The following is a 117,954-nucleotide window of genomic DNA, read 5'->3' as shown; positions in this document are numbered from 1 at the left end:
AGAAGGAACAGCTTCCCCATCCCCAGTAGTGGCAACATCCCCTCCCAGACCCACGCTGCCATCAGCCTTTCCATCTTTGAGAAAATAAACCCTGCATTGCCTGAGGCAACAGTGATGGCCCCCCTGAGGCAGTTGCCAGGCAAGGTAATGTTGATTCTCTTCAGAAGCCACCCTCAACACCTCTGTTTGTTTCTAGACTTATAACTAGATGAAAGTCCCAGAGGGCCCCTAGAGGTGAGGTTGAGAGTGTGACCCATGCGGAGGTGCACTACACTTGAAAAAAACTGTTTGAGTTTTCTAATTAATATAAACAGAAATCTGGAGAACAGGCATGGGAATGGATATTAAGGGTATGAGATAATGGTGGAAGGAACATAGAGTAGGATCAGGCTGAATTTATTGATTTGGGCCCACTAAGTAGGGACTCTGCATTTAATGTTGCAGCTCAGGGAGTTAAAGAAAAAAAAAAAAGGTTCTAATAGTTTATTTGCTTGGTTAGCTGAAATATGGATTAAAATATGACTCACTGTGAGTGAGCTGGAAATGCCTGATCTCTCTTGGTTTAATGGAGAGGAAGGGATCCAAAGGCTTAGGGAGATTGGGATGGTGGAGCAGATTAGTCACTTTAGACCTCTCATCCCAGCTGGGATGGTCCAGAAAATATACCCTGGACCAATGCCTTGCGAAATAGATTTGCGAGGGTGGCACCTGCATCTTTGAAGACCCCTGTAATCGCTCTTCCTGTATGTAAGATCTAATAGTCGGAAGTACAAAATTTAAATACATTGGGAATGATCGGATCAGGGGATGGCAGGGGCAAAGTGGCAGCATTGAACTGTCAAAGGTAAGGTGGGTGTAGCTCCTGTAATGGACAGCAGAGGCAAAGCAGAAATCAGAATATTCTTACTCGTGTAGAACTCTGGCGTTGGCTAATTAATCGCGGTGTCCCTAGAAGTGAAATTGATAGGAAGCCTACTGCATTCCTATTCAAATTATACAAACAGAAAACTTTTAGGTCAAATGGACAAAAGACTAATTTGAATTATAAAAACAGAGAATCACAGCCCCTCAATCAATTTCCAGACTTGAGCCAGTTTACAGACTTAGAACCTTTCGAATGAAGGGGAGTCCACGTCCCCTTGAGGAAGGACCCCATTACATTACCTACAATTTATTCAGTGAATCTTTCTCGCATCCTTCCCCAAGGACACAGCTGGCTTTTTACCTGGGTAACTGTGCACTGGGGAAAGGGAAATGATCAGACATTTCGGGGACTACTGGTCACTGGCTCTGAGCTGATGTTGATTCCAGGGGATCCAAAATGTCACTGTGGGCCTCCAGTTAAAGAAGGGGCTTATGGAGGTCAGGTAATTAATGGGCTTTGGTGGAAACTGAACGTTTGACTATAGGTCATCAGGTCACCATGCGACCTGAACTGCCTATCATGAACTGGGTGCTTTCTGACCCATCTAGCCATAAAGTGGGTCACACACAGCAGCATTCCATCATCAAATGGAAGTGGTATACACATGACTGGACTCAAGCAGTTCCTGAAGGCACAAGTAAGTTACATGAGGAAGTGGTTCAAATGTCCATGGTCTCCACTCCCGCCACCTTGTCTTTTCTCCCCCAGCCTGCACTGATGGCCTCATGGGGAGTTCTCTATGATCAGTTAACAGAGGAAGAGAAGACTAAGGCCTGGTTCACAGATGGTTCTGCACAATATGCAGGCACCACCTGAAAGTGGACCTGCAGCACTATAACCCCTTTCTAGGACATCCCTGAAGAACAGCAGTGAAGGGAAATCTTCCCAGTGGGCAGAACTTCAAGCAGTGCACCTGCTTGTGCACTTTTACAGGGAAGGAGAAATTACTAGATGTGAAATTATATACTGATTCATGGGCTATAGCCAATGGTTTGGCTGAATGCTCGGGAACTTGAAAGAAGCATGATTGGAAAATTGATGACAAAGAAATTTGGGGAAGAGGTATATGGATGGACCTCTCTGAGGAGTCAAAAACTGTGAAGATATTTGTATTCTATGTGAGTGCTCACCAACGGGTGACCTCAGTGGAGGAGGAGTTTAATAATCAAGTGGATAGGATAACCTATTCTGTGGACACCACTCAGCCTCTTTCCCCAGTAACCCCTTTCATTGCCCAATGGGCCCATGAACAAAGTGGCCATGGTGGCAGGGATGGAGGTTACGCATGGGCTCAGCAACATGGACTTCCACTTACCAAGGCTGACCTGGCTACGGCCGCTGCTGAGTGCCCAATTTGTCAGCAGCAGAGACCAACACTGAGCCCTCAGTATGGCACCAATCCTTTGGGTGATCAGCCAGCTACCTGGTAGCAGGTTGATTATATTGGACTTGTTCCATCATGGAAACAGCAGAGGTTTGTCTGCACTGTAATAGACACTTCATATGGGTTTGCCTATCTTGCATGCAATACTTCTGCCAAGACTACCGTCCATGGACTCACGGAATGCCTCATCCACCGTCATAGTATTGCACACAGCATTGCCTCTGACCAAGGAACTCACTTTAGGGGTAAAGAAGTGTGGCAGTGGGTTCATGCTCATGAAATTCACTGGTGTTACCATGTTCCCCATCATCCTGAAGCAGCTGGGTTGATATAATGGTGGAATGGCCTTTTGAAGTCACAATTACAACGCCAACTCAGTGACAATACTTTGCAGGGCTGGGGCAAAGTTCTCCAGAAGGCCGGGTATGCTCTGACTCAGTGTCCAGTATATGTTACTGTTTCTCCCAAAGCCAGGATTCACGGGTCCAGGAATCAAGGCATGGAAGTAGAAGTGGCACCACTCACCATCACCCCTATGAGCCACTAGCAAATTTTTTGCTTCCTGTTCCTGCAACATTATGTTGCCTAGAGGTCTTAGTTCCAGAAGGAGGAACACTGCCACCAGAAGACACAACAATCATTCCATTAAAATGGAAGTTAAGATTGTCACCTGAACACTTTGGGCTCCTCCTACCTTTAAGTCAACAGGCTAAGAAGGGAGTTACAGTGTTGGCTGGGGTGATTGACCTGGACTATCAAGATGAAATCAGTCTATTCCTCCATAACGGAGGTAAGGAAAAGTATTCATGGAATACAAGAGATTCATTAGGGCATCTCTTGGTATTAGTATGTCCTGTGATTAAGGTCAATGGGAAATTATAACAGCCCAGTCCAGGTAGGACTACAAATGACCCAGACCCTTCAGGGATGAAGGTTGGGTAACTCCACCAGGAAAAAAATATATATATATATTTTTTTATATAATTTTTTATATATGGAAATATATTTATATCTCATATGGAAGAGGATATCTTCCATATGAGAGTTTTATTTCCTCTTTTCTGTGACATTTCACAATATCTTGGTCAAGTCTTACTGAAGTTGTGGAGTGTGCCACCTTACTCTCCTCTGCATCTTTTTTTTTTTTTTTAGATGGAGTATCACTCTGTTGCCCAGGCTGGAGTGCAGTGATGAGATCTCAGCTCACTGCAACCCCCACTTCCCGGGTTCAAGTGATTCTCCTGCCTCAGCCTCCCCAGCAACTGGGATTACAGACACATACCACCACGCCCAGCTAATTTTTGTATTTTTAGTAGAGACAGGGTTTCACCATGTTGGCCAGCGTGGTCTCGAACTCCTGGCCTCAAGCAATCCACCCTCCTTGGCCTCCCAAAGTGTTGGGATTACAGGTATGCGCCACCACGCCTGGCCCCCTCTGCATCTTTCTGCCTCATCCACAGAGTACCCATTCTCTTCTTCCTCCAAGTCATTCTCCTTTCTATTTCAAGAGTGACTTAAAAAGAGGATTAGGTCAATGTTTTCAGTCCCTCAGTAGTTCTCTTTATAGTCCAGGACAAAGGGCAACTATCTTTCCTAGACATAATATGCCTCTCTGACTTTGTCCTCTGCCAGGAAAACACTTCTTGCACCTGCTGGGTTTTTTTTTTTTTCTTAATGGTACCTTGAGCTTAAAGTAATATTTATGCTAAAATGGCATATTTTGAGGTGGCCTATTCTGCCACCATTCACACCTCATGAATTTTTATGTCTCATAGGAATTACGCCAGTCTCCCCAAGCTCAACCTGCACTTTGACTCCTTGCTTCCAACCATACTATTCCATCTCCATAAATGGTCCTCCCACACCTTTGTGCTTGCACAGTTCCTATTCATCCTCCTGGACCCACCTCAAGTGTCACATCCAGTGCCACTCTGTTTTTGATTCCCTAAGAATGAGTCAAATCCTGCTCAGATTATTGCCATAGCAGTGTGGACATTTTATAACTTACTCTTGCGTATATCATGCTTTTAGAAAAATCTTTGTATCTGTTTTCCTCCCAAAATTGAGAACAGACTGAGGACATTAAATTCTACCCATCTTGATATTCTCAGGAATTAGCACTGCACACTGAATGATTGGTTAAACAAATGTTCAAATATGAGCTTGAGGGAGATTAAATTGGCAAAAGAGTGACTAGGAGAATAATACAAAGGCAATGAAATCAAATACTAGTGATGACAATAGGAATACATAGAATATCAAGGTGGCAAAGTTAAAAGGATTTAACACCAAGTAAAATTAGGAAGGAGAGAGGAAAAAACAGAATTGACGCCAAGACAAAATTCTTTAGTTGTACACCATTTTGAAAATCTAAAGGAAGTTAAAAATATTCATTCCTGGGTGGGGGGGGGGGGTGGGGAAATGCACATATGCCTTTTTGCATATTAAATGAGGAGATTCCTTTCTTAAATGTCCCCAACTCAAGTTTACAGACCACTACTTTAAAACCATAAGACTAGATGGTTTGCAAGGTAGTGGTACCATTAACTAACCGATGAACATCTTGAAAAATAGCTGGGTTAGAGGAGTAGAGGAAAATTGGGTTTTGATCATATATTAAGTTGGTACAGAAGTAACTGTAGCTTTTCCATTAAAAGTAATGGAAAAACTGCAATTTCTTTTGCACCAACCTAAATAGAAGCCCCTGTAGTGTTTACGGATTTGACTGCTTTGGAGATACCTGAGGTGCACGATGTATAGTAATTCATAGTGATGCTGAGGCACATGCGAATCCTGAGGCACTTCTATAAAACAGCAACTCACTTAGTAGCCCAGCTGAGAGCCTAGCAAATAAACCTCAACTGATTTATATATTGGTCCTACCAAAGTGAAAAAGATCAGTTGATGAAGTGGGTATATGCAAAGGAAACTCAAAACTCTAAAGGGTAAATTTAAATTATCGACACAAACAAGCATTTTCCGTGAGATAATTTGTAGGGTAAGTTTAAATTATTGACACAAACAAGTATTTCCCATGAGAGAATTTGTAGATATATTAATTCATGTTGACTATCAAGGTTTACTGCGTTTGAGTTTGGAGACAAAGGTGTTCATTAAGTTGAAATAGCACTGGAAAAGAAACTGAAATTAGGATTGTGGTTTGAGAGTCTTTCCTGCTAAGGAGTGCATTTCACAGATCTAAGTGTGAGATTACTAAATGTGATACACAGAATTCTAAGATAGGTCATGATTCTCCTTCCCTTGTATTCACACCTGTATGTAATGCCCTCCTCTTGAGTGTGGGTGGAAACTGTGACCCATTTCTAACCAATGGAATGTGGTAGAGATGATAGGGATATCACGCCTGTAATTGTGCTACCTTATATGGCAAAAGTGAAGGTATTTTGCAGCTGTAATTAAGGTCCCTAATCAGTTACCTTTGTGTTAATCAAAAGGGAGCTTATCTAGGATAGAACTCATCTAATCAGATGAGCCCTTTAAAAGAGGGACTGAAGCCCTCCCTGAGTTTAAAGAAATCTTCCTGCTTGCCTTGAAGAAGCAAGCCACCAAGAGTTCATCAGATGCAAGGAAATGAATTCAGCCAACTTCCAATGAACTTGGAAGAGGACAAAAAACCTCAGATGCTATCATAGCCCTGGTCCACACGGTGACTGCAGCCTTGTGAGACTCCAAACAGAGAATCTAGTTAAGTTGTGCCTAGACTCCTGAGCTGCCAAAACCATAAGATGATAATGTATTGCTTCAAGCCCCTATATTTATAGCAATTCATGACATAGCAGTAGAACACTGATTTACCAAAGGAAAGAGAGTATGGAGAGAAGCAAAGACAGTTAAAAAAAAAAAAATTCTGACAAACGTACCTGCCTTTCAATGACTGGGGGAAAAAATAAGGACAGTAAGGGGGATTAAAAGGGAGGGTGATCAGGCAGAGAAATCAGAAAACAATATGGCAGACTAGACAACTACAGGAAGCTCTCTCTAACTCCAAACACATAGAAATCCTATTATTTTTTCTTTTTTTTCCCCAATGATCTAAAAGTATTTTTTAATTGTTTAAAACATACAGCCAAGCAAAAAGCAAGAAAGAACAACCCCATGTGCCAGAAATGAAAAGAGGCCCAAAGTAAGGGCATCAAGTGAGAGAGAAAACAGAACAGCTCACAGGAGTAAAAGAAACAATTACAGGCCTTCAGGACTGGAGCTTTATTACTGCTCAGGAAAGTTTAGTGATCAGTCTTGGACCTGTGTTTGATGGAAAGCTTACATAACCCTGGGAACCACACAGGGCTGCCCCATTAGTGAGAATGGGAAAAAGAAAACTCCACCAAAACAACACAATAAGACAATGAAAAGAAATAAGAAGAATTATAAGTGAAGAGACAAAGGTTTCACTATTTTTAGGTGATATCATCAGTTGCATCTAAAAGATACAAGATAAACTAGCATAACCAATAAAATAAGATTGTTATAAAGTTTACCAGAACAAGATCAGTGTATAAAAAGCAATAGTGGGCCAAACGTGGTGGCTCACTCTTAAAATCCCAGCACTCTGGGAGGCCAAGGCAGGCGAATTGCTTGAGTCCAGGAATTTAAGACCAGCCTGGGCAACATAGCAAAATCCCGTTTCTACTAAAAATACAAAAAAAAATTAGCTGGGAGTGGTGCTGCATTCCTATAGTCCCAGCTACTCAGGAGGCTGAGGTGGGAGGATTGCCTGAACCCAGAAGATCAAGGATGCAGTTAGCCGAGATCGTGCCACTGCACTCCAGCCTGGGCAATAAAGCGAGACTCTGTCTCAAAAAAGAAAAATGTCCCTTGGTTCCAGCAACACCCAATTAGAAATAGAAAATGTAACTAAAAGATTTATCTTATCATAACGACAAACAGCAAAGTTAGAATTAACATAATAAGTAATGCCAGAATTTTGTGTGTAAAAATATTTAAGTAAACATTTATAAAATAGGTATAGCATGCATACAGTTCAAAATTCAAAGATACAAAAAAAAATATTACTTTAACTTCTCCCATCTTTCCCAGCCACCCAATTTCCTTTTCTGGGGCAGTCACCCTTTGTTTCTTTTGCATTTTTTTTAGAGATATCCTAGGCATACATAGGTGTTGGGAGCAGCCCCCCCAAAATCTGGCCATAAACTGGCTCCAAAACTGGCCATAAACAAAATCTCTGCAGCACTGTAACATGTCCATAATGGCCCTAATGCCCAAGCTGGAAGGTTGTGAGCTTACCGGAATGAGGGCAAGGAACACCTGGTCCACCCAGGGCGGAAAACCGCTTAAAGGCATTCTTAAGCCACAAACAACAGCATGAGCGATCTGTGCCTTAAGGACATGCTCCTGCTGCAGTTAACTAGTCCAACCTATTTCTTTAATTCGGCCCATCCCTTCATTTCCCATAAGGGATACTTTTAGTTAATTGACTATCTATGAAACAATGCTAATGACTGGCTTGCATATTTACCCCATAAATATGTGGGTAGATCTCTGTTCGGGGCTCTCAGCTCTGAAGGCCGTGAGCCCTGATTTCCCACTTCACACCTCTATATTTCTGTGTTTGTGTCTTTAATTCCTCTAGTGCTGCTGGGTTAGGGTCTCCCCGACTGAGCTGGTCTCAGCACACAGGCAAATATTTTTTCTTATTGTTTTACAAAATGACAGCATAGTAGAACATTAATCTGCACTTCACTTTTTTCACATATAAATATATCTTGGGGATAATTTCATATCAGTACAAATAAAGTTGTTTCATCACTTTTTTCACATATAAATATATCTTGGGGATAATTTCACATCAGTACAAATAAAGTTGTTTCATTATTTTAAAGTGAAGCATCATATTCCTTATACATAACCAATACCATATAAATGGAAATTAGTACCAACCATGTTACTGCAAAAATCCTTGTACATACATCATTTTCCACATTTCCATGTGCAAGAATATCTTATGTTCAAATTGCTAGATGAGGAATTGTTAAGTCAAAGGTTATGTGCAGTTAAAATTTTGATAGATAAAACAATAGTCCTCCACAGAGGTTATGCTAATGTACATGGCCACCAGTAATGTAGGTTAATGTACTGTTTTCTCCCAATTTCCTCTCCATCTCAGTGGGCTTTTTTTCAAATTTTTATCTTTGTCAATATGATATGTAAAAAAATGGTCTCATGCAAACAAAACAGAGAAAGAAATACTGCTTCACATTCACTAGGATGGCTATAATCAGAAAGATGTAACAACAGGTTTTGGTGAGGCTGTGGAAAACTCAGAACTTTCATATACTACTGACAGTAGGAATTTAGAATGATGCAGCCATTTTGGAAAATAGTCTGGCAGTTTCTTGAAATCTTAAACTTACTATTTAACCCAGCAATTTTACTCCTAGGAATATACTCAAGAGAAATGAAAACATATGTCCATGCAAAAATTTGTATATTAATATTCATAGCAGTATCATTCTACCAAAACAGTAGAATAATCAAAATGTCTATCAACTGATGAATGGATAAACAAAAAGCAGTGTGTAAATATAATGGAATGTTCTTAGTCTCTAAAAAGGAATGAAGTACTGATACATGCCACAATATAGATAAACCTTGAAAACATATGCTAAGTAAAAGAAGCCAGTTGCAAAAGACCACATATTACATAATTTCATTTGCATTAACTATCTAGAATAGGCAAATCCATGAATACAGAAAGTAGATTAGTGTTTGGCAAGAATGTGGGGGGCAGGGAGAGAGGGGCTGAGGATGGTAACTAAAGGCTACAGTATTTATTTGGGGGGTGATGAAACATTCTAAAATTGATTGTGCTGGGCACAATGGCTCATGCCTGTAATCCCAGAACTTTGAGAGGCCAAGGTGGGTGGATCACCTGAGGTCAGGAGTTCGAGACCAGCCTGACCAACATGGTGAAACCCTGTCTCTACTAAAACTACAAAATTAGCCAGGTGTGGTGATGCAGGCCTGTAATCCCAGCTACTCAGGAGTCTGAGGCAGGAGAATCATTTGAACTCGGGAGGTGGAGGTTGCAGTGAGCCAAGATAGCACCATTGCACTCCAGCCTGGGCAACAAGAGTGTATGAAATTCCATCTCAGAGAAAGAAAATTCTTTGTAGTGATAGTTGCACAACTGTGAGACTATTGAAAAATGGTCTCAGTATAGTTTTATGTGTTTTTCTATATTAATAGTGAAGTTGAACATCTTTTCATATACTTATTAGCCTTTCAGGTTTCTCCTCCGATGCATTGTCTATTTTTATCAATTACTTATTTTCTATTCATTTTCTTTTCCTTATCAATTTACAGGAGTTCTTTGTGCATTTTAGCTTCACTGAGACGCTTTACAGATTGGCAAAAATTAGAAAGTTGATGTGGCAGGCAGAAAAAATAAATGACCTCCCAAAGAGATCTACATCCTAATCCCCAGAGTCTGTGAATATGTTAGGTTATATGACAAAAGAGAATTAAGGCTGCAGATGGGATTAAGGTCACTAGTGAGTTGACTTTAAGATTGAGAGGTTATTCAGGTAGGCCCAATGTAATTACAAGCATTCTTGTACTATGGAAGAAAGAGTCAGAAGGGTGATGGGAGGTGAGAAGGATTTGACTGGCCATTGCTGTCTTTGCAGATGGAAGGAAGCCATCATGAGCCAGAGTGCCAGTAGCTCTAGCAGTTAGGAAAGGCAAGAAAAAGAATTATGTCCTAGAGGCATCGGAAGAGAATGCAGCCCTGACAACACGTTGGTTTTTAGCTCAACCATACCCATTTCAAACTTCAGATCTTCAGAACTGTAAAAATTTGTATTCTTGTAAGCCAGTAAGTTTGTAGTAACTTTTTGCAAAGCAACAGGAAATAAATAAAGTTGGATAAGACAAAATTCTGGAAAGGATGTGGCGAAACATATTTTTATGTGGTACTCATATGAGTCCCAACTGGCACAGCCCATTTTGGAGAGCAATGTGGTAGTACTTAGTACAATTGAGTGGGTGCATCTCTTATGACCCAGCACTTCTGTTTCTGGGTACACACCTCACAGAAACACCCAGATATGTACACAAGGGACATACATTAGGATGTTCTTTTATCAAGGTATTATTTGTGGTGGTAAGGAATTGGAGGCAACCTAGAAGCCCGTGAATATGAGCATGGCTATGTAAATGTGGGTTATGCTGGTGATGGAATGCTATGCAGCAGGCTGAAAGAATGAAGCTACTTGTAGAAACATAGATTGACTATAAAAACATAATGCTGATGGAGAAAAAACTTCAAAGCAGCATTAAATCTATAACATACTACCATTTATTTAAAATTTTAATGCATATAGCAATGTATTTTATCACAGATTCATATGTATGTAAATAAACACAAGGGACGTGAATTGGAAAAATATTTCTAAATAGGAGTGTCTACGGAGTAGAAAGAAGAATAGCATTGAGATGAATGATAAATGAGGGGGAAAGAAAATAAGATAAAATAAAAAATTAAAAGGGGATGTGGACTTAAAAAGACACTTGCATACTGTGAACTCTATATACTGACAATTTCACTCAACACAATTCTGCACATCTAGGGCAGGGCGCAGCAACTTTTCTTTAAAGGGCCAGATAGCAAATATCTTAGGCTTTGCAGGTCATGCAACATTCACAATCTCAAGGGTTCGGTAGAAAAAGTCTACTAGATGGGCAAAGAGCACAAATAATAAGACTCGTAACTAGGAGAAAAGTCAGCAATAGAAACAGACCCAGAAACAACAGAGATAACAGAAAGAGGAGACAAGGATTTTACGATTATAAATATCTCAAGGATTTAAAGGGAAACACTAATAATAAGATAAATTGAAACTATACAAAATAAATGGAATTTTCAGAGCTGAAAAATACTTTAATATCTTATATAAAAAGCTAATTGGATGGATTTCACAAATTTGACATGGCAGAAGAAAAAGCAATGAACTTGGAGATACAGCAATGAAATTTTTCCAAACTGAAGCAGAGAAAAAAAAGACTGAAAAAAAAAAAAAATGAATAGAGCCTCAGTGACCTGTAGGACAATGTCAAACACACCAAAATTTTATAATTAGAATCTAGGGATGCAAAAGAAACAGTTGAAGAAATAAATATGAAAAGTTTTCCAAATTTAGCAAAAACTACAAAACCACAGATCCAAGAAGCTCAATAAATACTAAGCAGAATAAACGCAAAGGAAACCACACCAAGGCACATCATAATGTAATGGTTGAAAACCTATTATAAGAAGATCTGAAAGCCGTTAAGAGAAAAAAAATTACACACAGGAGTGCAAGATTAGACTTAACACTGACTTCTCAACAGAAATGATGCAAGCCAGGAGACTAGGAAATAATGTATTTAATATGCTGGGAGGAGGAGAAGTAAACCTAGAATTTTACATAGAGTAAAAAAATTCTTCAAAAATGAAGGCAAAAACACACACACACACACAATTTTTAAGAACACAAAAGCTGAGAAAGTTTGTCAAGAGCAGACCTGTGCTATAGGAAATATTAAAATAAATTCTTTAGGCTGAAGGGAAATGCTACCAGCTGGAAATTTTGATCTACACAAAGGAGTAAATAGCAGTAGCAATTGTAAATATATGAGGAAATATAGAAAATTTTTGTTTCTATATTTTTTAATTTTTTAAAAGATAACTAAGTAAAGTAAAAATAATAATAATGTATTGTGGGGCTTAAAACATAAATGAAAGTAAAATGTACAATGAAATAGTGCAAAAGATATAAGAATAGAAGCATACTGTTGTGAAGTTTTTGTATTATACATAAACTGGCATACTATTTGAAGGTAGACTGAGATAAATTAATAATAATACATACTTTTAAACTATCAGAAATATGAAAAAATGTTTGCAATCAAAGATACACAGTGTAAGGCAATGAAATATCATTTTTCACATGTTAGATTGATAATTGTAGAAGATTTATAGCATTCACTATTAGTGATAATGTGGCATGCTAGTGGAAGTATGAATTACTACAATTTGGATAGTAATGTGGCATAATCCATTAAAGTGAAAAAGCTCATATTCTTTGATTCAACAAGCTACATATGAGATTATGTTACCCACAAATAAAAGCACCATATATTTGTACAAGTATATGTGTAAGAATATTTTTATTTTGGTGAGTATGCTGCATTTTGGGGGAGGCAGGGGGGCAGGTGGGAATTAGAAACCTGAAGACCTGTAAATAAGAGAATGGTTGACTAAATCTTAGCATGTACATGGTATACTTGTAGCTTTTGAAAAAAGTGAGGCCAGGCGCAGTGGCTCATGCCTGTAATCCCAGCACTTTTGGGAGGCCGAGGTGGGTGGATCACTTGAGGTCAGGAGTTTGAGACCAGCCTGGCCAACATGATGAAACCCCATCTCTACTAAAAATGCAAAAGTTAGCAGGGTGTGGTGGCACATGCCTGTAGTCCCAGCTACTTGGGAGGCTGAGGCAGGAGAATCATTTGAACTCGGGAGACAGAGGCTGCAGTGAGCTGAGATCGTGCCACTGCATTCCAGCCTGGGCAACAGAACGAGACTCTGTCTAAAAAAAGAGAGAGAGAGAGAGGAAAAAAGAAAAAAATGAGAGCTCTACTGTGTTCATTATGGAATGAAGTTTGTGTCATGTGGTAAAAGGAAAACAAAAGATGGATGGATAGATAGGGAAATAGAATAGCTCAATTTGTTTAAACATAGAATATATTTTCTATATGGTTTAAATATAAAAAATATCTAAAATGCTTTTATACATCTATAAAGGCATTGCGAAAAATGTGGAAAGAGTCTCATAAAACTATTATTTGGGAAGGAGAGACTGGAGGGGAAAGGAAATAATATTAAAATTTGATACTAGTCTGCAGTGTTTGATTCATAGAAAAGGGTACTTAATTGAGATTCTTCCTGCCTCAGTTTTAGCAGAGGGTCTACAGGCCAAAATAAAAAACGAATACATTCCCCACTGAAGACAGTGGTACTTTGGACCAGTGACTTCTGGTGTGTCACATGCTTCTCCTTTTCCTAAGCTGAGCATTCATTGTCCCTGTTCCACCATTTTACATCGTTGGAGCGGGGCAGGGAAGGGTAGGGGGTGCAGGTAACCTGGGTTTTTTTTTGCTTGTTTGTGTATAGGCTGTGGACCCAGAGGAGGCATATCTCACTAGGTAGCCACCAGTGCTCATTTTTCAGAGAGCTTGGCTCTGAGCTGGATGCCGTGACTGGACAGGACTTTGGGTTGTCTCATTTGGGAAATCAGAGTATTTTCTATGTATGAGAAGCATGGAAAATAGGGATATTTGAAGCCAGAAGAGTGGAATGTAGAAAAGAATCTTAATGATTATACATCCACATTTCGTGTAGAAAAGAATCTTAATGATTATACATCCACATTTCATGTAGAAAAGAATCTTAATGATTATACATCCACATTTCAGAGTACTTTTCATGGGGCTTCTGTTGATGTACTCTACAACAAATCAAAAACAAATAAACAACAACATCAACAAAATGAGGAACATATGTGTGGTTTTATGTGTGAATGTTTGTGAGAAATTTGCCTTTTATGCAAATCATTCTCCTTTTTATAAGAACTTGCCATAGTTTTACACCACCAAAAGTTCTGACTCTGATGATCAGATAACCAGCCATGACATGATGGAATCTGTGAATCCTGTAACATATGTTTAGATTTAGCTGCTAAGAATAGCAGAGCCAGTTTGTGAATAAAATTTATGTTGTATAGGACCCTGCAGCTATCACAGCTTTAAATTTGCCTCATGTCTCACTTTACTCTTTAACCTTTATGCTCATTTAACAAGGCTTCCAGCAGCCTAAAGGCCTCTTGAAAATGCTTCTCTCTGAGACATGGCAATTTCCATTTGGTTTGTTTATCTTTTTTTTTTTTTTCTTTTTTGACAGAGTCTTGCTCTGTTGCCCAGCTGTAGTGGTGCTATCTTGGCTCACTGCAACCTCTGCCTCCTGGGTTCAAGCCGTTCTCCTGCCTCAGCCTCCCAAGTAGCTGGGATTACAGGTGCACACCACCATGCCTGGCTAAGTTTTTTGTTTTGTTTTGTTTTGTTTTGTTTTGTTTTGTTTTGAGACGGAGTCTTGCTCTGTCGCCCGTGCTGGAGTGCAGTGGCCGGATCTCAGCTCACTGCAAGCTCCGCCTCCCGGGTTCATGCCATTCTCCTGCCTCAGCCTCCCGAGTAGCTGGGACTACAGGCGCCCGCCACCTCGCCTGGCTACTTTTTTGTATTTTTAGTAGAGACGGGGTTTCACCATGTTAGCCAGGATGGTCTCGATCTCCTGACCTCGTGATCCGCCCGTCTCGGCCTCCCAAAGTGCTGGGATTACAGGCTTGAGCCACCGCGCCCGGCCGGCTAAGTTTTGTATTTTCAGTAGAGATGGGATTCCTCCATGTTGGCCAGGCTGGTCTTGAACTCTTGCCGCAGGTGATCCACCTGCTTCGGCCTCCCAAAATGCTGAGATTATATGTATGAGCCACTGAGCCTGGCCAGTTTGTTCATCTGCAAACAATGTTTGTGCTTGTTAAATGTCGGTTGTGGAGAATGTATAAGTCTACATCTTAAGAATTACGGAGATTATTCATAATCTGAGAATCTGGTATCATACTATTTTAATTTTACATAAACTTTTTCAATACACAACACTACAAATACATTCAGGAGTTATGTTGGTGTCTTATAAGTTTAATACTTTGGAGAGATGAGTAAAACTAAAAAAGTAAAAACTTTTAGAAATGAAACTTTTACAAAATGAGGCAGTAAGGTTGAACAGTTAATCTTAGATTCTGAGTTTCCTCATTATAAGTAAAAGTTTGAAATGATGTTAAAAACCTTCTCACCAAGTTTAATAAGTGCCAGCATTCATCTGATGCCTTAAATCACTATGTTAGCAACCACTTCTTAGTGTTTATCCTGACAAGTGACACTTTAGGAAAAGCACATCTCAGTTATTCATAGAATAGTGTGATTACATATTTTCAGGGTGTTTGGTATCAGCAATGAACCAAGTTAGACATTTAAAGTAATGGAACTATACCAGAAATGGAAACTGAACTAGTATTTCCTAGAAAAGACTTTGTCACTGTCACTGTGGTTATCCACTTAATTGAGCTTTTGATTTGCAAGTACATTCATTTACCTAACAGCTACACAGAAGACCATATCATACCCATAGACTTAAAAATGATTACCATAACAATCATAGTTGACATTTTGGGTTGTATATTAGACTCCTGCTTCATCAGGCATCCTCTACCATCTAGTGTTTATTCTTTAGAAAGCACAGAAGCAAGTTTGTTTTTGTTTTTATTTTTATACTAGACAGGCAACCACTGACAAAAGCCATGCCTGTATTAGTGAAACTCCCAGATATGAATAGGAGGAGAAGGCAGAAAAAGGAAGTGGGGATATAGAAAGGCCTCTACAGATGGTGATTTCATCTGGAAAGGTTTAAATTATATTTAATTTTCCAACTAATTTTTAACTGTTCAAAAGCATGAAGACTGAACAACACCTATAATCCTGTTGAACTGGCCAAAAGGAATGGGATCTTTCCAGAACAAATCAATTCAATAAATACTTATTGACCACCTGCCCTGTGCCACTCAGTATGCTAGATGCTGAAGATAAGGGATTCTTGAGTGCATAGAGTTTATAATCCAGGGAGCATGCAGGATAAGAGAGCAACTGTTATCAATAGCAATCAGTGCAAGTCTTCACTTGATAATGTAACTCTAAGTTAAACAATATACTGGTGGACCTAGAGCATGATAATTTCTCAAATAATATTTATGTAAGAGTGGTCATCTTCTGACTTCTTTTTTCTTGCATCTAGGGAAAAGAAGAGAATAAAGAAGGCTATCACTGTTACCTGCATCTTATTGTATTCTCATAATTTGTTGTGCTTGCTTAACAACCAGACTCAAGTTCTTTCCTCATCTGTTCCCTCAAAGAATATGCCTCAGATGCATTTGGAACACCATTTTGTGTCTGACTTCAGCAATTTTGTGAGATGCTACCATTAGAAGTTAATAGAGCAGTGGTCTTTCAACATTTTATATGGTATGCTCCCTCAGGAAAAAAAAAAAAGCATTTTTGAGAAACATCCCCAACATATGTTTGGTTGTTTTTTTATTTCTTTATGAAACATATGTATATGCATATTTATATGTTTGTGTGTGTGCGTGTGTGTGTATATATACACATATATACATATATACACACACACGCACACACAATATATAAATTAAATTTTTAAATAAGATAAAGAATAAAATACATTTTTGAAATTATTGATTTATTAACAAAATTAAAAGCCTTCCTTATCACTAAAAAGTACTGAAAAATCCATGAATTATGCAAGATTGTTATAACATTTGGCTATAATAATCTTATTTCTCATATCAATCAGTTGTCATTTTAAATTAATGAGAAGCTGCAGCATTTTTATATTTTTTAACAAATGGATTCAAAATCCACTGAACTGCTCAATTAAAAGATTGAAACAAAATAGCAAATTGTTTCCAAGTTTTTAAAAGCATTTTCTGTAGATGACAATCATATAATCGTTAGTAAGAAAAACACACAATAATGGCAACACTTTGAAATACTTGTTTTCAAATCGTCCCTTCATAACAACATATCACTTGTTGTGAAATTTACCTTGAAGAAACAATAACAAATAAATCTCTGGGGTTTTTTGTTCTTCAAAAAGATCTATTAGATAACATATACAGAGAACCATATATCAATACAGAAAAAATCAGCAAATTTAGGATATTTGTGTGTTTTTTTGTAAAAATAAAGAAAATGACTCACTTTAAGACAACTTTTAAAAACTTTGTTACAAACGATTTTTACAATTATGTATCATCTCATTACAAAGTAATACTAAGATTTTACAATTTAAAAGATTTTAGTAAAATTATTCATGTAGATAAACTACTAAAGCCTGTAAACTACAATATGTCAGAATCCCATAAAGACAACCTACTGTACATTATTGACTCTAAGATGTACATTTTTCATATTTAGCATCTCATTTGGGAGCGGTTTTAAGGTAATGCCCAGAAGTGTGGTATGTAGTTGTCCTCTTGTGCAAGCTCAGCAAACCTGGATTGGGCTCAGTGGACTAGAAGAAAACTCCGGAGACCACAGCAGGGGACTCTTAAAAAAAAAAAAAAAATTCGATAGGTAATATACGTATGTCTAAAATCTAAAGTTTATTTAGAGATATCTAAATAAATAAAATCTCTAAACTAAATAAAATTTTAGTCTAAAAGATTCTAAATGTTGAGAAAACATTGTCGTTGGTTACCTGGCCGTTCTTTTTATTTCTTACTAGTGCATAAATAATGGTATGTCTTATAATTAAGGAAGTCTTAGATTTAAAGGAATCTTGTTGACGGGCGCTGAGGCTCAGGCCTGTAATCCCCGCAATTTGGGATGCCAAGGCGGGAGGATTGCTTGAGGCCAGAAGTTTGAGACTAGCCTGGGCAACAGAGTGAGATTCTCTCTCCATAAATTTAAATAAACGTGTTTTTTTTGTTTGTTTGCTTGTTTGTTTTTGTTTTTTTTAAGTAATATTGTCATAGATAAAGGCACAGCTGCTAACCCCTCTGCACTGTGGGCAGTTTTCCCTCTTCCCTGAGAGCACCACTTGTAACATGGGACCTATACGGGAGTGGTGACACGCCATCTCTTCGGGTTTAACTTTTTTCTCATTTTTTAGATGGCAAATACAAATGGAAGTTCCAGTATGTTCTGCCCGCACTCCAGTGGGCGGTCTTGTGAGCAGTCCACTTGGGAAGCTTTGGCGCTCAGGTGTGGTAAGAGCTGGGCGGTGCAGAGCACAGAGAAAGGACATCTGCGAGGAAAGTTCCCTGATGACTGTCAACAAAGTGCCACTTCTCTGTGTCTGTGAACGCTGAGAACATGATTTTGTAGCGCCTATCATATAGGTGCATAAACGCACCTCACCTCGGTCAACCTTTGCTCCGTCTTATGAGACAGGCTTTATTATCCGCATTTTATATGAAGGGAATCTGACCGTGGAGAGAGAATTATCTTGCTCAAGGCGACACAACAGAGCCCACAGGTGGCAGAATCCCACCCGAGCCCGCTTCGACCCGCGCCGTGGAAACCACAGCGCCCGCCCGGCTGCGCGTCCGGCGCTGAACTCGCTCACAGAGAAGCGAGCTCTCTCCGCCCGGCTGCCACCGCCCAGCCCCGGCCCCAGCCCCAGTCCCAGCCCCAGCCCCAGACCGACCACCACTCGCCGCCAGCTCCCCGCACCTCGGCGCTGCAGCGCCCACCCCGGAGTCGGTGGCGCGGGGGCGGCGGGAGCGGAGGCTGGAGGGCGGGCGCTGGCACCGGGAACGCCCGAGCACCAGCGGAGAGCGCGACACGTGCGGCCCAGAGCACCGGAGCCACCCGGTCCCCGCAGGCCCGGGACCGCGCCCGCGGGCAGACGACACACGGTGAGTGACAAGTGGCTCGGGGTGGGGGACAGAGGGAACCCCAGGATCCCGGACCAGCGGGGTGTTTGCGTGCCCGGGATTCCGTGCCTCGCGTCTTCCCGAGGAGACTTCGGCGACGTCTTCTCTCTTTAAGAAAATGAAAAAATGTATATTATTTTTTAAGTCTTCCAATATGATTTCAGATGGCTTCTCTTCATCACAGTCCTAACGCCCTGGGCACAGATGTTCACTTGGAGGTACTGGGTTGTGGTTTGGCTGGATGCAGGGGAGGGAGCGCGCGGACTGAGCCTCCAAGGTACTCTCCGGGCCGGGCACAGAGCGGTGGGCTCACACGGAAGAGAGGGGACAGCGACTGGGAAAGGGCAGAGGGCACCCCTGAGGGTCCAGCCCTGGTTCAGGCCCACAGGCGTGGCTCCCGTTGCTTGAAAATGTATCTAATGTAAGATACTGGGGGGGCCTTCCATAGTCTCGGATAAGGGTGAACTATCCCTGTCTCAGGCTTTCCTGTGACCTCTGGACTGACCCTGCTGGCCAGTTACTAGCAATGCTCTGGTGCAAGCAAATTGGCCAGCCTCAGTTTTCTCTTCTGTGAAATGCCTCTTCCTTTGTGAACTATGAGGTCCTTCTCACCTCCCTGGGACACACTAAATATCAGTGTCAGCATTGTACGGGATTATGTATCTGTACCATTAGATCCAGGTTTTACAAATAGTAACCTAAAAGCATACTAATAGATCTTGTTTAAGAACAGGGGCCCGGCACGGTGGCTCACGCCCTAATCCCAGCTACTCCCGAGGCTGAGGCAGGAGAATTGCTTGAACCCGGCAGGCAGAGGTTACAGTGAACCAAGATGGGGCCTCTGCACTCCAGCGTAGGCAACGGAGCAACAGAGCGAGACTCTGTCTTAAAAATACATACATACATACACATATAAAAATATATACATATTATATATACATATATAAATATATACATATTAAATATATATGCACATATATATAAAGAACAGGGCAAAATTAGTCCTTTTTTCTCCATTTTTAAAACTCTAGATAATTGTTATCATCTACTATGTGTGTGCTCTGTGTAGATGAACATCTTTGTTGAGCACCTACTAGGTATTTGGTTCTTGAATATACATTATCTAATTCCTTAAAAACATAGTGAAACTGTTATTAGTATTCCCATTTTACAGATGTGGAAACTTACATGTTTCACACAGTTAGAGTTACAGGTTTCCGGCTCAAAACTGTGTTCCTTCTGTTTCCACCTCTCTGGCTCAGAACCTTATACCCACCTCCACTTGAGCAAACAAATGTTGGATTCTCATTTTCCATTAATAGGAATGGTCCAGTGCCCTGTTTCTCTGTCCAACACTAAAGTCAAACACTAAGGTCCACTAAAAGGACCTTAGGGGCTAAGAGCTAACACTTTCTTCCCTATTTTAATGTGAAATCCTCAATACATTACACTATCTTTAAGGCACAACAGGCTCCAGAAAAGTTCGTAATATGCTCTTTTCCATATGTCATGCCTCTTGAATGTCATGATGGTTATATAAGCTGATAAATTCCCAAACTTTGACAAACAGAATCTTTCCTGTGTTAGAATGAGTTTTAGTGTGAAAAAAAATTCTAAAGCACATGTATAATTTTTAAGGTAGAAGAATCATCCAAGTACAGTAGGTATGGGGCATCATTTCTCAACTGTGGACTTATTTTTGTATTGCTTCACCTGCTTTGCTCTCTACTAAATTATTTGTCATCTTTGTAATTACACTCACAGCACTGCTATCAACTCCTACATATAAATTTGTGCAGAATGGCCAGACGCGGTGGCTCATGCCTATAATCCCAGCACGTTAGGAGGCCAAGGCGGGCGGATCACCTGAGGTCAGGAGTTTGAGAGTAGCCTGGCCAACATAGTGAAACCCCATCTCTACTGAAAATACAAAAATTAACAGGGCATCATGGCACATGCCTGTAATCCTAGCTACTCGGGAGGCTGAGGCAGGAGAATCACTTGAACCCAGGAGGCAGAGGTTGCAGTGAGCAGAGATCGCGCCACTGCACTCCAGCCTGGGCGACAAGAATGAAACTTCATCTCAAAAAAAAGAAAGCCAAATCCCAAAAGAAGTCTTATACAATTTCCTTTTCTCTTGGAAGTTTCTGGTGCTCTTTGCTAGTGTAACAGTGGTTTGTTTTTGTTTTCCAAATAAGTATTGAACATGTACATTATGGTCAGTGCATTTGCTGGACTTAGACTTAGTGAATATAAAGAAATGTAAGGCCCAGTTCATGACCTATGAAGTCAAAATTGTTTGGGAAAATGTTGAGAATACTTAATATGTCTTAAATGATAGGTGGCATGAAGTTAGGAGTTATTGAATCTAGTTTTAATCAAATCAGTCTTTCAGTGGTAAACCAGATGAGTGGGCAAAGAGAGGAGTCAAAAGCTATGCCATCTAACTTAATTCTCGTAGTGTCACTGAAAAGAAGTTATACTGCCTTTTTTCTTATCATAATAATAATAGCAGGTAACAATGATTGAGCTCTTGCTATATTCCAGGCACTCTGCTAACAGCTTGTCATTTAACCCTCACAATAATCCTGTGAGGTAGGTGCTGGTTTTGTGTTTGTTTTTTGTTTTTGAGATGGAGTCTTGCTCTGTCACCAGGCTGGAGTGCAGTGGCGCGATCTCAGCTCACTGCAACCTCCGCCTCCTGGGTTCAAGTGATTCTCCTGCCTCAGCCTCCTGAGTAGCTGAGATTACAGGTGCACGGCACTACACCCAGCTAATTTTTGTATATTTAGTAGAGACAGGGTTTCACCATGTTGGCTAGGATGGTCTCAATCTCTTGACCTCGTGATCCACCCTCCTCAGCCTCCCAAAGTGCTGGGATTACAGGCTTCAGTCACCGTGCCCGTCCGGTAGGTGCTGTTCTTATTCCCTTTTTACAGATGAAGAAACTTAGGCTGAGTGGTCAAGTGATTTGTCACAGGCCATACACTAGAATTATCCTAGCCAAGACTTAGGTGTCCTGAGCAGATTCACTGCTCATTTCATTACTACTCCAGTTGCTCAGGAGGCTCTTCTAGGAGCTTGGACTGAGGTGATGAGAGTAAACATGGTTCAATTCCTCTTGGAGGTAGTAGCTTTGCGGGTTCAGCATGGGAGCCCTGATGCTTGCTGAGAATAAATGAGGGGGTAAGCCTATTCCTGCAGAATTTAAACTAATAGAAGAGGGAAAGCAGTTAGACTAACAGAGCATCAAGCTTGGATTTTTATTTCTCAGGTGCTCATGGAGTGAGAAGGGAAGCATAGAATGTAACTCCAATTCCATTCTGGATTTATGTGTGGTTTTTCTGGGTTATCTTGGTCAACTTACAGATTTTTCTATCTGTAGAATAGGATACTAATCATTACTTTATGTACTTGACCAAATATTAACAACTAAATTATGTGCTTTGCACAGTGATAAACTACTAAGTAAATGTCTACAAAAGATTATTAAAATTAGAATCTTTTAACCTCTATTTTGCAGTTATATGCAGGAAAAGCAACATATTAAGTAAAATATCACGAGATACTGAGATGGAGCGTTGTTAGTGTAGAGACTTCGACTGAATTCTTCATTTATATGAGAAACCTGGGGAAACATGGTGGGATGCTGATCACTACCCTTAGTTCTTTAATTCGCCTCCCAAGTGTGCCTCCAATTATCTCAATTGTGAAATTCTTAGAAAATTATCAAAACAATGTAATTGTTTTAATATGTTAATGCCTTATAGTACTTTATGAAAATACTCAGTGTTTGCTTACAAGGTAAAGCAAAACTTGGCCAGGACTTTGCAAGTCCTGGATACCCGAGATCCAAGGATAAACCTCCTTCCATTGTCCATAAACAGAGACTTCCAGATTGAGGATGTCAAAGAAAAAACCTTTCCAATAAACTAAGGAAGAAAAGTTAGTGAAAGAGGTTTAATTTTCTCAATAAAGGTCAATTGCTATTTTTAAAATAAGGAAAAGAAGCTTTGAAGTATGAAGTTAGCTGCCATGGTGACAGAGGCAGAAATGGAGGAAACAGGCATGGCGTCCGGGGCCTCTTTCCAGCACATCATCCTTCCCAATAGAAGACAGCTTATTTTATCAACAGGTTTAGCAGGATACAGAGAGTGAATCAGAGAAGGCTGGAGTTTTTGAAGCTTTATTGAACACTTGCCATGAAAGTTTTAGGCTTATGGGAGCTATTCAAAGAAAGAAAAAATGTCATGTAGTTTATTTGAAAGTGTCTTATTTCTCCAAGACTCCATTCATGTCTTGTTTCTTTCTTTCTTTTTACTGTTATATTGGATAAATGCTTGTTCAATCTATAGGATAAAATAGTTCTCAGTACAGACGATTCAGGGGTTGGGGTGGGATAAATTCATTTCAACCGTGATTTGTTTACACACAATATTTCAGGAGTCTATTATGTCAAATGGGATATATCTAAAATGGAAATAAAGACAAACAGAATTGACAGAAACAACATTCCAGAAAAAATAGAAGAGAGAAAAGCATAAAGGAAGTTTTTAAAAATAAGCTATAAAGAGGGAAAGGAGAAAGCACATTGAATTTGGAAAAAAAAAAAAAAAAAAAAGGAACAAAAATTCGGAAGTCTCCTGAATTTGAGCAAGTAAAGAAAGTTCCTGTACTTGGGTGAAATTAAAGAGGAACCATAGGACTACAAATGCTTACCAGTGAAATTAGAGAAAATTCCAGGGAGCTTCATCAGCTGCACAAAAAGGAAAGCAGGTGTGTGTGTTAAATTTGGCTCATGTAAACAGTGCTTGGACTATTGAATAGAAAGAAGAAAAGGTAGAGAAGGTTGCGCGTTTTACTTTCCTTCCCCTTCAAGCCATTTAACATGACGTTATGAATGGGGCTGGCTTGACGATGGGGCCTGATAGACGGACTTTTGCCCATGTAATGGCTTGTTACATTCTTTCATCAAATGGTAGACTTAGAATGAAAACCAGTTCATTTTCATGCCCATAACTCAGGAAAATTAATGAAGAAGAGAAGGTTAGCTAATGGGTAACTTGATTTGATTATCCTTTTCCATTACCATAGTGGAATAGCATTAGACACGGTTACATATTGTGTGTGCGCTGAGTTTTGTTGTTTCATCCTCTTTTGAGGGAGGTGGGCATCAGAAGTAATGAGTCAACCTTCTGAAGAGTAAAGCTTAAGCATTATAAAAGCTTTACTAGATAGGTATCATAAAGATTGTATGTAAGGTGCCTAGCATCATGCCTGAAACATAGTAAGAGATCGAAAAATTGCAGCATTAGTATTAGTATAGTGTTGAGATTAGCATTATTTTTAGTATTATGCTGCTACAGTTGCTATTGATTACAAGCAGTCTCACATCTAGAAGTAATGTTGGATTAGAAATCAGGAGACTGCCCGGGCATGGTGGCTCATGCCTGTAATCCCAGCACTGTGGGAGGCCAAGGCAGACGGATCACCTGAGGTCAGTTCAAAACCAGCCTGACCAACATGGTGAAACCCCATCTCTACTAAAAATACAAAAATTAGCTAGCCATGTGTGGTGGCGCATGCCTGTAGTCCCAGCTGCTCGGGAGGCTGAGACAAGAGAATCACTTGAACCCAGGAGGTGGAGGTTGCAGTGAGCCAAGATGGTACCATTGCACTCCAGCTTGGGCGACAGAATGAGACTGTATCAGAGAGAAAAAGAGAGAGAGAGAGACGGAGGTTCTGATCTGGATTTTGCTATTAATATGAACTTGAACAAGTCCCCTCTTTTTTCTAAGCCACAGTGATCCATTTGTAAAGTAGGGAATAAATGACCTCTGAAGTGTTGTCTGTATATTGATCTGCTACCAGTAAAACATATCTCTGTAAGTAGCTTTGCAGGCAGAAGGGAAGAATTTTGTTCTTTGCCTCATTTAGTCACCTGATCATTAACAACATGCATTTATATGACAACCAGCCTTGAGGCATATTTGGTCATTTGGTTGTCTGTGGTAGCCCAGACTGAAATGTCAGCTGTTGGAGGGGAAGGGAGCAGCAGCACACAGTAGTTACTAGTAACTTGTGTGGCTCCTTCCTCCCTTGACTTTTTAAGTTCTTTGGTAGTCTTAGGAATTAAGATTTTTTTACCTGGCCTAAGAAAACATACAACTCTAGTACACTGAAAATCATATGTGATTTAGCAAAGAAATACAAATGAGGGAATCAGCAGGGGAAATAGGAACCACTCTCAGTGGGGTTCCTACTTTGTGCTAAGTATTCTTATGAATCCACGACACCATGGACTGTTCACAATAACTTTGCCTTAATCGTCACTGTGACTTTGTCGAGCTAGGTATTACTATACCTATTGTAAGAGATGAGGAAATGGTGCTCTCACAGCCATAGCAGACAGCAGAACTGAGATTCATTCACCTTTTTCTTTTCCTTGATACCACTGTTTCCCTTGACCTTAATACAGTGCTACAGAAGAATTTGGAAGTAGAAAGTTTTCCTGCCAGCATGAGATTATCACCTGTGAAAGGAAACTTAAGAGTTTCTTTTTTCCTAGCCTAGCACAATACAATTTTGAAGTGGCTGCATGCTTTGTGCTTCTCTCTAGAGCAATGGGGAAAGAGGCTGGTCAGGGAGTAATTGTTGTCTCTGTCTTCCTGCTGGTTGGTGTATTTCTGGCTTGTTCCCGCCCACCCCACCCCCATTCTTGATCTGAGATGTTGTTTTCACCATCTGGAAACTGTCACCACTTGAGTGATGAGTCAATGACATAGCACACTCTTTGATTTTCTGATTCAATATAGAGTTGTTGTTTTAATATTTACCCCTTAGGCAGGGTATGTGAAGGATGTTTACAGTTATAGAAGGTTTCATTTTATTGGAAGATACCTCATTTACTTGAAGGTCTTTGGGGATTCTGAACTTCTCATAAATGGAGAAGCTATTTTTACCTGGTAGTCAGAGAAAATCAGCAAGTTTGTGTTTGGATCAATGTACTCAAATTTATCTTCCATTTTATACATTTCATATACATATATATGTTTATATAATATACACATATATTTTAACCTATTTAAAATAGGACACAATATATATAAAACATATTTCATATATATCCTTTTTTTAAATCCTTATAATTATCACCTGAGTATTTTACTATTTGGAGAATGTTATAGCTTCATAAATTGTGATCCATGTTGAAAATTTCTGCAAAGGGGTGCCATAGATATCTTTTGCAGTTAGGAAGCAGAAACCTTCTTAATCCCTATGTAGCCATTCATTTAGTTATCTTCCAGTTCAATCCATAATTTTATCTATGCCAGAATATTCCAAATTTTAATGCAGCAGCTAGCATAGCTACTATAGGGGTAGAAAAACTCCCCTCCACCCTCCTAGGGTCTTGGTTGAGTCTGAGAATTAAGCTGACATTAGGTTAACAGGAAAAAAAAATAATACAAATTTACTCAGCAAATATTATGGGACATGGGAGACATGAAGAAATGAAGACCTAAAGAAGTAATGAGAGTCAGTTACTTAAATACTGGACTGAGCAAAGAATAGTAAACTATAAAAATGTGACTAAATTATGTGGGGATACTAAAGTCTGTACAGAATTCTCTTGGTCTCAATTTCTCATCCTTGAAGATAAAGATGTTGTTGACTTTCTTTCTAGTACAGGGAATGTCTTTCATATGGGAATTTTACCTTCTTATTTTAAGAAACAGCAGAAAAGTCAAAGTGATCTCCTTGCACCTGCTGTTTTTCAAGTGCCTTTAACTACAATCATCAATATGTCAGAAGAGTATATTTTAACACCTTTACTAATACAACAAAAACTTAATCCAATCACAATGTAGTAGAATAAGATTTAATGTAAGTAGTTTTAATGTAGTTGCATTAAACTAAACTAGAAGTAAAATAGATGAACACACACACAATTTAAGTTTCATCCAGGACAGCACATGCCTACTATGTGCCACAAATTGTGGCCTCTGGCCCTGAGGAGCTTGCAAGGAAATGGAGGAGAGAGATAGGTATCTAAATAAATTAGTTCTCTAATTATGGTACGTGCTAAGATAGGAAGATGCCAGGGTGCTCTGAGGATACTGGTAGGAGGGTTCACTCTGACCTGAAGACATAAGTAAGGCTTCCTGAAATCTGACCACTTCTTTCCATTGCCACTACTACACCTGATGACCACATCATCATCATTTTACCTGTGCCTCTGCAGTCATTTCCCAACTGGTCTGCCTGCATCCACCCTAGTCCCCAGAGTAATGTGTGTGTGTGTGTGTGTGTGTGTGTGTGTGTGTGTGTGTGTGTGTGTTAATGTCACTCGTATCTTGTTACACACTCAATTAAATAAGTAAAATTCCTAATTAAACACCAGTGGTTTCCCATGTATTTGAGAATAAAATCTAGGCTCCCTTTTTTGGCAAACAAGTCCATAGTAAATCTGGTTCCTGACATCTTCTCTAATTTCATCGCATACCATTCTCCCTGCAGTCACTTTCTCCAACCACTCTGACCTTATTTCCGTGCCTCTCCCTTGGCAAGCTCGTTCCTCTGTCTCCAGGCTGTGCATTCACCATTCCCCTGTGAGGAAAAGTGTTCCCACATCTTTGGTTGGCCAGCACCAATTTTAGCCCAAGCTTCACCTCCTGCAAATGCCTTTGCTGACAAGTCTGTATCCTCCCCAGGGTCTCTCCTCTTTTATGTCCTTCTTTTATTATTACTGGGTTGTTGCTTATATTTTTGTTTTTTGCCTCTCTACTCCAGGATTTTGTTTCCATGAAAGCTAAAATCCCTTCTGTCTTGTTCTCTACCATATCCCAAGGCCTCGGCACTTAGCAGCTGCTTAATACATATTTATTGAATGAATAACTGAATGAAAGGTGTCTGAACTGAGTTTAGATGGATGAATAAGACTCACCCAGTCTAAAAATAGTGGCAAAGTAAAGAGAATAGCGTGAAGAAAAGACACAGAGGCATGAATAGGCATGAGATGGGCAGGGGTATAAGCAGCTCAGTGTCACTAGATGGTAGTGTCAGAAGAGAGTGGTGGTGGATGTGGCTGGTGATAAACACAGACATTAGCTCACAGAGGCCATTGTATTCCATGACCTTGGACTTTTGGTTTAGAGACAGGGAGACCGGCAGATTTTGGCTTAAATCTGTGCCTCTCAAATGTTTTAACAATGACTCACAAGAAACAGATTTTATGTATCTGTGAACTGAGATCCATCCCCAGCTTTTAGATGCTGTCACATTCGTTGGCTCCTGGCTCCTTCCTCCACTTCAAAGCCAGCAGTAGCAGAGCAAGTCCTTGGTACATCATATCTCTCTGACCCAGTCTCCTGCCTTTCTTGTACACTTTTAAGGACTCCTGTGATTATATTGGACTCACTTGGTTAATCCAGAATAATCTTCCCATCTCAAGGTCCTTAACTTTAATCACATCTCCAAAGTGTCTTTGCCATGTAGGGTAACCTGTTCACAGATTCTGGGAATTAGGGCATGGACATCTTTGGTGGGCCATTTTCCTGCCTACCACAGGGATGTTTAAAGGGGTTTTCTAAAGATCATATTCCTTTCCCTCCTTCGCATCTTTCTTTCAATAGACATTTATTGAGTACTTACTGTTTCCCAGTGTTAAGTGCTGATATTCAACAGTGAGCAAGGTAGTCAATGTTCCTGCTCGTATGGGGCTTATATTCTAGTATAGAAGACAGATGACAAACAAGTAATTAAGCAAAGAAATGAGGTAGTTACAGATTGTGCCATGAAGACAATAATAAGGTGATGAGTAAAAAATCAACTGGGAAAGACCACATTGGTTAGGGAGGGCGTGGGAGGGATAGAGAGAGTGGTCAGGGAGGGGCTTTCTGGGGAAGTAACACATAAGCTGAAATCTAAAGGGTGAAAATATGTCAGCCACACGAAGAAGCTAGGGAAGAGGATTCTAGCAGAGAACTTGGAAAATGTGAAGTTCTCTAGGCAGCAAGAGCATTGTTCAAGGAACAGTCTGAAGGCCAGTGTGAATGGAAAAGAGTGAACCAGGCAAAAATGTAAGTGATGATGGCAAGATGGGAAGAAGTGAGGCCATGAGGTGGCTGAGAGACTGTGTGTGGTATGGGCTGTGGATATTTTTCTAACAGCAGTAGGGACCTGTTGAAGGGTTTCAGATAGTGGTGGTGTGCAGCGGGTAACATGATCTGATTTATGTTTTTCAAAGGTAGTTGGCTATATGAAAATGGCTTAGAAAGGGCAAGGATGGACTGGAAAGACACGTTGAGGGCTAGCATAGACTAGGGGAGAGATGACAGTGGTTTGGACTAGGGTGAAGGGACAGTTGGAATGGAGAGAAGTGCATTGATCTGTAAAATATTTTGGAGGTAAAGTTGACAGGACTAGAGATGGTTTAGCTGTAGGAAATAAGAAAAAGATTGGAATCAAAGATAGCTTCTAGGTGTTTTTAGCCACTTAGGGATGAGAATATCATTCACTGAGATAGAAAAGGCTGAAGGAAGAACCAATTTGGAGAAAGGGTGACAAGAATTAAGACTGAACACCTTAATACTGAGAATCTGTTAGACATCTAAGAGGTGATGCAAAGGAGACAGATGGATGAGACTGGAGCTCAGGGGGATGTGTGAGTTGAAGATCTACTCTGAAATCTTTAGCTAGCAGATAACATCTAGAGCCAGGGGACCAGGTGAGATCACCTACAAAGAAAGTAGAAATAGAAAAAAAAAAAAATACCTTGAGTGTGCTAAGGTCCTCCAAGAGTTAAAAATCAGGAGGAAATCAAAGAGTAGCCAGCAAAGACTTACACTAATATGCTAATATTATTTAGGGTTTTCCTGAATGATGACTAGGCTAGAGGTAGAGGAAACAAAGAACGCCATAGGGACAGAAGTGCTGTGTCTCTAGCACTTAGTGTACCTAGCACATGAAAGGCAGCCATCCATATTGAATGAGTAAGTGAAATTTTCTGAAACTTTCAATATTTTCTGGCATATGTCTAGGTATGGGGTTAAGAGGTAAACTTTTGCTTTACATTGGCTACTTTTTAGTGGACTGACACCACAGAACTTCCCAGCCTACTTTATGAATTTTTGGCCTATCTTCAATAGAATTTAAAGAATTTGTTACTGACCAGTAGAGCCATTCCTTAGGTTTGAATTTGAAACAGATCAGAATTGCCAGCTTATGTTTTCTGACCTATTCAAGATAAAAATCACTCTGTAAATAAGTAATTAAAAAAAAAAACAAGTAAACAGGCTTCTCTAGAAAACCCAAACAACCCTTGGAATTCCTTTTTTACTGCCAAAGAGATCAATCTTTTACTAAGTTCCAGATGGGTTATGAGCCATTTCTCAATCTACTGATTCCAGAATCACATGACTGGATCAGAAACTCTCATTAGTCAAACTACTCTATATGGTATGAAGATGAAGACTTGTTTAGAAGGAAAAGAAGAATAAAAGTGTTCTGTGGGACTAAGTCTCAGATAGGTTAAGCAACTTGCACATGGTCTCAAGTATTTAAACTCAGTGCTAAAGGACCCCAAAGCCCATTGCTGTGGCCTGAATGTTTATGCCCCCCTCGAATTTATATGTTAAAATCCCAACTGTCAATGTGATGATATTAGGAGGTGGGGTCTTTCGGAGGTGATTGGGTCATGAAGGTAGAATTTTCGCAAATGGGACTAGTGACCTTATAAAAGAGATCCCAGAGAGCTCTGTTGTCCCTCCCACCATGTGAGGTCACAGCAAGAAGTCCCCGTCTATGAACGGTCTATGAAGTGGGCCCTCACCAGACGCTGAATCTGCTGACCTCTTGATCTTGAACTTGCCAGCCCCCAGAACTGTGAGAAATAAATTTCTGATGTCTATAATCTACCCAGTTCATGGCATTTTGCTACAGCAGCCCAAATGGACTAAGACATCCAAATTCCTTCTCTAATCTTTTGCTGACCCCAAGAAGTTTCACTGAGATGGGATTTGGAGGTGGCTAAGATAATTCGATTTACTGATTTTAAAGGCATATGTCATTTTTTAAAATAACAAAATCTCAACAAGGTGGAGAAAAATAAAGTGGCAATTGAAGCTCTTCTGAGCTATTTTGGCTGTGGTATTTTCTGAATGTATTTAACATGAATGAATTTGTCTTCTTTTGCAAGGAAGAAGACAAAGTTCTATACCAGAGTCGATTGTTGATGGCACATACTTTTAGACAATGCTCACTGGCACTTATTTTTATAATCATGTGGCTGTTGATTAAAGCAAAAATAGGTAAGATATTTCTGTAAGTTACTCTATGGAAGAATTTGTGGTTTAAATTCTCAGTTACAGATGAAGTATGTATTTATGGTAAATGTTCCGGTAGTTGGTCTTGTGTAGTCAATCTCTGTCATTTAAGTGGGTAAGTCTGGTTCTGTCTATAGTAGTTATTTTATTTAATTTCTACTAATGATTAATATAAGGGTCCAATTATTTTATTTCTTCCTAAGAAAGTGGCTTGGTAACCCAGTTAGGCATCACAAATACATGTTTTACATTTCAGCACATTTTTCTTTTTTTTGTTTTCTTCTTTTTATTATACTTTAAGTTCTGGGGTACATGTGCAGAATGTGCAGGTTTGTTACATATGTATACACGTGCCATGGTGGTTTGCTGCACCCATCAACCCGTCACCTACATTAAGTATTTCTCCTAATGCTCTCCCTCCCCCAGCCCCCACCCCCTGACAGGCCCTGGCTTGTGATGCCTACCCCTACCCCCGTGTCCTTGTGTTCTCCTTGTTCAACTCCCACTTAAGAGTGAGAACATGCGGTGTTTGGTTTTCTGTTCTTGTGTTGGTTTGTTTAGCACTTTTTTTTCCTGCCTCCCACCCTCCACAAGCTTTTTTTTTTTTTTTTTTTTTTTTTTTCTGAGACAGGGTCTGGCTCTGTTGCCCAGGCTGGAGTGCAGTAGCACAATGTTTGCAATACTTTTTAAATACTCTTTTAAAACTGTATGTTTTTTCTTGGTACAAGTGTTTAAATAAAAATTATAAATCATAAATGGTGATGGAAACAAATGTGTTTTTTTTCTGGGAAGGCTTTATTAGTCTGGTAAATAATTTGCACATAAGAGAGGCTGGTTTTTCCCGGAACTGTGTTCCTGAATGTTCTTCCAATCCTGCTTTCTAACCACTTTCCTGGTTATAGTTCTGATTGTAGTATTACTGTTATGAGAAGGATGCATATTTTCATTCAAATACAGTTAGACTTCAATATGTTTACCTTCTGTTCTCATTGTACATCACTATTATAACCAGAGACATGTAGGTTAATTATATTTGCATGATCTGATGGGGTTAATTTTACCCTGTTTTGGGGAATTACATAAACTCTTCATTTTGAAATGGGTTTATTATCACCAACTAAATATTGCATTTGTATCTTATTGCAGATGAGTGCAAGAGAGGCGATGTGACTGTGAAGCCTTCCCGTGTAATTTTACTTGGATCCACTGTCAATATTTCATGTTCTTTGAAGCCCAGACAAGGCTGCTTGCCCTATTCCAGTCGTAACAAGTTAATCCTGTACAAGTTTGACAGAAAAATCAATTTTCACCATGGCCACTCCCTCAATGCTCAAGTCACAGGTCTTCCCCTCGGTACAACCTTGTTTGTCTGCAAACTGGCCTGTATCAAGAGTGATGAAATTCAAATATGTGGAGCAGAGATCTTAGTTGGTGGTGAGCATTCCATTTTGAATTTTTAAAACTTGGTGATCTTTTGGTATTTTTGATGTTTTGGTATTTGGTGTTAAGCAGAAACCCAAATACAGGTCAATGTTCTTTCTTTTCCCACCACATTGAAGTATTTCATTTTGATACTGACATGAAAGCTTCAATGTGAGTTCAGAAATTGGAATCTTATTTGGCAAGTCTCTCTCTCTCTCTCTCTCTCTCTCTCTCTCTCTCTCTCTCTCTCTCTCTCTCTCTCCAGAACCATTTATCTGTTGTCCTTAACTCCAGTGGCAGAAAAAATGGATCTCTGCAGTTGGGTCTTTATGCCTTTTTGACTTATGAGAATATGTTTAAAGCTACAGCCTCCTAAAAAGAAAGAAGAGATGTCTTTTTAAACTTCTGCAGCCCAGGATGACTACACAGAGTTGAGCAGCACCTCTTGCCCTACCTAACTTAATGCCTCCCAAAATAATTCTTCCATCCATGCTCACCTAGACCACTGGTTCTTATACTTAGCAGAAGGTAAAAGAAAACATTGATCACACTTACTATCTTTTCCTCAGTTCTCCAGAAAACTGACTCTAGCGAAAAAAAAAAAAAGAAAAGTAAACAAAAAACCAGACCTGCTAACAATTCATGAGAAGGGGGTGTGGGGCAGAGGAGTTACACAGCCCCAGGGAGGCAAGAGGGAAGGAGTGAGCCAGGAAAGGGACAAAGGCAAATACCAGGTAGTAACATTACTGAATCAGCCACAGCTTCGACAGAAAATACAGCTGGTTGTTTATACTCTTGAGAACATTCCCAGAAAGAGCATATAGGAATCTCATGACAAGAGAAAGAAAGAAGAACTTAACTATCTCCCACTGGCCGAAGTCCACCTGACAGGGGATCAGTTTCCCACACTGCTGGCTTGCATTACTGGTCCCTTCAGGCAGCTGCTGGGGGATTAGAACTAACCTGTCAGAGTTGACACCTGCAGCATGAGCCGCAGGGCACAGGATGAACCAGCAGCCAGCAGCACACCTACCTGCAGTTCGCAACCTGTGGCCCACAGCCTTGCAGGTCCAACCAGGCAAGCCCGTGAGCAAGCACGGGCCCTGAGGGATTCCATGGCACCCTGTGGTTCCAAGGAAGTTTTGGGGTGGCAGACAAGAGGCATAAAGAGACTAGGAAGAATTGCTCTAGCAGGCTGGCTGACCAAGTCTCATAGACATGGTCTCTGTCATAAAGGTAGTGATATAGAGCTCAATGAGACTCTGTCCAGAAAAGATGGAAACCTCTTCTCGGTGACCATTAAGGATATATAGATGTACAGTTGGTGCCAGGCAGTTTTCCTGGAAGGCCCCCAGAAGCATGGAGCTGAAGACCAAGCAAATGACCAAGCAGATCATTGGTAGGAAGGAGGTATAAACTAGGCCAAGTACTCACCTTCCAGCTCAGGGCCTCCTGTTCGTACCACTGTGAGTCATGTACTCAACATTGACAGCCTGTGGTATAGTAGAAGTAGCATGGGCTTTGAATCTCAGCTCTGCCAGTAGCAGTGTACTTTAGACAACTTAAACTATCTGAGCCTCAGTTTCTCCATCTGTGTTATGAAGATAATAACATCTACCTCATAAAATGGTCATAGTAATTAGAAGACCTCTTATATGCAAAGTGCTTAATCCCATGCAAGGCACAAGGGAGGCATTTAGGTGATGGCTTTAGGCTTCTCAACAGCAACCTGGAATGTGGAAGGCAACAGAGTCCTGACTATAGACTCTTTTCAACTTAGAAGTCTGTCCTCAAAGTATCAGTCAAACGTGAGGGTAGAATAAAGACATTTTAAACTATGCTCAAGATATTTCCTCCCATGCACCCTTTCCCAGGGAACTAATGAAAGCTGTGCTCCACCAACCCAAGTCATTCGACAAGAAAGAAGAAAACATTAAATCTAAGAAACAAGAGAGCCAAAGGAAAAAAAGAAGCAACTTAGGAGACACTAAGGATGAGCAGTCCCAGAATGACAGCTAGGTATCAGGCATGGAGGCAACCTGTCTTATATTAGAAAATCCACAAGGCTCCAAGAGAGAGGTCCTTAAGCAGATGAAATGGATAGAAGTGCCAATACATTGCAGTATATTGAACAGTGATTCAGATAATTGGCTTGCAAGTTTGAAATTTTATTAACAAGAAAACTAAACAAATGGAAAAACAAGATAATTACTAATTCTAAGATTAAAAGTTATACAGAAAATGAAAAGTTAATATAGTATTCTATATGACTCAGTCATGACTAGTGTGTGTATATGCATAAGTATACACTGTATAAATACATATAAACATATCTAAATGTATATGTGTACATGGGTACATATGTATACAAGGAAGAGACTTTCATTTTTTTGTTTTTGTTTTTGTTTTTTTTTTTGAGATGGAGTCTCCCGCTGTCGCCCAAGCTGGAGTGCAGTGGCGCAATCTCTTCTCACTGCAACCTCTGCCACCTGGGCTCAAGCAATTCTTCTGCCTCAGCCTCTCAAGTAGCTGGGATTATAGGCATGCACCACCATGCCCAGCTAATTTTTGTATTTTATTAGAGGGGGGGGGTTCACCATGTTGGCCAGACTGTCTCCAATTCCTAATCTCAGTGATCCTCCCCTCTCAGCCTCCCAAGTTGCTGGGATTATAGACATGCATCACCATGTCTGGCTAATTTTTGTACTTTTAGTAGAGACAGGGTTTCACCATGTTACCCAGGCTCAAACTCCTGGGCTCAAGCTGTCTGCCCACCTCGACCTCCCAAAGTGCTGGAATTACAGGCATGAGCCACTGTGCCTGGCCCAGGACTCTAACTTTTAAATATGAACTTATAAGTTAAAACGACTCTCAGACCACCTGTGTGGAGTCCCTGAGAAAAAAGTAAACTATTGTAATAGTCCAGGAAGAAGTGATCAAGTCCTTATCTAGGGCAGTGGCAATGGGAACCAAACATGGGAACAGATAACTCAAAACCTGGTGGAAGTAGGATCCACTGAATTTGATGACTAACTGGATGTAGAAAATGAAGAGGAAATGTTGAGAAAGACTCTGATGTTTCCAGTCTGTATGCCTTAGAGGAAGCTGATGCCCCAGGCAGCTTCATAAAATGGAACAAGAATAGATGTTGAATCAGAGAGAACTGGCTCAAACAGCTCTACCACTTACTAGCTGTGTGACCTTGATCATGTTACCTAACGTCTCTGAGCCTCAGCTTCTTCATCCATTATATGAGGTTAATCTAAATGCATTCCTCTTGAGTCATTTATACACATTAGATGGCGTCATGCACGTAGTGTGCTTAGCACAGAGTGTGGCACATAGTAAGAGCTCAAAGGTTTGTTGTTGGAACTTATTGGCAACATTCCTTATTCTACTTCCAGCAAGAGCCTCCAGTGTTTTTTGTTTGTTTGTTTGTTTGTTTGTTTGTTTTCTTTTGAGATGGAGTCTCACTCTGTCACCCAGGCTGGAGTGCAGTGGCGCAATCTCAGCTCCGCGCAACCTCTACCTTTTGAGTTCAAGTGATTCACATGCCTCAGCCTCCTCAATAGCTGGAATTACAGCATGTGCCACCATGCTCAGCTAATTTTTGTATTTTAAGTAAAGAAGGGGTTTCACCATGTTGGCCAAGCTGGTCTCAAACTCCTGACCTCAAGGGATCTGTCCACCTCAGCCTCCCAAAGTGTTGGGATTACAGGAGTGAGCCACTGCATCCAGTGAGAAGAGACTTTTTAAAAGGAAAATTTATTATTCTATTGAAACTATATAAGCTAGATATCATTATACCCATTTTATAGATTCAGCTGAAGCTCTGACTTGTCCAAGGTCACACAGTAGGCATTTCTGTGCCTATGTCTGTGGTGGATGCTAAGGACAAAAAAGACATTTATTTAATCAATTACGGATTTTTTTAGTGTAGACAATAGCTAGGACTTCTGTAGTATACTCATTTTATCTAACCTAAAGGAAATATGTATCTACACGTGGGTCTGGGTATTAGGGTAAAATGGGATGACTGAACAGCTAAGTATTTCTCTTACCTCCATTTTGTCCAAGAAATTCCTAGTTTGGGTCCTGTCTTTCACTATAAAATAGCTTTATTTAAAAATACACACCTTACAATAGAAGAGACCATGCTTGCTTTGTACATCTTTGTGTTTCCACAGCTAGCACTGTGCTTGGCTTGTGGGAGGTACTCAATGTCTATGTACATAAAAGAATTAATTTGTAGGCCGGGCGCGGTGGCTCAAGCCTGTAATCCCAGCACTTTGGGAGGCCGAGACGGGCGAATCACGAGGTCAGGAGATCGAGACCATCCTGGCTAACCCGGTGAAACCCCGTCTCTACTAAAAAATACAAAAATCTAGCCGGGCGAGGTGGCGGGCGCCTGTGGTCCCAGCTACTCGGGAGGCTGAGGCAGGAGAATGGCGTGAACCCGGGAGGCGGAGCTTGCAGTGAGCGGAGAGCCGGCCACTGCACTCCAGCCTGGGCGAGAGAGCGAGACTCCATCTCAAAAAAAAAAAAAAAAAAAAAAAAAAAGAATTAATTTGTAAATGCCCATAAAGTGCTCCAAGAGACACTGCAGAAATTAGATTTAGATGGTATAGCCCAGGAAGACATGACCGAGGCGAGTGGGTATAAGTTTCTTGACAGAAAATGTCTGGTGAAGAAAGCAAATAAGTCTCTCATTTTTCAAGGTTTCTAATATTTGAATGGGCATCACTCTAAAGGAAGTTAATTAATTATTACCAGGGGTAATGGAGCTAGCACTGGATGTTCACATGTCAGGGAAAATGGTAGAATATGGAGAAAAGGCTTGGACTTGAGTTACCCACAGCTGAGCTGGAGCCTTGAATCTGCCACTTCATAATTTTATAATCTTGGGTCAGATATTTCACCTTTCTCAAAAATAAAGATAATAATGGTATCTACCTCATGGGGTGCTATGCTGTCTAATTCAGAAAAACTGCACATAGCACTGGACTAGGCATATAGTAAGTATTTGATCCATATTTACTAGTATTGTTACTGTTTCTAGGAGAAATTTTTGCCTTAATGGCAAACTGGGACTTGGACGAAATCTGAAAATGGCTTCTAGTTTACCTGGGTTTACGGCATGTGGGGGATGTATTGTCATGTTGTTGGCAGATACTAACAATTTGGTTGAAATATCACCTGTGTGATATATAAGGTTTTTGTCTTTTCTTTATAAAGTTGCTCCAGAACAGCCTCAAAATTTATCCTGCATACAGAAGGGAGAACAAGGGACTGTGGCCTGCACCTGGGAAAGAGGACAAGACACCCACCTATACACTGAGTATACTCTACAGTGAGTGAGAGGCTGTATTCTTGCAACTGTTTTGTAGATCTTCTCTTAAATGACATTTAGAAATATCTATTATTTATTTATTTGTTTGTTTGTTTGTTTGTTTAGACGGAGTCTCACTCTGTTGCCAAGCTAGAGTGCAGTGGCACAATCTCAGCTCACTGCAACCTCCGTCTCCCGGGTTCAAGTGATTCTCCTGCCTCAGCCTCTCGAGTAGCTGGGATTACGGGAACCTGCCACCACGCCCAGCTAATTTTTGTATTTTTAGCAGAGACAGAGTTTCACTATGTTGGCCAGGATGGTCTCGATCTCTTGACCTCATGATCCACCCTCCTCGGCCTCCCAAAGTGCTGGGATTACAGGCATGAGCCACGGCGCCTGGCCTGTCTGTTTTATTTTTACCAGAGAGAAGAAGCAATAGATACTTCTAGACAATTAGACACCTTTTTAAAAGTTTCTATGTTTATAGTTAAAAATGCTTCATTCATCTACAGTATGAGAGACCTAATGTCTTGGATCTGAGTTCTAACTCAGCGTTCTTTTCAGTGCATCCAAGATCCAAGTTATGGCTGTTCTTTCCCACTCTAGTAGGGTTAAACTGGTTGCATAAGATCGCTTCTCTTTTTTGCAGCTGCAGACTCTTGGGGTCATGATACATAAATAAACTCTTCCTTGTGGTAGTTTTCCATTCGCTTGGAGAAGTTTCTTTTTAAAGCACCATTTGCTGACCTAAGAGTCCATGAAAAGAGAGAGTCTGGGAGATTCTGTTCCTTGGAGTAGATTTCGTGATCCCATTAAAGATCCAGCTGATTTTTGCTATTCCTGAGTGAGGAGGAGATGAAGGAAAGGAGGGGTTCTGTAGTACATTTACTTTTTCTAACCTACAGGAAATATCTATCGACATGCAGGTCTCAGTATTAGGGTAAAATAGCCCAGGATTCTACTCTGGCCACTGCTGTACTAGGAACTGACAGTTCTGTGCCGCAGATGTCAGGTGGCCACGGTCCTTAGGATAATGTTTGGAACTGCCCCAGGGTGCCAAGATGACAGCAGGGTTTGGGGAATTTCAGCAACGTAGGCATGGTTACCTATCTATCTACATGAACATGAAAGAGCATATCAGTTCTACTAAAAAAGGGAGTTGGGTGAAGTATAGTCTTATATGACCATATAATACAAATATTCCTGTTGTATATTACCAAGTCATAAGATTGACCTTTACAAATTGTCTAGAATTCTAAATATTTAAACATTTTGTTCTTTTCTACTGTAAGTAGAAAGTAGTACATAAAACATCTTGCTACACGTGGTTGTGTTTTGTTTACAGGTTAAGTGGACCAAAAAATTTAACCTGGCAGAAGCAATGTAAAGATCATTATTGTGACTATTTGGACTTTGGAATCAACCTCACCCCTGAGTCACCTGAATCCAATTTCACAGCCAAGGTTACCGCTGTCAATAGTCTTGGAAGCTCCTCTTCATTTCCATCCACATTCACATTCTTGGACATAGGTACATTTTATTTCACTATTTCACTGGTTCTTTATAATTATTTTTAAAATCATTCAAATTTTTTTTATGGTTGTTTCAAGAAAGACAGAGATTGATGGAAATTGGCCAACAGGCATAGGCAAAAGATAGAAGTTACTTTGATGCAAGTCAAAGGGTGCGTGATTCTAGAGCTGTATAAAGATGGCTATACAAAGTGGGATGTTCAACATTATTCTCTCTGTTGGAGAAATTAGTCCCTGGATTCAAATCCCATGAAAGAATCAGCTACTAATGATACCACCTGACTGAGGAGAGGGTCCTGTGGGGTCATTCAAGATGCTTTAGTGCAAGCCCTTCTTGGAGGAGGTGTCCTTTCACCCCCGTGGCTACAACCATCGTTGTGAGATAGGCTACATGTGGGCCTGCTAGGTTAGAGCAGCGAGGTACAAACTATGAATAAAATTTCTCAAGCCACAGGTGCATCTTGCTCTGAGAATACTTACCTCCAACCCTGGAGTGAGCCAGTACATTCCTGAGCAAATGTAATTGGTCCAGTTGAATCAGAGGCCAATCTCAGGCATTCCAAGTTCTGACTATCCAGGCAGAATTGGGCTGCCTGAAGTTCCAACCTCACACTATGTGCTTCTCACCTCTTTCCATGGCACTTCTTTGCATACATACTGCTAACGATGAGTCTGATCATTGGCATTTACTATACACTTTTCCACCACATTTCTTCTCAGGCTTCCTCCCATTTTTTTTCATACACCATTGATCTCTAGGCTACCTTCTCGCCCCCTGTTCTTTTCCTCTGTCCCTTTGCTATGAACTTTCCTACCAACATTTCTTCTCCTCCTGAGGCAATCATCACTAGCCACCTCTACTTCTCAGTCATTGGAACTCTTGAGTTTGGCACATTGGTTTTTAAAAAACCGTTGGATTAAGTGGAGTTGAAACTTACCACTAATGTTGGTAGTAGTTATTTGGTGAAAATGAGATTTGATTAAGGGGGATTATTTTAAAGATTCAGAAGTGAATCCAGCTTTTTAAAAAATTCTTTCTTAAAGCCTGGAACTTTTCCCTTGTATATTTTACCAAATTTGATGGTTGTGTATCTCAGAACTGAGTTTTGTCAAACTCTTTATAGCTCATGCCAGTACATAAGACAATTGCTGATCACGGATCCTGAACCACACTTTTTTGTTTGTCCTGGTTACTAGTGAGGCCTCTTCCTCCGTGGGACATTAGAATCAAATTTCAAAAGACTTCCTCCGTGAGCAGATGTACCCTTTATTGGAGAGATGAGGGACTGGTACTGCTTAATCGACTCAGATATCGGCCCAGTAACAGCAGGCACTGGAATATGGTAATGATCTTTAGAGTGAAGGAGCAAACATTGAAGGGTTCTTAATATTGCTGTACAGACCTCTGTCTTTTCTTTTTTTTTTTTTTTTTTTTTTTTTTTGAGACGGAGTCTCGCTCTGTGACCCAGGCTGGAGTGCAGTGGCCGGATCTCAGCTCACTGCAAGCTCCGCCTCCCGGGTTTACGCCATTCTCCTGCCTCAGCCTCCCAAGTAGCTGGGACTACAGGCGCCCGCCAACTCGCCCGGCTAGTTTTTTGTATTTTTTAGTAGAGACGGGGTTTCGCCGTGTTAGCTAGGTTGGTCTCGATCTCCTGACCTCGCGATCCACCCGTCTCGGCCTCCCAAAGTGCTGGGATTACAGGCTTGAGCCACCGCGCCCGGCCGACCTCTGTCTTTTCATACAGCAAAATATAGAGTTTAAGAATATTTATCCCAAAGTACACACTTGAGAACTATCAGAAAGTCACGTACGCCTCTGTTGATTAAGAAATATCTTGAATTTTGATCTCTGATTCTGAAATTTTTAAAGCTTTTGTAAACCAATATTAATTTTCTATAGTTTGTTTCTAACAGAGGTTTCGTTTCTCCTTATTATTTACCCCCGTCCTATTATTACTTTCTAGCATTTAAAAAAGATATTGAAAAGAGAAATATTAAGAAATGTCCACAGAGATTTATATAGAATTTAATATTCCAAAGAAAAGGTCTACAATTTAATATAATATTAGGCATTACATGTTTTAAAATAAAATGTATGGGATTATGATTTTTTCTAGGATTGTTGTAAAATTCAATGGCTTATAATAACAAAGGATCAGTTCCACAGATAGCTGATATTCAAGAGAGTATAACTAATTAAAGCGTTTTTTTAAAAAAAGCCAGTTCTATGTTTGTGTTAAAACATTCATCACATTCTAATTGTAATCAAATAAAAAATAATCTCTAGTGTAGAAACTTCTCCAAGGTGTTTTGAAACTTCATAGTTTTCAATCTTTACTTGTTTTTCAGCTGGTTTCAGGATCCCCCTCGAGAACCTACATAGATGGGTTCTCAGTCCCAGGAGATTTTATTTTATTTTTAATAAGAAGCTATATTTCAGATTAATATCATATCTATTCGGTAAGACAGTCATTGATATTTCTTCCCATTTAATGGTAGGTCTGAAAAACAAATAGGATCAAACAGCCTGGGTTTTTTTTTTTTCATTTTGTGTTAAAATTCTTTAAATTAGCAATCTAGTATTAATAGGCACTTTAAAAAAATGTCTGCTTCAAGGTTAATGTTACAGAGGCCAAAGGAAGACATGATTTGCTGGATCTAAAACCATTTACAGAATATGAATTTCAGATTTCCTCTAAGCTACATCTTTATAAGGGAAGTTGGAGTGATTGGAGTGAAACATTGAGAGCACAAACACCAGAAGAAGGTATGTGTCCAAAATATACATACATATCGGGGAGGAATAAAGGGGAGAGAGGGGGAAGATGTAATGATTTCTTTGGAATAGAATCTTTAAAATCTTTAAAGTACTGGTGCTGAATCAAAAAGTATGACTGCATTAGTTAACAACTTAATTTTCATATTAACTTCAGTGCTAAAACTGTTCAAGGAAATATGTTTCTATCGCTAGGACATTTTTAACATTGGGTAAGTTCTACTCCTGTTTGCTATCAGTCATGTTGGTTATAATGCTTGGTTGTAACTCTTATCTCTCTTACTATCTCAGTAACTTATTTCACAGAGCTATAACCAGTAATTAATCTCATTTCTTGTTAAAGCTTCATATATTTTATATTTTTGATTTGATGAAAAGTAATGTGGCTCAATAAGCTATACGAAAAGCTTGAAAGAAAGTAGGCTCTGGAGACACATATTTCAAAATAACATTTAGCATCCAGCAATCCTCTCTTGTCCAAATATTATAACACTGTACTTCAAGCCTTTGGTATTTACTGCATAGGTGAGAACCACCTGGCCACCCATAGCTATGAAAAGGATATCAAATGTGTTTTTCAGTCTGATGAATTTTTATTTTTTAGTAATTATTGGGAAGGAAATGTTATTGAAGTACAAGAAAATATTTTATTGAAGCAAAAATGCCTATGTAAACTTTATGCCAATATTAAATCTTTGGAGAGACAAGAAATAGCCATCTGAATATTAGTTTTTAAAAGCACTCATTTATGTTGGGCACCGTGGCTCACGCCTGTAATCCCAGCACTTTGGGAGGCTGAGGCGGGTGGGTCATGAGGTCAGGAGTTCGAGACCAGCCTGGCCATCATGGTGAAATCCCATCTATACTAAAAATACAAAAAATTAGCCGAACATCGTGGCACATGCCTGTAATCCCACCTACTCAGGAGGCTAAGGCAGGAGAATCACTTAAACCTGGGAGGCAAAGGTTGCAATAAGCCAAGATTGTGCCACTGCAATCCAGCCTGGGCAACAGATGAAGACTCCATCTCATAAATAAATAAATAAATAAATGCGCTCATTTAATGATATAGTAGAGAGCCTTTCATAATTTATATAAATATGACTTAGAGGAAAACTTTTTGGCATATAATCCATTGTTCATTATCTAGAGCTTTTGTAACATTAACGTGCAAAATCTAAATTCTTACTTGTGAAATTTATGGATATGTGTGCATGTAAACTAGCCTCGTAATTAAGTTGCATTTATTTTCTGTGAGCTACTAATGGCTTTTGATAACTGATGATCCTTAGCAATCATACATCAATGACATTCAAGGAACTGAAGGGTCTTTAGCAGAATGTAATACCTAATATGTAATTCGCAGAATAATCTTATATCTTCCTTATTTCTTGTATTAATTGCTTTTTTTTTTTTTTTTTTTTTTTTTTTTTGAGACAGAGTCTTGCTCGGTCGCCCAGGCTAGAGTGCAGTGGCACAATCTCGGCTCACTGCAACCTCTGCCTCCTGTGTTCCAGTGATTCTCCTGCCTCAGCCTCCCAAGGAGCTGGGATTACATGTGTGCACCACCACGCCCGGCTAATTTTTGTTATTTTCAGTAGAGACGGGTTTCACCATGTTGGCCAGGCTGGTCTCTAACTTTTGACCTCAGGTGATCCACCTGCCTCGGCCTCCCAAAGTGCTGGGATTACAGAACATATTTTAAAAGTTGTCTAAAAGTGAATTTATCCAACAAATGATAATTTATTACCACTCATTTTATAATAAAATCTCTTAAATTAATGTTGAAACACTTGCCCTCTGGTTGTCACTTTTATAATCCAGAGCTTACTTATAATATCCTTTTATTATACATAGTCGAAGTAATTTTTTTAAAGACTATCTCATGAGTTAGATTTTGTTTATATATGTGGTACAGAAAAAATTTCTGAAAATGGGCTATATTTTATGTCCAAGTTCAAGGTAGTAAGTAGTCTGGGAAATATTTAAGTTACGTCACATTAAGCTAAACTATAAACTAGGGAAACACTGGGTTTGTGAATTCTTGCCATTCTTACATATGATAATGACCTAGTTAGAGATGTGTGAAAAGGTTTTTCTTTTCTTTTTTAAAAAGTGTCTTTTGAATTAAAATTCCTTCAAGGCACCACAGTGACTTTCTCATTTCCTATAAAATAAACCACTATCATAACAGTGAGTATAGCAACTCGTTATGGTTATGAACTCATGGATGATTATGAATTGAACTTAGGAAGCTGGCTTATTCAGTCACTGAAGGTATTCATAAAGAGAGAAACCCATACTCTGAGATACACCGCCTTTACCAAGCTCTGTTGGCTTCCTTTCTATCTCTGAATCTCCCTTTTCTATGTTTGATTTTTCTGTGGGTTGTTGTAGGTCTTTTTTCTCTTTCTCTAGGCTGCTTGGTTTTCACCCCTTACCCGCTGTTTCTGTCATCAGTTTCTTTATGAAACACCAACTGATGTAAACCTAAAAGGTGTGAATTTTTTTTAACACGTCTTCCTTTTAACCTTTTCAATGTGTACTCATATGAGCTTGACATTTAAAAAAAATTACTAGTAAGCTTTTTTTTTTTAGGTACTCTCTAAAAGTGTGAATGATGGTGTAACAGAGCTCTTTTTTTTTTTGCAGCCTTTGCTTCTCAAAATTGAGAGGAATGTAACGTCTCCGGGTGGATTGGGTGCAGTTGTTTGTATCATTTGAACAGTGGGTGAGGGCTTCCTGTACTCCATAGGGCCCTTTCCTATGTCATTAAATTCAGCTCCTATCACTGAAGAACACTTTTTAAATGACCACAAAATAAGGGGTAGGAGGAAAGAAACTACTTTGCTGTGTTTAAGAGAACAGTCTTGAAATCAGCATCCATCAAAAGCAAGCCTGCTAGTGACACTAGGAAGAGAGCGGCCACATTTTCCTTCTAGTGGGAAAACATTCTTGAATTTGGGCTCAAGGTGCAGAGACATGCCTGAGAATATGCACAGGTATGGAGGTAAGGTGATCTCTCACCACTTAGAACACCCAGGAAGAGATGCCAAAATACTGATGAATCAGCTGTTCCTTAATGCTCTCTTACCAATGTGTGTCTCTGTCTGTTCATTCGCCATTTTAAAAAAGTCTTATTTGCAGTTTGTGATCTTGCTCAACTCTATTACAGCCAACAAAAGAAGCATTGCATATTCATTCATACTTGGGGCCGGGAGCAGAGTGGTAAAGGAGAAACCTTTCCCCAACATGGTGACAGCAGGGGTGAGGGGTGAATAATCCCTGAAGGGGGAGAAAATGAAGAGTTACCAGCTGCAGCCACCTCCTCCCACATTGAGAAGCTAGGAAATTCATGCACTCATTTGTAATTTTAAAATATTGCCAAGATAAGATAGGTGTGAATAATTAAATACTAGAGGCTATTTTAGATAGCAAACATTTGATAACAGTCAGGCATGGAGGATTGGCAGTTTTCTCTACAGGCTCAGATAGTAAATATTTTCAGCTTTGCGGATCATACGATCTGTCACAATTACTAAATGTGCTATTGTCACATGCAAGCAGCCACTGACAATACCTAAACAAACAGGCATGGCTGTGTTCCAAATAAACTTTATTTATGTAGGCTGAAATTGGAATTTTGTGTAATCTTCACATGGCACTAAAAAGGATTCTTCTTTTGATTTCTTTTCAACCATTATCAAAACCACTTGCTTGCAGGATGTATTAAAACAGGCAGAGGGCCAGATTTGGCCCGTGGGCCATAGTTTGCTGATCCCTAAGCTAGCTATACTTGAAAGCATCATATTTGTGTCTTTTTGCCTGAGACTTGAGAATGAATGATTATTTTCTTTCTAAAGAGATTTATATCAGACACTTTCACTAACAGGAAAGTTATGTTTGAGATTCAGTAACAGTCCCTAAACCCTTCTCTCCTTCACTTGTTCTCCTCTAAGCTCAACACCTATCTTGGAAGGAAGGAGTGACAATTCAGAACTCTTTTCAAGAAGTTATATGAAGAAGAGCAGAGATATCAAACAATCCTTTGTTGCTTTTGTTTTTAGGATCTGAGATAATACAGTGTATTTGCAAGGGGATGAAAAGGGTCCAGCAGAGAAGGAGAAATTAATGACACAGGGAAGGTGGGGATAATCGCTGGAGAGAAGTCTTTGATAAAGGAAGGGGGAGTGGGGTCCAGAACTCTAGCTAAGGAGTTGGACTGTGATGGAAGTGGGGATGATTCATCCACTAGGACGTCAGTAGCAGTGCTGTGTTAGGGAATTGGTTGGGGGAGTTTGAATGTTTTCATGGTACAAAGAGGAGGGAATTTCCATCTGATTTCTTCCTTTTGCTGGGTGAAGTCTGAGGCAAGATCATCTCTTTTTCATATTAGTGGCTTCTTCCACTTTAACCCTACAGTTTTTTCCTTTACAGACAAAGTAGCTTCATCTGACTTCCATTTCTCATATTTGTATGTTTAGTCATTTGTACCCATTTCTTTTGAAATCACTTGAACATATTGGCCTTTGTCTTTTTTTTTCTCATGTGCCTGTAATAGTTTTATCTGTATTTTGCTAGATAACATTGAGGTTAGAATTTTCAGTGATTCTGTGACAGTTCAGTGTCAAAGATTCTCCTCACTATTAGCCCTTGTGTTGCTTTAAGCAGCATGATTTACATCCCTGGTCATGAAATGTTACACTTTGAGACTCATGCAGATTCAACTAATGATTTCTCTCCTATGGAGGTATACACTGCAGGTGGGCAACATTAACGTTTCAGTTTACTTGCAATTTACCTTGTGAAAAGAGTATAATTCTAGAATTTGATTCTTAGCTCTGTAATAATCTGTTAGGTTGTGGATTTTTAATGAGTCAGTGAGTGTCGCCTTTAGATTTCTTACCAATATGTAATTAACTGAAGACATGTACTGCTGTGGTACAAGTCAACTGGCTTTGACACTGAGCACACCCCGGTTTCCAAATCCTGATTCTGCAAATATCCAGATTATCTAGTTTGTGGAGTATTCAAATCTTGGTCAATGTAGTGAACTATAATGGGAAAAGCAGAGCATTCAGGGAAAGCGAGACCTGGCTTCAGTCCTCAGCTTTGCCATTTACCAGACCCAAGTCTTTTGTAAATCATTTCACGTTTGCCAGCCTCCTTGTCCTCAACTATAAAGCAGGTGTAATCATATGCACCCTTGCATTGTGTGAGGGTTAAATGAGATGATGTATATAAAGTGTCCAGACACCACCTGACAGTAGGTGGTTAGTGAATGTCACATCCCCTTTCCTTTGTTGCCTGTGCTTTTTTTCTTTTTGCATCTAAGCTAGCAGATAGAAGTCCCAGGTTTGATTCCTGGGCCACTCTTCATATTCCTGGAGAATTAAGAGCATTTTCAAAATGTTTTACATAAGCATTTCTTACCTCTAAGTCCTCACGGCAAAGATAAATACTACCACTACTGGAAAGGAGAGGAAAGAAAAGAAGTGAATGTTTAGAAAAAAAAGCAAAAAAGAAAGTAGAGCAAGAGAGGCAGGAAAAGGAAGTGACAAAGGAAGAGGATAGAACAAAAAGAAGGCCCACCTGATGGGGGATGGAAGTACCACAGAGAAACCATCAGCTTTCTCAGAGCCAGGCACCTGCACAGTGCAGAGGCAAGGCTATGGGCTTTGGGATAAAACAGATTTGTGTTCAAAGCCTGGCATCTCTGATGATTAGTTCTGGGACCTTAAGCAAGTTCCTTAACCTTTCAGCACTTCCGTTTTCAAATGCGGGAAAAAACAAGAGCTACTCTTGCTGAGCACTCACCACGTGTCAGCACGCTCCACTGAAATTCCCACTCTGCCCCCTGTGATGTGTGGAATTATCACCCTCATCTGACAGATGAGGGAGCTAGCCGAAGGATGTGGTTAGCATTTGTTCAAAGTCACAGAGCTGGGCTTACCCTGCAGACCTGGCTCTGAAGCTCACGCTGACTACTGCACTGAAGCTGCATCATGGGTTTGAGGAGGACGGGAGATGGATGGACCCACACAGCACCTGCCCTCTATGTGCGGGTACTTACGCTGTCTTTCTCTTTTGCTCTTCTCTTATCTCCTGTTATCCAGGTGGTGGGACTTAATTTTCTAGAAATTTCCATCTGGTTAGATGGAACTTTCTAACCTAGAAAAAACCCCAGTGCAGCCTCCCCTCAAATACACTGTAAGTTTCACTGTTGAGGAAATTAGCTTGGTGCAGCTGAAGCCTGTTTTCAGGAGTTGTTGTTTCTATTGGTTCCACTCCTGGCTGTAAATCAAAACAAATCTAAGTGACTTAATGGTAGGGAAAACAAAATGACTTCACTCACTCACGTGAGCGTGAACTCATGCACACACACACTCACACTCACACATACACACAGGAGTTGATTATTTAGTCTCTTTGCAATATATTTGGTTGAAATTAAGTTGGGCCATATTTGACCATTGTCTTACAGATTGGTGGTTATTTATTTAATCAGTTCAGCCTGTGTTTTGGCATTAAATAGATAATATCACATGATTTGTTCATTCATTATTTAACAATTATTAGGAGCCTATTATATTCTAGGGTATGTGGCATATTAAATGAAATACGACTTCCCTTTAAGTCGATCATTGTCTAATGATCACAAACCAAATAATTATACTATAACATGATAAGTCTAGGAATGGAGATGAACACAAGGTTTGTAATTTATATTAGTGTATTTTTACAAACCAAAAAGTGTTTTTCTATATGAGTTATATCTTCTCTGTTGAGAATTCTTTCTGCATTCTAGTAAAACAAAAAAAAAAGAACCACATAAACTTTATTTTTATTTTTTGCTCTGTCTTATGGTGCTAAAGCCACATGTACTTTCCTCAGGTTATTTTAATAACACGTTTTAAGAGTAAGTTAAGGCCAGGTGCGGTGGCTCCTGCCTATGTAATCCTAGCACTTTGGGAGGCCAAGGTGGGTGGATTGCTTGAGCTCAGAAGTCCGAGACCAGCCTAGGCAAAATGATGAAATCCTGTCTGTACAAAAAATACAGAAATTAGCCAGGCCTGATGGCGCCGTCTGTAATCCCAGCTACGCAAGAGGCTGAGGCAGGAAGATTGCTTGAGCCTAGGAGGTGGAGGTTGCAGTAAGCCGAGATCGTGCCACTGCATTCCAGCCTGGGCAACAGAGTGAGATCCTGTCAAAAAAAAAAAAGAAAGAAAAAGAAAAAGAAAAGAAGAAAAAGTAAGTTAAGAAACAAATTACCATTTTTTTTTTAAATTTGTTTTTAAGGTAACCTTGTTTTTCTAACTTTTTGGCCAAAGATACATATGTTCATAGTTAAACAAGAAAAAAAAAAAAAAATACTGGGACACACACAAATAATTGCAGTTATCCTCTAATTCCACTCTTCCAGAATTGTTTGCTGAATGACCAGCTAACTTTCAAAGCTTTTCTACTGAGTAAATATATGAAAATACGTCTTTTTTTCTCCTTTGAAACAGAGCCTACTGGGATGTTAGATGTCTGGTACATGAAACGACACATTGACTACAGTAGACAACGGATTTCTCTTTTCTGGAAGGTAAGTTTTAAGTGTCAACTTAAAACTCAAGGGAATAATATTAGTTTCAAGGCAGAAAAAGACCTATTTGCATAGTGGCTTTTATATGAGGCTTCAATGACTTTGCTAGACCTCATTTTCTCAGACATATTCATGACATACCACAGTGTCATGTGCCTTTGGTGGATAGGGGTGAGAGCTGAGTTCCTTCTTCCACACAGTCACATCATTTCAATCCCGCTTCCTATGAGATCAAGGTCTCTTTCCATTCCTGGCATTTCCACCCTCTGACCCCAACTGCATCATCTCTTCTGACTGTTGTCCCCTTTCTGCCCACCCCCGTCTCTCCTACATAAATATGTCCAGCAGTGGCCATGTCACTTCACTGATTCACTCTTTGGGGAACAAAAGATGAAAAAGCTGTGGATGTGGATATTTAATACTGTTTTTTAGGTCATTGAAGAGGGAGAAGGAGGAAAGAAAGCTGCCCTACTTTAGGAATAGTAAGAGTGGTAGAAAGTAATACAAACAGGCCAGGTGCACTGGCTCACTCCTGTAATCCCAGCACTTTGGGAGGCCAAGGCAGGCAGGTCACTTGAGGTCAGCGGTTAGAGACCAGTCTGGCCAGCATGGCGAAACCCCGTCTCTACTAAAAATACAAAAATTAGCCGGGCATGGTGGCGTGCACCTGTAATCCCAGTTACTGGGGAGGCTGAGGCATAAGAATCCCTTGAACCCGGGAGGCAGGGGTTGCAGTGAGCCAAGATCATGTCACTGCACTCGAGCCTGTGTGACAGAGCAAGACCCCATTTCAAAAAAAAAAAAAAAAAAGAAAATCATACAAACAGGACTAGAAAGCAGCCCTTCCTCAGGAATGGTAGTAAAACAGTAGTAAATTAGACAACTTTCCAGAACACAGTGAAGTCTGACATTATCATAGGATGTGAAAGTTTCACAAAGCACTGAAAGCTGGCATTGCCATTTTATTTAATCCTCACAAAAACCCCCTGAGGTAAGTACTGGTATACCCACTTACCAGTAAATGAGAAAACAAATGAATGAATGAATGAAAAAATGAGTATCAGAGAGAGGAAAGAGAGGAAGTTCTTGCCCAAAGTCACCCAGCTACTAAGCACAGACCCGAGACTGAAACCTTATCCAGAACTGCTGCATCATGACTCATCTTTGTTGAAGGGAAATGCTGTGCGATTCGAATTGAGCTACTGATTGGCATACTCATAAGAGGTTTCCAGGTGAACTGCACTCTTTATTTCTCAGAACTCACATCCTCTTCACTACAGCTCTTCCAGTTAAGGATAGGAAGTTTTGGAATTATGAATCTGAATGAGCACAAAACCAGAAGAGTAAGAATAACAATTATCAAGTCCTCTGATGGGGCTCACACAATGGGTTTTGATCACTGCACTCTTCTTCGGTTTTAAGAAATGAGTTATTTCTTCTTTCTCCTCCCTGTCTCTCTCATACATACATAAAATGTCTGGTATAAGAGGAGACTACTATAAATAGCCTGGTGAATCATGATCAAGCTCTTCACTTTGAAACCAACACTGCAGCTCAAAATTTATTTTGAAATGAATCTACTTTTAATAGCAAGACAATTCTCAAAGCAGGACATTTAGAACAGTCATAATTTGTGAATATTATAGAAGAACCCAGTCTAATTTATTTCCTTTCCATGAGCAAGTGACTGGTTAAAACCAAAATTCCTCCTCTCATGTAAAGGTTTCTCCTCCAAAAATGTCCTCAACAGTGATCTGGAAAGATATGCTACGTGTTAATCTATTCCACGCCTCTCAACTCAAGGGTTTGTCTCAGTAGAATGAGGGTAATGATACCAGTATCTGCAAAGCTGACAAGACCATTGTGGGGATCAGCAAATGAGAGGACACAAATGTAAAAATCATGAGGGCCACCAGTGTAAAATTCAACGGTGCTGCATGATGCATGTTTATCCTAATGGTGAAAGCTCCATGCCTGCGTGCTTCTCACTGTAACAGAGTTTATAGCGGACATCATCATGGTTCTCTGAAAACAGCACCAGAGTGAAGTCAAAATAAGTATGAGTTGGCCACAAGTGATGCTTGGTAAATGTGAGTATGCGATTTCTTCTCTGCTGCCTTGATTTTATTTCTGTCTTCACAAGGTTTAGGTTCTATAATGAGGTCTTAGAATTTGGAGGGACTTCAAAGCTCTTCTAGTTCAGCCTTCCTTTCATTATAAACATGGTTCCTACTCCTGCCAGGACAGGCAGATGTCTCAGTGGGGACATTCTGGGACAGGAAGAATCTCACTTTGTAGTCTGCCCATGCCATGGTTGAACATCTCTTATTGTTTAGAAAATGTTTCCTTTTGTGTAGACAGAACTGTGGGCCCAAGAAGGATGCTTGGAGTTGTAACTGGCTTATAATAAGAAACCAAAAAGGGCCAGGTGCAATGGCTCACACCCATAATCCCAGCACTTTGGGAGGTCGAGGTGGGCAGATCACTTAAGTCCAGGAGTTTGAGACCATCCTGGCCAACATGGTGAAACCCTGTTTCTACCAAAATACAAAAAAATTAGCTGGGTGTGGTGATGCCCACCTGTAATCTCAGCTACTTGGGAGAATGAAGCAGGAGAATCCCTTGAACCCGGGAGGCAGAGGTTGCAGTGAACTGAGATCATGCCACAGTACTCCAGCCTGGGTGACAGAGCAAGACATGGAAGGAAGGAAGGAAAGAAGGAAGGAAGGAAGGAAGGAAGGAAGGAAGGAAGGAAGGAAGGAAGGAAGGAAGGAAGGAAGGAAGGAAGGGAGAGAAAGGGCAAAAAGGTAAGCACTAGAAGCTTCTATAACTTGATGTCAGATGGTGGTCATCACAAGCCAACCTCAAAACCTTCAGTGACTCTCTAGTCTAAGAGGCTCCCTAAGGAAAGTTGGATCCAGTCCTAAATTGTCACAGGATTAAGTCCTTTTCTGTCAAACCTGGGCTTCTTTAATGGCCCCGAACAGGTGACTCAACTAGGGGTGGGAATGGAAACACTGACCAGAGTTACTGAGCAGTCCTGAGTTATAGACCACAGAGTTATAGACCTCTAGAGCCAAAGGGATTTAACTGTCATATAGTCTCACCCCACAGTTTAAAACACGGAAACTGAGGTTTCAAGAGGTGATTTCCAGTGAGGGGATTTCAGGTGATTTGAGTTCGCTCTTATCCCAGCCTCTAACAGGGATTCCTCATGCCACTCTCAGGCAGGCTTGGGAATTCAAGGGAATGCCATGGTACAAGGGACTCATCTAAGTGTCAGGCTAGAAGGAAAACTCTGCAGCCAGATCGCTTTGTGACAGGGCCCAAGTCATACCTCACTGGGGAAAGGCAGCAAGAGCATGTGTGGTGGTTTTTTTTTTTTTTTTTTTTTCTTCCTTTGAGCAACTCTGGGAAACCAAATGCAAGAAACACCCACCACTGCAAAGAAGGAAATTTCATGCATTGGCATCAAAGGAAGCCCCAAGTAAAACCCCATTTGTCTGTGAATAAAGTGAGAGCACATTTCTCTGGCATATGAGGAAATGTGAGATGGCCTTTCACTTTTGTAGGATGTTTACATTAGAGAACAACCCCGTGCTGATAGGGTGCAGCCCCAGGGGGTTGGGGTGGGAGTATGTGTGTGAGTGTGGGTGTGAATGCATGTGAGTGTGAGGATGTGTGTGAGTGTGTGGAAGGTGTGGGAGTGTGGGCATATGTGAGTAGGGTGTGAATGTGTAGGTATGTGAGTGTGTGTGTATGAATGGGAGCATGTGTCAGTGTGTGAGGATGTTGGTGAAGGAGACCTTTGCTTTGTTATGGTTTGTCACTTCTTTGCCCATGCCTTAGTTTCTCCCGAAAGTACCATTTCCTCAAAAATATCTTGTACTACTTTTTAAAATCATAGCTTTTTTTTTTTTGAGACAGGGTCTCATTCTGTCCCCCAGGCTGAAGTGCGGTGGCACAATCTCGGCTCACTACAGCCTTCACCTCCTGTGCTCAAGTGATCCTCCCACCTCAGCCTCCCAAGTAGCTGAGACTACAGGCATGCATCACCATGCCCAGCTAATTTTTGTTTGTCACAGAGACAGGGTTTCACCATGTTGCCCAGGCTGGTCATGAACTCCTGGGTTCAAGTAATCTGCCCACCTCAACCTCCCAAAATGCCGGGACTACGGGCGTGAGCCACCACACCTGGCCCATAGCTATTTTTGAGAGGAAAAATACTTTCAATGTTGAAGCCAAAAAGTACAACCTAATCTATGAAATGAAACAAAAACACCTGGGTATTGTTAAAACCATAAATGCAATAAAGGTAAAAAATGTTGCTTGATTACAAACAGCCCCAGGGTTGGATTAGGCCCCTTTACAAAAGGGGGTTTTTAGCAATCCTCTGCCTCAAACTTCCTTTCTCCTCTCCTTCTGTACTGTTTTACATTGTATCCTTTCCTTAATTATCTCAATCCATGATTCTCATATACTTCTTTTCTAGTTAAAACAGCATGTATATTTTTAGAAGAAAACCACCTTTCATATATATATGAAAAAGATATGAGAACCAGGTAAAGCCACATTAGCCTTTCTAGTTTCCTCTCTTAATTTCTTTAGCATCCTCTCGTTATCATGATATCTTGTTTCAAAACAAACTTTTGAAATTTGTTTGAGGCCGTGAGTCTGGAAGAGAAATACTCATGTTAAGCTCATTCCTTCACTCAAAGAAATATATGAAAGCTCCTCTTTAGTATTAGACACTGTACTGCATAGCTGGGATATGAAAGTGAACAAGACAAATCCAGTCCTCATGTCCTGGAGCTCAGAGTCCAGCAAGAGGACAGGAGTAGGAGCAGGATGCTGAGGACACTTGGGTGTTAGGGAGCAGTTCCAGGTTCAACTGGAGGGATGATGGTTGAGCTCGCCTAGTGGAGCCGGGGAGTGGTGAGCAATCAGAGAGGGACGCCTCTATGGATTTGGCATGGAAAGGATTACTTTAGTGAAGCACTGTTCCATGGAAATATCCACAAGCCACAAATGTGAGCCACATGCATGATTTAAAAATTTTTATGTAGCCAAATTTTAAAATGTAAAAAGAAACAGGTGAAATTAATTTTAATAATTTTTTTTTTTTTTTTTTTTTTGAGATAGAGTCTCCCTCTGTCGCTCAGGCTGGAGTGCAGTGGTGTGATCTTGGCTCACTGCAACCTCCACCCCCTAAGTTCAAGTGATTCTCGTGCCTTAGCCTCCCAGGTAGCTCGGATTACAGGTGTATGCCACCACGCCTGGCTAATTTTTATATTTTTAGTAGAGATGAGATTTTGTCATGTTGACCAGACTGGTCTCAAACTCCTGGCCTCAAGTGATCTTCCCTCCTCAGCCTCCCCAAGAGCTGGGATTACAGGCATGAGCAACGGCTCTCGGCCTAATAATACATTTTATCTAATCCAGTAGATCCAGAACATTGTCATTTCACCATGTAATCAGTTTTTAAAATTATTTAGATATTTTATAACCTTTTTATCCTACCTAGTCTTCAAAAACTGGTGTGTCTACTAAGTGCCAGTACGGGCACATTGCTTAAGACTTCACTCTCCAGACAGTAGCACATTTTGGCTCGGACTAGCCATGTTTCAAGGGCTCCATGACTTCCTACAGCTAGGGGCTCCCTCCTATATTCAACAGCACAGCTCCTGTGTTTTGAGAGCAATACAGAGAGTTAAGAAAACTCAGGCCAGGCATGGTGGCTTATGCCTGTAATCTCAGCACTTTGGGAGGCCAAGGTGGGAGAATCACCTGAGCTCAGGAGTTTGAGACCAGCCAAACCCTGTCTCTATTAAAAATACAAAAATATTAGCCAGGCATGGTGGCATACAGTTATAATTCCAGCTACTCAAGAGGCTGAGGCAGGAGAATCCCTTGAACCCAGGAAGCAGAGTTGTTGCAGTGAGCCAAGATCATGCCACTGCACTCCAGCCTGGATGACAGTGTGAGACTCCATTTCAAAAAAATAAAAGAAAAGAAAGAAAGAACACTCTTGGTTCCAAAAGTGGGGAAAATATTTAGTGTTTTTTATTTGTAATACGAGGTAATTCATTTTGACAAACAGCTACCCTCAAACCACAGAATATGGAAAGAAAGAGAAGATAAGCAAGCCCCGTATACCAATTTACGGCACAGCCTTAGAGACACTGTTGTGCAAGGAACAGCTTATTAGTACATTCGCTTGTCTCTTTCTCCTTGTATTTCTCTCTCATATGCAGAATATTCCAACCTATATCACATTGCACTGAAGTGATGAATTCTTTGGCCTCCTAATATGAAAAAGCCTTGTTAAAAGTGGAAAGTATTATTTGGGACCTGATTTATATTGATGTAGGACAAAGGTCTATTGTAAATCCCTAGTGAGGATTGGCTGCCAGGAGCTTGGGGCATTTAAATAATTATAGGAGCTATCCAATCTCAGAATCAATATTTAAATACAAAAGCAGCAGATGGTACAATTTAGATTGTTTTGTTGCAATATTCAACTCTATCTCCCCCTTCCCAATCCTGGCCTGTCACAGGCAGGCACAGCATTTCCAAAGATATTTTTGGAAAGAAAGGGCTGCTTTTCCTTACTTACTAGTCAAACATATTATGCCAGCTGAAAGTAGGGAATTTTGATTGGATAGCAGAATGTGGCCAGTGCAAAAAAAATAAGAGAGTAGGTAGCCAACAATTAACAGAAGATAGAAAGAAGAGATGGGAAGGGCATTTTAAAGTTTTGCTTTCATGAAAGTTTCTCTTGTTTTTCTGTTTTTCTAGCTGTCAAACAAGATAGAAATCATTATGCCAGGATCACCACCAAGAGGTCTGACTATCAGTTAAGTCAGTTCAGTATTGCAGAACACTGGGGAGTATCTAGGAAGGGCTAGCATGGTCTAGCAGTTAAGAGTTCACCCCTTGGTAGAGTTGTGTCACCTGGGTTTGAGTTCCAGCTTCACTACTTATTGGCTGGGTGTTCTTGGGCAAAGTGCTTAAACTCTCCGTTACTTATTTTACTCATGAGTAAAGTGCAGATCATGTGAAGTTGTTGTGAAGATTAATGAAATCGTTGTGAAAAGTGTTAAGCTATTGTTATGAGGCAAACATTGTGCATGACATTGAGGGTGCTAGTGGGAAAATAGATCCTTAGATAGACAATTTCAATGGAGTGTTTTTTTAAATGTCCAGGTGAGAGTTGTCTTTTTTTTTTTCTTTTTTTGAGACAGGTTCTCTGTCACCCAGGTTGGAGTGCAATGGTGCGATATTAGCTCACTGCAACCTCTGCCTCCTGGGTTCAAGCAATTCTCCCACCTCAGCCTCTCGAGTGACTGTGATTATAGGCATGCACCATTATGCTCAGCTATTTTTTTGTATTTTTAGTAGAAACGGGGTTTTACCATGGTGGGTGAGCTAGTCTTGAACTCCTGACTTCAAGTAATTTACCCACCTCGGCCTCCCAAAGTGCTGGGATTACAGGTGTGAGCCACTGTGCACGGCCGAGGGTTGTCTTTTGAATCACTTCTTCATTTGGACTGGGGTTGCAGAAGGCAGTCATGAGTTTTAAAATCAAGATGCCCACAAAAACTTACAAATTACGTGTATTTTGTAACCAACTGAATGGCATTGGTGAGACTTCCATATAGAACTGAAGAGTAAGCCAAGAGTCAAGATGATTTAGCTCTTCAGAGACTGGTAGAAGAGTCATGTAAGTATGTTGCAAAAGTGCCAATCATGATATTTTTATATTACTTTAGAGTAACTGAAAGAAGGGAAGTCGCCAAGAATCTTAACATGTGCCAAGCACTCTTTAAAACAGTTTACCTCCCTTAACTCATTGAATGCTCCAATAAGCCTACACTGCACATGACAGTACCTTATTTTATAAATAAGGGCACTGAGGCTCAAAGAGGGAAAATAATTTGCCCAAGGTCATACAGCTGCTATGTGGTAGAGCAAGAAAGCAAAGATCTGCTCTAATAAGAAAAAAATCAAAGTCAGCAGTATTCCAAAGCCAGAATCAAAAGAAAGAAAAGCTGTGATTAATAGTGTTCAGATTCGCCCAGCTTTCTATGGTCTAGATTATAGGCCCTCTTCTTTGATATAGGCTAAGCGCTAACAGATTTTTTTCTTTATTATTTGCATCAGGGGAAGTTCAGAAGTAGAGCATTACTTTATGAGAAGTTCAGTAAGTTTTTTAAATCTTAAGAAGAAATGATTTACCAATTCATGGAGACACCCCTCCTCCAATAGATCTTTAATTAAAATAAAAACAGATGCATTGCATTCTGAAATGTGTCAGATTTTGTCCTGTCATGGATTACATGTACCATGTTTTTAATTCTGAAAGCTTTTTCAGGCAGCAGAACTCTTACAGTAGGTTTACTGAGAGAGCTGTTCACTCTTCAGTTCTCAGACAAAGCCAAGTCAGAAAGGCTTTCCATAATAAATTTAAATCATTTCCCACAGGACAGAGCAGAAAGAAAACTGAAGGAGAGAGGCAATGGGACTGTGGTTCTTTTATAGCATACTCTTACCAATAGGAGAAGGGGACAATGACAGTAGGAACACTAGCCTGAGACCATTCTCAGCACTGCCAGAGAAGGTACGAGAGGTGACAGGTCTTGGAGACACTCCCAGGGATGCCAGACACGTTCTGGATACTGCACACCGCTCTCACATCCACCAGAGGGCACTCAAAAATCTCATATTACTTTTCTGTGGGGCTATTTGAAACAATTCCTTAACTTCCCCAAGCTTCAACATCCTCCGAATCAGAATGGAAAGTTACAAGGACTAAATGGGACATTAGAAATAAAGCTCCTGGCTCATGGTATAGCCCAATGAATGTTGGTCTTTCCTTTATCATTCACCCAAACCAGCAGCACCAGCATACAAATAAGTTGATCTGGGAAGAGTCGGCGGGCTCCTGCAGTCTGCAGTCCTTCTGAGCTCACAGCTTGTCTCCTGTGACTCAGAACCTGCTAACTCTGGGAAAAAAGAGATTCTCGGTCTCCACCCTCCCCAAACTGATGAACTCGTGTGCCTGTTCGTGCTGCATGTCAGAATGTATCAAACATCACAGTTAGAGAAGTTGCTCTGCAATTTGGGCTGCAAGGGTAGCTGGGAATTTCAACTATGAAACGCGGCTGCCCACTCCTACCAGTTCATTGTCTCAGGCTTGTCTAAATAGGGAGCAGCACGTCATAACGGAGGGAACACTGGCCTAGAAGTCGAGAGCTCTGGATTCTGCGCCTACCTTCTTCGTCTGTCCATTGAATGGCCTTAAGCAAGTCACTTCATGTCCCTGGGCCCCTGTTTTCCCACTTATAAAATGAATCATTGAATTAATTGTTAATCTGTAGATTCACTTCCAGTTTGGTGGTTCCTTGATATTCCCTTCCATCAGGGCAAGGCATAATCCAGGAGTGATGGAATACATACACCATTTGTAAACTTTATGTTGCCCCCCCAAAAAAACAAACAAAAAAAAAACCCTGAACCGATTATACTGTTTTCAGTTGCTTCAGGAGAATAACTGGCTAAATATCTGTTTTCCTACTGGCTCATTGAAGTTTTTTGTTCCATGGACCCTGTTGGACCAGTTAGGCTTGTTTTTCATTTTGATTAAGGAGACCAATTACCTAAGAAAGGATAATCTTTATTCCAAAAATTGAGTTTGACATCTTGTATCAGCCTAACCCATGGGATACCATATTTACTTGTCCAACTACTTCCATCCCACTCCCACCTTTCCGTTGATACTTTCAACTCTAAAATACGGGATGAAAGGGAAATGTAAGAGTCTGGGTCCATGCCCTCTGGAAATCTTCATGATCCGTCAGAGCCACACCCCTATTTACTAGACTGCTGTGATCAGCTAGATTTTCACAGCAGTCACTATGCATAATCACTGGATCCAAGATAACATTTCACCCCTTCCTTCAGCACTTTACTATTATATTAATTGAGATTTCTGGGATGTCTATGAAGAACAGTGGGAGGGAGATAGTAAGACTGGTTTGCAATGTTAGCATGGGACTGAAGCCTGTTGGGTCCCTGACCAAAAAGAAGAGTTCTGTGAGCTCAGTTAACTCTTGGGAAGTACCTTAGGGTTGGAAAACTTGGGGTGTGAATGGAGGTAATAGTCCTATCTCTGGCCTTGCAGAAGAGACAGATAGGGAAGGATGGAGTGAGAGATAGCTGAGGGGATGGTCTTCCCTTGCCAGTATCTGCTTTAATTTATTGTTTTTCTCCTCTGACAAAGGGCATATTTAATAATAATAGTTTAGAACATCCTACTCTAAAAAGCATTTGCTTATTCTAATCCATACAACAGACCTATGAGATCAGCAGCGATAGATGTTTGAAATGCTGATTTTAGGGAAAGCAGAATGTCCACACAAAAGGGCCCACAGCAACATGACATCCACCTGGTACACTGACCATGGTTTAAGATCTAGTTTTGGACCTTTTGGATCCAGAAGGGTCACCAGAATGGACCTGCATTAACCAAGCTTCCAGAAATGGAAATATAAAAACTAGATGCTCATGGACTAGTTTCAGCAAGAAATGCAGCTGTGGGGCCAACCAGAAGGCTTGAGTCAGCAGGTTGGAACATTCTCTCCCAGTATGCTAATTGTTTCAGAAGCCAAATTATAATCAGAAGGCCAATTTATTCACTTAAAGTGAAAAATACAAATTATAAGTGAACCAGATGTTCATGTTAGCCCAGCCTTTCCTGACAGATAAATGACAAAGGAAACCAAATTATCAGAAGAGTGCTTGGTGAGCAGGAACCCAAGCAAGGGGCATTTGCTGACTACAGTGTGTCTTTCAGCAAAGGCAGCTGGAGGCCCCCCACCCATGGAAGGGACAGCCTTGCAAAGAAAACTGTAGCACTTGAATCTGGGGAGAAAGCCTTCCTCTACTTGTATTAGGCATGGATGGGCACCGCCAGTGCTAGACTTGACAACTCTCCGTATTCTATGCTTCCGTTTCCCATGGTCCTTGTCAAAACAGGGTTATAATACAAATAATTAGTTCTCTGCTTACTTTCTGGGATTGCTCCCAAATGATCTCAATTGGAATTTTTGCAGTTCCAAATGTTGTTAGTCACACGTTTATGAACAGTGTCTTAGTTTCCTAGCACAGATGGCTAATTCAATTCACTAAATGAAGATTTTACTAGTTTAGCTCTTGAAAATCTTCTGTTTGATGTCTCGAGCAGCAGTGCACTTCCTGTAGAAAAGGTTATGTGTGTGTGAGATTTGCAGATTTAGAAATGGAGACTCAGGGAGGCTGAGTGCCTTGCCCTTGGGCTGTGTAAACAGTAGAGCTGGAACTCAAATCCAGATCTTCTGAGTTGAGAGTCTACACTTGTTCTATTGGATGTGACCAAGTTGTCTACTATTAGTAAGTTTCATTTTAAAGCAAAAAAGAAAATCAATGTGTTCTTAAGAATTATCTTTTAAAAACATTAACTGATTTTTTATTTACTAAATGGCAGGGAGGGGAAGGTAGGTGTTGCATAAAAGTGTATAGCGGGGAACATGAGATGATATGAATAAAAAGGTCACTTGGCTATAGCTGCCTGGTACCTCTGTATCCATGAGGTCCAGGCACAGAGCCTCAGTGATCTTGTCTGGGAGTAAATAGTGAATAAATGTGTCTTGTTGCAGAATCTGAGTGTCTCAGAGGCAAGAGGAAAAATTCTCCACTATCAGGTGACCTTGCAGGAGCTGACAGGAGGGAAAGTTATGACACAGAACATCACAGGACACACCTCCTGGACCACAGTCATTTCTAGAACCGGAAATTGGGCTGTGGCTGTGTCTGCAGCAAATTCAAAAGGCAGTTCTCTGCCCACTCGTATTAACATAATGAACCTGTGTGAGGCAGGTAAGTTCTAATTTTTCTTTAACATTGCCTGTGGAAAACTGTGTCTTACTCATCTCTTATCTCCTGGAGGCCTAACCTAGGGTCTAAAATGAGTAGCCAGGAGTTCAGGCTTTGGAGTCAACAGCTTTCAGAAGCTTTTTTTTTTCCAGTCAGCCTATGAGTAACCTCGGACAAGTGAATGAACACCTCTGAGCTTCAATGTCCTCCTCTCTAAAATAGGAATTATATTGCCTGTCTCATAGGTCATTTTGAAACTAAATATTAATACATAGCAGGTATTTAATATGTTGTAGTTAAGGAAATACTAGTTACATTAAATTGAACACCAATATCTAACTAGCTTTTATAGAAGTAGGAGTAATATGTGTTAAGTTTAAGGAAACATTTTACACCTACAGTCAAAACCTATTTTAAAACCAAAGGTGGGGATGGTGGTGTGTACCTATGGTCCCAGCTACTTAGGAGTATGAGGTGGGAGGATTGCTTAAGCCCAGGAGTTCCACACCAGTCTGAGCCTCACAGTGAGACCCCTTTCATCAAAAACAGATAAATAAATACAACCAATAATATTGAAATTCTGACTCTAATGAAACTATAGTAAAATTTTGTTTTACCACAGCCCTTTATTGCACAAGTTTAGACACGTATCCAATTACCTTTATCAGAAAATTCCCAACTAGATGTAGAGTCTCACATTTTATAGTCATATCCTCTGAAAATTAACTTCTTAGGATAAAAGCTCACAATTAGGCAAGGAAATTGATATTAATCCTATTTCTCAAGATCTGTATTATAAAAGAATTCCATGTCAAGTTCATTGGCCTAACTTCAAAAAATGCCTAATAGAGTAAAACTCTGTAATTAGATCCCCTCCTAAAATTCAGTTTAATAATTTTATCTACCAGTGGGTTTAGCAATCTTCATTTTGAAAAAGTCTACCAAAATGCTATTATTTAACATACACTGTTAAATCTTGGTTATATATCTTTTCAGTCATACATCTGTACACATAGAAATAAAGTATTAGATACAATACTTAGACAAAAATACAGATAAGTATTAACGTATATATACATGTAAACAGTATATGTATATTATATACATATAACCTTGGGTTGGTGTATGAGTTAGGAATTTCTCTTGGGACTAGGGTTGTTCTTACCAAAGGCCTGACTATAGGAACTTATTTATCCTCTCAAAAAAAGAGAAGTCCAAAGATAGACAGCCTAGGGCTGGTGTGACAGCCTCATGATGCCATCAGGACTCTAGGCTCCTTCTTTCTGTTCCCTCTGCCAAGTTTGGCTTTCATCCTCATGATGGAAATGGTCCAAGATGGCTGCCAAGGCTCTAGCTATTTCCTTCTAGACAGCAGAAAAGGAAAAGAAGGGTTCAGCCCTTACTTTTAAGGAGCTTTACCCCAGGGCTCACAACAACACTTGCATTCATCAGCCCACTGGTCACCTGGTCACACCCAGCTGCAAAGGAGGCTCAAAAATATATTAAGGCAGCAATGTTCCCATACTAAAAAGATGAGGAGAAGGTGTTTGTAGGCAACTGGTAATCTCTGTCTCATGTGGGGAAGACACCTAAGGCAGGAAGCTTGAAGGAAAAAAAAATATTAACTATAGAAAAAAACACTTCAACTTTATGCATAGTAAAATAGATTTTTTAAAAGACACCATAAATAAAGTTTTAAAATACAAATAGCAATTTAAGAAAACTGTATGTCACATTTTTAGCAGAGAGAGGGTTGATTTCTATATATCTATATCTTTAAGTGTATATTTATATAACTTTTTCAAGTATAAAACTAGGGGATATGAACAGGTAACTCAAAAAGAAGTATAAAAGGGAGCAACAAAGATATGAAAATATGTTTAGCCTAACTAGCAATCAATGAGATACAAATTTTGAGAAAACCTGAAAAACCAAATCAGACTGAGAAAGAGTAGGTAGAATGAACATATCCATGTTGGTGAGGGTGTGGGGAAGATGATACTCTTGTACATGCTAGTGAGTGTGTAAATTGGTACAATTTACTGGGGAGCAACTTGGCAATACATAACAAACTTTAAATGTAAACTTGTATCTTTTGACCAGGACATTTTAGCCTTAGAAATGTATACTCAGCATATCATAGGGTAAGTGCTTAAAAATGTAAGCACAAAGATGTTTGCTGAAAAATTGTTTGAAATAGTGAAACACCATAAACAACCTAAGTGTATAATAGTTAAGAATGGACTCGTTAAACTCATCATGACCCTCACCTGCCTTAATGCTACACCAACATTAAAGGGATGTTGCAGCTATGTTTTCTATTGACATGGACAGATACACATTAGAAGTGAAAAAGTAAGATTTTAAAAGTGTATATGAGATGATGCCATTTTAAATATATATTCACACCCAGTGCAGTGACTCGTACCTCTAATCCCAGCACTTTGGGAGGGCAAGGTGGGAGGATTGCTTGAGCCCAGAAGTTTGAGACCAGCCTGGCCAACATAAGGAAAAAGATACAAAAAATAAAAAGAAGAAGAAGAGCCAGCTGTGGTGGCTCACGCCAGTGGTTGCACTACTTGGGAGGATAAGGTGGAAGGATCTCTTGAGGCCAGGAGGTTGAGATTGCAGTGAAATGTGATCGCGCCACTGCACTCCAGCCTGGGTGACAAAGTGAGACTCTATCTCAAAAGTAAATAAATAAATAAACATTTACATCAGCATGTACTTTTTGAAGGGTAAAATTTAAAAAAAATGTCTAGTTGAATATAGATGGAAATGTTAACAGAGATCATCTCTACATCTGGAATTACAAGTTGTTTTTATTCCCTTTTGCTTTTTATATTTAAAAATTTGTTCTTCAGTGGCTAAGTACTGCGTATGTAATTTTTAAAGTGAATTCTGTGGTTCTATTCTGCTGTTTTTAAAATGAAATATATCAGAATAACTTACTCCTTCAAACCTCACTGCAGATGGGTCTTGAGGTTTTAAACCTCATGAATTCTGTGGTCCCATTCCAGGTTCCTTAGTTAGATTTGGTGACAGCCTCTCAAATGCCACATTCATCATGTTAGAGTTCATTTCTACTTTGTTCATTCAACAGTCATTTTTGAGCATACACTATATAAGGCAGTTGGAATCCAGCATAGGTAAAAGATACAGTTGAGGTCCTCAACTTATATTTAGTCAAGGGGGAGGGTCAGACATATAAGCAAGCAAAGTGCAGTACAGTAGAATAAGCATGAGGTTAGAGGTATGCATTGGGGCTCTAGGAACAGAGAATAGCCAAAGCATGAGCTTGTAGAGAGGCCAGGAGAGCTGGTGACATGCGTACCAAGTATGGAGAGACAAAGTGGTGCTAGTCAGGTGAGGGAGAGCAGGTGTGCAGGCATGAGGGTTTGTTTTAAAGTGAGAGCTGAGCAGGCATAGGACTTGAAAAGAAGAACCAGGGATAAGGAAGAAGTTGAAGACAAAGGAGGGGGGGGGTATAATAAAGTCCCTGGGGAGATGGGAGATGATGAGGAGCCAGTGACCAAAAGAGGAAGAGGAACACTTCATCCTCTGAGAGTGGACAGAGGACCATTGATCACAGAATGATAAGAATGGGGTTGATGCAGAGATCATGCTGGGAGGGAAAGAAGGACATGAGGCAATTCTTTAGAGCCGAGCTGTAGTTAAGAGGGTCTTAGAAGTGCTGGAATCTCAAGGGCCTCTTGCCTCTCCTAAGATCACACCCGAGCCATTCAATACAAGTAGTTCTGTGTCCCAGAAGGACCTGGATAACTGCATGGTCCTGTCTTTGAGGACTTTGTCTCACACATACCCTGGATGATCTGTAGGGGTAGAACATGACTCTGTGCCTTCTCCTCTTTCAGTATACATTCATACCATTTACATATGTATCTTTCCTTCAAGAAAAGGATAAAATAATGCCCCAACATTATTTAGGCTGATTTATGCTGATTTTGAGAGATCAGAGACAAATCTGCTGTAAAAAGCACCTGCCACAGCATTGTATATCAAGAGGCACAAGAGTGATTTTGTTAGCTTATGATAAAAGTTACATGCTAGCCAGGCATGGTGGCACATGACTATTTTCTGAGCTACTTGGGAGGCTGAGGCAGGAGGAATGCTTGGGCCCAGGAGTTGGAGGCTGCCATGAGCCATGATTGTGTCACTGTACTTCAGCCTGGGCAACAGAGCAAGACATTATCTGAAGAAAAAAAAAAAAAAAAAAAGCCAAGGCCAGGTGCAGTGGCTCACGCCTATAATCCCAGGACTTTGGGAGGCCAAGGCAGGTAGATCACTTGAGGCCAGGAGTTCAAAACCAGCCTGGCCAATACAGTGAAACCCTGTCTTTACCAAAAAATACAAAACTAGCTAGGTGTGGTAGTATGTGCCTGTAGTTCCAGCTACTCGGGAGACTGAGGCAGAAGAATTGCTTGAATCCGGGAGGCAGAGGTTGCTGTGAGCCAAGATCATGCCACTGTACTCCAGCCTGGGCAATAGAGTGAGAGACCCTGTCTCAAAAAGAAAAAAAAAAAAAAGGAACATGTGCTAAACCTACCAGTCAACGAGTAAAATGTATTAAATATTTCAAAGACCTAGCCCTTCCACTCAAGACCTCTTGAAACTACAGGAAGAGTCAGAAGCCAGTACAGTCATAAGCACAGGCTCATAGAGATGGCAGAGACTGGGGCCCTAGGAGGTGAAGTAACAACCAAGATCATACATCTAATAGTGGCAGAGCTACATGGAAAACCAGACCAGCCTTGGGTGAGCACTTTTTCCAAATGCCTTCTGAACATTATAACTTCATACAGAAGCTCTCAGTGAAAATGGAGATGGGAAGGACGATTGAGGCTAAAGGAAAGGTGACAGGCGGAAGGTGAGTTGTTAGCAGACTTTTGAAGGAAAGAACATGCCCCAGCAAACATCATGAGAGAGGAAATTCCAGGTTGGTTCCTGGCAAATGTGGTGACTCAGAGACCGAAGAACCCTAGACAATGCCAAGTTGATTTGCTTAGCTAATTTCAGAGAAAGCAGTGGTTAGAAAGGCTTTTTGGCTTTTTTACCTTAATACTCAGCAAAGGATCTTACAAACCATAGTGTTCAATAAATACTTGCTGAATGAGTAAATTTTATTCTCAAAAAATGAAACAAAACAAAAAGCCCATAACATAACTAGGATATCAAATACCAAGGCAAGTGAAGACAAGGAACCAAACCATTGCTGGGAATTCCAGTTCCTGACAAGATAGCCAGTACACTGTCTACAGCCTCCACCACTAAACCTGGCCCTGAAGCTGCTGCAGAGAGATAGGATATGGATAGCTGAGTTCCCCCTAGTGGGGAATAGTGATGAAGCAGGGAGGACCAAGGGAGCTTTCTACTTGTCCTCTTGATTTTTTTTACCTTGTTACCCTGTTGTGATCGCTGCCCAGGCATCTCTATGATGGGGTAGGAAATTCTGGAGAGCATGGCAGAGTCACTGTCAAGGAAGCCCTGGAACTTCACTGGGGAGGAGAGCTGTGAGCAAAGAGTGCCTGTGAGCTGGCTGACCCTTCGGCAATTTTTTCCTGCCACCCATCCCACAGGCCTGACAGTTTCAAACGAGAATAATAGCCCAATTCCCTCATGAAAAGCAGTGCCTACCACAGAGGTACTAGTTTGATTCTGGAGGTACACGTATGCCTAAGGGGTGCCTGGGAACAAAGAGCTCAGGTTGTATCACTGCAGGGTCTCTGGTCTGGAGCTTTCCAAGCTGAAAAACCTCTCCTCCCTACCCTAAACATACATGGAGGACCATGAGCTACAGCTGTACTTTGACTCCTCTCCCCCAAAAAAAGGAAATTCAAGGTTGTTGACCAATCAAAGAAAATAAAACACGATCCCAAAAGAAAAACTCAAGACAAATGTGAAGACCACAAGCCCTGGGAATGACAGGCAACAAACCAGTATCATAGGAAACAGAACTAACGCAACAGATAGTATAAAAGATTAGAATAAATGTGAAAAGCATCTTTAGAAAGATAAGAGAGAATCAGAAACAGGTAGTTATGAAGAAAACCCAAACAGAGACAGTATGGAATGTTTAGGGTTTTTTTATGTGATATTAAACAGATCGCTTATTCACTCTTAAATATAGCATGTTTTAGGCCAAGCGTGGTGGCTCATGCCCGTGGCACTTTGGGAGGCCGAGACAGGGAGATCACTTGAAGCCAGGAATTTAAGACCAGTCTGGCCAACATGGCAAAACCCCTGTCTCTACTTAAAAAAAAAAGAAAAAGAAAAAAGAAAAATTAACTGGGTGTGATGGTGCACACCTGTAATCCCAGCTACTCGGGAGGCTGAGGCACAGGAATTACTTAAAACTGGGAAGTGGAGGTTGCAGTGAGCTGAGACCATGCCACTTCACTCCAGCTTGGGTGACAGAGTGAGATTCTGTCTCAAAAAAGAAAAGAAAAGAAAAGAAAAAAATAAAAAGCACATTTTATTAGAATAACCTCAAAGGGCCATTAAAGAAAATGATTTCAGTATTGTACAGCAACAAATAATAGTATCTAGCAAAAGTGTTTTTTTTAACCTTTGAAGTTTCTAATATACTTTGTCTATTTAGAAAACAAACACATTTAGTTGTTTCCATCTCTTAAACTTCAGTTGCATTGCATTCTTCAAACATCTTTTCATATTAGGGCTTAATGTGGTTTGAACATTTTGCTAGAATAGTATTCTACTTTTGTCTGAGTGGTCAATTACATCTATCTTTTCCAGCATACAAACTCCAATATATTTAAGAGAATGCAAAAAAAGTTTAGTTATTGAAACAACTAACTCAGCCGATGGGATGAATAGCAGAGAGGACTGATCTGAAGATTAAATTAGGGAGATGAAGAGTAGGGGTGAAATTCTTCCAGAAGGTGTAAAAGAATGCCTAAAGCAATTGAAAGATTAGAAAAATTAAGGCCGGGCACGGTGGCTCAAGCCTGTAATCCCAGCACTTTGGGAGGCCGAGGCGGGTGGATCACGAGGTCAGGAGATCGAGACCATCCTGGCTAACACAGTGAAACCCCGTCTCTACTAAAAATACAAAAAACTAGCCGGGTGAGGTGGCAGGCGCCTGTGGTCCCAGCTACTCTGGAGGCTGAGGCAGGAGAATGGTGTAAACCCGGGAGGCGGAGCTTGCAGTGAGCTGAGATCCGGCCACTGCACTCCAGCCTGGGAGACAGAGCCAGACTCCGTCTCAAAAAAACATAAAAAAAAAAAAAAGAAAAATTAAAACACTGAAAGAGCAGAAATAGATGTTATATCAACCATCTAAAAGGAGTCAGAGTAGAGGGAAAAAATAGAGGGGAACAAATATTTAAAGACTAGTGATCAAGAATATTACAGAGTGAAAGAAAGACATAAGATCTCAAGTGGAAAGAACTCAGAGTGCTAAACCCAACATAATTTTTTTTTCATTTTATCATAAAGTGTGAGGACCTTAAAGCCAAAGAAAAAAGTATGAACAATATTTAGGGAGAAAAAAGCAAATCACCTACTAAGTAACAAGAATCAAAAGGACACTAGATATGTCAGTGTCTAAATATAAAATACATATAAAAATACAATAATATAATATCTTCAAATGGAAGAAAGGAAAGAATTTTAAATCCAGAAATGTTTCTCCAGCTAAACTATCATTTAAAAATGAGAGAGAACTGGCTGGGCACGGCAGCTCACACCTGTAATCCCAGCACTTTGGGAGGTCAAGGCGGGTGGATCACCTGAGGTCAGGAGTTTGAGACCAGCTTGGCCAACCTGGTGAAACCCTGTCTCTACTAAAAATACAAAAATTAGCTGGGGATGGTGGTGGGGGCCTGTAATCCCAGCTACTTGGGAGGCTGAGGCAGGAGAATCACTTGAAGCCAGGAGACAGAGGTTGCAGTGAGCCGAGATTGCACCACTGCACTCCAGCCTGGGCAACAAGAGTGAAATTCCATCTCAAAAAAAAAAAAAAAAAAATTAATTGAAATTAAAATTTAAAATATTAAAAAGAGAGAACTTAAGTAATAAATTCGGAGGAACAAAATATAAGGATAAAAGAGAGAGAGAGAAGATGCAAATAAAACACCAAGCAAAACAAGAGGGAAAGAATATTTTCCCCTAGTAAAAGTAAACTTTCAAACCTAGGTGAAATAAACTTATCATTAAATATTGTAAAAGCTAAAATATTGGCACAAAAAATATTTTTTAAATTTTAAATAATAACTATTAGAGAGGTTGAAATAAGAATAAAAGCTTAGCCCAGTTGCAGTGGCTAATGCCCATAATCCCAGCACTTTGGGAGGCCAAGGCAGGCAGATCACTTGAAGCCAGGAGTTCCAGATCAGCCTGGCCAACATTGTGAAACCCTGTCTCTACAAAAATACAAAAATTAGCTAGGCATGGTGGTGCATACCTGTAGTTCCAGTTACTTGGGAGGCTGAGGCATGAAAATGGCTTGAGCCCAGGAGGCAGATGTTGCAGTGAGCCGAGATTATGCCACTGAACTCCAGCCTAGGTGACAAAGCAAGACTCTGTCTCAAAAAAAAAAGAAAAAAAAAAAACAATAAAAAACTCATTTATCTTTTCATATTAGGGCTTAATGTGGTTTGAACATTTTGTGCTCTCCAAAAAAGCCCCAGCCCCAAATTGTTTTACAACTGAATTCTGAATTCAATGTTACTTCAAGTGGCTATGGAAAATATAAAATAAAGAAAGCTGTCTAACCTATTTCCTAAGACTAATTTAACTTTGGTATTAAAACCAGATAAAGGTAACACAAGGAAAGTTATTGCCTAAATCACTTATGAACATTGACACATAACCTGATGAATGAGAGATGTGAATTCAACACATGTATTAAAAATTAGTGGAGGCCACGCGCAGTGGCTCACACCTGTAATCCCAGCCCTTTGGGAGGCTGAGTTGGGTGGATCACTTGCGGTTAGGAGTTCAACACCAGCCTGGCTGACATGGTGAAACCCTGTATCTACTAAAAATACAAAAATTAGCTGGGCGTCATGGCATGTGCCTGTAATCCCAGCTATTCTGGAGGCTGAGACAGGCGAATCACTTGAATCTGGGAGGTGGCAGTTGCAGTGAGCCGAGATCGCGTGATTGCCCTCCAGCCTGGGCAACAGAGCATCTCAAAAAAAAAAAAAAAAAAAAAAAAAAAAAAAAAACCTAGTGGTGATACTTTCAGTTTCCAGTCTAGCATCTAAGGCACTTTGGAGTTCATCATTCTGTCATAATGACAAGTAAAAACTCAAACTGGAAAATCAATACTTCTTTGACCTATGAGAGAAGTGAGGCTATATGGCAAGCCACTGCCCTGAAAATTGAAGAGATAGACAGGTAGATACAGAGAATCACAAATTACCATAGCAAAAATCCCCAAGCAGAAAACTTCATGGGAACCAGTGCTGAGGTAGGAAAACCTGAACTATAACTCACAAATTGCTGGAGGCTCAGAACGGACAAATCTGAGAGTTAAAATCTCCACTGGGGATCAATCATAGGAGGTCCTCACAGTTTTGTGAGTTTTACCATAAGGAGCTTGACCAGGGGCTGGGTGCGGTGGCTCACACCTATAATCCCAACACTTTGGGAGGCTGAGGCAGGCGGATCACTAGAGGTCAGGAGTTCGAAACCAGCCTGGCCAACATGGTGAAACCCCATCTCTACTAGAAATGCAAATTAGCCAGCATGGTAGTGCATGCCTGTGATCCCAGCTGCTTGGGAGGCTGAGGCAGGATAATCACTTGAACCCGGGAGGCAGAGGTTGCAGTGAGCTGAGATGGTGCCACTGAACTCCAGCCTGGGTGACACAGTGAGACTGTCTCAGGAGCAAAAATAAATAAATTAAATAAATAAATAAATAAATGAATGGAGCTTGATCAGGTTCTCGCAGTGAATATCAGAAAAATCTCCCATGTTTCTCTCAGTGGGAGGGAAAAAGGAGCCGTTATAAAATACATCAGAGTTGGCCAGGTGCAGTGGCTCATGCCTTGCAATTCCAGCACTTTGGGAGGCCAAGGCGGGCAGATCACTTGAGGTCAGGAGTTTTGAGACCAGCCTCGCCAACATGGCAAAACCCTGTCTCTACTAAAAATAAAATTAGCCAGGCTTGGTGGTGCGTGCCTGTAATCCCAGCTACTTGGGAGGCTAAGGCAGGAGAATCACTTGAACCCAGGAGGCGGAGGTTGCAGTGAACCAAGATCACTCTACTGCACTCCAGCCTGGGTGACAGAGTGAAACTCCACCTCAAAAAAAAATACACCAGAGTATTCTGTTCTTAACAAGCCCTGCCCTCCAAGGAAACGGTTTTAACAGGGCTAAACTATTGGAGTTTTATCAGAACCTAACCAACCTGGTGGGGGGAACATATCTAATTCCATCCTAGTCTGGCCTTCTATGTGGAGGGAAAGGAAATACCCAACTCCAATCCCCTCTATTCTTCTAGGTGGGAGAAGGAAAATACCCAACTCCAGCCCACTGTAGCCATCCTATCCCACTTAAGGGAGGAAAACTGATAAGCACTGGCAAGTTCCCAGTCCAGAAGCACAGGCTCACAAAAAGGGATGTAATCACAGGGTTATAGAATGCTTCCTCTCCCCCAACACCTTTCTACCACATTACTAAAAGCCCATTTACTGCATATTCTTTTACTCAGTAAATCGTATCCACTTTTCAACAAAAAATTATGAGGCATTCTAAAAGGCAAAAAACAAACAAACAACAACAAAACAGCAGTTTGTTGAGACACAGCAAGCATCAGAACCATACTTGGATATGGCAGGGATGTTGGAATTATCAGACCAGGAATTTAAAACAACTATGATTAATATGCTAAGGGCTCTAACAGTTAAAGTAGAAAACCTGCAAAAACCGATGGGCAGGGTAATCAGAGAGATTAAAATTCTAAGAAAGAATCAAAAAAGAAATGCTAGAGATCAAAAACAGTGTAACAAATGAAGAATGTCTTTGATGGGTGATTTGTAAAAGAGACATATCTGGGAGAGGAGTTTTTAAGCTTCAAGATATGTCAATAGAAACCACTAAAACTGAAAAGCAAAGAGAACAAAGACTAAAAAAAATAACAGCATATACAAAACCTGTGGAACAACTACAAAAGATGTAACATACACATAATGGAAATACCAGAAGGTAAAAAAAAAAGAAAGGAATAAAAGAAATACTTGAAACAATAATGAATGAGAATTTCTCAAATTAATGTCAGACACCAAACCACAGACCCAGGAACCTTAAAGAACACCAAACAGGGTAAATGGCACCCTCCACCCACAACAAATACTATACCTACATACATCATTCAAACTGCAGAAAATCAAAGATAAAGAAAAAACTCTTGAAAGAAGCCACAGGAAAAAGAAAACTTATCAATATAAGACCAAAGATAAGAATTACATCTAACTTCTTCAAAGAAAACATGCAGGCCGGGCGTGGTGGCTCACACGTGTAATCCCAGCACTTTAGGAGGCCAAGGTGGGTGGATCACCTGAGGTCAGGAGTTCAAGACCAGCCTGGCCAACATGGTGAAACCCTATCTCTACTAAAAATACAAAAATCAGCTTAGCGTGGTGGCGTGTGCCTGTAATCCCAGCTACTTGGGAGGCTGATGCAAGAGAATTGCTTGAACCTGGGAGGCAGAGGTTGCAGTGAGCTGAAATCACGCCACTGCACACCCCCCTGGGTAATAAAGTTAGACTCCGTCTCAAAAAAGAAAAGAAAAGAAAAAAAAAAAAAGAAACCATGCAAGCAAGAAGAGAGTAGAGTAAAATATTTAAAGTATTGAGAGAAAAAAAGCCCACCAACCTAGCAGTCTATACCCTGTGAAATTATCCTTCAAAAGTGAAGGAGAAATAAGGACTTCCCAGATAAAGATTGAATAAATTTGTTGCCAGTAGACCTGCCTAGCAAAAAATGTGAAATGAAGTTTGTCAAAGAGAAGGAAAATGAGATAAGTCAGAAACTTGGAACTATATAGAAAAAGGAAGAACATCAAAGAAGAAATAAGTGAAGGTAAAATACAAACTTTAATTACTCTTTTTTTTTCTCGTGACAGAGTCTTGCTCTGTCACCATGCTGGAGTGCAGTGGCATGATCTTGGCTCACTGCAACTTCCAACTCCCTGGTTCAAGCAATTCTCCTGCCTCAGCCTCCCAAGTAGCTGGGATTACAGGTACGTGCCACCACACCCAGCTAATTTTTGTATATTTAGTAGAAATGGGGTTTCACTATGTTGACCAGGATGGTTTCGATCTCCTGACCTTGTGATCCACCCGCCTCGGCTTCCCAAGTGCTGGGATTACAGGCGTGAGCCACTGCACCCAGCCAATTATTCTTACTCTTTGTTTTTTTTTTTTTTTGAGACGGAGTTTCCTTCTTGTTGCCCAGGCTAGAGTTCAATGGCGTGATCTCAGCTCACCACAACCTCTGCCTTCTAGGTTCAAGTGATTCTCCTGCCTCAGCCTCTCTAGTAACTGGGATTACAGGCATGTGCCACCACGCCCAGCTAATTTTGTATTTTTAGTAGAGACAGGGTTTCTCCATGTTGGTCAGGCTGATCTCGAACTCCCAACTTCAGGTGATTCACCTGCCTCAGCCTCCCAAAGTGCTGGGATTACAGCCATGAGCCACCGCGCTTGGGCAATTATTCTTATTCTTTTTTTTTTTTTTTTTTTTTTTTTTTTTTTTTTGGAGGCGGAGTCTCGCTCTGTCGCCCGGACTGGAGTGCAGTGGCCGGATCTCAGCTCACTGCAAGCTCCGCCTCCCGGGTTTGCGCCATTCTCCCGCCTCAGCCTCCCGAGTAGCTGGGACTACAGGCGCCCGCCACCTCGCCCGGCTAGTTTTTGTATTTTTAGTAGAGACGGGGTTTCACTGTGTTAGCCAGGATGGTCTCGATCTCCTGACCTCGTGATCCGCCCGTCTCGGCCTCCCAAAGTGCTGGGATTACAGGCTTGAGCCACCGAATTATTCTTATTCTTAATCGACCTAACAGCAGTTCATTCAAAACAACAATAGTAACAATGTATTTGATTACATATGTTTGTGTATTACAAATGCTTATGCATGCTTATATATAAGTGAAATGAATGATAGCAATGAATCCCAGCAAGGGATAAGAGGGAGGACTTTGGATTATTTTGCTATTTAAGGTATTTCTGCTACTCATGAAACAGTATATTGTTATTTGAAAGGGTACTTGAATTAGTTGTAAATGTATATTGCAAACAGTAGAGCAAACACTAAAAACCATTTTAAAAGAAATATAACTGATATGCTAAAAAGGGGCAGAAAATGAAATCATATAAACTGATCAATTAAAACCACAGATGGCAGAAAAAGAATGACAAAACAAGGGATAGATGACAAAGGCAACAAATAGAAAATAGTAACACATGTAGTACACATTACTCCAACTCCATGAAGTTATTTTGAACATCACTGTACTAAAAACAGCAATTACAAAACAGTCAAAGTGGATAAAAAACAAGACTATAGTTGTCTATAAGAAACCAACTTTAAATATATAGACATATAGACTGGCAGTGTGGCTCACGCCTGTAATCTCAGCACTTTGGAAGGCTAAGGCAGGCGGATCACTTGAGGTCAGGAGTTCAAGACCAGCCTGGCCAACATAGTGAAACTCTGTCTCTCCTAAAAATGCAAAAATTAGCCGGGCATGGTGGTGCACGCCTATCATCTCAGCTACTTGGGAGGATGAGGCAGGAGAATCGCTTGAACCCAGGGGGCGGAGGCTGCAGTGAGCTGAGATCACACCACTGCACTCCAGCCTGTGAGACAGAAGGAGACTCTGTCTCAAAATAAATAAATAAATTTTAAAATAGACACATATAGAGCAAATGTAAACAGATAGAGAAAGATTTGCCATGTTAACATTAGCCAGAAAGCTGGAGTAGCTGTATTAATTTCAGACAGAACAGACTTCGAAGCAGAGAAAGTTATCAGTGGTAACTCAGAGCATTACTTAATGATAAAGGAGTCTATTCTCAAAGAAAACATAACAATCTTTAATGTGTATAGACTTAACAACAATCAAAATGCATGAGCCAAAAACTGATAGAACTGCAAGGAGAAATAGATGAATCCACTACCATAGTCAGACTTCAAGACCACTGTGTCAGAAATGGACAGATCCTGCAGACAGGACAAAGACTGCAGACAGAAAATCATTAAAGACAAAGTTGAACTCAACAGCATCCTCAATCAACTAAACAAAATTGACATCTGTAGCCAACTCCATCTAACAACAGCATAATACACATTCTTCTCATGCTTATATGGAACATTCACCAAGATAGACCATATTCTGGGCCATAAAATACACTTTAACAAATTTTAAAAAATAGATACCATGCACTGTTTGCTCCCAGACCACAGGGGAAATAAACTAGAAATCAGTAACAGAAAGATAACTGGAAAATCCCAAAATAGAGATTAAACAACACAGTTCTAAATAAAACATTGGTCAAAGAATAAGAGACCAATTTCTCAAGAGAAATTTTGAAATAGTTTGAACTAATTGAAAATAAAAATAAAACATCAAAATTTATGGAATGCAGCAAAATCAGTGCTTAGAGGAAAATTTATAACATTGAATGAATACATTAGAAAAGAAGAGAGGTGTAAAATCAAGAATCTAAGCTTTTGCCTTAGGAAACTAAAAAAATAATGGATCAAATAACCCCAAAGTAAGCAAGTAGTAGTAATAATAATAATAATCAGAGCAGAAATAAATGAAATTCAAAACTGGAATAAAGAGATAAATTAATGAAACCAAAAGCTGAATCTTTAAAAAGATCAATAAAATTTATAAAATTTCTAGCCAGGTTAACTAAAAAAAAGAGAGAAAGAGGATGAAAATTACCAATATCATAAATAAAAAGGGGCTCTCATCACTGATCCCATGGATATCAAAAGGATAATAATCAAATACTATGAACAACTCTGTGCCCACAAATTTGATAATCTAGATGAAATGGACCAATTCATTAAAAGACACAATCTGCCAAAACTAACACAAGAGGAAATAGACAATTTGAATAGGTCTATACCTATTAACGAAATAGAATCAATAATGAATAACCTTCCAAAGCAGAAGGAACTAGCCTCAGATAAGTTCACTGGTGAATTCTACCATATATTTAAGGAAAAGAAATCATGCTAATTATCTACAATCTCTTCCAGGAGATAAAGCCAGAGAAAACACTTCCAAACTCATTATATTAGGCCAAATACCAAAACCAAAAATATTACAAGAAAAAAAAAAAAAGGCAGACCAGTATCTCACATGAACATAGATGCAAAAATCCTCAACAAAATATTAGCAAATCAAATACAACAATATATGAAAAAAAATTATCCTCCATGACCAGTGTAGGGGGATTTACTCCAGGTATGCAAAGCTGGTTCAATATTTAAAAATCAGTTAATGTGACTGAGCATGGTGGCTCATGCCTGTAATCCCAGCACCTTAGGGGGCCGAGGTGGGAGGATCGTGTGAGCCCAGGAGTTTGAGACCAGTCTGGGCAACATAGCAAGACCTTGTCTCTACTTTTTTTTTAATTAAAAAAAAAAGAAAAAATCAAATAATGCAATTCATTATATAACAGGCTAAAGAAGAAAATCAGATGATCATATCAATAGATGCAGAAAAGGCATTTGACAAAAGCCAACATGCATTCATGATTAAAAACTTTTGGCAAACTAGGAAGAGAAGGGAATTTCATCTACTTGATAAAAAAAAATCTGCAAAAACCCTACAGTTAATATCATATTTAATGATGAGAAACTGGAAGTTTTTCCACTAAAATAAGGAACAAACCAAGGATGTCTCCTCTCACCCACTGTATTGGTGAAACAATAGACAAATAAATCAACGATATAGAATAGATAATCAAGAAATAGGCCCACATAATTATATTCAAGTGATCTTTACAAATGAACAATGGTAATACAATGGAGCAAAGACAGTCTTTTCAGCAAATGGTGCTGGAACAACTGGACATTTATATGCAAAAATAAATGAATCATAGACCTTAACTCTTCATAATAAATTAACTCAAAGTGCATCATAGACTTAACTATAAAATGAAAAACTATATAACTTTCAGAAGATAACACAGGAGGAAATGTAGATGACATTGGGTATGGCAATGACTTTTTAGATACAAGACCAAGGACATGATCTATGAAAGAAAGAACTGGTATGCTGAACTTCATTAGAATTAAAAATGTCTGCTCTGTGAGAGACACTATCGAGAGAGTGAGAAGACACAGACTATAGAAAATACTTGCAATAGACGTACTTTATAAAGCACTGTTATCCAAAATATACAAAGAACACTTAAAATTTAACAATAAGAAAAGGGACAACCAATCAAAAATGAGCAAGAGATGCAATTGACACCTCACCAAAGAAGATGGCAAATAAGCATGTAAAATGATGACCAACATCATGTTATTAGACAATTGCAAATTAAAGCAACAATGAGGTATCACTATACACCTACTAGAATGGCTAAAATCTAAAACACTGAGAACACAAAATGCTGGCAAGGATGTGGAGTAACAAAACCTCTCATTCAATGCTAATGGGCATGCAAAATGGAAGAGCCACTTTGGAGAAATTGGCAGTTTCTTACAAAACTGAACATACTCTTACCATATGATCTAGCAATCACACTCTTTGGTATTTACCCAAATGAGCTCAAAACTTATATCCACACAAAAACCTGCACATGAATGTTTACACGGTTTTGTCTACAATTGCCAAAACTTGGGGGGAAAAAAAACCAAGATATTATTCAGTAGGTGAATAGATAAATAAATGGTGGTCCTTGTAGATAATTAAATATTACTTGGTGGTAAAAACAAATGAGTTCTCAAACCACGAAAAGATTTGGAGTACCCCTAAATGCATGTAACAAAGTGAAAGAAGCCAATCTGAGGAGGCTACATACCGGCTGGGCGCGGTGGCTCACGCCTGTAATCCCAGCACTTTGGGAGGCTGAGATGGGCGGATCACGAGATCAGGAGATCGAGACCATCCTGGCTAACACGGTGAAATCCCGTCTCTACAAAAAATTAACCGGGCATGGTGGCGGGCGCCTATAGTCCCAGCTACTCGGGAGGCTGAGGCGGGAGAATGAACTGCATGAACCCAGGAGGCGGAGTTTGCAGTGAGCTGAGATCGCACCACTGCACTCCAGTCTGGGGGACAGAGCGAGACTCCGTCTCCCAGCAAAAAAAAAAAAAAAAAGGCTACATACTGTATGATTCCAGATATATGATGTTGTGGAAAAGGCAGAACTATAGATAAAGGATTCAGTGGCTGCCAAGGGTGGAGGAAGGGAGAGATGAATACATGAAGCACAGAGGACTTTTAGGGCAGTGAAACCACTCTGTATGATACTATAATAGTGAATACATGTTATTATACATTTGCCTAAACCCATAGAATGTACAACACCAAGAATAAACCCTAATGTAAATGATGGACTTTGGTGATAATGATGTGTCAATGTAGGTTCATCGATTGTAACAAATGTTCCACTTTGATACAGGATTTTGATATTAGGAGAGGCTATGCATATGTAGGGACAGAGGTATATGGGATATCTCTATACCTTCTGCTCAATTCTGTTTAGAACCTAAAACTGTTTCTAAAAAATAAAGTCTATTTTTCGAAAGTCTCAGTCAAAAAAGAAAACTACAGAATGATCAAGTAGGGTTGATCCCAAGAATACAAGGATGGGTCAATATCAGAAAAATGTATCCATGTAATTTATCACATTAGAACTGAAAGAGGGGGAAAAAAAGGATGTTTTTACCAGCTGTAAAAAAAAAAAAAAAAGTTAAAAAAACTTTAATAAATATATGTATTTCATAAAAATAAAAACTCCGAAAACTATGAATAAAAGAAAACTTTTTAGCATTTTAGAGACTTTCTACCAAAAACATGCAGCATACATGATCTCAAGAAAACGATATAGGCACATTCTCTTAAAAACTTGCAATATGATAGGAACCAAAAAAGGAAATAAGGAATTTAATTCAAAGATTGTAAAGAGGATATGTTTTAAGTGTGTTGCTAATAAAATTATTTACATGAAACATTCAGCAAGGGCAGCAAATTATTAGTTTAGTAGGTTTGCCAGAATAACGCACACAGATTAGCAGTAGAAAAAGTAGTGGAAAATAAAATGCCACTTAAAGAGCAAACCAAAAGTATTGGCCAGGCGTGGTGGCTCATACCTGTAATCCCAGCACTTTGGGAGCCAAGGTGGATGGATCACTTGAGGTCGGGAGTTCAAGACCAGCCTGGCCAACATGTTGAAACCCCGTCTCACTGAAAACACAAAAATTAGCCAGGTGTGGTGGTGAATGCCTATAATCCCAGCTACAGGGGAGGCTGAGGCAGGACAATCGCTGGAATCCAGGAGGCAGAGGTTGCAGTGAGCCAAGATCACGCCACTGCACTCCAGCCTGGGTGACAGAGTGAGATGGTCTCAAAAAAAAAAAAAAAAAAAAAAAACCAAAAAAGGCCAGGCACAGTGGCTCATGGCTGTAATCCTAGCATTTTGGGAGGCCGGGGCAGGTGGATCACCTGAGGTCAGAAGTTCAAGACCAGCTTGCCCAACATGGTGAAACCTCGTCTCTACTAAAATACAAAAATTAGACGGGCATGATGGCAGGTGCCTGTAATCCCAGCTACTCAGGAGGCTGAGGCAGGAGAATCGCTTGAACCCAGGAGACAGTAGTTCCAGTAAGCTGAGATCACGCCACTGCACTCCAGCCTGGACAGCTGAGCGAGACTCCGTCTCAAAAAAAAAAAAGTATAAAGGGTCTAGGAATTAACCTAACAAAGAACACATAGAAACTTTAAGGAGGAATTTTTAAAACTCCATTAAATGATATAGAAGATGACTCTGACAAACAGATGCTAAAAGCTATATGGAAGTATAAAGTTTCATGAATATTTAAGACCATTTTGAAAAAAAGAAGAGCGCTGGGCATGGTGACTCACGCCTGTATTCCCAGCACTTTGAAAGGCTGAGGCAGACGGATCACTTGAGTCAGGAGTTGGAGACCAGCCTGGCCAACATGGTGAAACCCCATCTCTACTAAAAATACAAACAATTAGCCAGGCATGGTGGCACACGCTTGTAATCCCAGCTACTCGGGAGGCTGAGGCAGGAGAATCGCTTGAACCGCAGAGGCGGAGGTTGCAGTGAGCCAAGATTTCATCACTGCATGCCAACCTAGGCAACAGAGGGAGACTCTGTCTCAAAATAAATAAATAAATAAAATAAAGAAGAGCAAAAAGGAAAGGACTTCGCTGACCAAATAGTCAGACATTACAAAGCCTGGTAACATGAACACTATTTTCTGGTAAAGTGGTCAACCCAGACACAGACCCATGATTATATGAAACTTGGTATATGACAGGGATGAGATGCCAAATGTGATGACATAGGGAAAAATTGACTCACCAGGTGGAAAAACAGTAAAATTTATTCTCCCCCATTAAAAAAAAAAAAAAAACTCTTTTGTTGGATTTGAATTTAAAAACCTAAATGTGAAAGGTAAAACAAAACCAATAGGAGAAAAGGTAGTTGAGTATCTTCATGACCCTAGAATAGAAGGATTTCATAAATAAGACGTAAAGTACACAAGCCATGGATAAATTTACCAACATCAAAGTAGCTATATATGTGTCATTAAGTTATCAGAGAGTTGACAGGCTAGGGTAAGATACTGTTGAAAACTGGTAAATTGGCCGGGCGCGGTGGCTCAAGCCTGTAATCCCAGCACTTTGGGAGGCTGAGACGGGAGGATCACGAGGTCAGGAGATCAAGACCATCCTGGCTAACACGGTGAAACCCCGTCTCTACTAAAAAATACAAAAATACTAGCCAGGCGTGGTGGTGGGCGCCTGTAGTCCCAGCTACTCGGGAGGCTGAGGCAGGAGAATGGCGTGAACCCAGGAGGCGGAGCTTGCAGTGAGCTGAGATCCGGCCACTGCACTCCAGCCTGGGCGACAGAGCGAGACTCTGTCTCAAAATAAATAAATAAATAAATAAATAAATAAATAAATAAATAAATAAATAAAATGAAAACTGGTAAGTTAAGACTAAAATCTAGAATACAAAAAGCTGCCTGCAAATCAGAGAGAGTGCAGGAAACCCAATGGAAATGAGTGAAGTATATGAATTGGCAGTTCACAGAAGGAGAAAGTCAAATAACTAGTAATATATGAAAAGAAACTCAGCTTCATAAGAAATCAGAAAAATGGCGGGGTGCAATGGCCCACACCTGTAATCCCAGCACTTTGGGAGCCTGAGGCAGGTGGATCACCTGAGGTCAGGAGTTTGAGACCAGCCTGGCCAATATGGTGAAACCCCGTCTCTATTAAAAATACAAAATTAGTCAGGTGTGGTGGCACACACCTGTAGTCCCAGCTAGTCGGGAGGCTGAGACAGGAGAATTGCTTGAACCTGGGAGGTGGAGGCCACAGTGAGCTGAGATGGTGCCACTGCACTCCAGCCTGGGCAAGATAGAGCAAGACTCCATCTCAAAGAAAAAAAAAAAAAAAGAAAAATGAAAATAAAACCACAATTAAATACCACTTTATATATACCAGATTGATAAAAATTAGAAAATCAGAGAATACTAAGTATTGGTGGAGAAATGAGAGCCTTCATGCTTTTCTTGCTGGAATGTCAAGTGGCTATTTTAGAGATAAATCTGGCAGTATTTGGTAAAACAATATGTGAATTTGCTCTATAATCAAGCAATTCTATGCGTATATATCCAGAAACACAGAAACATTCTTGCACAGGCACACAAGAGAACATGCAAGAGAATATTCATTGCATCCTTGTTTGTGTTTGCAAACACTCCAAAAGAACTTCCTGCTTGTCACTCAAATATTGGACAAGTAAAGGGTTTAGGTAGCAGTCTGAAAAAATGAGTCGGATTTACATAATAGCAGCAGGATGTTTATGTCGCAGAAACATAATATTGAGTGAAAAAAAGAAAAAGCATTAGATTTATCTCCCAATACATTTCATGAAAATTCAACACATATGCACAAAATAACACTAAATTTCAAGGATAGGAATTTGTCTAAATAAATATATGGAAGATGGATTAGAAAGATGCCTAATATATTCACAAAGATTAGGCACCTTTGAGGCTATAGAAATAGAAAAAGGAATGGAGCCAGGCATGTTGGCTCATGCCTGTAATCCAAGCACTTTGAGAGGTTGAGGCAGGAGGATCACTTGAGCCCAGGAGTTTGAGATCAGCCTGGGCAATGTAGCAAAACCTTGTCTCTGTCTAACCAAAAAAAAAAAAAAAAAATTAGCTGTGTGTAGTGACATGCGCTTGTGATCCCAGCTACTCAGGAGGCTAAGGTGGGAGGATCACTTGAATCTGGGAGGTTGAGGCTGCAGTGATCTGTGCTTATGACACTGCACTCCAGCCTGGGTGACAGAGCAAGACCCTGTCTTAAGAAAAAAAAAAGAAGAAGAAAGAGAGAGAGAGAGAGAAAAAGAAGGAAGGAAAGAAGGAAGGAAGGAAAGAAGGAAGGAAGGAAGAAGGAAGGAAGGAAGGAAGGAAGGAAGGAAGGAAGGAAGGAAGGAAGGAAGGAAGGAAGGAAGGAAGGAAGGAAGGAAGGAAGGAAGGAAGGAAGGAGGGAAGGAGGGAAGGAAGGAAAGGGAGGAAAGGGAGGAAGGGGAGGAAGGGGAGGAAAAGAAAAAAGAAAAGAAAAGAGAGAGAAAGGAATGGAAGATGAAGGGGAAAATAATTGTGCACATGACATTTTATGTAATGTTTGAACAAGCTGATGTTAGTTCTCCATGAACTGAGAAATGGAATGAACTTAAATCCGTGACTCCAAAGTCTTTAAAATAAGTAGATATTCTTCCAAAAACTTCGTTGGGATAAGCTGTTTGGCTCTTTTTGTTGTTGTTTAAATCTTTATCCCTCCTCTTTTTTAATTTTGTTTCTCCTCTTTCTGCCGGATAAAGGGTTGCTAGCTCCTCGCCAGGTCTCTGCAAACTCAGAGAGCATGGGCAACATTCTGGTGACTTGGCAGCCTCCCAGGAAAGATCTCTCTGCTGTGCAGGAGTACGTGGTGGAATGGAGACAGCTCCATCCAGGGGATGACACACAGATCCCTCTAAACTGGCTGCGGAGTCCCCCTTACAATGTGTCTGCTCTGATTTCAGGTACCTAATCGTTTACCTTCCTTCTGGAGGGTTACTAAGTTCACATTTGTTTGGGGAAACTGCAGAAAAGAGCCAGAACCCTGCCTTCAATTACAGGTGGCTAGATGATAAGAGAGACTGATGACCTAGAGTCCATCCAGCAGCACTTTAGAATACTCCACTGCAGACATAAAAGACCAACTGGTTGACCAAAAACTCTATTATTTACGGAAAATCCATATCCCTAGCACAATGCCAAAGAAGATGAATGAATAATTGAACCAAACAAGTATGGCTGAGAGCTAAGTTAACTGGCCAGTGTAATAGACACCTTTGTTTATCATAGCACACTGCATGATAATACATGAGGCCATCCTTAACTGTGTGGGGAATTCATTTATTTAATAACTCTCAAAGCAATCATTTTCAGTAAGAGTCGGTATGGCCATTGTGTAAATGAGGAAACCAGGAAATCCTTCATTCTCAATTCTGCTACTTATTGTGTAGTAATAAATCCAGAATTATCTATATGACAGTTGGTATTTCTAATCCTCAGTTTCCTAATCTGTCAGTGGTTAGAATCAAGTGAGAGGACGCATTTGAAAATACATTAAAATGATTGGGCAGAACTTAATGTCATTGTTAAGCATAAATTCAGCACTGAATTGAATCAGTGGTTTAAAGTTCTGGCTCTGCAGCCATACTACCTGAGTTTGAGTCTTGGCTCTGTCTGTGTGATCTAGGGCAAGTTACTTAACCCCTTTGTGCCTCAGTTTCCTCATCTGAAAAATTAGGATAATAATATTACCTACCTCATTGGGTTATTATGAAGACTAGCTGAATTACTTCGTGGAAAATGTTTTGAACAGTGCCTAATACATTTTAAGGGTTCAGTAATTTAGCTCTCATCAATATTACTATTATTACATGAGACAGAGCTAATATTTTAAGGTTTTCAAGCTCTAAATCCTATAATGTCTCTATAACAATCATTACACCTGTCTAGGAGGATATACACACCCTGCTTAAGGTGACAAGATTTATACAAATGAAATAAATAGCACACTGCTTGATAATACATGAGTCCATCCTTAACTCCATACCTCTTTAACAGTCTTGCTGCTCAGAGTTCTAGCAGGTTAATTTTTCATCACTACCCTTAAATAGAATGCTGCCTACATAACCCAGTAAGCATCCAAAGGAAGATGACCGAGTTATTAGGAGCCTGGAACTTCTAATCTGGAAACCATTTAGCCTAGAAGAGAGAATTCTAGATGGGCATGGGAATGGGACGGCTCGATGACTGTTGCTGGTTTTGACTTTACACACAAAAGAGTATGTTTTCCTTTGTTACTCTGGAGAGAAAAACTAAAGCCCTGTGTGGAAATTATAAAAGAAGTAGCTATCAGCTCAATTTTGAAAAAGAAGTGTCCTGCCTTTGATGGTCTCTAATGGGACAATCGATTACCTCTCAAGGCAGTGTGTTCCCTGTCCCTAGAGTTTTTGCAGTAGAACCAGTTTTCTTTCAGGGCTGTTATGCCCATCAAATCAGGTGAAAGTGAATAGAAAAAGCATTTACCAAACTTTAAGCTGCTATGAAATTGTAAACATTATTATAAGCTGTATTAGGACTTATCCCTGTGGGATAGTTTGAACTATATGGCAAGAGAGATGTTTTCCATACTTAGTGAAATAAGTGTCTTTATGCACTTTAGAAATAATATTCATTTGAATTAAATCAATATACTAGGCTGGGCACAGTGGCTCACTCTTGTAATCCCAACACTTTGGGAAGCGGAGGTGGGCAGATCCCCTGAGGTCAGGAGTTCGAGACCAGCCTGGCCAACATGGCGAAACCCCATCTCTACTACAAATACAAAAATTAGTTGGGCGTGGTGGTGGGCACCTGGAATCCCAGCTACTCAGGAGGTTAAGGCAGAATAATTGCTTGAACCGGGGAAATGGAGATTGCAGTGAGCCGAGATTACGCCATTGCATTCCAGCCTGGGTGACAGAGTGAGACTCCATCAAAAAAAAAAATCTATATACTAATGAATAAAATGACTTTATTAAAGTTGTTCTCCTGCTTGGAAACACTTGGTTAGGTATTAGTTTATGTTGATGTTACAGTCTGGAAATAAACACTTAAATATTATTTTAACAATTCATGGTTATTATTAATTCAAAATGGCCCCCCCAGTCAGTAAAATCACTCACTGTTACTGATTTTCACCAGCCTTTTCCCAGCATCTGGCTGGGGCAGATTTGGGCATTTTGGAGTGGGCCAGAATACAGCCCAGCTCTTGATTTATAGGTTGATGGAGGCTAGGCTAGAGACTAGTCCCGTTCTGCCTGGGTGAAAATGCTTCTGACCATATAGAGGCACTCCTTTTACAAATACATAACATCATGGTGTCTAGAAAACCTTCCCTGCGCCTAGAGTTGTTGGGGGCCCTCTTCTGCCCTCTTTTGCCTTCTTCCTTGTTACCAGTCATCGAATGTTTGCCTTCTCCCACACTTACGAGGTGAAATTAGCTTTCTGCAGAAAAACCACCGAAGTGATGGTTTATAAACATGGGGGCAGGGACTTTGCTGAAGGGTACTAGGTATGTATGTATGTATGTGAGTGGGGGGAAATGAGTCTGGAAATTGCAGCCAGACTCTAGAAAGGAAAAAAAAGTCTTAGGAGTATGGGCTTCATCCACTGAAGGTTTTGAGGTGGGGAGCAGATATTGTTAGGGAGTATTCATACAAGAATCAGCCAGTAAAATAGGAGTTCCTGAGGCCAGAACTGGGGAACAAACTTGCTATGAGGGCTCTACTCTTGGTGGAAAGGGAAATGTCAGCTGAATTCCGAAGCCATTGTCTTCTCTCCTCCACTAAAGGTGAGCCATTCACAAAAATAAACCACAGCTTCTAATGCAGCAGTTTCCAAGGCCTCTGTCCTGAATTCACATTTTGGATGGCAAAATACAAGGGAACTGTCTGCCTAATGAGCTTATCTGGAACTCCCATGCCTCCATAAGGCAGTGGTTGGTTGGCCCCTTTCATGACTAGGGGCAGAACAGCCAGGCACTGGGGGCTGAAAGCTACTCACTGGCCCCTCCTACATGAAATATGATTTCATATTCCATGTTGCCCTTTGGGCTTCTTGGTGTCAATCCCACCCCTGAGGAGTCTTTGGATTACCATACTAAGCTGACTGTGTCCTTTTCTCCACTTCACTTGGTTCATGAACTCAAATTGGAATTTACCCATGGCATGTGTTCTGATCTTGTCATGGTCTCTTCCGACAGCACTGGTTGTGCAAATGAGTTTTATGTGCTATTTGCTGGAATATTTAATGGGCAATGGATTTTCATATAAAACACACATAATTTAATAAACTATTCTATGATATAAAATTATTCTTCCTGAAAAAAAAAAAGTTAAACCCTAATCAACTGTCAGCGTAGGGGACCCTGGCTACCTATCGGCTGGGCATTAATCAGTACTGGAGAGGGTCCTTACTTTGCCTCCCTGATACTATAGTTACCTAGTAGGAGTTATCTCTTTTTCCTTTAAATGTTCATTTGAAATGTAAAAGTATATCAGGAGAGGTATCTATGAAAGGGGCCTTTGTTCACAAGCAGTAGAAATCTGAGATTCATGGAAATAAGGAATTCTGGCAGGGAAGAAAGACTTGCCAAAAAGCTTCATGACTGACAGAAAATTGAAAGTGTGGCCGTTTAAAAGCCAGGAAGGAGCATTAACAATTCCCAAGTACCTTTTAAATCTTCCAGGCTGGGAAGCAACTGAAATCTAACTGGAACATAGAGGGAGAGGAGGTGGGGTAACAGGGGTTGGATTGCACCCAGAGCACCCTGGTTAGTTATGCCTGAGTGTGTCATCTGCCCTGTCAGATCTTGGTAAGCATCATGGAATTAGAAAAGCCATTCAGGTTCTATGCCTGCAAAATTCCAGCCTCACTTTCCTGTAAACTGCAAATGCTTTATTTGTAGAAATCAAAAGGTTTTTTTTCTTGAAGGCAAGTTGTTTGGTTTGTTTCAAAAGCAGTCTGGGTGTGTGTGTGTGTGTGTGTGTGTGTGTGTGTGTGTGTGGTTACATTTAAATCTGTGTTGGAACTCAAATAGCTTTTGTCTCCTTCTTAATCACGGTGATATCGTTTGTTTATATGGAAAGAAACTCAGGTTCGTTGGTTGGTTGGTTGATCTCATCCTTTGAAGTTGGGAGCAGTCACTTCCAGAAGCCAACGTCATGGCAAATCAGATGCTGAGAATTTGTAACATAGGTCATCAGTCCAGACTGTGCTTGAACCATCTTTAAACTAGGAAAAGGCAAGAAACACCTTGAAAGCATTTGTATCAGATAATAAAAAGGCTGCCTTTAGTGACTCACCAGTAATGGCACGGCTGTTAAGGGAATTCCCTTTTCCTTGCAGAGAACATAAAACCCTACACCTGTTATGAAATCCGTGTGTATGCACTCTCAGAGGATCAAGGAGGATGCAGCTCCATCCTGGGTAACTCTAAGCACAAAGGTAAGTCTTGGAAACTTTTGCCAAATTTTGCTTTAATGATTTGGATTTGGAGGGTGACAGAAGCCTCCTGTGCCCTATTTTACAGCACCACTGAGTGGCCCCCATATTAATGCCATCACAGAGGAAAAGGGGAGCATTTTAATTTCATGGAACAGCATTCCAGTCCAGGAGCAAATGGGCTGCCTCCTCCATTACAGGATATACTGGAAGGAACGGGACTCCAACTCCCAGCCTCAGCTCTGTGGTATGTGTGAGAACCAAATGCAGTGAGTAGGGCCTTCTTGTTTGGATTTCAGTAAAACACAAGGAGGTGTGTGTGCATATCTACACACATGTGCTAGCGCAATGCCTGGCACATAGTAAGTACTCCATAAATACTTGTAAAGTTAACTGAATGAATAATTAGAAAAGACATCTAAACACACAAACAGAAAGTTATTAAATATGCGTTATGTGCCAAGCAAATTGCTAAGGATAGAGAAATGAAGTAAATGGACTATTGACTTCTTTGTCTTTTTTGAGACAGTGCCTCACTCCGTTGCCCAGGCTGAGTGCAGGGGTGCAATCACTGCTCACTGCAGCCTTGACCTCCTTGGGCTCAAGCAATCCTTCTGCCTCAGCCTCCCAAGTAGTGGGAACTACAGGTACATGCCACCATGTCCAGCTAATTTTTAATTTTTTTTGTAGAGACAGAGTCTCCCTGTGTTGTCCAGGCTGGTCTACCAACTCCTGGGCTCAAGCGATTTGCCTACCTCAGCCTCCCAAAGTGCTGGGATTATAGGTGTGGGCCACAGCACCCTGCCAATCCTGTATAGGCTTTGAGGTTCACAAGAAATGCATTTGGAGAACTTTTAAATCCCAACATTTGCAATTACTATTATAGCATATTACTTTCTTCTTAAAATGGATAAAATATGATGCAGTTTAAGTAACACTTTATGGCCCAAAATTATTCTATAAGTATAAAACTAAAGCAATTAAAATAAACTCTAGCTAGAGTGTTGTCTCAAATGATGTCATGGATCACTCATTCAGGTATAGTTCCAAGTCACTTGCCACACTTGATGTTCCAATCTTTGATTTATTCGGAGTTTTTGTTTTTCTTGACTTGACCTTCTCTTTATTTTGTAAGAAGCTAGCTTTCAGGAATATTTATCATAAAGAAGGAACATTTGTATTTCTTTATGAGAGTTAGTAGGTCCAAGAAGAATGCAACAAAGCCACCCTGAGATGCAGCTGCCAGAGAGCTGCCTGCAGGGGTGATTTTCACCTGGGAAGCTTGAGGAGTTGTTCTTCTCTCTTGACTTTAAGAGGTCCACAGTGTGACTTTAAAAGCTGGTTAATTTTTATTATATAAATAATACTAAAACATAAAAATAACTCAGAAAGACATAAAAAGAAAATTCATCTTCCCTTCACACTTAGGCTTTTAACAGTCCCTTGTGTATTCCTCCAGAAAAAAACAATTGATGCATATACAAGAAAATAGTTGAGACCTTTTTCAATATTCTGATCTACACCTTGCTTTTACCTCTCAAAAATACATGCTAGAGACCCTTCTACATCCATCTATGTGAACTTATGTCATTCTTTTTTATCAGCTCTGTAGTGTGCCATCATAAGGGCTTACGGTCATTTGTTGAATGAATCCACCATTGATAAACAGAACATATCACTGATCAGAATTTCTTCCCCCGGACTTGTCCCAGAGTAAGTCCGTTCTGAAATGCACCCCAAGAGGTAAGGAATCAATTGATCTCTTCTGGAGGCATCTGGAATTCCTCATGTGAAATTTGCCCCCCAAATAACTTTCATTTTGGCAGAGTTTAAACTGAGATACCCGTTTGCAACCACGAAGATCAACATGGTCTGTTGATTCTTTTATTATTATTATTATTATTATTATTTTTGATACGGAGTCTTGCTCTGTTGCCTAGGCTAGAGTGCAATGGCACGATCTCGGCTCACTGCAACTCTACCTCCGAGGTTCAAGTGATTCTCCTGCCTCAGCCTCCTGAGTAGCTGGGATTAGAGACATGCACCACCATGCCCTGCTAATTTTTGTATTTTTAGTAGAGGAGGGGTTTCACCATGTTGGCCAGGCTGGTCTTGAACGCCTAACCTCTGGTGATCCACCTGCCTTGGCCTTCCACAGTGCTGAGATTACAGGCGTAAGCCACCGAGCCCAACCTCTTTTTTTTTTTTTTTTTTTTTTTTTTTTAACAGTAAGCCATCTACTTTAATAGTAAAAGTCTCGAGTCTGTTAATTCTTAACACTGCTTGTGGATGTTGAAGAAAATGCCTTCCTTATTTTGTCATAAATCTGATGACTCTAAAGCCTGCATAAGGGTATTTAAAAATAAGCTAAAAGGGGAGGGAGAGTGCAGATTCACAGTCCTATTTTATACTAGTTTAGGTTAAATTTCCATTTAATTCAGTATCTGTTGATGGATAAGACCTATTCCCTATCTTCGACAAGCTCACAGTCTATAAGGGAGATAGAAAAGTACACAGAAGAAGGCTGGGCATGGTGGCTCACGCCTGTAATCACAGCACTTTGGGAGGCCCAGGTGGGCAGATCGTTTGAGCCCAATAGGTCAAGACCAGCCTGGGCAACAGGGTGAAACCCCGTCTCTACCAAAATTACAAAAAATTAGCCAGGCATGATGGTGTGTACCTGCAGTCCCAGCTACTCGGGAGGCTGAGGTGTGAGGATCACTGAGCCCAAGCGGCAGAGGTTGCAGTAAGCTGAAATCGCATCACTGCATTCCAGCCTGGGCGACAGAGCTGGACTCTGTCTCAAAGAGTGAAAAAAAAAAAAAAAAAGGAAAAGTACACAAAAGGGATATAACTGTCATAATCAAGGACTGACAACTACCTATTGCATTTGGCAACCAGAAATCATTGGTGAATTCACAAGGGCACTTTCTAGAGAGTGGTAGGAGGTAGTAGGTTAAGGAGGAGGGAGAAGGGAGAAAGGCTTCTCTTTCTCCTAGGAGGGAGAGGGGCAAAGCAGGAAGGTGTTCTGCTTTGATGGCCCCATCTTACTGGTGTTTCAGCACCATTGACCAGGCAGCAGTATTAACAGCACATGTGGAGCACAGTAAGGGCAAAAAATGAAGGACCTGCCTTGGCAGAGGAGGTAAGGTGTAGAGCCGGGGGGGGGCCCAGGTATCTGGATTATAGTGAGTTATATGGGTGGCTCTGTGCACAGCCACTTCTTTGGAAGCTTGTCCATATTGCCATGTGCACCAGTAGAGCCATGGCCAGCACATTTTTCTACTGGAGAACACATTGTACTTTGCTACTACCTAGTAGTCTTTGCCAACAGTCTCTAAGCATCTTAAGGGAAGAAGCCATGGCAATTTGCTCAGCATTATCTCCTCATGCCTAGAATATAGCCAGACACATGGTAGGTGCTTCATAAAAATAAACAGCTGAATACCACTCTACCCTTTGTTAAATCCAATGTAGACCGTTAGACAAAAACTTGTTTCCAGTAGCAGTGCAGCTGTTTTGTCTAGTACCACTTGACCTTCCTATCTACAGCCTTTCCAATGACTGGCAACTATCACATCTTCCTACACTGGTGCCTTTATCATTGAACCACCCTGAGTGTAAGTTTTCAGACCGCCAAGGATTGAATGGCCTCTTTTATCTCTGCCAGAGATCACAGCCCAGAGGGAGCAGGACCAGTATTTCCTGCTTGACATCTTAACTTCTTTCTCCTATTATACAACTCAGCCTATTTTGCCAACCAAACTGCTGACACCGTCATCCTCCTCACTGCCTCTTCCCATGGAGCTTCTATTTTTGTTCTTCTAATATGTGTGCATGTGTGTGTGTGTGTGGATAAACTTTATTGGCCCAGCAACCCATACAAATCCCTTCCCTTCTGTTCCAATGTCTCATTTCACTCCAGAGTTAAGGATGCCCTCACACAGTTGGACAGTTGATTCCCTGACGCTTGCTGATGTTTTGCTACAGCAGGAGGAACAGAAGGTCTCTCTAAAATTAATTTTTTAATCCCCTACTTCAGGACTAGAGAAAGGGCTTTTTGAGCTCATTCATATAGCTTAAGTCTATGCAAGCAATTTCACCAGGCTAGAGGAGACTTGAGAATTTTCCACAAGGACTTTTCTCAACAGGATGTAAAATATACAAATTCTCTGATAGTCATGGTGAATAAATTATCTGCATGGGCTTCAACCCCTTTGGATGGAGTAGAGGTAATGTTATAGGACTTCATCTTGCTGATTACCCATAGTAAGCAGGGATGGGATAATGGAAGGGGTCTCTTTTCCCCATTAGATAGTGGACTTTTTGAGGCAGATTCTATGCTTTTGTATTGTCAGTGCCTTGTCCAGTGTAGGCACTCATATTTATGACTTGAAATAAATTCAGCATGCAAGACATCTCTGACTTGCCCTGGAGTTTGTGAGCCAGTATGTGTTGAGGTTGCAGTGAGCCGAGATTGTGCCATTGCACTCCAGCCTGGGTGACAGAGCAAGACTCCATCTTAAAAAAGAAAAAAAAACTATTAAAATTTGTCTCAGGTTTTGTTTTGTTTTGTTTTGTTTTGTTTTTAGCTGACACAGGCTACTTCTACCAAAGTGCTGGCCTTGACTCTGCCATCCTCCCCAGCTTTTGAAAAGTCACTCCAAAATCCACACCCAACAGGCCACTGGAGAAGATTGTCTGTTTACTAAAGGGTACCCACACTCATGTTTCTTAGATTAAAAAAAACAACATCAGTGCTTATTTACTCAATGTGTTTACTCAAAACACAAAATCTTGCCTACAGAGAAAACTGCAGGGGTGTTGAGAACATAAGGCACTGGTAATCTAGGTTTACAGTTGCCAAATAAATCTAATCTAAGTATCGTTGCTCTAGTTTTTAATGATTTTATGTCATACTGAAGAAGATCCTCATATTACACCCTATAAGCTCAGGGCCCAGAGCCTACAAATGGAAAAGTGCAAAATCAAAGTTTAAAAGTGTAAGTGAGGCCAGGTGCTGTGGCTCATGCCTGTAATTCCAGCACTTTGGGAGGCTGAGGTGGGCAGATCACGAGGTCAGGAGTTTGAGACCAGCCTGACCAGCATGGTGAAACCCCATCTCTACTAAAAATACAAAACTTAGCCAGGCATGGTGGCACATGCCTATAATCCCAGTTACTCAGGAGGCTGAGGCTGAAGAATTGCTTGAACCCAGGAGGTAGAGGTTGCAGTGAGCCATGATCGTGTCACTGTACTCTAACCTGGGTGACAGAGCAAGACTCTGTCTCAAAAAAAAAAAAAAAAAAAAAAAAAAAAAAAAATGTTAAGTGAATGTCTGTTTCATTAATTGTTAAACTTAGATAGGCCAGGTGTGGGGGCTCACGCCTGTAATCCCAGCACTTTGGGAGGCTGAGGTGGGCAGATCACTTGAGGCCAGGATTTTAAGATCAGCCTGGCCAACATGGTGAAACCCCATCTCTACTAAAAATACAAAAATTAGCCAGGCATGGTGGCACACACCTGTAGTCCCAATTACTCGGGAGCCTGAGGCAGGATAATTGCTTGAACCTAGGAAGCAGAGGTTACAGTGAGCCGAGATCATGCCACTGCACTCTAGCCTGGGCAACAGAGCAAGACTCCATCTCAAAAAAATACAAAATACAAAATTTCATAACTGGCCGGACGCAGTGGCTCACACTTGTAATCCAGCATTTTGGGAGACTAAGGCAGGCAGATTACTTGAGGCCAGGAGTTTGAGACCAGCCTGGCCAACATGGTGAAACCCCATCACTACTAAAAATACAAAAATTAGCTGGATATGGTGGCACACACTTGTTGTCCCAGCTACTTGGGAAGCTGAGGCAGAAGAATTGCTTCAACCCAGGAGTCGGAGGTTGCAGTGAGCTGAGATCGCGTCACTGCTCTCCAGCCTGGCAACAGAGAGTGACCCTGTCTCAAAAAAAAAAAAAAAAAAAAGATTCCACAGCCTTGAAAACAATTTGTACATTTAACGTTTCACCTCCAGAACTCCCAAATAAGCCTGATAAATACTAGAAATATTATCATCATTGGAAATAAAGGGAGTTAACTATAGCTAAATATTTTCAAAAGCAAAACAACAAAAATTTATTCAAAAGATTTTACCACAAAACACAAAAAAGATAAAAGAAAATTAGAAAATAAAGTAAAAATAAAAGATTTTACTACGAAAAATGATAATTTGTTTGATATGCTGTGGAGTGAGATATCCATAAATGACAATGCCTAGGGCCTATTAAGGTATTAAGTACTGAGGAATTTGGACTATTTTAAAATAGCAAAATGCTTTTTCCTTCCAAATTAAATGAAGCATTAAAGAGTAAAAATGAGTAGAAGCCTACATTAAAAGCCATATCCTTTAATACGTGCCTTTCTTCATCTTTATCTTCCTTTCAGAAATTCCCTATAGAGTCTCCCAAAATTCACATCCAATAAACAGCCTGCAGCCCCGAGTGACATATGTCCTGTGGATGACAGCTTTGACAGCTGCTGGCGAAAGTTCCCAAGGAAATGAGAGGGAATTTTGTCTGCAAGGTGAGAGGCAATGTTAAGGATAATGAGTCCACCCTGGATTCTTGCACAGGCATGCACTTCTATTACATTTGGTATAGAGATAACCAGATTTTCTTTAATTCACTAATAACTTTCTTGCTGTCACTTTACACTTGTTGTTTCTCCTAAATAGAATGCTTTATCACTCTACTATCTTCTTGGAGACAGTGTCTACTCATGTTTCAAAATTCATCAGAAATGCTTCCTCCTTCAGGAAGCCTTCCCAAATGCTCCTTACATAATGCACTTACATTTAATTCCTACTCAAAACTCTGAATCCAGTAGGCAAGGACTGATATCTGTTTACCTCTGTCTTCAAGGCCTAGCATGGTGCCCAGCACACAGTACTTGCTTACTAAGTATCTGTTCCATGAATGATGACAATTACATCAACAATAATAATGGCAGGTATTGCATATACAACAGTCATTCTGTTAAGCACTTTGCATACTATATTAATTTGCTAGGGCTGCTGCAACGAATCACCACAAACTGAGTGGCCTAATCAACAGAAATCTATTGTCTCACAATTCTAGAGTCTAGAAGTCCAAGATCAAGGTGTCAGCAGGGTTGGTTCCTTTGGAGGGCTATGAGAGAGAATCTATTCCAGGCCTCTCTCCTCTTTTCCAGTAATTTGCAGGCAGTCATTAATATTACTTGGCTTGTAGGTCTCTGCTTTCATCTGGCATTCTCCATGTGTCCAAATTGTCTCCATCTTATAAGGACACCAGTCATATTGGATTAGGGGCCCACTCTACTCCAGTATGACCTCATCTTAACTAATCTTGTATGCAATGATCCTAATTTCAAATGAGGTCACATTCTCAGGCTGGGGGTTTAGGACTTCAACATATAAATTTGAGGATCACATAGTTCAACCTATAACACATACTTTTGCTAATATTCCCTTACCAAAATTACATGGTTATACCTACTTCATCCTACCAGACACTCAATATGAAATGAATTTTTAAAAATGAAGGATTATCATGCCTTTTTTAAAGTGAGGGGACTAAGGTACAAAAAGATTACCCAAGGTCATGGAAGTGGTCAGTGGCAGAACTACAAATCAAACTCAGATTTAAGTTGCTTAAATTAAGTTAAATTTGAGTCTGATGAGTAAGTGACCCAGCTAGCATGGGCTTCCCTCCCATGAAAGTTACATTGTTCTCTCTAGCAATGCTCATTGGCATCTGCTCTAAGCATCTTGCTTTGTGACATGAAGCATCAAGTTGATCATTCAAGAGACTTTCTTGTTCTATGCCAGGAAACTCTCCACTGGGAAATTGACAAGACTTCTTCTCGTATCCTGAGCACTCCCATGAAAGTTAACTTGCAGCCGGGCACGGTGACTCGTGCCTGTAATCCCAGCACTTTGGGAGGCCGAGGCGGGTGGATCACGAGGTCAGGAGATCCAGACCATCCTGGCTAACACAGTGAAACCCCATCTCTACGAAAAAAATACAAAAAAATTAGCCGGGCGTGGTGGCGGGTGCCTGTAGTCCTAGCTACTTGGGAGGCAGGAGAATGGCATGAACCCGGGAGGCGGAGCTTGCAGTTAGCCGAGATGGCGCCACTGCACTCCAGCTTGGGCGACAGAGTGAGACTATGTCTCAAAAAAAAAAAAAAAAAAAGGAACAAAAGAAAGTTAACTTGCTCGATTAATGTAGATTAAGGACTCAGACAAAAATTAGCTGGGAGTGGTGGTGCACTCCTGTAATCCCAGCTACTTGGGAGGCTGAGGCAAGAGAATCACTTGAACCCAGGAGGCAGAGGTTGCAGGGAGCTGAGATCGCACCACTGCACTCCAGCCTGGGTGACAGAGCGAGACTCTGTCTCAAAAATAAAATAAAATAATAAAAAAAAGGACTCAGCATCTTGCTACTGGTTTTACTCCAAACTTGCTCCATCTGCCCAGAAAGGAAAGCAGATGATGAAGAAACGTGAGATTTGACCAAGTGTCGTGGCTCCCCCTAGCACTTTGGGAGGCCAAGGTGGGAGGATTGATTGAACACAGGAGTTCCACACCAGCCTGGGCAACATAACAAGACCCATCTCAATTAAAAAAGAAAGGAAGGCCAGATCCTCCTGATTGTATGGGGTAGAAAAAAGGCTGCCTCCATTAACTTCCCTATTCAGCCCTGTTGACACTTCTCATGGGCCCTAACAGGTCTCTGGCCTCTAGCTCCTCCTGCTTACTCTCCCTCCCAGCCTGTTTTTCATTCAATCAGAAGAGGAGTCTTTCTGCAAGACTCCAGATGCTGGCATTACTTCTCTTGTTGTAACTCATCAGTGGTTCCCCAAGGGCCCCTTCCAGCTAGAACTCAAACTCCATACTTGCCAGGTTCACATGGTCCTGTTTACCCATCTAGTTTGATCCTTTGCCACACACTTCAGCATTCATTATGGAGCAAGACCAGACTTCCTGTAGTCGCCTGAAAGTACTGGCTGTTCCCTCCTTCCATGACTTTGCACAGTTTTTTTTTTTTTTTTTTTTTTTTTTTCTGGTCTGGTCTTCCTTTGTTAGCTTATCCATTTAGCTGACTCCTATTAATCCTCCAACTCTACATTTTTTATTTTCTTGAGACAATGTCTCACTCTATTGTCCAGGTTGGAGTATAGTGGCATGATCATAGCTCACTGCAGCCTCAAAATCCTGGGCTCAAGTGATTCTCATGCCTCAGCCTCACAAGTAGTTGAGACTGTGGGCTTCTGCCACCATGCCCAGCTAATCAACTCTAAACTTTTGACATTGTGCCTTTTGCAAAACCTTCCTCTGCTACTTGTGAACCAGTTTTCCATGTTGTTCTCTGCTATACCTCTCTGGACAGTGCATACACCCCCGTTTTCATACATATCCCATGTGAATTAGTCCATTCTCACACTGCTATAAGGACATACCTGAGACTGGATAATTTATAGAGAAAAGAGGTTTAATTCACAGTTCCACAGGGCTGGGGAAGCCTCAGGAAACTTATAATCATGCCAGAAGGGAAAGCAAACACATCCTTCTTCACAAGGTGCCAGGAGAGAGAATAATGAGAGCCAAGTGGGGGAAAGCCCCTTAGAAAACTGTCAGATTCTTGTGAGAACTCACTCACTATCACGAGAACAGCATGGAGATAACTGCCCCCATGATTGAATTACCTCCCAGAAAGTCCCTCCCACCACACGTGGGGATCATGGGAACTACAGTTCAAGATAAGATTTGGGTGGGGAAACAGCCAAACCATATCATTCCACCCCTGACCCCATCCAAATCTCATTTCCTCACATTTCAAAACACAATCACGCCTTTCCAACAGTTCCCTGAAGTCTTAGGTCATTCCAGTAATAGTCCAAAAGTCCAAGTCCAAAGTCTCATCTGAGACAAAGCAAGTCTCTTCCACCTATGAGCCTATAAAATCAAAAACAAGCTAGTTACTTCCTAGCTATAAAGGGGGTACAGGCATTGGGAAAATACACCCCTTCCAAATGGGATAAATTGGCCAAAACAAAGGGGCTACAGGGCCCCATGCAAGTCCAAAAGCCAATAGGGCAATCATTAAATCTTAAAGCTCCAAAATGATCTCCTGCCCAGACCCACTTATGCCTAGTGTTCCATTATTGGAATGCTAAGCATGTGGGAGTTATTTATATCCTACTGCTCAAGGTCATCACCAAGGTCAGATTTTTCACTCATGCAATAATTCAAAAAATGGCAATTTCAGGCATAAATAGGTTAACCCCATGTCTCACATCAGGTTATGCTGATGCAAGAGGTGGGCTCCCACAGCCTTGGGCAGCTCTGCCACTATGGCTTTGCAAAGTACAGCCCCCTTCCAACTGCTTTCATGGCTGGCATTGAGTGTCTGCAGCTTTTCCAGGTGTATGGTGCAAGCTGTCAGTGGATCTACCATTCTAGGGTCTGGAGGACAGTGGCCCTCTTTTCACAGCTCCACTAGGCAGTGCCCAGTGGGGACTCTGTGTAGGGACTTGCACCCCACATTTCTCTTCCACAATGCCGTAGCAGAGGTTCTCCATGAGGGCTCTGCCCCTGCAGCAAACTTCTGCCTGGGCATCCAGGCACTTCCATACATCCAGTGAAATCTAGGCAAAGTTCTCCAAACCTGAATTCTTGACCTCCGCGCACCCACAGGCCCAACACCATATAGAAGCTGCCAAGACCTGGGTCTTGCACCCTATGAAGCAACAGCCTGAGCTGTATGTTGACCCCTTTTAGCCACAGCTGGAGTGGCTGGGATGCAGAGCACCAAGTCCCAAGGCTGCACACAGAAGTGGGGGCCCTGGACTCAGCCCTGAAAACCATTTTTCCCTCCTAGGCCTCCAGGCCTGTGATGGGAGGGGCTGTTATGAAGGTTCCTGACATGCTCGGAAGACATTTTCCTCATTGTCTTGGTAATTAACATTTGGCTCCTCATTACCTATGCAAATTTCTGCTGCCAGCTTGACTTTCTCCTCAGAAAATAGGGTTTTCTTTTCTATTGCATCATCAGGCTGCAAATTTTTCAAACTTTTATGTTCTGCTTCCTCTTGAATGTTTTGCTGCTTAGAAATTTCTTCTGCCAGATATCCTAGATCATCTCTCTCAAGTTCAAAGTTCCAAAGATCTCTGGGGCAGGTACAAAATGCCACCAGTCTGTTTGCATAGCAAGAGTAGCCTTTACTCCAGTTCCCAACAAGTTCCTCATCTCCATCTGAGACCACCTCAGCCTCAATTTCATTGTTCATATCACTACGAGCATTTTGGTCAAAGCCATTCAACAAGTCTCTAGGAAGTTCCAAACTTTCCCACATCTTCCTATCTTCTGAGCCCTCCAAGTCTCTAGGAAATTCCAAACTTTCCCACGTTTTCCTGTCTTCTTTGGAGCCCTCCAAACTGTTCCAACCTCTGCCTTCATTCATTTCCAAAGCTGCTTCCACATCCTCAGGTATCTTTACAGCAGTGCCCCACTCTATATGGTACCAATTTACTTACTATATTAGTCTGTTCTCATGCTGCTATAAGGACATACCTGAGACTGGGTAATTTATAAAGGAAAGAGGTTTTATTGACTCATAATTCAGCATGACTAGGGAGGCCTCAGGAAACTTATATCATGGTTGAAGGGAAAGCAAACACATCCTTCTTCATAAGGCAGCAGGAGAGAGAAGAATGAAAGCAAAGCAGGGGTAAAGCCCCTTATGAAACCATCAGATTCTTGCAAGAACTCCCTCATAGCATGAGAACAGTAGCATGGGGTAACTACCCCCATGATTCAATTACCTCCCAGTGGGTCCCTCCCACCACATGTGGGGATGATGGGAATTACAATTCAAGATGAGATTTGGGTGGGCACACAGACAAACCATATCACCATGGCATCATGGCTTATTGTTTACATGTTCACACATCTGTATCCTATACTATATTCATGACTTCTTTAGACAGCAGAGCCATGTCCTATTTATCTTTGTATCCCAGCACCTAACAAAGCCTGTTACATGGTTACTACTCAGCAAGTGCTGGATAAATTAATGGACAATTCCAATAAGTAGTAAAATGCCGTAGTTCTTTTCATAGGAAGGAATAGGCACAATTTCAAATATTTCAAAAATTTCACAATCACCCTAGCTAGATAAAGGCTTATGCCATACTTTGCTAAAATTAATAGCTACTGTTTCTTGAGGACCTCCTATATTCAGACACACTGCCATGTGCTTTAAATATACCATCTCTGATCTTCATAACAACCAGCAAGGTACATGTCACCATTCACATGTTATAGATCAAGAAACTGAAGTCCAGGCCAGGCATGGTGGCTCACGCCTGTAATCCCAGAACTTTGGGAGGCCGAGGTAGGCAGATCATGAGGTCAGGAGTTCAAGACCAGCCTGGCCAATATGGTGAAACCCCGTCTCTACTAAAAATACAAAAATTATCCGGGGGTGGTGGCATGCGCCTGTAGTTCTGGCTACTTGGGAGGCTGAGACAGGAGAATCACTTGAACCCGGGAGGTAGAGGTTGCAGTGAGCCAAGATTGCACCATTGCACTCCAACCTAGGAGACACAGTGAGGCTCCATTTCAAAAAAAAAAGAAACTGAAGTCCACAGATTACACATCTGCTAGCAGCATAGCCAGGACTAAGACAGGGCTCCCAATTCACAACTGTGCTTTGCATTCCATGCCTCCTTTCTTTCTGCCCCTGTGAGTGGGAGGAGCCCTGTAGGGCCAGAGCTCCTCTTAGAACCATAGAATTGGTCCCCTTAGGGTCCCATTTCCCACACTGCGTAGACAGAAATGAATTTACCTTGTTCCTGAGCACAGCTGTCCAGGAGCTGTGGGTAAGGCCCAGAGGGCTCATATACCAATCAAGATTTTGAAATGTTCATTGACGATAACTCACTCAGTCACAGGATTTCCTAACTTTTCAGGTAAAGCCAATTGGATGGCGTTTGTGGCACCAAGCATTTGCATTGCTATCATCATGGTGGGCATTTTCTCAATGCATTACTTCCAGCAAAAGTGAGTTGGTTACACCTACCAATTGGGTAAATGAGGCTTTTAAAAAAAATGATAATAGCTGTTGCTGCCATGGGTCAGGGAAATGGACACTCACACATTCCTAGTGAGAGACTAAACTTATTTCACCACTTTGGGTGACAGTATGTGTCAAATCCTTAAAAATATACCTCTTGATCTAATAATCTCTAACTAGAAATGTATCTCATATATATGTATATACATACTTTTTTTTTTCAAAAAAAATTTTTTGAGACAGAGTTTCACTCTTGTCACCCAGGCTGAAGTCCTGTGGTGTGATTTCGGCTCACTGCAACCTCTGCCTCCTAGGTTCAAGCAATTGTCCTGCCTCAGCCTCCCGAGTAGCTGGGATTACAGGTACCCACCACCACACCCAGCTAATTGTTGTATTTTTTATTAGAGACAGGGTTTCATCATGTTGGCCAGGCTGTTCCGGAACTCAGGAGTGACTCCTCAAGTGATCTGCCTGCCTCGGCCTCCCAAAGTACTAGGATTACAGGCATGAGCCACTGTGCCAAGCCTATTCTATTATAGATGTCTGCAGATATTTAGTGGAAAATATGTTCACTGAAATAATTTTCAGAAAAGAAAAATATTTGAGACAACCTAAATGCCCAATGATAAGGGATTGGTTAACTAAATCCTGATATATCTTGTACTATAACATATTATGTATCCATGAAAGATGATGTAGAAATTAAATGGTATGGCAGGCCGGGCGCAGTGGCTCACGCTTGTAATCCCGGCACTTTGGGAGGCCAAGGTGGGCGGATCACAAGGTCAGGAGATCGAGACCATCCTGGCCAACATGGTGAAACCCTGGCTCTACTAAAAATACAAAAATTAGCTGGGTGTGGTGGCATGCGCCTGTAGTCCCAGCTGAGACTCGGGAGGCTAAGGCAGGAGAATCACTTGAACCTGGGAGGCAGAGATTGCAGTGAACCGAGATCGCGCCACTGCACTCCACCCTGGCAACAGAGCAAGACTGTCTCTAAAAAAAAAAGAAATTAAATGGTATGAACAATATTTACCATGTTCCATTTAAAAGGCAGCCTGCCAAACAATATGTACTTTCATTTCTTAAAAATAGTGCATACACACAGATGCAAATGTAAGATATATCAGTTAGCATTAAATTTGGTTATATATAACATAAAAGTCAAAATAACATGACTGAGGCTGGGTGCAGTGGCTCATGCCTGTAATCTCAGGAGGCTGAGGAGGTCAGATCACCTCAGGTCAGGAGAGTTCGAGACCAGTCTGGACAACATGGTGAAACTCTCTCTACTGAAAATAAAAAAATTAGCCAGCTCTGGTGGTGCACAACTGTAGTCCCTGGTATTCAGGAGGCTGAGGCATGAGAATCGCTTGAACCTGGGAGGCAGAGGTGGTAGTAAGTTAAGATTGTGCCACTGCACTCCAGCCTAAAACAGCAATAACAACAACCAAAACAAAAACAAAAACAAAAAACACTGTGGTCTTTCCTTTGAGGTAGAGCTGCAAGAAAACAAAACAAAACTATGGTCCTTTAGCCGAGTGCATTGTTGTCCTAATAAACCTGGGTCCTCTTCCTAAGGAGGGGAAAATGAATATTGGGTGGCAATTACTCTCTGCCTCAAGGATATAAACCACAATATTTTTGTTTTGTTTTGTTTTCAGACGGAGTCTTGCTCTGTCGCCCAGGCTGGAGTGCAGTGGTATGATCTTGGCTCACTGCAGCCTCTGCTTCCTGGGTTCAAGAGATTCTCCTGCCTCAGCCTCCCGAGTAGCTGGGACTACAGGTGCCCACCACCATGCCCAGCTAATTTTTGTATTTTTGGTAGAGACAGGGTTTCGCCATGTTGGCCAGGCTGGTCTCAAACTCCTGAACTCGTGATCCACCCACCTCAGCCTCCCAAAGTGCTGGCTCACAGTGTGAGCCACTGTGCCCAGCCTAAGCCACAATATTAATGGTGTTTATATCTGGGGATAAAATTGTAGGTGATTTTAGTTTTTCTTGTTTAACTATATTTTCTAGAATTTCCTTAGTAAACATGTATTATTTTTCAAAGAAAATATTTTTAATGAGTTGGTTTTTCAATACAAAGTTTTCTTCAAATGCTGTGTAAAGTTAAAGAAAAGGTCAAAATAAAACTAACTCAAAGTCATTCTACCAGCCATTGAACTTGTCTAACAGGCTGTACATTTATTGAAGATCTAATGTGTGATAGATACTTCAAAGCAAATGCTCTCTTTGGGTAGACTTTGAAAAAGTTTAATTCAAAAGGAGTCAACTAGGATCACATGCATCCTCTTCATGGAAATTGTGAAGATCAATTACACTGCAGGCTAAACTGCCTTAAAAAAAAAAGAGGACCCAAAGTATAGTGGCTTAAATAATACTTTATTTATCTTCCATATAATGGCCCTGAGGTAAGGTATCCAGATTGGTGGGCAGCTGTGCTCCACAGTTATTTGGGGACACAGTTTTCTTCCATCTTTTTGGTATACTATCCCTTGGGCATTGTCCTCATCTGCATGATCTCTATGAGATCACAGACATTTCTGCTCATATTTCTCTGGAGAAAACCTAGTCACATGGCCACATCTCTTACTTCAAAAGGTTAGACAAAGTGTAAAGCATACTTTAAAAAAAAAAAAAACAAAGTTTATCAAAGTCAAGTCTTTAAAAATGTTTCATATTGTTCATGAACTTAAAAAAAAAAATAAGTCACATACATTTATAAGAAATTTTTAAGGATTTTTCCTTCTACATCATAAAAGATCTATATTTCCTCTTATTGCCAGATACAACCACTGTTAATAGATATTTCAGATATTTCCCTATAATACTTTTTTCTTGGCATTTTTAACACGGTTATGTTCAAGCTATTTATACCATTTTGAATCCTGTCTGTTTTCCAACTGTTCGCATAATTTACCTGTCATTACAAACTCTTTGTAAATATTGTAATTAGCTAAATAGTAAGGGTAGGGAACATGTCATCTTCAATGCTCGGCAGGTAGCATTGTGCTGGTCACATATTAGGGGTTCAATGAATATTTGTTGAATGAATGCATAGCTGGATAGTGACAGATTGCTAAATATTAGGTTGATCAAAAGTTCCATGGTTTATTTAGCAAACCCCAAGTGACTGTTGTAATTTCACAGAAAACTACTGTAGCCTTGGACGATAAATCATCTTTGTCTTTCAGTGTTTATATTTTATTTGCATACAAAAGCAGCCCTTACACTGAAGTTACTGCACTGAGAACCTGTGCTTCCATGCCACTGTGTGCACACCTAAGAAAATGTCACTGTTTTCTTTATCTATAGGTTATTTGTTCTCCTAGCGGCCCTCAGACCTCAGTGGTGTAGCAGAGAAATTCCAGATCCAGCAAATAGCACTTGCGCTAAGAAATATCCCATTGCAGAGGTAAGGTATAATTCCTCTGTGGTCAGTCAGTGGGGTTCTAGTGATCACCACATCTAAGTTTTCCATTGTAGTGATGAGGAAGCCTGGGTGCTGAGATCCTATGGTTGAGCTTAAGTTATTCATGCTAAGCTACCACTGAGTCATCACTCTCATTTTTCTTCCTGAACTTAAGAGAAACCATGCACAGGAATCTTCTGAAGTTTATGATCATAAGACTAAAACCCCCTAGCTTTTTATTCCTCAGTATGCCTCACATTCCCCTTCTCACCAAACTGCTCTCCTGTTCTCACCTAACTTATTTCAAAAGAAGAAAGCTTTTTTTTTTTTTTTTTTTTTTGGCCATTTGTTGAGTACTAGTCTGAGCATTGAGTCATCCAAAATTCAAGAGAATTGAAGATTTTGATTTTTCCTGTCTAAGCATAGAAAAGATAAATAGAACCCATACTATTTTGGTTTGGGTAAGAAGCCAGTATGTCATTCCATTGTGCAAAGAAAAGGTTTTAAAGGAGAGGTTGATCAGCTGGCAGATGAGAGAGGGGAGAGTAAAGGGAGTGAAGGGAACTGCTGCAGCCTAGGAAAAGAGGTGAGAAAGCTCACAGTGGGCAAGATGGGCCATTCCTGGTGGAGGGTCTGGAAGTTGAAAGCATCTGAATATGAAGACTACATTTAAGGGGAGAAATAGGAGAGAGAAGTGGCAAGCCAATATTCCTCCCATCGCCTGGGGCTTTGACAGCTCCAGGCTTACTTTCCAAGACTTTACAACACTTCTCGGGCAAGATGCTTCTCTCCAACTACCGAGTATGTTCTGTCATCCACACCCTTCCTCAGGCCAGAAGCCAGTGGTCCATAGTCCCAGCCTCCACTCAAAAAAAAAAAAAAAAAAAAAAGAGTGGATCCCAGCCACAGCTTCCTTAGGAATTTAAGTCACTACAGTTTAGTGCCTTTGAAATCAAGCCCAGAGGCCACCCCTGCCTCTGCCACTTACTATGTGTGTGACTCTTGGCAACTTGCCCAGCTATCTGAGCCCAAGTTTCAGTCTCCATAAAACAATATCATTTATCATTCTTACTTACCACCGTGAGGATTAAATAAGATGCCATGTAAAGCACATGAGTCACATAAGACAAAGATCATTCACTTTCTTCCCAAGAAGACCCATAATTTAAGTCTCTTCTGAGGGATTTCATCCCTATTAAGTTACAACAGCAAAAATAGTGATAGTAACAGCAGTTTGTGTGTGTGTATATACACAAACTGCTGTTTTATATATATATATATATATACACAAACTGCTGTTATCACTATTTTATATATATAATGTACAGGTTATATATTTATATATTTTATATATTCTGTCATATAATTATATAATAATACTATACATTCATTATTATAATTTAGATATATTACCTTATATGTACCAGGCACTTTTGAAAACATTTTCATATGTTAACATTTAACCCATAAACATCTTTATGAGGTCGTACGATTTTCTTTTTTTTTTTTTTTTTGAGACGGAGTCTTGCTCTGTTGCCCAGAGCAACAGAGTGCAGTGGCGCAATCCCGGCTCACTGCAAGCTCCGCCTTCCGGGTTCACGCCATTCTCCTGCCTCAGCTTCCCGAGTAGCTGGGACTACAGGTGCCTGCCACCACACCTGGCTAAATTTTTTTTGTATTTTTAGTAGAGATGGGGTTTCACCATGTTAGCCAGGATGGTCTCGATCTCCTGACCTCGTGATCCGCCCGCCTCGGCCTCCCAAAGTGCTGGGATTATAGGCATGAGCCACCATGCCTGGCATGAGGTTGTATGATTATTATCTTCATTTTCCACATGAGGAAACTGAGGCACAGAGGACTAAGTAACTTGCCCAATGTTAGTCAGCGACTAAATGGTGGATCCTGGACTCATATCCAAGCAGGATGTGCTGCTCATCATTGCATTATACATTTTAAAGGATCTTTAAACACGGGATGAGGAGAGTGTTTCTAGCAGTCTACACCTCTGAGCTGAAGAGATTTATTAGAGAAAGTAAGACAGAAGGAAGGTGATAGAAATTGGTATACATATGCCCAAAGTTGTGTAGCCTAAGTGTGTTCATTGCAGCATTATCAATAGAAGCGAAAACTTGGGCACAATGTAAAGGTGCACCGGGGGCAAATTAAACATTTTGGGTACATCTGTACAATAGGGTATTAGGCAAATACTTAAAAAATGAGATAGATCTATATGTGCCTAAAGATCTCCAAGATACTTAAAAGTAAAAAGAGCAATATTTATCACAATTGTCTAAAGTGGGTTCATTTATATAAAAATGAGGGCAATTTTACATACACTCATACATCTGCAGCATGGGCACAGGATATTTCTGGAAGCCCACTATGATACACATGAAACCGAGAATGGTGGTTGCCTCCGGGGAGAGGGTGGAGAGTATGAGAGCCACTTAATTTTCATTACATAGTCCCTTTGAACTTTTAGATATCTTTTTTTTTTTTTTTGACACAGAGTCTTCCTCTATTGCCCAGGCTGAAATGCAACGGTATGATCTGGGCTCAGTGCAACCTACGCCTCCCAGGTCCAAGCGATTCTCCTGCCTCAGCCTCCCAAGTAGCTGGGATTACAGGCACCTGCCACCACGCCCAGCTAATTTTTGTATTTTTAGTAGAGATGGGGTTTCACCATGTTGGCCAGGCTAGTCTTGAACTCCTGACTTCAAGTGATTCACCCGCCTCAGTCTCCCAAAGTGTTGGGATTACAGGCATGAGCCAACACACCTGGCCTAGAATGTCTTAAGAACACTATGTGCATATAATTTTTTTCCAAAAATAACCAGTGAATTAGAAAATTTTTTAAATTAAGCAGCTTAAATATGGCCTCCAGGATGAAGGCCTTGAGATGGCCTTAGAACCCCATGTGGCTTGACCCTTGAAGGAGGTGGACTGTTTTTAGAAAGCAAACTGCTCTCCGGGTGCTAGGCAGAGGCAGACAACAGAAACACAATAGTGTGTCCTCCCCTTCTAGCAAATGTGCTTTGAGCTCTCAGGCCTTCCCTCCCCTACTGCCTACTGTTTCTTAAGATGTGGCTACAAAACCATGTGCCCTAAAGCTCTGAAGGAAAAGGCCAAATCATAAAGGGGATTGCTGGAGTGTTATCCAACTTGGAAAAGCTTAAAATAGTGTCCATGAGGTTCCTGAACTGATAGTGGTTTAAGAGGCCTGCCCCCAAGGACTTGGCAGCCAGAGGGCCCGCTTTGTAAAAGCCGTGAGAAGCTGTGAGAAGCGGCCTCTCAGTGCCGCTGTTGCTTTCCTGACAGCAGAGCAAACACCTCACCTTGTGAAAACGACAAGCCATTTCCTCACAGGGTGTAATCTCTCCCACATCTGTGGTAGCAGCACTTTGGCAGCTCAGCTTCCCAGAGCTGCCAGCTGTGTTCCGAGCCAGACCAACGTGCCAGGGCCAGTTTGGGTAGTGATCAGAAAAGAGCAGCCACCCTAAAGTGCAACACATACACACATCCTCTAGCTTGGCAGGGCCCTTTGTGGAAATCTGTTCTGAGACAGTGCCATTGTTCACTTTCCTGACACTTGCCATGTCCAAGGCAAGGGAAGGGATGTCAGAAGAAGATCCAGACCAAATTCCTCTTGCACAACTTGTCATTGGACAAATCGGAGAACTGAGGCCCTAGAGAGGCCTCAGTAGACCACTGTAGACTGGTTTTCCCCAGGCTACGGTGTCAGAGTTGGGACTAGTCCCCAGGGTGTGCCTTGTCCCATGGCTATTTTTTGTCATCCTACTCCTCCTATAAGACATGGTCCCTGTGCACACATAGCTTACAGATATTTTTAAAAAGTGACAGCACAAAACATTACATGCCAAGAACTTAACGGTGGTTTCTTCATTGAATAGGCATCCAGGGGAAGGAACAGTCACCAGGGGCCTCATGGAAGGAGAAGGCACCAAGCAGGGGACAGTGGGCGGCACACACAAGCAGGGTGAAGGCTGGCGGTGGAAGCAACAGTGTGTGGGGCACTGAGAGAAGGGCGTGATTAGTAAGACTGGGACAGTGGCTGAAAGAGCAGCTTCTGAAGAGAAAGGGAGGTGGAGGAAGGGCAGGAACCAATTGCCAGGCCAATGCTGGAATCTTGACTGTACATGGAAGCCAAGTCAGTAGAGGCTCTGGACCTCTGCTTGGGAAAGATCAGGCAGCCAGTGTGTAGGATTTGTTTCTAGGAGGCAAAGAGACCCCAATTAAAGCCCAGTTTTTAAAAAGTGTTAATAGGAAAGTGCCAAGGACTTGGACTCAGGAATTGGCAGCAAGTTCGGAAAGGAAAGAGATAGGACATTGAAGAGCTGGTCACTGGCAGAACGCTAAGAGAAAATAAGTGAGATAATTAATTAATTTTAAAAAGTATAAGCTAATTTTGTCTGTTACAAACACAATTAGCTAAAGGCAAAAAAAGATGAAAATTTCTTCTAAAAATGTTATTCCAAAGTTGTCTTTCTTAAAAGCAGATCTGACAAGGAATACTACCTTGCCTGAAACCTTTCAGTAGTTCTCTCAAGGCACAAACACCCTTGCGTCACTTAAAAGGCCCTGTGTGATGTGACCGCCTCCTATTTCTGAAGTCTCGGGTTACTAGTCATAAGAAATAACTAGCAGGTTCCAAAATACACCAGTCCTCCTTGCCAGCACCTCCCTACCTGGAAAATACCACACGTCTCTCAGGACTCAGCTCTCGTGTCCTTTCATCACCTGTTTAGTGTGACCCTGAAGGCTTCATTGCCTCCTCCCCAAGACAGAAGCAGTCTCAGCCTTTCCTTTGCATATCCAGTGACCTCTGTCCTTGAGGAAAAGCAGATAGTAAAGCTTGGTTCACATTAGAAATGGGGCTGGGCGTGGTGGCTCATGCCTGTAATCCCAGCACTTTGGGAGGCCGAGGTGGGCAGATCACTTGAGGTCAGGAGTTTGAGATCAGCCTGGCCAACATGGTGAAACCCTGTCTCTACCAAAAATATACAATTAGGCAGGCGTGGTGGCACACACCTATAATCCCAGCCACTCGGGAGGCTGAGGCAAGAGAATTGCTTGAACCTGGGAGGTGGAGGTTACAGGGAGCTGAGATTGGGCCACTGAGCTCGAGCCTGGGTAACAGAAGGAGACTTGGTCTCAAAAAAAAAAGAAGAAGACAGAAGGAAAGAGAGAGAGAAAGAGAGAGAGAAAGAGAGAGAGAGAGAAAGAAAGGAAGGAAGGAAGGAAGGAAGGAAGGAAGGAAGGAAGGAAGGAAGGAAGGAAGGAAGGGAGGGAGGGAGGGAGGGAGGGAGGGAGGGAGGGAGGGAGGGAGGAAGGAAGGGAGGGAAAAGAAAAGAAAAGAAAAGAAAGGAAAGGAAAGGAAAGGAAAAGAAAAGAAAAGAAAAGAAAAGAGAAAAAAGAAAAGAGAAAAAGAAAAGAAAAGAGAGAGATAGGTTGAAGGTTGAGCAGGGTAGTCAATCACTCATTGGCTGGGGGTTGAGAGGAGTCTCCAGCTCCTGCCCCTCTGCCTCCCCAACAATGTTAACTATTTCTCTTACCTCGCAAACTCCAGTGCCCACCATGTTGCAACCAGGGCTGAGGAGACAGTGCAGGTTGTGAGGCCTTTGGGAACACTGGAGAAATAATGTTGTTAAGTTCGCTTCTACAGCAGTGTGAGCCTCTTCCTCCTCCTTTTGCTCAGGAGAAGACACAGCTGCCCTTGGACAGGCTCCTGATAGACTGGCCCATGCCTGAAGATCCTGAACCCCTGATCATCAGTGAAGTCCTTCATCAAGTGACCCCAGTTGTCAGACGTCCCCACTGCTCCAACTGGCCACAAAGGGGAAAAGGAACCCAAGGTCACCAGGCCTCTGAGAAAGACATGATGCACAGTGCCTCAAGCCCACCACTTCCAAGAGCTCTCCCAGCTGAGAGCAGACAACTGGTGGATCTGTACAAGGTGCTGGAGAGCAGGGGTTCCTACCCAAAGCCAGAAAACCCAGCCAGTCCCTGGACAGTGCTTCCAGCGGGCAACCTTCCCACCCACGATGGCTACTTACCCTCCAACATAGATGACCTCCCCTCACATGAGGTGCCTCTCACTGACTCTCTAGAAGAACTGGAGCCTCAGCACATCTCCCTTTCTGTTTTCCCCTCAAGTTCTCTTCACCCACTCACCTTCTCCTGTGGTGATAAGCTGACTCTGGATCAGTTAAAGATGAGGTGTGACTCCCTCATGCTCTGAGTGGTGAGGCTTGGAGCTTTAAAGTCAGCGTGCCCTCAACCAGCACAGCCTGTCCCAATTCCCCCAGCCCCTGCTCCAGCGGCTGTCATCTCTGGGTACTGCCATCAGTCTGGCTGCAGCTAGAGGACAGTCAAGCCAGCTCTGGGGGAGTCTTAGGAACTGGGAGTTGGTCTTCACCCAGATGCCTCATCTTGCCTTTCCCAGGGCCTTAAGATTACATCCTTCACTGTGTGGACCTAGAGACTCCAATGTGAATTCCTAGTAAATTTCTTGGTATGCTGGCCAGAAAGGGAAATGAGGAGGAGAGTAGAAACCACAGCTCTTAGTAGTGGCATACAGTCTAGAGGACCATTCATGCAATTACTATTTCTAAAGCACCCGCTACACAGCAGCCTGTACACAACAGATCAGTACTGTCCGACAGAACTTCCTGAGATGATGGAAATGTTCTACCTCTGCACTCACTGTCCAATACATTAGACACTAGGCACATTGGCTGTTAATCACTTGGAATGTGTTTAGCTTGACTGAGGAATTAAATTTTGATTGTAAATTTAAATCACCACACATGGCTACTGGCTACTATATTGGAGAGCACAGCTCTAGATGGCTCCTAGATTATTAAGAGCCTTCAAAACAAATCAATGTAGTTCTACAGATGAAGACATAAAAGACATTAGTAAACACCAATGTAAGAGGGCCCCCAAGGTGATCATGACTGGTCTTATTTGTAGAAGTCTAAGAATGTACCTTTTTCCAGCTGGGCGCGGTGGCTCACGCCTGTAATCCCAGCCGAGGCAGGCGGATCACAAGGTCAGGAGATCAAGACCATCCTGGTTAACATGGTGAAACCCTGTCTCTACTAAAAATAAAAATAAAAAAAAATTAGGGCATGATGGCAGGTGCCTGTAGTCCCAGCTACTTGGGAGGCTGAGGCAGGAGAATGGCATGAACCCAGGAGGTGGGGCTTGCAGTGAGCCACTGCACTCCAGCCTGAGCAACAGAGCAAGACTCTGTTTTTTTTTTTCCTAGTTTTGCTGGTTTATTCTTTTATTTTGGCTTCATCTTCTTTCAGCAAATCAAGGGCATCTGGATGATGAAGACCTACTGTAAACTCACCATAGTACCACAGTACCTTGGGCAACCCAGCCTCCCCCTCTGAATCTCGGGTGTCTTGTAAAGGGCTGGACCAAAGGCTCTCTGACCCCTTGTTTCCTCTCCTTTTTGCTGCAGCAGGCCCTGCCTTCAGGACCAGGGCTGTCTCAGGGTCTAAGACCCCAGACTCCAAGGTTGTCCTCAGAAGTTGTCTTTCCCCTGTTCCCAAAGGCACAGCTTTCATTCCCCAAGATTTTGAGCTGGTCCTCTGCCAGCTCAAGTTGAGCCTGGAAGATAACTCTCTTTTCCACAGCATGGACTTGGAACATGATCCATGTTTTGCTCTTTAAAACTGTGGCCCCTGGCTTGCCACCCTCCCTGGCCCATTGCTGCCTCTGTCTCTTCACCATAGGCACTTTTACCTAACTAGTGGAGAAAAGTCTCGGTCTAAACTGCTAATAGTGCTCTTCCCTAAAGAACAAGATAAGGCCGGGCGCGGTGGCTCAAGCCTGTAATCCCAGCACTTTGGGAGGCCGAGACGGGCGGATCACGAGGTTAGGAGATCGAGACCATCCTGGCTAATACGGTGAAACGCCGTCTCTACTAAAAAATACAAAAAACTAGCCGGGCGACGAGGCGGGCGCCTGTAGTCCCAGCTACTCGGGAGGCTGAGACAGGAGAATGGCATGAACCCGGGAAGCGGAGCTTGCAGTGAGCTGAGAGCCGGCCACTGCACTCCAGCCTGGGCGGCAGAGCAAGACTCCGTCTCAAAAAAAAAAAAAAAAAAAAGAACAAGATAAAAGATCCAAAAAAACTTTTTCTTAAATTCCTGTCAAGCCTGGGGTCTACCCCCTACCCCTTCCCACATGAACATTGGAACTGAGATGGTTTCTCCATCATCCTCTGGATTTTCATTTAACAAAGTACTTGTTGCAAATGTGTACTTCTTCCCTAATGTGTGGAACTAGAAACTTGTCCATACATACCCCAGTCCTGTAGAAATAACTGTTCTTGGGCTTTAGGTTTTCCAGATTTCCCTCAGAGCTCTAGCAATTGAGCGATGGACAGTTGCTCTGCTTCTTCAGGTTGAAACTCTTGATACGTCCTTGCTTCCTGCAATTCCAAACTTAACACCTATAGTTTTCTCAGGCTTTTTTTGAAAAGTTCCTTCCTTTCTATTTCTATTCCACTCTATTTAGCTATTATTGTGCGGAACCCCCAGTGGTTCCTTTCCTCTCAGCATCACTGTAGCTTGCCTGCACCCAGGACATGCCCTTGACTGGCACAAACCGTGACAGCTAAGGCCACCTCCTCAGAAGCGGAACAACCTATTATCCTTTGGCAATGGGAGCTAACTTCACTGTTTTCTTACAATACCTGGTTTTTCCTATCTTTGGTTTCTTTTTGATTACCTCTCATCCATCTCAGTCACTCTTCTCCTCCCCTTCCTTGTGTCTACAATACCCCATTTTACCAAGTCTCCCATTTAACCTCCCCACCCTTTTCTTTCCCTTAAAGTCTCATATGATACTGCAGTCCTCATTTGTCTTCCCAAAAAAAAAAAAAAAAATTTTTTTTTTTAAGGAATCCTTCCTTGACTCCTAAAGACTCCTAAGGATGCTGAGGCCTCCTCAGCATGATTACCATATACTTACTTTCTCTGTTGGACTACAGACAACTTGAAAGCAGGAACTTTGGCAATGTTTCCCCAGCACCAGCATCATGCCTGGTCCATAGTAGCTATCAATAAAAAAGTAAGCATCATAAACCCAAAAGTACCTGAGAAAGGTCTCAATTAATTTAAAAAGTTTTTATTTTGCCAAATAACACATGACACAGCCTCAAAAGGTCCGGAGGACATGTGCCCAAAGTGGTTAAGGCACAGCTTGGTTTTACACATTTTAGGGAGACATAAGACATCAATCAACATATATAAGATGTACATTGGTTGGGTCTGGAAAGGCAGGATAACTCAAAGTAGGGGCTTCCAGGTCATAGGTAAATAAGAGCCAAAGGTTGCATTCTTTTGGGGTTTTGATCAATCTTTTACTAAATACATAATTTACATGTGAGAAGGAGGTAGCTCAGGTGAACAGAGGGATGATTCTGAGTTCTGTCTATCTTTTGTCCCACGCCTGTGAAGATCAGCTATGGTGAAATTCAACAGAACTGTTTTAGAGTAAAGATCTTGAAGCCCTCATAGGCAAATTGTGAGGAAAGTATGCAGTTTTTTGGGGGAGGAGGGGAATAAAATGGGAGGCAGGTTTGCCTGATGCAGTTCCCAGCTTGACTTTTCCCTTTGGCTTAGACTGATTTTCTTTTAGCAGCAGCATCACCTGCCACTGCTTTGTCTTATTCTTTCTATTCCAGAAGCCAGGTCATCTGTGCCCATTTCCTCCTTACTGGAACAATTGTTTGCATTCATTCATTTTCCTTCCCAAACCCCATTCTCTCCCATTTGGTGACAGCACCACTGTGATGCATGGAGGGGTGTTTCTGGTTTTAAAGACGTATTTGAGCATGTCTTTGGCAGCTCAGTCTGCCAGATAAGGTGTCCTCTTTCCATGAATGACAGAGGATGGGTAACTCTGTTCTGCCACTGCCCCAAGTGGTTTTCACAATCTGCTCTTCTCCCCGCTGGCCCCCACCACTAGTAAAAACCCCAAACCAAGTTGCTGGGTTCACCAGGTCTAGGTGATACTCACCAACATACAGCCAGGCTTTCATTCCTCAGGAAAATTGTCAGTAATTTTGTGGTCTTATAATGATATATATTGGTTTCCATCCATGGCTGCTGGCTCATGATGTCAGAGGTGTTTGAACCACAGTGACTCCATCTTGAATAGAGGCTGGTTAAAATAAGGCTGAGACCTACTGGGCTGCATTCCCAGGAGATTAGGCATTCTTAGTCACAGGATGAGATAGGTTGGCACAAGGTAAAAGTCACAAAGGCCCTGCTGATAAAAGAGGTTGTGGTAAAGAAGTCAGACAAAACCCACCAAAACCAAGATGGTGACGAAAGTGACCTCTGGTCATCCTCACTGCTCATTATATGCTAATTATAATGCATTAGCATGCTAACAGACGCTCCCTCCACAACAGTTTACAAATGCCATGGCAACATCAGAAAGTTACCCTATAGGTTCTAAAAAGAGGAGAAACTCACAGCTCTGGGAATTGCCCTTTCCTAGAAAACTCATGAATAATTCACCTCTTGTTTAGCATATAATCAAGAAATAATTCAGGCCATGCATGGTGACTCACACATTTTGGGAGGCAGAGGTGGGTGGATCACCTGAGGTGTCAGGAGTTCCACACCAGCCTGGCTAACATGGTGAAACCCCATCACTACTAAAAATTCAAAATTAGCCAGGCATAGTGGCATGTGCCTGTAGACAGGAGAATTGCTTAGAACTGGGAGGCGGAGGTTGCAGTGAGCCGAGATTGCACCATTGCACTCCAGCCTGGTCAACAGAGTGAGACTCTGTTTCAAAACAACAACAAAAAAAACCTGTAAGTATACTCAATTGAGCAGCCCACGCCGCTGCTCTATGGAGCAGCCATTCTTTTATTCCTTTACTTTCTTAATAAACTTACTTTCACTTTACTTTATGGATTCACCTCAAATTCTTTCTTGCTCAAGATCCAAGAATCCCCTTGGTGTCTGGATGGGGACTCCTATCCCATAACAGTAACTCCCGTAGCCCTCCTTAGTTTTTTGCTATGTTGGGTGTGTCAGGCCTCAGGGGCTGGCCTCTGACCTTCTCCTACCCTCCTTTCACTCTAACATTCCCCTGCCTTTCCAATTGTGGGCCTTAAGACCCTCCCATGAGACAGTCCCACCCATACCCTGGGAGAAGAAATGCTGATGTCATGAAGCTTCCATAAAAACCCAAGAGGGCCAGGCACGGTTGGCTCACACCTGTAATCCCAACACTTTGGAAGGCCGAGGTAGGTGGATGACTCCAAGCCAGGAGTTCGAGACCAGCCTGGCTAATATGGCGAAAATCCCATTTCCACTAAAAATACAAAAATTAACCAAGCATGGTGGCACATGCCTATAATCTCGGTTACTTGGAAGGCTGGGGCGAGAAAGTCGCTTGAACTCAGGAGGCAGAGGTTGCAGTGAGCCAAGATCATGCCACTGCACTCCAGCCTGGGCAACAGGGCTAGACTGTCTTAAAAAACAAGGAACAAAAAGCAAAACCCAAGAGGATTGGATTCACAGAGAATCCAGATAGCTGAACATGTGGAGATTCCTGAAAGGTGGCGCATGGAAGTTCCATGCCCCTTCCCCCATTCCTTGCACTACCTGTTTATCTGTATCCTTTGGAACAAACCAATAAAGGTTGTTTCCCTGAGTTCTGTGAGCTGCTCCAGTAAATTAAACCCAAAGAGGCGGCTGTGGGAACCTCAACTTAAAGCTGATCGGTCAGAAGTTCCGGGGCTGGACTTACAACTGGTGGGGGTGGGGCAGTCGGGGACTGAGCCTGGAACTTGTGGGACCTGACACTATCTCTGGGTTCCCAATACCCAGAATAGTGTTGGCACTGAATTAGAGGACAATAAGATGATGTCCGCTGCTTGGTGTGTGGGGAAACACCTCCCAATGTCCACTATCTGGTCACAGACGTTGCTCCTGTATTTAGTTGTGGTCTGAGAGTAAAGCCCAGCTAATTTTTGTATTTTTTGTAGAGACAGGGTTTCGGAATGTTGTTCAGGCTGGTCTCAAACTCCTAAACTCAAGTTATTCGCCCGCCTCGGCCTCCTCAAGTGCTGGGATTCCAGGTGTGAGCCACCATGCCTAGCCCTTCAGTTCATTCTTAATGAATTCATGGAAATCATCACCATCAACTGTGAGATCTTCACCATGAATATCTTTGAAGGACCCCTATTTCCCTGAAGCCAGAGATTTTATTTTCTGAGTTTCTATCTACTTTACAGGCAAGAGGAAAATTAAACTAATGTTAGTTTTTTCTCTTCCTTCTCTTCACATTGTCCCAATTTTTCAGCTTCCATTAATAGCCTTTCAGCTTCAGCATTAATTCACCAATCCCCTGAGACCTGTGAAAGCAATACCAAACTAGACACATTATATTATAGTCAGCTTCCCGTGTACGATTCTTGGTTTTTCTCCACCAGATTCTACTTTTTAGTCATCTAATGCAGTTGTCACCTGTCCCAATAGCACCACTCAAGCCCTCCAAAGGAGGCATGTTTTCCTCTTCCTAACTTGCAGGACTCATGGAAGTTCACATTATCTACCTTTAGGCTGTTAGGTGAACCCTCATGAGTAAAGCACCTCTCAAGAGACCGGAGGGTCTTCCTCCCACCCTAGAAAAAAATAAGCAATTCAATCAATCTGCTGGCTGAGGGAAACAAATTGGATCATTACATCACAGCCTAATTAGAATGAATTTCCAAAATAGATTAAAATTAAAGCCTTGCAAAACTCTCTCTCTCTCTCTCCC

General features: G+C 41.1%; 1 protein-coding gene and 1 long non-coding RNA gene across 2 annotated transcripts; one reads left to right on the top strand and one right to left on the bottom strand.

The window, feature by feature from the left end:
• The first annotated feature begins 28,886 nt into the window (after positions 1–28,886).
• On the top strand, positions 28,887–111,953 carry IL12RB2 (interleukin 12 receptor subunit beta 2). Its single transcript, XM_010357075.2, has 16 exons — positions 28,887–28,968; positions 31,086–31,197; positions 32,359–32,646; positions 37,870–37,984; positions 39,309–39,493; positions 40,693–40,838; positions 42,112–42,262; positions 49,783–49,862; positions 61,559–61,778; positions 83,882–84,082; positions 88,503–88,601; positions 88,687–88,845; positions 95,037–95,174; positions 101,608–101,698; positions 105,033–105,132; positions 110,846–111,953. Exons 1-16 carry the CDS (start codon positions 28,942–28,944, stop codon positions 111,386–111,388), a joined length of 2,655 nt encoding a protein of 884 aa, XP_010355377.2. The 5' UTR covers positions 28,887–28,941; the 3' UTR covers positions 111,389–111,953.
• A 1,264-nt stretch (positions 111,954–113,217) lies between these two features.
• LOC115892262 lies at positions 113,218–115,758 on the bottom strand. Its single transcript, XR_004052160.1, has 3 exons — positions 115,189–115,758; positions 114,139–114,223; positions 113,218–113,596 (listed from the first exon to the last, which is right to left on the bottom strand). It is a non-coding gene; the product is annotated as an uncharacterized LOC115892262 (long non-coding RNA).
• Between the last annotated feature and the right edge of the window lie 2,196 nt (positions 115,759–117,954).

Source organism: Rhinopithecus roxellana, chromosome 12, assembly GCF_007565055.1.
Source record: "Rhinopithecus roxellana isolate Shanxi Qingling chromosome 12, ASM756505v1, whole genome shotgun sequence".
NCBI lineage: Eukaryota > Metazoa > Chordata > Mammalia > Primates > Cercopithecidae > Rhinopithecus > Rhinopithecus roxellana.
Note: the sequence above shows the minus strand (reverse complement) of the source record. Positions and strands in the feature narration are given on the sequence as shown.

Bases quoted from the DNA above. Each gene is read 5' to 3' on its own strand.
- IL12RB2 (XM_010357075.2), top strand. From the start codon at position 28,942: ATGGAAAAGAGTGAACCAGGCAAAAAT. The intron at 32,647-37,869 runs GTGAGCATTCCA...TTCTTTATAAAG, and splicing joins AGCAGAGATCTTAGTTGGTG to TTGCTCCAGAACAGCCTCAA. The intron at 88,602-88,686 runs GTAAGTCTTGGA...CCTATTTTACAG, and splicing joins GGGTAACTCTAAGCACAAAG to CACCACTGAGTGGCCCCCAT.